The following is a 104,474-nucleotide window of genomic DNA, read 5'->3' as shown; positions in this document are numbered from 1 at the left end:
GGGTCGAGTCAGTCTCTGCATTGCTCTCACGTGGCTTTGTGCCCAAGCCAAAAGGTGTGGGTATGTCAAAGGGCTTCTGATGCTGGTGGCTCACCCTCTGCCTCCTCTCTAGGACTCCCTGAACCTGGCCAGGCACAGCCACAACTGCACCAAGGCCGGGAGGACCCTGGACTTCCCCGACGGAGACCCCCCTCTGCAGCTGCAGTGGTACCTGGGGGCATAGGCCTGTGCCGTTCTCGTGGAAGGAGCAGAGGGGCTGCCGGGGAGGAGCAGGGGAGGAGTCCTGGGGCCAACAGGAGGGAAAGAGGCTCCCCAGTGTCCTTGGAACCAGGTCCTCTGCTGCCAGTGACTTCATCCTGCAGGAGACTCAGCTTCTCCAGATGTAAGAAGGAGTGACTAGAAAATGTACAGAGAGGGGTGTCCCCCACCCTGCTGGTCAGGTTGGCGCTCAGAGCAGCCGGAAAGCTTTGGGCAAAGTGGCTGTGGGGTGGCACCCCCTGCACTGCCTGCCTCACTGTGGAAAAATGTCCTACATTTCCCAGGCAAGTTTCCACATCCATAAAATGGGGTCAGTAAATACATCATCGTGCCCATATGATTCTGAGAACTAAATGACACAATTTGTTAAAGCATTTGGCACATAGGATGAACTTAATAAATTATTACGTGAAAAATACCGTTGGGGACTCCAGGGCTCACGCACGTAGAGCCTTGCCAGGCTGGCAGTGTTATTTGGAAGGAGCCAAAAGCACTAATATAAAATTTAACAGGGGAAGGATAAGCTTCTCTGCTAAAGTTCAAAACACGAGTTCTGTATAAATATTTTCCGTTTCTGTCTAGAGAAGTCCCCCTCCCACCCCCCGTAATAAGCCCCTGGAACCTCTGGCAAGAAACGTCAATGGGAACACAGCCTGGGATGACTCCCAGCATCCGCCTGTTTCTTTTCTCAATCAACAAACCCTTTATTAGCCCCGTCTGTGCACCCCGAGTACAAAGCTGGGGCGGCCAGGGTTGGGGGGAATGCCGGGCCCGCCTGCCTCCGGGGATCATCATCCAAGCCTGCTCGGCCTTCGCGGCTGAAAGTTCAGATGACAGCCTGACATTGACCGAGTGTCTGGCCTTCTTCCACTCAGAAACACATTGGGAAATGGATATTCTAGAGGAGTTATCCAGCAACCATTTCTTGGAATCGTAAATGTCTGAGGGTTGCTTCAAGCCTGGAGACGACCTTGTTTTCTTTATCTGTGGGGCCAACATTTTAATGCTACATCTGTGTGAGTATCTTTTGATAATAAGAACCAAATGTTGTCGGTGGAAATGACTGGAAATTACACTTCGGATCAGAATGTGGGGTTTTAGGTTCCCTCTTGGAAGGCAGCGCCGAGAAACAAACACACAAGACGTTTGCTCGATAAATCACCTCGGATGTTGCAACCCTCGGGGATCCTGCCTCCTCCCCTCTCTGGCATCAGAAGGCTGGGGTGAAGCCACCGGGGCAAAGCCTTTCACCAGTTGGTGGTAAATGTCCCATAGCTCAAATTAGACCTGCAGCCCCCACCTCTCGTCTGAGCCTTGTCTCTGACTGGTTCTAGAAATCTCCACCTGGACGTCCCACAGTCACATCAGAACCAAACTCATATTTCCCCCAAACTGCTCTTCTATCTCCAGACTCCCCACTGATGGGAGAAACCTGGAAATCATTCCTGACACCCCCTTCCTCAGCCATGCAGCCCAATGGGTCCAGGCTGGCCCCTCTTGGTCCTAGTGGATTACCCCTTATCCATCCCCTTGACCATGTCCTGGTTTGGGGTCCCTGTCTGAGTCCCAGAGCATTGTAGCAGGCTCCCTTTGCCAGCCCCCAATAGTCAGTTCCCTACCCTCCAACCCCACCTCCAGCCAAACTGATCTTTGGAAAAACCCAGATCACACTTGGCTGTGACCCAAACTGAATTGGAACCTGATCCATCAATATCCTCCACTTGAACTCCACCTTTGAAGAAAAATGTAAATGGTACAGTAGAAACTCCTGTCTAGGATCTGCTGAAGGGGAACCTCTCTGAGCTGCCTGCACCCAGGACACTCGGGGTGAGGTTTGCACCCATTCCTCCCATTCACCATCCACCACATCCTCATAATGGAACGGACGGTCTGGTGGCAGGAGCTGGTTCCAGAGTGGCCCTGGACATGGAGACCACCCAGACTCAGTCCCTGCTGGTGAGGGATCTAGGATGGGCACTTGAGGATTACTGAAAGGAGGCTTTGCAAAAGGAGGTGCCAGAGAGGGGCAGAGCCAGTTTGAGAGGACGCTGGAAAGCAGACCGGCTGACGGCTAGGAGCTGACGGCTGGGGGCTGGGGGCTGACAGCTGGGGGCTAGAGGCTGGGGGCTGGGGGCTGGCGGAGAACTAGTGGGCAGCAGTGCTGGGCTTTCTAGTGACAAGACTACAGACTTCCCAAGCCTTGTCAGCCTTTGCTTGGGATTCACACTTGGGAATCAGGATGGGGTAAGAGACACGGGGCCCGCCATCCCTCACCTACAGAGCATGGGCTTCTTGGGCCTCGGCCAGTGTCTCCACAGCCCTGGGAGCTCTGCCCGCTGCGGCCCCAAAGGCTTCTGACATATTTGTGTGCATTTGCTCCACTTTGCTTTGTTTCTAGAAGGCAGCCGGAAAATGAACATTGTCGGGTAAATGAATAGTCTCCGTTTCTCAACACAGCTCCCCTACCAGTCTTCCCTGAGAAACCCGAGGGGCAAAGCTCACAAGAGCTCTTGTGGCTTCTGTCCCCTGGCTGGGGCTCCAGCAGGAGGGTGATAACAGCTCATTCCGTGGGGCCCTTCTGTTACCCACCCATGGGTGGTTGTGACCTTCAGCAGAGGAGCTCCTTGGGGACACCTTGGTACAAGAGAGACAGCTTTGTTCTCATGTGTGAGCAAACTGTCAAGGGTACCCCTGCGGCCTCCCTGTGTCCCTCTTACGCCTTTTAATCCCCCTCAGTCTCTGGGTGACTCCTTTCAGCCGCTCGTCATCACATGGAGGGGGTTGGAGGGCAGTCCTGCCTGGTGGTTCCGCCCCCATCTTTACTGTGGCCTGTGTCATTAGCAGCTGCAGTCTCCACGCAGGAGTGGGTCCTACTGCGATAATTAGGCAGAGGCCACTTCTGGCCAGGTTTATCTGCTCTTTGCTGGAGCTGAGGGAGTCCTTAGGCCAGCAACACGGAACAGAGCCCCACTCCTAGGCACAGCCTGGGGTTCATGCAGACCCCACCTCCATCGACAGCTCGTCCAACTTTTAACCTGTCTAGCAAACACCCCAGGCTCCCCATGTCACCTCTGTGCGCTGAGCATTTGTCTTGGAGTGTGTCCTGCCCTGCTGACAAGCACCTGTGAGCTCCACGCTCTGTCACTCCCATTTGCAGGTGAGCGAGCGAGGCCCTGGGCTACAAAGTCTCACAGTCAGTGAGGGTGGGGACCCGTCATTCTGGCTGCACAACGCACGCAGTGATGCAGCCTCATGCTGCGCACCCCGGCTGGGTTCGGCTCTGCACCTTGCTGCTGCATGTTCTCTTGCTCTCGACCAGCGCTGCTCTGAGCCTGCATGCAACCCGGACATAGGATCCAAGGGAACCCTGCTCACGGAGCCTGGAACAAAGCTGGCAGGAGCCGGCACTCAGCAGACATTTGCAGAGAGCACCGGGTGCCTGGCTCCCTCAGACAGCCCACCCCACCCAGCCCCACCCCCCTGGCGCCAGCTCCTCCTTGGGATTCCAGTACCAAAGCCCCTTGCTAGCTTAAGTTGATATCCGGGAGGGGAGGGGAGTCCTCACTCATCCAGCCATCCCTGTGAGCAGACCCATCCCTGGATGTCTGATAGGAGTGCCGCCTCGGCCAGCAGCCAGCTCCCTGGTCCACGGCATTTGCTGAGCACCATAGGCTCCACCCTGAATTCACAGTAAATCCCAGCGTATGTTTTCCTCTGGAAGGCAGGCCTGGCTCTGGCACCAGAGCGTCAGGGAACTGCCGGTGGGGTGGTCCCCGCACAGAGGAGGCATCCGAGGGGCCCGCTTCCAGCCACCCCGACTGCAGCAGGGCCTCCTCGGTGGGGTGCTGTGTAATTGGTTCTGCATGGTGTTTGTTATGGTTTGTGTTGAAAAATCAGAAAGAAAGGAGCTGGAGGGGAAGGCCTTGTCGGGGGGCCATGTGGTCGACTCCCTGTGGGCATCTCCACTAACCTGGTCCCAATTAGGGGCTGGGGAGCTCAGGGCCTCCAGTTTGTTTATGAAGCTCTTTGACCAAAATCTGCCTTTTTGGAGTCGTGTTTCCTTTGTCAAGTGCTGTTTGGAAGGCCCCGAGGCAGCAGGGAAGCACAAGGCCTCGCAGTCGCAGGGTCGGGTACTGTCCTGCTTAGTCCCTCTGTGCCAAGAGGGCCCAGCACCGGAGCGGATGCTCTAGCTCCCTGACGCTGCTGGCCCCCGTGATTCAAGAAAGAGCCAGATGGAAACTTGGGAAGAGGCCGCGGATTCTTGCAGGACTTGGGCACCATTTTCGCCATCTACAAAAATACTCTTAGCTATATTTAGGCCGCGCTGCTCACGGCCTCTCCCCCTTCCCCTCAAGAATGTCTCGCAGTTTGTTTTTGTCTTTTAGCATTTTTTCCTACCTCCTGCAGAAATCATCAAGTGCTTACCTACCCTGAGTTCAGTTTCCCTGCTGCTTCCTAATTAGAGTAGAGCTCTGGCCAAACTACCACCTTCCAGCGGAATGTAGGCGTCAGTGGACAGCATGGGTGCCTGCTGCCCCCACCCCCGATGGCTGGCGGCTGGCACGTCTGGGGCACCTGCTCTGCGCCGGGCCCTGTGCAGTTGCCACACATGTGTGTGCCTCTCAGGCTCCGTTTCCATGGGCTGTGGGCAGCAGTCTCACCACCTCCCCAGCTTAGAGAGGAGAAAATGGCTCACGGGCCCCACTGTGCAGCAGGGGCCTGAATCCAGGTTTGTTTGACCCTTTCTGTGTCAGAAACGATGCTCAACAGCTTCCCTGTGTGTGGCCTCGCAACCCTACACAGGGACATTCGCTTCTAAAGACCAGCGGGTTTTCCTGTCACGTGGCATCTGCCTGACTGCCCCTGGAAAGGCCCAGTCCTGAGGGTTCAGGGAGGGGACCCCACTCCTGAGACACCCCACCCCTCCAGCTCCACTCAGAAGGCTGCTCGTCTCCAGCCCTCACCCAGTGGAAGGGACATGGAAGTCCCCTTGGCTCTCAGCAGGTGTGGCCGCTTGCCCAGGCGTGAAGTTGCCAGTTCACAGTGGGGTGGCCACCAGGCTGCTGGTCGCCCTCGGCCTGTCTGGCTGCAGTCAACATCTTCCCACTGGGCAGCACCTGACTGCCCTCAACCAGGGGGCAGCCTGTCTTCCTGAACCCACGCCTCAGGCCACTGAGAACACCACTGACGGGCGGAGTGTGGCCGTGGCCAGGCGCTCTTCCAGACACTTCCGTTGCATGAACGGGTTGGTCCCTTGAGCATCCCCACGTAGCAGATGAGGAAGCTCAGGCGTCATTTGAGAGACGGGGGCCATGAGGCCAAGTTCAAGAAACAAACCAGGCCATGTCCCTCTCCTGGACCCTCAGGGCATCCTCAGTCCAAGAGAGTGGATGGACCTGGGCCCCCAAGCCTCCCCCTTCGGGGTCCTGACTGCCACTCCAGCCGCTTTCCAGGATCCCCGCAGCCCCCTGTGCCCCCGGGCCTCTGCCCAGGCTGTCTGTCCCCCAGAGCGTCCTGCTCACCTCTCTGCTGAGAACGCCTCGTCTCCCTCTTCCAGGACCTTCCAGGCATCAGCGGTCGGGGGTCTTTTCAGGAGCAGTTCCTGTCCTCCTTCCTCTCCCCTCCCACCCCCGTGCCGCCAGGCACACCTGTCTTGGGACACCTCGCAGCATTCCTCTATAGTGGACAGTGGGCCCTGGGAGGACAGGCACCCGGCCCCGGGGAGCATCTGTGTCCTTGAATCCTGCACCCTCTGGCCCGTGTAACTGCTTAGTGTTTGGGAGGGGGCCCCTGACCCCACGTCCAGGCCAGCCTCCTCTTATGATCTGCCCCCTGACCTGGTGCCAAAGCCACCCCAAGTTGGGCTCCTCACTGGTGATTTGAAACTCCAGCTTAGCATTCGCTGAAACGGAAAGGTGCCTCCCGAGCCGGGTGTCGTGACGTTCTGCACGACACCCCTCTCTGCCCCGCTCTCCTCACACTCGTTTGGTGCCCCTGGCATGCGGTATCCAGGGCACATGTGACCGTGCAAAGACGCACACACCTTACGAACATCACCGTTCGTCTCAATAATGAAGCGCCCAGGAAACACGGGCGGGGATGCCTCAGTCGCCCCGTCCAAGGGAGCCGCACTGGGGTGAGTGGCCACAGCCCTGCGGGTGCAGGGACGCTTCCCAGCACAGAGAGGCTCTCCTGCAGCCCCACATGCTCACTCTGATGTGGCAGCATGACTCTTGTGTGGCTGCTGAGCGCCTGGTGACGGGGTCAATCCCAGGGCAGTTTCCCAGCACCGCATCATCCGGGGACTGGCCCACAGGTTCCATAGTGTCTGGGCAGCACCCATGTGTCGGGTCCCTGCAGCCAAGAAACCAGGGCCTGTGGGGGGTCATTCAAGTTGAGTGCCTGGAGTCACCGGGCCTGAGAAACCCTGAGGTTGGCAGTTCTGCCTGCTGGGGGGTCATCCAGCGTTGGGGGAGGGGGAGGGCTGTGGGGACTGAAGAGACATTTAGGAGACCCAGTTGCCAGATGCGGCCATGGGAGCCGGGGTCACACGGGGAAGGAGGCTCTTTGCAGCTCCGGCTGCTGCCCAGGTGTGGTGACGCGAACAGAGGCGGGAAAGAGGCGGGAAGCCACAATCAGAGGGAGAGCATGTGTATGAGTTTGCAAGAGCCGCGGCACCAAGCCCGGCAGACGGGCCACAAGCAGAAGAAAAGCATTTCCCACCGTCATGGAGGCCCAGGTCTGGTGTCTGCTGGCCCTTCTCCGTCACTCACTCACAGATGGCTTTCTTCTCCTGCGTCCTTGTGTGGTCGCTCCTATTGTCCCTATTTCCTCTTCTTAGAAGGACAAGCCTCGCATTGGATCATGGCCCAGGGCAGGGACCTCTTTCTACTTCACTGACCCCCTGGAGACCCTATCTCAGTGTCTTCACTGACCCTCTCTCTCACATTCTGAGGTCCTGGGAATGTGGCCTTCGACAATGTGGCCGGGGATGGGGAGCGGGGATGATTCAGACCACAACAGCAGGCAGACAGCTTTGAGTAGGCTGAGTTCTGAGAACCCGGAGCCATCCAAGAGGGGAGGTGGAGGGGGTCTGAGTTCAGAGGGAGGTGCTTGGCTGCGGCTGCAGATTCAGGGATAAGTGGCTGAGGGGCAGTGACTGGAGCCACAGGGGAGGCAGAGTTGAGCCAACATCAAGAGGGGAGGGAGAGGGCTGGGGATGTGGCTCAAGCGGTAGCGCGCTCGCCTGGCATGCCTGCGGCCTGGGTTCGATCCTCAGCACCACATACAAACAAAGATGTTGTGTCCACCAAAAACTAAAAAATAAATGTTAAAAAATTCTCTCCCTCTCTCTCTCTCTTTAAAAAAAAAAAGAGGGGTGGGAGAAGGAGGACCTGGCCACAGCCCAGGAGCGCACCGTGGGAAGTGCAGGTGGAAGCTGTGGCCGCAGGGCAGGAGGAGACCGAGGGGAGGGGGAGTTGCAGAAGGAACCCAAGAAGATTTCTTCACGGGAGTCCGGCTTGTTGGTGCACGCCTGGAGGCTGAGGCAGGAGGATCACTAGTTCAAAGCTAACCTCAGCAACTTAAGCAAGGTCCTAAGCAACTTAGTGAGAGCCTGTCTCAAAATAAATAAAAAGGGCTGGGAATGTGGCTCATTGATTGAGCACCCCTGAGTTCCATCCCTGGTACCAAAGGGGGAAAAAGAAAAAGATTTCTTCAGGGGAGAGGGAGTGATCTTCCACATGGCCTTCTCCTTTCTGGCACGAGTCCGGTTTCATGTCTTCCAGAAATGGCAGACCACTTGGGGCAGGAGCTGGGTTCCATCCATGTCCCCAGCCCTTCCCCCAGGGGCCTGGCTCAGGAATAGAATAAAAATAAAAATACGAAAATATTAATTTTTAGTTTTTCATCAGCAAGTATGAATTTCTGTTTGTCTGAAATCAGCCTACTTTCTGGGAGTAAAAGAGGGGTAAATGTGCCCTTTGATCATGAGCAGCTCACACCCTCCCCACAAAGGATTCTGGGCTTAAATGAAACACCCAGATGTGCTGTTCGACTTGGAAGGCTAAAAAAATTTAAAAAGCCTGTGCTCACTGTGCCTTTGTTTGGCCTTTAAACATTGATTGGCTGAAGTGAATGATGCCTTCCAGATGCTTCTATCTCCTCCAATCTCTTCCAGCCTGGAGTCCGGCTGGCCAGCTGGGCCCCCAGCACGGGCCTCCCCGCAGCCCAGCACCCGCACATCCAGATGGCCTTCGCCTTCCTCTGGCCGGTGCAGCTGGGGTGGGGAAGGGCCGGGAAGGCGGCCCCACGGCCCCTGGGGCTCCAGCATCCCCAATGCTGTGCTCCGGGCTGGAGAGCCTCAGGACCGAAGTCAGGCATTCCAGCCCCGGGGGTTGGCAGTCTTGATGCCCGTTATGTTGTTTTGAGATCCTCAGAGAGGCCTCCACTCTGCCTGCTCAGCCCCTCCTCTCGGAAGGCTGTACTCTCCCGCTGCCTCGGGGACCTGCTGCTAGTGACGGGACCCCGGCGTGTGCTCGGGCTCTGAGCCACCACCCTGGGCCCCTCCACACACTGGCATTTGTCACATGCTGACTTGAAGGGACAGATAGCTTTCTTCTCTTAGAAGAAACGTCATCCTGGGGCTGGGGACGTGGCTCAAGCGGTAGCGCGCTCGCCTGGCAGGCGCGGGGCGCTGGGTTCCATCCTCAGCACCACGTACAAATAAAATAAAGATGTTGTGCCCACCCAAAACTGAAAAATAAATGTTAAAAATTTAAAAAAAAAGAAGCATCATCCTTGCAGTCTGATTGAACAAATTAGGCACCAACATTAGCATTGCTTTTTAACTTTTCATTTCATAATGATTATAAATTCACGGAAGGTCGTGAGAAATAAAAATAGCACAGAGAGACTTCAGTTTCTGAGAAGATGGAACGGATCGTTTTTCCTATTCCATTCACTAAATGCCGTTAAAAACCCTGGACAAATATAAGGAGACTGACCAGTGGGGACAGGGGGGAAGCTTAAGATGACAGGGACCTCAGGACCCAAGGAACAACAAGGCGATGGGTTCCCTGGGGTTCCCTTTGGTCTTGAATATCGTAGCCTTGGCCCTAACCATAACCCACAACTGACCCAGCAGAAGCCCGATCCTCCACCCACAGGGTCCAGAGAGGGATAGCCTCAAAAGGAGACCCTTTAGACAGCAAGTGCTCCACCCCACAGAAAAAGCCACGGCCCAGCCACGTCAGGCAGTGATGACTTGGCCACCATTGCCCTGGGCAGGTACCAGAGAAGGCTCAGGGGACTCGCATTCCCGCCAGCTGGTAATGAGGTCCCCCTGAGGTGGCGTCAGGCCTCGTAGAGACTCGGGTCTCCCTCTGTGATCCAAGGTAAGGAGGCTCCGCCTCTTCTCCCCCTGTGGCTCCAGCTGGGAAGAAGTAACTGGGCACTTCTACCCTCCCAGCCAGGGGGGCCTCCTGGAGGCTTGGCAGGGATCCTGCCTCCACGATCAGCCCCCCGCAGGCGTCAGGCTGAGAGGATCCCTGACTTCCACCTCCACCTCCAGGCAGCAGGTGGCCCCCTGCTCCCCGCCAGAGCCCCGTGGAAGCAGGCCGGGTCTCACAGGTGAAATGAGATCCAGGACCTCACAGAAATGCAAAAATGCCCCTCATCTCACCAAGAACCAGAGAGGTTTCAAGTGGATGAAAAACGACCGTGAATAGACCCAACCCAAGGACAGATGTGTTAGGTTCTCGCAGCCATGACACCAAACAAGTGAAAAAACAGAAAGCCTCAACCAGGAAACCTAAGAACACCAAGGAAACCATCTGGGAGCAGAAAGATCCAGCAGCAGAGATTGCCCAGGAGGAACAATGGGGGAGATCTTTGGGGAAAAAATAGACACAACCTAGGGACCTGGGGGACTTTCAGAAACTAAGAAAAAGAAAAAACTCGAAAGCAGCAGATTTCTCATGGAAACCACGGCAGTCAGGAGAAAGCGGCACGGCGTTTTACAAGACTGGGAGAAAGAAGTCAGAATCCTAGAGAAAATATTCTTTAGGAATAAAGAGAAAACCAATACAGACCAGAGGAATGAACCTGGGGAAATTACTCACCAACAGACCTGAACTAAAGGAGCTGCTAAGAGAAACCTAAGCAGAAAGGGAAAAAATAAGATAAGGAATCTTTGAACGTCAGGAACATAGGCAAAAATATGGGAAAATACAGTAGGATTTCCTTCTCTTGAATTTTCTAAATCATGTTTGACGATTAAAATGAAAATTATAACACTCTCTGATGTGGCTCTAAATGTATGTGGAGGAAATATTTAAGACAATTATAAATGGGAGAAGGTACATTAACCTAAAGGGAGGTAGTATTTCTACACTTTAATTGGTAAATGTCATACTGATAGATAAGTTCTGTATATATCATGTACATATAATCTAGAGCAACTGCTAAAATTGCTAAATAATACATTTTTATAGATAAATTAAAATTCTAGTAATTCCAGCTATGTGGGAGGCTGAGGTCAGAGGCTCACAAGTTTGGGGCCAGCCTGGACAACTTCGCTAGACCCTGTCTCAAAATAAAAGGAGAAATATAGGAGTGTGTGTGTGTGTGGGGGGGGGTGGATAAGTGTTAGAGCACTTGAATAGCATGTAAAAAGACCCTGGGTTAAATCCCAGTATCACACACACACACACACACACACACACACACACACACAGGAAAGAAAAGAAGGAAGAAAAAAAAGAAAGGATAAAGTAATCTACAGGATGACAGGAAAAAGAAAGCAGAAACAGGGCTGGGGTTGTGGCTCAGTGGTAGAGCGCTCACCTAGCATGCATGAGGCACTGGGTTCGATCTTCAACACCACATAAAAATAAAAAATAAAGATATTGTGTCCACCTAAAACTAAAAAAATAAATATTTTTTTTAAAAAAGCAGAAACAAAAACAGAATGCATGTAAAACAAAAAGACAAAATGGCAGACTTCAGCATTAACAAACCTATAATTACATTAAATATAAATGGTCTAAAAATAGTAATTAAAAGGCACAGATTGGCAGTGGATTAAAAAACACTATTTAACTATATGCTGTCTATAAGAAACTTGCAATGATATAGGCGAGTTAACTACAAAAGGAAGGAAAATGATATATCAAAGGAAAGCCGTGTCAATATCAGATAAAATAGACTCTGAGCCAAAAAAATAAAATAAAATTACTAGAGACAGAGAAGAGCAATCAATATTGATAAAAAGGCCAACCCACCAAGAAGCATAGCAATCCTAAATATGTTTGCATAAAAAAAACAGCTGTAGCTGGGTGCAGTGGTGCACACCTGCAATCCCAATGGCTCCGCTCAGGAGGCTGAGGCAGGAGGATTGGGAGTTCCAAGCAGCCTCAGTAAAGACGAGGTGCTAAGCAACTCAGTGAGACCCTGTCTCTAAATAAAATACAAAATAGGGCTGGGGGAATGGCTCATTGGTTGAGTGCCCCTGGGTTCACCCTGGTACAAAAAAGAAAAAAAAATCTATAAAATGTGTGAACCAAGAAGTGATAGAACTGAAAATATAAGTAGGTAAATATTTGTAGGGCCTTCTGTAACCCCGTCTTGGTAATTCATAGAACAACTAGACAGACCATCAATAAGGATATAGAAGAAATCAACACCCACTGATCCAGAGGACCTGAACAGCATCTATAGACACCTACCTCAGAAGGGCAGGCCTCGTGTTTTTCCCGTGGCTGGGAACGTGTACCCAGACAGGCCACTTCCCGGGCCATAAAAGAAACCTCCACACACTGTGAAGACTTGAGGTCATACCAAGCATGTTTTCTACTCACAATGGAGTTCAATAAGAAATCAATAACAGAAAGAAAACAGGAGATTTCCAACACTTAGAACTAAACAGCCTATTTCTAGGTAATCCATACACCAAAGAGAAAGTCTTGAGGGAAATAAGGAAAATACATTAAACTGAATAAAAATGAAGATAAAATGCTTCAAGATCTTTGAGACACAAAAGCCGTGCTACTAGGGAAACTCACAGCGGTCAGTGCCCAGTTAGAACGGAGGAAAAGCCCGAGTCCATAGTCAGGGACTTCCCCTCAGGGACGGAAAAGGAAGAGAAAAGCCACCCTGGCAGTAGGCGGAAGGAAGAATACAGAGCAGAAATCAACGCCATCAAAACCAGAGGATTTATTAGACCAAGAGCTAGTTCTTTAAAAAAAAAATTTTTTTTAAATTGTAGATGGACCCAATATCTTTATTTTTATTTATTTATTTTTTATGTGGTGCTGAGGATCGAACCCAGGGTGTCACATGTGCAAGGCAAGTGCTCTACCACGGAGCCACAGCCCCGGCCCCAAGAGCTGGTTCTTTAAAATTGGCCAACCTATCGACACTGCCAAAGGAAACAGAGAGACAGTATACAGATTACCAATAAATGCAGAGCTCCCAAGGATGACAAGGGAAAACTAGGCAGCTCTGTTGTTTCTCTCTCTCTCTCTCTCTCTCTCTCTCTCTCTCTCTTTCTTTTTTCCTTTGGTCCTGGGGATTGAACTCAGGGCCACTCAACCACTAAGCCACGTGCCCAGCCCAATATGCGCAGCTCTGTACACACAGATCAAACACAGGAGACAGCACAACTGGTCCCAACTCATCCAATATGAAACCGGTCATCTGGGCAGCTCTGTAACTTTTGATGGAATTGATCATATAATTTAAAAATGCCTTGAAAGAAGTCTTTTTGAGGTCCAGAAGGTTTAACTGACAAATTCAACCAATCTTTTTCAGATACCAGAAGGAGAGGGAATATTTTCCAATTCACTTTATGAACATAGCATTATTCTGATACCCGAACCAGAGAAAGACAATATAAAAAACAGATAGTGAAACAAACAACAAAAAAACAATATTCCCCTTAAACACAGGTGAAAAAATCCTGACAAGATACTAGTAGAACTTAGCAATGTGTGGAACTATACAACACGACCATGTGGACTTTATTTTGGAGGCAAAAAGCTGGGTCAGTGTTTGAAAAACAATATAACATACTAATGGACTAGAGAAGAAAAATCCTATGAGCTTCTCGATTGATGCAGGAAAGACATTAGACAAAATTCAAACTTATTTGTGGAAAAAAATTCTTAGAAAATGAGAATAAAGAGGAAATTCCACAAGTTGATAAAGAGCACCTACAAAACCCTACAGCTAGACTTAATGAGGTACATTTCCCTAAAATTGGGAGCAAAGCGGGGATGTCCACTCTCCCCTCTTATTTAAATAGTGCTCTAAGTTTAAGCCAGTAAACGTGACAAGAAGGGGAAACCAAAGGTCTACAGGTTGGAAAGGAAGAAATGAAACTGACCCTATTTGCAGATGATACAGTTTCCTTGGTTGAAAATCCCTTGGATTCAGCAAAACATACTTAGAACTAGTGAGTTCAGCAGGATTGAAGGATGTGAAGTAAACATCGAGAACTCCACGTTATTTCCATGTAGTCACAACAAATGTGTAGATACCAAAATTAAAAACACAACCTCATGATCACTTTAAAAAACGAATTACATGTAAATCTAACTAAACATGGATGGGACTTGTCTACTGAGAACTATCCCACGCAGATGACAGTACCTAAGAGATTGAGTGAATAGAGAGGCACACCTTGTTCCTGAGCTGAAAGACAAAACGATTGTCGATTCTCTCCAAATATGCACACACTTACCACAATTCCCATCGGGATCCCAGCAAGAATAGATCATACATAGAATTAGAAAGAGCATCCTAAGACTTACATGGAAAAGCAAAGGAATGAGAATAGCTCAAACAATTTTTTAAAGGAAGAATAAAGTAGGAGGAATGGATCTAGTCACTTGATTTATTATATAGCCGGCTGTTGGCAGAAGAGCAGTCACAGGGACAAATCAACAGAGCAGAGAACCCAGGATTAGACCTACACAAATACCCCCAGCTGATGATTGACACAGTTGCCAAAGCAGTCCCAGGGGAAAGCGGCCTGCTCTATGAATAGCACTAGAGATATCAGACATCCATCCCAGCAGCTCAGGAGGCTGAGGCAGGAGGATCGCAAGTTCAAAGTCAGCCTCAGCAAGTTAATGAGGCTTTATGCAACTCAGTGAGACTTTGTCTCTAAATAAAATACAAAAATAAATAAATAAAGGGCCTGGGGATGTGGCTCAGTGATTAAGTGCCCCTGAGTTCAAAATCAAGCACAAACCAAAAAGAGAAAAAGAAAATTAAATTGGACACCCACTGGCAAAAAAAAAAAAAAAGTCTCAGGCCTCATAAAAATTAAACAAAATGGATCACAGGCTCAAATGAAAAACATGAAACTGTATAATCTTTAGAAAAAGTAGGGGGAAATCTTTGGAATCTAGGACAAGGCAAAGAATTATCAGAGCTGACACTCAAATCATTATTCATAAACAGAAAAATGGATAAATCCAGCTCAGCCAAATTTAAAAATTTTTGTGCTATGAAAAACCTGGCTAAGAGAATGAAAGCTACCAACTGGGAGGAAGTGTCTTCAAGCCACCCACCCACCAAAGGACTGACACCAGACCTCTCAAACTCAGCAGTAAACAAAACAACAACGAGACGCAGCCAACAACCCCCTTAGAAAGCAAACAAAGCATGTGAAGAAGCATTTCACCCAAGAGAACAGATGACGATAAGCACATAGATTAGCCGACAAGTTCCTGTGAATTAAAGCCGCAAAGGACGGTTCACTGCACACCTCCCCGAACAGCTGAGATGGGAAAGAGTGCCAACACCCAGTGCTGGTGAAGACGCGGGGAAACTGACCCTGGTGCACAGCTGGTGGGAATGTAACGTGGTACAGCCACTCCACAAAACCACGCGGCAGTTTCTCTATAAGAACTAAACAGTCAGCTTCTACAGGCACTAGCAACTGTTCCTGAGAAATGAAGACTTCCCTCCACATCAGTACTTATATAGAGAGATTGTGCCTTCTTCTTCTTCTTTTTAATATTGTTATAGATGGACAAAATGCCTTTATTTTATTCATTTATTTTTATGTGGCACTGAGGATTGAACCCAGGGCCTCACATGTCTTGGGCAAGCTCTGTACCACTGGGCTACAACCTCAGCCCTTATGCCTGTTCTTCATGGCCCCAGCTGGGACAGCCTGGCTGTTCAGCAACCACTGAGCATGTCTCACCACCAGGCCTCCAGGACCACCCCTCTCCAGTGTGCCGAGGCTTTCATCATGGGCTGAATTTTGTCAAATACTTTTTCTGGGTACCCTGGAGTGATTGTCGGATTCCTGCCAAGGTGGGGAGCTTTGGCATGTGGCCGACTTTGGCACGTCGGACCTACCTTGGTTCCTGCTGAGGCCCCCTGGCCATGCGTGCTGCCCTTTCTACACTGGCCTTGGTCTGGTAATGCCTCATGAAGGGCCTTCGCGTCTGTATTCACGAGGGACACTGAAGTGCGATGGCCTCTCTGGTAGAGCCTTTGGTCTTGGTGAAGAGGGCAAGGCTGGCCTTACTAAGTGGATTGGGAAATAGTCCCTCCTCCTGTTTTCTGAAAGAGTCTGTATAAAACTGGCATCATTGTTTCCTTCCATCTTTGACATGTTCACTCTCCCTTAGGCTCTTCCTCTCACCTTGAATCCCTCTCCCGACACAATAGGTCCTCACGATGCTGGGAACAAAGGAGTTTGTGATCTAGACGGGGAGCTGTGGCTTTGGATTTTCTAGGCTGCGCCGATAACCTGAGAAATGAACGGCTGAGCTGAACGACCGAGGGGTGGGTCCGGGCTAGAGAGCTTCAGAGTCAAGCCCCGGAGACTCCCCTGAGGCCCACAGCCCTCGATGTGCAGCCCTTAGAGACAGCCCTGATTCCAGCCTGGTTAGGGCAGGGAGAAGGCCCTGGAGGAGCCTGGGAGGAGGAAAACCTGATAAATCCTTCAGCCTCGCTTCACCTGCTCTTGGCCACTTGACCAGCGTGAGGCCGGGGATGGAGTAGCAGGTGGTACGGTGCCTGCCTAACACGCACGAGGCCTTGGGTCCGAGTCTCAGTCCTCCCATCCTCTCCCCATAAAAACCACCTCTAACGTGTGAGCTCGGATACCCGTGGGTGCACCGGCGTTATGCATGCACAAGCCACCAATGCCTAACCTCCTGGCCCCTTTCCCCACGCTGCGGCCATCAATGCCCCTAAGTCCTATCCTCAGAGAGGGGGTTTGAGACCTGCCCCTCTTCTTCACGTGCCGCCGCCTCATGAATGAATCTTCTCTTTTGCAAACATCGTATCAGTGGTTGGAGCACCATGTGGAGCCGGCCTGCTTCCCTAACAAACCCTCCCGCTCTCAGAAATTGAAAATCCACGCACAAGGTGCTGTTGGTCTTCTCTGCTTCCCTTCCTTTCTCCCCTACCACCCAGGGTCATTAGCACATTACGAAACGGTGGATGCCCAGAAAAGAGAGGGGTGCTCATCCCAAGGCACAGGCAGGTGTCAAGTGCCTGGGGTGCCGTTCCCACCAGCCAAGGTCCTGTGGCCATGCCTGTGTGTGTCTGGGCTGGGCAGGACTGCGTGTTGAGGGAGGACTGGACAGAGTAGCCCTGCCAGGCTCATGCCTGTGTTCCCGACATAATGACCACAAACCACTGATAAAGAAGAAATGATGGCACACCCTGTTTCTAAAGGCAAGGAAATAGATTCTGCATTTTGGAAAATGTTCCATTCAAAAATTGTCAAAATGAAAAGACACAGGCTGGAAGGGACGCGCTCCAACCCTGGGCAAGCTCGCTGGTGGGGACTGGCTCTCTGCACATGTGTGACCCGAGGTGTTGCTGGGTGGCGTTCGCAGAGGGTCAGGGACACATCTCCTATTGCCAAAGTGCAGCGAGCAGAGGGATCCGGACAGCAAAGCCTCTGTTGCCAGTCCCCGGGGTGACCTCAGAGTCTAGAAAGAACGGTTTCTGGAAGAGTTCTGAAGCATTATGTGTTCTGTGTAACTGAACCCGTTCTTTCTTGTTTCTCTAAGGTAGACCTCATATCTTTATGGTCTGTTTCATTTTCCATTAAGCTTTGAATGTTCCCTGGCATCAGAATGAGTCATAAGACCTCCGAATCGCCAACAGATGGCTTTTTCTAGAATGTGAGTGTGGGGGAAATTTTATTAAAGTGATTTTCATGCGCAGAGAGAGATTAGGCTCGAATAAAGCCTGCCATAAAAATACACGTGTTCTCTGGGGAATGTTTCAGTTTTGATTTCAGGGTTCAGTCTTGGCTGAGAGTCTTTAACAGATATCTTTTCTTTTTTAGTTTGGGCTTCTTTTTTGTTTGTTTGGCCTAAATCCATACTGTGACTCCAAGGCATAAAATTATGAGATTATACACCCTCCAGATTTTCTCACGCATTTTGTAGAGCCTTGATTCCGGGTTCTTCCGTGCCAGTAACTTATGTGTGTGGGGATGCAGCACAGGTTTTAAAAGCGCCTGGGACATGTACTTCCAAACTTAATCCCCTGGGGTGGAGGGAACAATGTTTCAGCATATTGGCCCCAAATCGATTTACCCAAAGGCTGCCGGCACGTGTTTCTCATTAAGGTTCTTCCTTCCCCGGGGACAGGCCTTCTTTCCTTAATTTTCCCGCCTTGCTTGGTGCCCAGCTGTGTGAGGTGTTAACGGGTATCAGCCAGCTGCCTGACTTGGACACACTGCCCTGAGAGGCGGGGGACACGGACAGGTTCCCCGGGAGTAGGAGTCACACCTCAGGACAGAGGGTGCTGCCCTGTCTTTCACTTCCAAAATGGACTCTGGGAACTCGGAGCAGAGGTGTTGCCTTGAAAGCCAAGAAGCTGTTTGGCGGAGGGAGAGACTTCTGGGAGGGGAAGAAGAGAGCCTTTGGCGCAGCCAAGACCTGTGCCCGCTCTCTGCTCCTCCCCAGGACAGCTGGGCCTGCACCACAGTGGGTGAGGGCCAGGGTGGGGGTCACTCGCAGAGGACCCGCTGGCTGCTCTCTCTGGAATGCCTTCTCTCTCCCCAGGTGATCCTCACCTGTCCTTTAAGAGTCCTTGGGTCACATTTTCCCGGTCTAGGAAGACAGACCCTGGGCCAGGGTGACCTGTCTCCTCTCTAGGTTTCCTTGTCCTCCGTGAGTCCCTCTGTCCTAACCTGATCCCAGGGTGCTGCAATCTTCTGTCTGGGTCCCAGTCTGCGAGCTCCTCTGGGGGGTGGCCCTCGTCCCGTGCAGCTCTGTGTTTCAGAGGGAGTGAAGGATGCTCTGCCCCCTCTGCCACCCAGACCGTCAGCGTTCTCTAAAGAGACCTGTCCTGCCTGCACCCCCTGCTCCTTCTGAGACTCTTCTCTGTGTTTATTCCTCAGCATTTGACTCTGCTGGACGTAGAAGGTGGTTTTCCTTGTGCCTCCCCCACCCCCCGCCCATTTGGGTAAGTTGAGCTTCTTTAACCTTTGGATTGGCATCTGTTCCTGTTTGGGGGAGATTCTTAGTCATAATCAAAGTATGGCTATTGTTCTCTTCTCTCTCTCCTCCTTTTCTGAGGCTACAATTACAGGTATACTAAACCTTTGGATTAGATCCCAAGTCTTGGTATCCTCTGTTTTATTTTATCCATTCTTTTTTTTTTTTTTTAAAGAGAGAGAGAGAGAGAGAGAATTTTTTAATATTTATTTTTTAGTTTTCGGCGGACACAACGTCTTTGTTTGTATGTGGTGCTGAGGATCGAACCCGGGCCGCACGCCTGCCAGGCGAGCGCGCTACCGCTTGAGCCACATCCCCAGCCCAATCCATTCTTCTTTCTCTGCCTCAATTTAAGTATCTTCTACAGGCTTCCTTTGAGTTTACTTTTCCTGTGCTCTGCTTTAACTAATCTGTGGTTAAAGTCTTCCATTAATTTCTAATTTTTTTTTATTAGTTCTAGAATGTTAATTTGGCCCTTTCTCTACAAAGATTCCGATTTCCTATTGAAAGTATGCCTTTTCTTATTATTTTGTCCACATTTTCCTCTGTCTTGTTTGACATATTCATCATTATCATTTTAAGATCCTGGTGCACTGATCTCGACATCTGCCTTGGTTCTGTGAGCATCTTTCCCTCCACTGCTCCCCCCCCCGCCCCCCCGTGTTCTTAACTCTTCGTGTCTAGGGATTTGAATGGTGTGCTGGACATTGTGTACGAGAAGCAGGTTCAAGGTGGCATCGCGCTCCCCAGGATGGTTCCTCCTCACGTCCTAAAACTATTTGTGCTTACGTGAAAGAAGCTGAACACACAACTGATTCTGTTGAATAAACAATATGAGAGCTGTTCACTTCAATCCAAACGGAAACTGGGCAGGAAAGGGGCTGGACATGCAACCTGCCCCTGGCCACGCTGTCGAAGGCCTTTGGAGGCTTTTTGTTGAGAACCTGGTGGGCCTCTGTCTCCACGGCCCTGAATGTCCACAGGACAGCCAGCTCTGCCTTCCTAGCTCAGCTTTCCCACTCCACCCAAGTGGACTTCCAAGAATGCACCAGTAGGGGAAGCCAGCTATGCATCCGAACCCACTCCAGTTCCTTGGCTGTTCTTTTTGCCTCAGGTGCCTCTCCACACATTCACACAGGCACCCTGTCCTGTGTGACCACTCAAGTATTTGGTGGTTTCTCTTCTGGCTCTGCCAGCAGCCCAATCCTTAGCCCTCAGGAAAAAATAATAATAATAATAGCTGAAAACCGTCAGTGCACATTTCCCAATGGCAACTCCTAAGTTCCCTGGCTTCCGGGCTCCTCCGTGCATTTTTAAGTCTGATTTTCATTCACCCAGCTTTTTCTAATCATTCCATTGGGAACATGGGCCGTGATGATCTACTACTTAGTCCAATTTACAAAACACAGGAAGAATGTCTCCTACATAGAGTATCCTCATATTTGATTTTAAAATATAATGTGCTCTAGGGGAACCACCAGATGCAGAATTGCATCCACACTGGGATGCCCACTGGGGAGATCCTCGAAGCAACCATGCAAAGACCTTGCAGGGAACATGGGGAAATTAAGACTGGCTGGTCGGGGTGATCAAATTGTGGGTTTTTTCCTCTTTTTTATTTCCTTTAATAGGATTATAATGTGGTTTGTGGAATTTTCCAAAGTATTTTGGGAATTCAGACTTGGCTCTTGTGCCTCTGTTTGTAGCACTGTGTCCCTTGTTCCCGTACATGCAGTGCCGTGCCCCTCTACCTACCCTGAGTCATGCCAGGTGAGTCCTGCTCTTTGAAGAGTCCTGTCTTCCTTCTCATCCTGGACTCTTAACAAAGTTGAGGCTGGAAACAGCATGAGTGTCCATTGCTTGAGCCTCCTGGATTCTCCGGTGCTTTGGTGCCTCAAGCTCCCACTGGAGTCAGAAGTGGGGAGGGGAGAGCACCAGGCTCAGCCTCTCCCTGTCCGTGGGCACCTGGGAAGCTACAGGCCTTGCTGGGCCCAGGTTTCTCCCTGTGTAAATGAACAATGTGCCCACACCTCTTGGGCCCAGGCTGTGTGTGGCTTGCCAGGTCTTGACAGAATCTGCCTTTGAACCTGGGAGTCCACCTGAGCAGCAGCCTTCCATTGTCCATGGGTGTGTGCATGTGGCCACTGTGGAGGTCCAGCACCAATAGAGGAGGGACACATGCCCGGCCCTGAGGCTCCTGGAAGGATCTGATTAGGTGCGTTCACAGGTCAGGCTCTCCCATGCATAGAGACTGCACATGAATGCATGCAGGACACACATGCACATTCTCTGGGCAATCCCTGAGCTGGGGACCTTGACATGAACAAGGGGCAGCCTCACCCTGCAGTGAGAGAGATGGCAAGCAGGCAGGGCCAAAATGGGTGCTGTGTGCCAAGACCCAGGGAATGAGGACCTGTGGGGACCCAGAAGAGGGCCGGGAGGAGAAACATGGCCCTATGCCCCCCCACCCCCGTGGACTGCCCAGCCGGAGCCTGACGTCATGTGCTGGTGCGTCAAACACCATCAAACCCCAGATCCCAGGAGCGGATGGTGGTGGTGGTCTGAAACATGAGAACGTGTGAAACGTGGTCGTGAATGAAGTCAGCCTCGTGAAATGTGAAACCTGAGACACAGGCCGACTTCTTCCTGTTTCAGAGTAAACACTGCACATTTTACACCAAGAAAGAAACTAAAACTAAGGATGCAGCAAGAGCCCTGTACAGCGGTGAGATCACAACTCCATGTCAGGCGTCTCCCTTTGCGGGAAGCTTCTGTTTGTGATGGGGTGGGGGGGCAGGTGCACAGAGCTGAAATGTCCCGTCCCTGTCAGGGCAGCTCTTTGAACACTTTGGGCAGCTTTTGAAGGGTGAGAACAGGTTGGTGGGGAGGGGAAGGGCCTGCCATGTGGGGCAATGGCAGCCTCAGGCAAGGGGAGGCGGTGGGGAAGGGTAGCTCCTGTCTCAACGGAAATTCTGTCCCTTGCAGTGCCAGCTCCGTGGAGGCCGGAGAGCATTCTGGCTCCTTTCTGCACAGAGAACAGTGCCTGGCACATAGTAGGAGCTCAGTAGAACATGTGCTGAGTGAGCAAATGAACCAGCTGTTTCTGGATGTGCAGAGAAGAGGCTGAAGATGAACTAAGAAACAGGGCAGTGTCCCAGGGCTGCGCATGGCCGCCTGGGTCCTGACCCTCGTGCTGCAGACCCTGGGGAATCAGCGAGGAGGACCAAGCCACTGCCCTTGCCCAGCTGTCCCAGACGTTGGGGGAGGAGGCGGATGTGCGGCTGGCTGGCCCTGGCCACAAACAGCCTCCCGGGACAGCCTGGGCTCTGCCGGGGCCTGTCCTGAAGCTCCTGGTAACTGCTGTGCTACTCGAGCCATGGCCAGGGCCCGGCCGAGGATCAGGGAGCCGGAGACAAACAGCGGCAAAGCCAAGGGCTGGGAAGGAGGTGAGCCCAACAGGGATGGCTGGGGACATCGGTCTCCTGAGCTTCCCTGCAGAAGGGCTGAGAGCGTCCAGCACATGGCCAGGGGCCTGGCCCCCTCAGGACTCCTTGAAGACACACTGTAGGCGGCTAAACCTACGCGGAGCCGCCACGGCCTCTCTCCAGACCGGGCTGTTCTTCCCGCCTCAGGTGCCTCTCCACGCTCCTTCTGCCACGGAACTCCTGATACGGGGCCTCCCCCACGTCTTCTGAGGTGGACTCTCCCTGCTGCGGCCGCCGCCATCACAGCTAACGCTTAGCAAATAGGCCCCACGTGGGATGGGATTCCAACTCCAGAGCCACCATGAAGCTAGGTCGCAGCCATGTGCAGCTCAGGGTGGCCGAGGTCATCAGCTCCTGTGCTGGCCATAGAGACAGAGCCCACACACCCTCACAGCGTCACAACACGATGCCCGCCAGCACTGGACGTGGCCTCCAGCACGGTCCCTGGGCACCCTCTCCTGATCCTTTTCCTTTGGCATCTGTTTGACACTGAGAATCTAGAGAAACAGGGCCATACCACTTGACCAGATGCCCGGCCGTCTCTCCTCCCCTCCCTGCCCACCTGGCAAACTCTTGCTGGGGCCTCTCAGAGCCCACCTCCCAGAAGGTGCCTCTTCTCAGGGTCCCACGGCTCTCCCCGGCACCGCCAGACACTGACCCTTCAGTTTCCAGGGTCCAACACCAACCTGGCCCAGGTGTGCTCAGTGTTTATCGAATGAATGAATCCAGCCCAACACAGGTGGGTTCTAAAGTCCACCTGGAGTCACAGGGATTAAACCGGGTGCTGGTTTGGGTACTTAATAAAACTGTGATCGCAGGAAGGTCTGCTCACCCACTTGAACCTCAGTTTCCTCCTCCACAGGGTGCAGCAGTGGGGAGCAAAGACGGGCGGAAGGGCATCATACCCTGAGTTCATCTGTGAGGGGTCCTGGTGTCAGCTGGAGCCCAGGTCAGGGAAGGAGGGCTTGGGAGTGTCCGTAAGGCTCACAGCTAGCATAGATTCTCCTATTAGATGAGTCAATGCGAAGGTTCTTTTTTTTTTTTTGGTGCTGGGATTGAACCCAGACGCTTGTGCGTACCAGGCAAGCTCTCTACCAACTGAGCTATATCCCCAGCCCCAACATGGAGATTCTTGAGTCCTCTGGAAAAACACTATCAGGAAACTCTCCTCTGCGCTGACAATTTAGCTTAACAAGCTTGCTTGTGCAGGTCCCAGGGACTCCCCTGTACCTGTGGCTAGAACCCCGGGGAGGCTGTGGGCCTTTAATTGGAACCATGTGTCCTTCCAGCAAGCAGCAGGTGACCAGGCCAACTTAGAGAGGGCTGCTCATTAGAGCAAGCATGCCCTTTGACCCCTTCATCTGACTTCTGGGAACACATCCCAAAGAAATAACCCCAAATACGGACAAATAAATGGTCTTCGCAGTATTTCCTATAACAACAGAGGAACTGGAGTCAACCCGAACGGCCCACAGGGGGACCAACTGATGTTCCTCACAGCTGACGGCGCCTGTCGCCCGCTGCGGAGGGACAGCCAGGGAGGCTCTGAGACCACGGGGTGTTTGTGACAGAATGTTAATTAAAGAAATCAGGTTGCAGAGCTCTGCACCCCGCGACGAGCTGAGTAAACTACGCACATGGAATACTGGAAACAGCCTGGCCTACTCCCTGTGCCCGGGGACGGGACTGGGGGGGGGGCAGTTTCTGCCTCCACGTTCCTGGTTTTAGGCAATGTGGTCATGGTTAAAAGCACATTATAAATTTTTTAAAAGGAAAAAACAAAGAACCAGTGGCAAGTTTTCCGGGGCAGAGAGAGGACTTCTGCCTTGGGAAGAAACGGCCCTGCAGTCGCACAGGCACCGCCTGCTCTAGATTTCTTCTTCTTTAGTGGAGTAGTAATACGTGTGCGGTACGAAAAGTGTTCTGTGCAGAAAGACACAGATGCCATTATTCCTAATGAGGCTGCCAATGTTTCAGCCATGTTTACATGTATTTTATTAATTCATTTTTATATATTCACTTGTTTAGGTACCAGGGATTTAGCCCAGGGGTGCTTTACCACTGAGCCACGTCCTCAGCCCTTTTTACTTTTTGTGTTTTGGAGACAGGGTCTCTCTCAGTTGCTTAGGGCCTTGCTAAGTTGCTGAGGCTGGCTTTGAATTTGCCATCCTCTTGCCTCAGCCTCACAAGGCACTGGGATCACAGGCATGCAACACCACATCCGCTTTACATGTATTTTAACAAAGCCTAGCATGTAACAGATTTAAAGTTCTGCTTTCACTTCTATCTTATTTAAAAACCACGTATCTTGGTTGCAACCATCTTCCTATTTACAGATGTAGTTACTCCATATTCAGCAGTGTGTGTGGGGGGGCACATTGTATTTACTTATCTGTTTCTCTAACACATTCATTATCAAGTTTCTACTTATGATTATATTTCTATTATAAATCTCATGACAATAAATATGGTTATATATAATGTTCCTATGGTTGTACACAGTGAACAGGTAAAGTCTTAGAGCTTTCCTTTATGTCAGCAATAACAAATTAGAAAACATGATGAAAAATATTCCACCCAGAAGGACAACAGAAATATAAAGTGCTTAGAACTAAAGACGCAGGCTAGGTCTGGGGTGTGGGCCAGGCTCAGCCTGCAGGAGCTCTGGGCTTGATTATTCCCAGCACCAAAAAAATAAAAACGTAGGTGCCCACATATGGATGAACCCGGAAGACTTTATGCTAAGGGGGAAAGGCAGACACAGAACAAAGACATGCACGGTCTCACTTATATGTGGAATCTTAAAAAATAAATAAAAAGAGGAATGAATAGAAGACAACAGGGCAGGAGTGGGAGGAAGTGGGGATTTAGATCATAGGACACCAAGCTGCAAGGTACAGATGTTCCCAGAAGCTGGGACTTCCGACTCCAGGGAAGAGGGAAAAGGAACCAGCCAGGGAGAGCAAACGTGCACCCAGGCAGAACCTGGGGCTCCAGCTGAAGGAGACAGGCTGCTCCCCAAATGAGTGGGAGGAGGCCTGGGCTGAGTCTCTGGGGGAGGCTGACATCCAGTAACTTTCCACTGGCCCAGGGTCATGTTTCCAAAAGATATTTCTTCTTGTCCAAGACTCAGATGATCTTGTGATTAGGGTCAACTTGTCCCAGTAGCTGCTGAGTTACTCTTGCAGGGTCCTGTGGGATGCAGTCCCCTCCCCTGGACTGTCCAGTACCCCCACACACCGTTTTCTCTGTCTGTGTGAACTGCCCATTGCTGATCTCGAAGCAGCTATCATGCAAGCTCACAGTTATTAATCCACCAGAGGCAACCAAGATCATACCCAGTTATTACTCCAAGACGGTGACATTGGGACCACAGTTTTGTGTCCACTCTGTAGGGGATGTCCGCTCCTCCTCTGGTTCTGTGGCAATCCCAGTGAGAAAGACAGACGTCTGCGATGACGCGCGCCCTGCTCCACAGCCTGCGCTGGCGGGAAGGTAGAGCTCGCGTTCCTGCTCAGAGTGGCCAACACAGAGGAAGGCAGAGCTGGGCTGGGCTGGGGCTCAGTGGAGCACTTGCCTGGCATGTGCGAGGCACTGGGTTCGTTCTCAGCACCACGAATTAATAATAATAATAATAAAGGTCCATTGACAACTAATATATATATATATATATATATATATATATATATATATATATATATATATATATTTTTTTTTTTTTTTATTTTATTATTATTTTTTTTTTTAAAGGCAAATCTGCGCCCAAACAGAAGCCAGATGAAAGGACTGTCCCAGCCTCCAGGGAAGGGCCCCTGGCATCAGGGTTGGTTCCTCCAAGAAGGCAGGAAGTTGAGGTTGTCCCGTGTTGTCCCAAGGAAAGGCACACAAACTTCCTTTCTGCTTCCTTGTTTTGTGTTGTTACCCCAGAAGCACATCCAGCTCCACTTGACCGCTGTGGGGACAGCCCGAAGACCATGCCCCTCTCCCTGACATGAGGTCTCCTCAGGCTTTCTGTTTTCTGGGCCTTTGTTCTGGTGGCCCCCCCAGAGACTGTTTCAACATACAAATAAGTGATGGTGTTTTATTGGAACTTGCCCATGTTCTTCTTCTGATCCATGGAGGGTTCAGGTTCTAGAATATCCTGGAACATGTTCCCCCTTCCTTCCTGGTTCCAACGCCTGTGACAGTGTCCCAGGTCCAGCATGGTGGCTGTCCCTCCCTCTCTCTCTGCCGACTGCCCTGGTCTGCCTGGGCTGCTGTAACATGCACTGCAGACGGGGTGGCTTTATTTTCTCACAGTGCTGGAGGCCAGAAGTCTAAGATCAAGGTGTCGTGTCAGCAGGGTTGGCTCCTTAAGAGTCTTCTCTGTCCTCACTGGTCCCCCTCTGTGCAGGTCTGTGTCCTAATATTTGCTTTTCACAAGGACAGCAGTCCTGTTGGATTAGAGCCCACCCTGACATAAGGTCTTTAAAGACCCTGTCTCCAAGTACAATCACACTCTGAGGTACGGGGGCTGGGACTTCAGCATATGAACTTGGGGGCACTGTGCCGCCCACAACTCCAGGCAGCCACTTGGCACTGAGCTAAATGGCACTATGGGGTAGCGTTGTTACAGGACCGGGGCCTTCTGGGAAACTGAGGCAGCATAAGGACCCCACCTTCAAACCCCAATTCTTGCAGCCTAATCAGAAAGATTTCAGACATGCCACTTAGAGCACCAGGAATGCGTTTACTAGAGGGGATGGGAAGAGGGTGAAGGGGACACTCTCACAGGAGAGAGTGAGTCCTCTCAGAGAGAAGAGCAACAAGGTGCTTCTCCTGTGCTCCACTTTATTGGGGATCCCAGAGAAGTTTCCAGAGAGTCCCACCCAGGTCTACCTCTTGATGTCTGCCTGACAGCAGGATGACATCAGACTCTCCAGTCCCCACTGCCACGACAACTCTGGTCACTCTGGCCCATGTTGACAGGTTCTAACTAGAATCTTTTCTTAGAGAATTTATGGTTAGGGAGAATCATTCTTATCTCCCTGAATTCCAGTTCAGAGTGACTTGTGTTCTTCTTATCAACATTATTTGAAGGCCTGAATGTCTCCTGCAGGTGACCGGTGGCTTGCTGAGGAATGTGACACATCCTGTCCTCTTAAGCCTCTTAAGTCCTTTAAACAGGGCTGCACGTAAATTGCTTCTTGAAATGAAAGTATGTGGGGTCAGCACAGTGGGTGCAGTTTACAGAATTGTTCCCCTAACCTCAGGTTCCCATCACTTGCATTTGTCTGTCCCCTATCAGTGACACAGCTGGGGACCCAGACCTGCCTGGTTTGCATCCTGGCTCTGGTCTACGGGAAGCTGGTGGTCCCCTGGTGATGCTGCACCCCCGGCTGTGAAGTGGGAGCTGCTTCCTGTGGGCTGTCACTGGGCGCTAGACCCATGGAAACTAACCCCTGGACGGAAGAGTAAGATGGCCCAGGCAGGGCCCAGCAGGCAGAGGGTTCCTGCCGGATTCCTAAGCCCACTTCCCCCTCAACCCCTCCTGTGGTGGCCCTGCCCTCTCTCATCCCCTCCTCAGGCCACGCCTGTCCTGCGGAACTGCACCCACTACTTTTACCCAGCACCGTCCATCCTCAGACCTGGACGCTGCCTGCTCCTCCCTCATCTGGGATGTTTGTCACCCACCCAGGCCCTTCCCCTCCCCCTGGCCTGGACCTGCTCCAGCCCCATCACCCCCAAGATGGCTCCAGCGCAGGCGTCCGGTTACCTCCTCTAGGAAGCCTTCTTTGATTACTTCTTCCTCCTCAGCCATCCTCCTGTCCCTGCCTGCCCTGGTGGCAGGAGGTTGTCACTGATGTGGAGGAACCCCTTGAAAGCAAGGGGCAAGTCTGAGGTGCCAGCGTGAGCCCATGGCAGAGCGGCCACCCATGCCCACTTACTGTGAGAATGCGCACGCACTCGGAGAGCCTCGGAGGGCCGACCGGTGTAGGTGGCACAGCACAAGGTGTCCGGGTCTGAGAAGGGAGCAGCTGCTTGGAGGTTTGGGGAGTGCGGTGGTTCTCCATATCTTATGTGTGTGGAATAATTTGGGGTTTCTCTTTTTCAACAGCCCACTGGACAGCATGGTATTCTCCCACATTTTGGGGCCTGGTCACAGGTTTGCCCAGGACCTTCCCAGTGAAGAAAATCTTTAGTGGAGGAGGGATTCAAAAGGGACAGTAAGTGGACCACAGCCCAGGCCAGCTCCCAACTGGCAGAGGGCAGAGACTGGGCAGCCACACTAGGTCTGCCACCTCCTCAGCTATAAAATGCAGAGAGGCCATCTCAGTGGTGGCCATGACGTCACCTGGGTCTCTTTCTTACCACCACGTGTTGCCAGCTGCTAGAAAGCCACTCTCTCCATTCACGCCCTCAGCAAGTGGCTCAGGAAGCCAGGCCCACGGCAAAGATGGCAGACACAGGCTGTGCCTCAGGGAGCCCAGGGACAAGGGGGCAGAGCAAAAGCCCGCACATGAATAGAAAGGAGGGACGGTGGGGGCTGCAGCAGAGGGCCACAGGGAGGTGGTGCAGGGCAGAGAGGGGACATCCAGGCCCAAGGCCTCGGTCAGCATGAGCAGCAACAGCACTCTCAACAGTGCATCTTGGCTGAGACCCGAAGGACAGGAAGGAGCTGGCTGCTTAGACAGAACTAGAAGACGGCCTTGGAGAGGGCTTAAGGACCTGGCAGGCCCAGGGCTCTCGCAGCTCCTGGCTCGAGCCTGTCTGGAACTCCTGTCTGCTCTAAGCAAAGAGGAGGGAAGGGAGGCTGGTGCTTTGAGCTCTAGGGGTCAGCGAAGGCCAGGACGCTGTGGCCAGTGAGTGAGGGGTTAGCAAGGTGCACAAGGGTCAAGGGCCCAGGTGTGCCTGGAAGGGCAGGGGCAGGGCAGTGGCTGCTCTCAGAAACCTTGAGGAAGGAATGCAGCTTCAGGCACAAAGACTGCGGTGCAAAGGTCACAGGAGGCTGGGCCAGGCATTTGTCTATTAACTTGGGAACAACAGCTCGTGAGCGCCAGCCATGATCTTTCAAACAGATGGAGAACTGTTTGTGATGGGGAAGAGTGCCGGACTGTCACTGTGGACATAATACATGACTTCCTGCTTGCAGCAGATTTCCAGGGTGTGTGTGTATCATCTTGCCCAAAACCCTGGGTCAGAGGCTGGGGCCTCCGCCCCTTCTGCCCCACAGGAAACCTGTCCAAAGATCAGTCTCTCCCTCTCTCTCTCTCTGCAAACTGCAAGCAAATGTGCTGCTTATCAAGTTTCTTGACTCTTACATAAAGACCCAGGAGGAAAATGATCAGAATTTTGTGCCAGAAACACGCTGGTCTCCCCTGATAACACAACACGGTGCGCTTTCTTTGGTCAGGAGCCACAGCAGTGCTCATAATGGGATGTTTGCCTCGGTTGCCAAGAAAGCCAGGTCAAGTTTAGGTGTAGTAATTACATCACCCGAGGTTTCTGGCACAACGATTCCCCTGTTGATTGTTCCCTAAACAAATTAAATCACACTTTTAAGAAATTAAGAATAAAATTTCCCCCATCAAATGAGGCATCCACTTTCATTTAGTTTCCTTCTGGTCCTTAGAGACATGGATACAGCTTGTGCGTCGTCATGATTGCACACTCACCCTTCATGTGGTCTCTATTTTCACGTGCAGTTAGTTCACTAATACCATATTGCTGCTTTGGTCTCCTGTCCTGCCTTTTCAACAATAGCATGATATTCTGTTGAGTCACTGAATACTGATCTATGGTAGTTGAATCCAACCCTATGGACCATACATGGGCTAGCACTGGACACTGCCTTTTCCTAGATTTTCCTGTTATACATAATCATGCCATTATATAAATGAGTAAAAGTTGTGAACAAGTCACACGAAAACAGAAATGGTCCATTAGCACTAGAGAAGTCCAGCCATTGCTCCTGATAAAAGACACGTTGAAACAAGACAGCCTGTGGCCCACTTTAAACACAATGTTACTCAATCTGGAGGGGCGGTGGAGGGACCCGGGGCTTCTCCGCCTGTTGGCCTGAAAGTGAATTTGTCCATTTCTGGCTGAAATGACCCTGAAAGAGTCATTTCACTCTTTCAGGGCACCCATGTTAGGAGCCACTGAGATACAGACTGTTCTGGTCACACAGGTTTCACTGCAAAGTAATTTCTAAGCCCACAAATTTTTTTTTTAATTTTTAATTTTTTGTAGTGCTGAAGATGGAACCCAGGGCTTCAAGCATGCTGGGCAAGCGCTCATCCTGAGCCCCACCCCAACTCAAACCCTGCAAAATTTAAATGACAGAACTGTCCTGTGATAGGAGATTCAACTCTGGCACTGTCCATTCTTTAGGTGTTCCAGTGGGGGGGGCGGGTTACACTTCGATGTTCAGTGAGAAACAGGAACAAAGTCACCTCCGGAGGAGCCCGGGGCTGGGAGTCAGAGGACAGGAATGAGCTACCTACTCCTCCTGTCCCTGTCTATACCCCCACCCCCTCTGCAGCCACCTACAGCCTGGTCATTCCTTCCCCATCCTCAGAAAGGGTGATGCTGGGGCACCTGCTCTGGCTCCGGCAGGAATTCTCAGGCCCAGCCTCACTGATCCCGGGCTCTACTGGGCAGCCCCAGCCAGACTCCCTCTCTGAACCCTTCATGGATGTCTCCCTCCCCAGCCTTCCTCCCACCTCTCTGCCTATTTCTTCCAGTCTCCTGTCTGGGGGGCCCAGGACCTCCTGCCCCATGGACCTCTTCCCCATCAGCCACCCTCTCTTAGCCCTCTAGACTCTACATACCCTTATTCTCCCATGGCTTAAAAAAGACCAAAGAATACCAAAGTACTACAGAGTCCCAGTCTGCCCAGCTCAGGAGCCCCTCTGTCCATGCACATGCTTAGGTGCCTGGCGTCATCTCCAGCAAGAACATACCAGATCCCCTTTGAGGCTGCCCAGGGTCTCTGGTGCCTCCGTGCCTTTGCAGAGGCTCTCCCCTCTCCCTTCCCACCCAACTGCTTAGCTTTTAACAGCAATTCCCATGTCCACTGTCAGGGAGGTCTCCGTAACCAAGCAGGCAGTTAGTGGCAGGTGCCCTTCATGAGCTTTCCTGGGTTCTCTGCAAACCTCCAGTGTGTGAGGCATCCTGTGGGAAAATGCCTTTTGTCTCTTTGGTTTTGACTTTTTAAATTTAACATTCAGAAAAGGGCAGCTGGGTGTGGTGGTGCCCATTGGTGGTCCCAGCTACTTGGGAGGCTGAAGCAGGAGGATCATTTGAACCCAGGAATTCCAGACGGGCCTGGGCAACATAGTGAGACCCCATCTTAAGAAAAAAGGGCGGGCGGGAGGCTGAGGCAGGAGAATGGCAAGTTCAGAGCCAGCCTCAGCAACTTAGCAAGGCCCTAAGCAACTTAGCCAGACCCTGTCTCAAAGCAAAAAGGGCTGGAGATGTGGCTCAGTGGCTAAGAGCCTCTGGGTTCCATCCCTGGTAGAAAAAGAAGGAAGGAAGGAAGGAAGGAAGGAAGGAAGGAAGGAAGGAAGGAAGGAAGGAAGGAAGGAAATGGGTGGGGGCACATTTTGTAAGTGAGCAGCTTGACAAAACTTCAGACTGAACCCAACCTTGTATCCAGAACCTAGGTTAAGAAGCCAGCCCCTCATGCTCCCTCTAGTCCCTAACCCAATCTAGTGATCAGCAGTCCCCTGATTTCTGGCCTGTGCTTGTTCTTCCTATAAATGGAACCACGTGTCAGTGCTGCTCTGTGGCTGGCCCTGCTGCTCTGACTGTGATCACCCTGTGGAGCTGTGCTCCTTTGCTTTTTAGAGTGCACTGTGCTCCATGCCCCCTGCGTGGACACTGAGGGTGGATCCACTCTGCTGTGCTCCTGTGACCATGCTGTCACTCCCACTCGGGAACTCTGTTGAACAGTGCCACTGTGACCGTCCCTGTGTGCTAGTGTGCACGTGTATTTCTGCTGGAAAGAGCCCCGGAGCAGAACTGCGGAACCCTGGAATCCATACATTCAGCTAAATAGAGTACCTGTGGTTCTCCTCCCGGGGACCCAAATCTTTACCTGTACTAGTTTGTTTGGTTTTGGGGTTTTTTTGTGTGTGTTTTTAAAGAAATCTATTTGTTTCAGGCAGACCATCTCGTCCTCAGTAACCACTGGATGCAGTTACGAATTAAGCACAAATCGGCTCCCACAGGCCCTGCAAGCTGCTCCATGGCTTCCCAGCCTCAAAACTCTCCTCTCCATAGGGTTTCTGGGTCCAGCTGGGACAGGCGAGGGACCTGCAGCGATGCGCGCCAGTCGGGCGCCCCAGGCTGGAAACGAGCAGACCCGGGGAGCCCCGAGTGGGCCCGCTCCAGGGGGCCTAGGACACTGGAGGCCGGGGTCCCGGTGGCCCTGGCTGCCTGCGTCCGGGCGCGAGTCCTTTTCGCGGGCCAGGCGCCCTAGCCCTGATCCTGAGCCCGCCCGCGGCGAGTGGAGGGGGATCGGGTTTCGCGGGGGCCGAGGCTGGGGGCCTGGGGCGAGTCCGCCCGGAAGGGCCCCCTTCTGCGCGCCCCTGCAGGGGGGCCAGGGCCCCGCGCCGCCCGCAGCCGTGGCAGCGCGTCCCCGCGGCCTGGGTGCCGGAGGGAGGGTCCCGGGGCCGCGCGGGGGCGGCGGGAGGGAGGACGCGCGGCCCCGCCTCCTCCCGGGCGGGATAATTGAACGGCGCGGCCCGGCCCAGCGTTGGCTGCCCAGGCTCGGCCGATCGTGGAGCTGCTGCCGTCGCGCCGGTGAGCCCGGAGCCGCCGCGCCTTTGTCCGCCGCCGCCCGCCCGCGCCCGCCGGCCCCATGGAGCGCGCCGCGCCGCTGCGCCCCGTCCCGCTGCCGCTGCTGCTGCTGGGCGGCCTCTCGCTGCTGGCGGCCCGAGGTAGGGCGCCCCGGGCCCACGGTCCCCTTTGTAGGGTCCCCGTCCCCGTTCCCGGGCCGCGCTCCTTGGAAGTTCTGCAGCTGCCAGGACTCAGAGCCGCGTGCGCAGCCCAGCGCTGCGCATCCGGGGCGGTCATCGTGCAGGCTCCAGAGCCACTGGCCGGGACGTCCCCTCTCTTCTCTCTCCTGGTCGGCCCTAACACATTCCTCGCTTAGGGGTCTTGTCTTAAAGATGGGACCCTACTCTCACGTCCCTCTTCCTCTAGCGCGCCCTGTCACCCACCCTCCTACCCCAGTCCTGGCACATAGACTCGGCCTCGAAGACCCCAACCTGGGTCCTTGGGGGTGGGGAACACTTTGCCCCGAAGCCCCTTGGTGTGTCTTTTCCCACTGCCCCAGCCTCACCCCAGGTGGGGGCTGTTGTACCATCTTGCTGAGGAGCAAACTGAGGAAAGGGGGCAGTAATTTGACCAAGAGACAGTCGTTTTGGGGGTAGGGAAGTGGACAGGAAGAAATCAGAAAGTAAGGGCGAAGCTGGAGGACTTCAAGGTGGTAGTCCTCCTTGGGATCTGGCCATCTCCTCCCTTCTTGCCCCCCTGGGACACAGGACCCAAGGCAGTGCTTCTGCCAGGCTTCGTGTTCAGCTGGGACAGGGGACAGGCCACTTCCAAACCTACCACCCTGTGGCAAGGTGGGAGGGGTGTCCTCTAGCAAATCTGTGGCCCAGAACCTCCTCTCCCAGCCCTGGGACCAACAGTGCAGGGATAGTGCCACCCACGCGGTGCCTTTCTCTCTCCAGATCCTCCAGGCCTGGTGTGGTGGGGGTGGCAGTCCCAGTGCCTATGGATCACAGCAGCTGCTGGGCGGGAGAGCCATGACCTCTGACCTCTCTGCTGGCCCATGGCTTCTCAGGGCCATTAGCCAGGCCCTGCACAGCTGGGGTCTTTGTTTCTCCCAGGGCCCAGGTCCAGACCACCCCTGGAATCTCAGATTCTTTATCCCTGGTTTAGTTTAGTTTCTTTTGAATTCTCTGATCACTACCCTCCTCCTTGGTCAAAAGGTCACTTGTCCCAGATAATGCCTGCAGGGGATTTAAGAGGAGGCTGCAGGAGGGGGACAAGGAGGGGGGTTGGCTCTGCAGAGGCTCTGGCTCTGTTACTGCTGCAGGCCTCTGGGGACTCGGCTTGTTCTGGGCACTGGCTCCATCCTGGGCATCCCTGGGTCCCTCCTCAGGTTGGAGACTATGGGGAGTCCAGGGCTCAGTGTTGATGTGTCCCCCGACTCCCAGGAGCTCCTGGGGGACTTGGAGGAGATGGTGCTTGGGGAGGAGCTGGAAGCAGCGTTGGTAGAACATTCTGGGCAGGGTGGACATTTGTGTCACTGTTAGGCAGGGTAAAGACCCAGAGAAGGCCTTGGAGCTGTCAGGCAGGCAGCACAAGGCCACAGAGACGCTGCTACAGATCCAGAGAGAAGATGTAGTCAACTCTCAGGAATCCAGGAGCCCCGAGTCCCCCCTCACTGACCTCCCCCGTGCTTTTGGAGAAAACTTTGCCCTTGCATGTTTGACTTTGAGCTCCCAGGACTGGCCAGCCCGGAGCCCCTCACTACCTCACTGATCCATCTTCATAGACAAGCTCCCAACCTGAAGGGTTTAAAAGTCTGAGCGAGCAGAGCTGTGCTGTCCTGTGGCCCTAGCTGTTTCTTGCGGGCAGAACCCTCTTTGAGTCTGGAAACAGTTTGGTGTGGTCTGGGAAGATGAGGTCAGAAGGTGCCCAGGTCCTTCCTGCAGCCTAGTAGGACTGTGGGGAGCACCACCATGGGGCCCCATCCTGGAAAAGAGTGAGCCCTTTTGCTAATCTGCTGGGGTTCACTCGGTATCGGGCCATGTAGAAGGGCCCTGATCTTTCTTGGGGCAGATGTAAGATGAGGGCCTGTCTGTCCTGTGTCTGTCTGTCCTGTCCAGCTGCCCCGAGCCCTGGTGTGTGAAGGAAGGGGAGGAGGTGGGTGTTGGGAAAAACAGTTGTGTTTTCTCTGAGGCTTTCTTGGCCTCTGACTGCAACAGGGCAGAGTTTCCCACTGATTAAAAGAAAGCGGGTTGGGAGGAGAACAAAGGCTGGAGGACCTGGCTCAGGACCATGTGGCACGCACTGGGCTCCTGGAAGTTTCCCAGTCGGGAGGGGGGGCCGAGCGCTTGATGTTAGAAGATGAGCCTGGGGTGCTCTGGGTGGGTGTGGCCCTGGGACCTCTCCTGGTTCTGCCCGAGGCCCCCCAGCTTGGGCTGCATGCCCTGTCCCTGCTGGACCAGCCTGGGACAGATCACTCATCTTCAGGTCCCAGCAGGGTACATGGGGCCCAAGGGACTAGAAACCAGTCTGTCTCTCTCCAGAAAGACTCATGGATGGCTTGGAGCGTTTTCTCATCTATAAAATGAAGATAACAGAAGCCTCCTTCTTAGGTGGCTTTGAAGATTAAGGGGAGAACCCAGGACAGAGCCAACATGGTCTCTGTTATTATTAGCTGTCATTGGTGTTGACCCTTCCTGGGTGGGAAGATGGCCTTCCCCAAGACTGCCCTGAATGTTCTGCTAATACCAGCTCTCCAGCCTGGAGCCGGGAAGCAGCCCTGCAGGGCCACAGCTGAGCGGTGCTGGCCCCAGCAAAGGCAGCCACCCACCCCTTCTCTCAACCTCTGGAACAGCTCTAGGGCTGGATACTGCTGTAGGTCTGGGGATTTGGCAGGAAGGAGAGAAACTCTGCCCTCCTGGGAGCCCTGTTGACAGAAGGAGCCCTCTGGCAGTCCGGAAGCCTTCCTGGAGGAGGAGACCTTGGCTGAGTCTGTGGGCAGGGCTGGGAGGATGGCCCCTGAAGCCTGCAAGTTATCGGGAGGGTCTTACACCGGGGCCAGCCCTGGAAGCTGGGGTCCCTTGAGATCATTTGCTCATTCATTCATTCACAGTCAACGACTGAGTGACTGCTCAGCAGGCACTGGTCAGATGTGCTGGTCCCAGTTCTGAAAGTGACTCAGAGATAGTGGCCCAGTCCTGCACCCTCTCCATCCCTTTCCAACACTATGGATTGAGAGTGTGCCCTGCTCTGGGCGATTGTTGGAACTGAGGGGCTTTTGTCTGTAACTAGCGTGACTCTCAACAACCCTGTGAAGTGGGTGACCCAGATTCACCTGAACCTCCTTTTCCTTCTGGATTGGTCATGTCACCTGCTGGAGTAGAAATGGACTGTAAGGTCTGATTTTCACATTTGAAGGCTTGCTTCTTATTTTGGTTTAAAAAAATCTCTCTGGATCTGGGAGTCAGTGCTGCCATGTAGGGTCAGGCAGCACCCGAGCTGCGTCCACCCACCTCCCTCACAGCGCTGGGACTAGAGCGCCTGTCCCCCCCCCCCCCCGGGACCTGTAGTACCTGGCTGCCCCTCACATTGATCTCACGAGGAGACACTGTCACTGTTCCCATCATACAGGGGAGGACACCGAGATGCAGGGAGCATGTCCCCAGCACACAGTGGCCCCAGGACTCCAGGCAGTGTCACCCTGCTAACCAGGACACTCCGTGGTGTCACCAACCCCAGTCTGACTGGTCTGAAGTCCAGCTTTAGGGGAAGCTGGTTTCCTGTGGTTGCAGTGAGCCTGGGTCGACCATTAACGCAGAGCAGGGTTTGGAGCCCACTCGTGCGTGGCCTGGGCCAGGTCCTGAGTCCCTTCCCCTCCCCGGCCCCACTGGCCGGGTCCCTTGGGATCATTTGTTCATTCATTCATCCACAGACAGCGACTGAGTGACTGCTCAGCAGGCACTGGGCAGAGTCCCCGTCCTCCGGGTGCTGAGTACAGGGTTAATCATTTGTGCTAAGTGCTGGAAAGTTCAGGGAACAAAGAGACCGTGCAGGGCAGGAAACAGATGTGCCCTATGTGAGCCTGCGTGCTGGGGGTGGCCAGGGAGGGCACTGGAGGAAGGGCAGGGGGCTGGCGTGGCAGGAATGCACTGGCCGGGGGAGAAGAGGGCCCTGGGTGGCCTCACCAGCAGGGTACGGGATCCAGCCAGCAGGTGCAGAAGATGCGAGGCTGGTGGTGAGAGAGGCAGAGGCCCTGGGGGAGAGGGGCCCTGGAGGCCTAGGACCCCCTTGGACAGGGTGGGATGCTACAGAGATGACCAGGTGTGGATGGCCCATGTGACATGTGGCACAGGAAGTGGCTGCCCGAGAGAGCCTGGGGGAAGGTCACTCCCCTCACCTCTCAAGCTGTGCCTTCTGCCCCTTCTGCCTTGCTGCATCCTCCTGGGTCTCTGTCTCAGACCCTTGGGGTCTCTGTGACTGTTGGGGACATGCTCAGGAGTGGCAGGTGAGGCTTCAAGGACACAGGAACTCTTGGGTGGGGCTGGGGCCTGGAGCCCTAAGAGCAGATGCCAGCTCACCTTGCTGTTTCCCAAGGAGGCCTGGTGGCCTTGGGTCTGTCCCCACCGGGTCCTGTGAGGCATGCAGAGGCTGCCAGCTGCCCAGGGCCCTGCGCTGGCATTTTCTTGTATTTCTGGATTCCCAGGTCCCAGGGTTCCTGGACCCAGGGAGTCCCCACAGCTCTGCACAGTTTCAGACAAGGTGCCAGTGTTGATGGGCATGGTGCTCGCAGGGTGTGTGAACTCGGAGGCACCGGGACACAGGTGGCAGGATCCCGTTCCCTTTCCAGAGCACCTGAGTCTTAGCCACTGCTGAGCTGCCTTTAGGACACTAGATCCCGTGGCTCACAGGCCACTCGGGAATGTGTTTGGACATTGCCCCAATCCCCTAAGATGTTTACAGCTAGCAGGCTGACATTCTGGAAGCTTCCACCCAGAGACTGGTAACGAATCCCTCTGACTAACAGCCCAGCATCTATAGTCTGAGAAAGACCATGTGGCCATGTCCTCACCACAGGTCAAGGGCCTCTCCCCGTCCCTCTAAACCATGAGCCTGTCTGTGCCTGAGAACCCGCATCGTCATCCCCACGATCCATGTCCATGCCATAATCTTTAAAAAGCATGACGTACCTGGAAGCAGTTGAGTTTCACTGCTGTGGCAGGTGGCAAATGGTGTCTGAGCCCTGGGAACTGAGCCCCCCACCACCTCTGATTTTCACAGAGGTGGGTGTCGCTTTCCAGGAGGCCACTGCCGGTGGACAGGTACAGGCCACCTGGCAGCATGTCAGTCCTGGGGAGTGTGCCGTTCCCACCAGGGCAGCTTCTCTTGGATTTCAAAGACTCTTCCTTGGTCAGGATACAGACTAGGCCCTTGCCCTGGATTGTCCTGTTCAGCTTCCCACCCTACACTGCGTGCACTCACCCCACTGTGCCTCTGAAGGAACCAGGCCCCCCGGGTTAGTGAGATGGGCAGCCAAGTTGAGGCTGGGCACTGCTTCTATTCATTCATTCATTCATTCTTAGTACTGGGCACTGAACACAGGGGATTTTTACCACTGAGTTACATCCTACCCCTTGTTATATTTTATTTTGAGACAGAGTCTTGCTAAATTGCTGAGGATCTCGTTAAATTGCTGAGGCTGGCCCCACACTTTGGATCCTCCTGCCTCAGCCTCCTGATTGCTGGGTGTGTCACAGTGCCTGGCAAGACTGGGCAGTTTCACCCCCTGCACTGACCGTGGAATGTCTGGTGCAGGGTTAACTAAATTTGCAAGGGCTTGTTCTTGGCTTGCACTGAGTGTTCTTTGTGGGCCTCACCACCTGGTCAGATGACAGGGATTACATTGGAACTGTGGATGATGAGAGTTTCTTCTCAGATAAAAAAGGAGCTAATCAGTGAGAGAAGATTCCAGATTGTCCCCAGAGCGCGGCAGTGGGTCAATGAGCCTGCCTGGCAGTTGAGAGACAGGGTGATCTGGGTGGGCTTGGGAAGCATGCAGCGTGGGACTTAACCTGGAAATATAGATCATGGAGCCATCATGGTCGTTGGTGGTCAGGGGACAGGAGCAGCAGGGCTGGCCTCATGCTCCAGGTCTCTCCTGACACTACGCTCTAGGTCTGCTCAGGCGCAGGGGTCTTCTGTGGGGATTGCTTGTTCTTTGGCCTCTGATAGGTGTGGCTAGTGGGCCTGGGACTGGTGCAGAGCTGGGCGGGTGCTGGGCTCACTGGGAGGCTTGGTGCCCATGAGTGTGGCGTTGGGCTGAGGCCCGTTACCCCCAGGTCCATTCCACCTGTGGCAGGTGGCAAATGGTGTCTGATCCCTGGGAACTGAGCACCCCCGTCCGCCTCGACACCAGGCACTTCAGGTGGGGTGTGGCTTTCCAGGAGGTGTCGGTGAGTCTTGGGCCCGCATTGAAGACACCGTGTGGCCTGTGACATAAATGAGCAGGGCTGGGAGGAGAGGTGCCTCTGTGGGCCTCAGAGTCTCTGACTTTTGTGGTGGGGCCATGAAGCTCAGGGTGCTGGCTTTTGGAGCCACGTGACCCAGGTCAGTGAGCCTGGGCAGCACTGCGGCCACCTCAGCAGGCCCCTGGGAATGTGTTTGGACCTTGCCCCAAACCCCTGAAATTTTGTTGAATTTCTAAATCCATCTTTATTCTTTTTAAAAGGTCACAGTTTGCGTAGTTACTGAACATTTTAACTTTTCCCGTTTGGAGTCCCATGTCATCTCTTGTGCCTCCTGTCTGGCTGTTCTGCAAGAACATCTTAAAAGACAGTGACCAGGGGCTGGGGCTGTGACTCAGGGTTAGAGTACTCTCCTAGTAAGTGCCAGGGATCGATCCTCAGCACCACATAAAAATAAATAAATAAAATAAAGGTATTGTATCCAACTACAACCAAAAAATAAAAGTTAAAAAAAAGACAGTGACCAAATTCATCTCTTCCCAGTGCTCAGATTAGTGATTAGAACAGCAATGGCTGAAAACGTTGAGTTCCTAGGCAGAGCACCGGCTCCTTTCCTAACACCTGTGGGCAGGTGGCCCACAAACACTGACTTTTGGAAGTGTTTTTTGTTTGTTTGTTTTTGCACTGGGGATTAAACCCAGGCACTTTACCTCTGAGCTACATCCCAGCCCAGCCCTTTTAATTTTTTATTTTGAGACAGGGTCTTCCTAGATTGCTGAGGCTGGCTTCGAACTTGCAATCCTCCTGCTTCAGCCTCCGGAGTTGCTGGGATTACAGGCGTGCACCACCGCACCCAGCTTAAATGTATTTTTTATTGTAGTAAAATATGCATCACATAAAATGTACCCTCCTAACCAGTTCAGATGGCACAAGTAAATTCACATTGTCCTGCAGTGTCACCACCTGCCATCTCCAGAGCTTTCTCATCTTCCCCTCCCCCTCCTCAGCCCCTGGCAGCCCCTGTCTTACTGTGAACCTGGCTCCTCTTGGGACTTGTTAGGTGCCATTGTCCTGGGTCACAGTGTTTTTCATAATGGAGGAAAGCTCTCTTGCCTAGAAGGGACAAATCTGAAAACAGCAATTTGCCTTTCTAAGTGGAATGTGGCTTGGAGGAGACGCGTCTGGGGTGGGGTCGGGACAGCACTGGCTTTTGTGCTTCAGAGCGCCCGCCCTGCCCCGTCATGGAAGTGCCTGGGAAGACGTGGGTGGCTCTGGCTTTGGAGCCCAGGCTAATAACAGACCTTGACTTGCTGAGACACACACAGCTTTCAAGGACCGACCTGCTGCAGAGACTGCCGTGGTTGGTGTCTTGAGCCGTGACCAGGGGGTTCTCCAGCAGTCCTCCTGTGGCTTGGGGACAGCCAGTGCTGAACTCCCACGGCTGTCTCCAGGGCCAGGAAGTGGCAGTTCCATAGCCTCTAGCCCAGCCTGAAATTCTAATCAGCCCTTCACTCTGTGATGGCTGGCTCAGGGATGTCCCCTGGGGCCACTCCTCCCGGCCCTGGGAAACAAGGGAGAGGCCTTGCGGGGTGGGGGGTCCTGCCCAAGCAGCCTCTGTATTTTAAGGGTGATCCCGCCCCTTGCCAACCCCCGCCATGGTTCTTTGTAATTAATACTCTGTGAACCCCCAGGTGTGTGCTGGGCGCGGGAGAAAGATGCCCTCCCAGGCCACAGTGAGAGGAGAAAGATGCCCTCCCTGGCACAGTGAGAGGAGAAGGATGCCCTCCCTGGCCACGAGGAGGTCTGAATTCAGGGGCTGCAGGACAGAGGAGCTTTGGAGGCCGCCGGAACAAGGCCTGACGCTGGAGCCCAGGCCCCAGAGCTGGAGAGTGCCACTGCTCAGTGTGCAGTGCCCGCTGAGCGCTGGGCAGAGGTGGCTACACACTGGCTTGGGGCGGTGCTCACTAGTCCACGTCACTGGTCACTTCATTCAGCCTCTGTTCTCGATTCTGCTTGAAGTTTGGGTTCCGAGAAATCCCTGAGGTGACAGTTTGGCTGCAGGGTGCCCACAGGTACACATTGTGGAAGAGAGCAGTGGACTGTGAAGGGGAAGGAAGGAATTAGGAAGGACCAGACGACTTTCCGTGCACCCAGTGACCTTCAGTGGCCGTGCAAACCCCGCTTCCCAGAAGGGTGTGGCCGAGGTTCAGGCCACAGTGGGAATCTGCCTGGAAGGGGGAGCAGGAACTCAGACCTCTCTGTCCTGAGAGTGCTCACTGCCCCGCTGTCCTGTCCCCAGAGCAGTGGCAGTCCTTCCAGAGGAGCATTCTCCCTGCGGACCCCTCTCAGCTTGGGCTGGAGCTCCCAGCAGGTCCTAGGCAGATGCCTCAGCCTCGACCAGGAGCCACGAGCCAGGCCAGTCCCGCTCCCTGGAGTCCCGTAAGCCCCTGCAAGCCACAGGTCCCCACTGGACACCCTAAGATTTCCACTCACAGCTGTGGGTGTGTACTTGGAAGCCTGCTTTCGAGGACCAGGGGACAGAAAGCATTCCTCCCTACCCCCTCCGCTCCCCGGCTCTGTGACTTTAGGGGAAAAGATTTAAATCAGTGTCCACAGATTTTTACTCCTTCCTGGGAGTCAAAAATCAGAAGTGCCCCCAGCCCTGGGCAGGGAAATGAGTGCGGCCCTGGGCTACTTCTCAACAGTTTGACTGACACACACACCACGAGATGAGTTTCAAGGACCGCGGAGGGGAGCAGGCAGAGGAATGGGCCTTCTCTGCAGGGACGCTCATGGGCCAGGGTCTTGCGGTTTGGGGATTGTTTGTTACAACAAGGACAGGAATGCCCTCCTGTGTCCTGTCCACCACTCTGTGTCATTGCTGTCCAGCCCAGCAGTAGTCTCTTCTTGGTTCTTCCTGGTCTCTCTGAGGAGGCTGAGCTGATTCCCATGCCCCTAGGGTCCGGGTGGCAGAGGCTGATCCCCAGGCCTGTCCCCAGGCCAGGGCCCCTACATTGCCCCCCTAGGCCCGAGTTCCAGCCCTGGGGCTGCTCAGGGCGTTGGAACTGCATCCCAGGGACATTCTAAGTTTCCTGGTGAACTGAAGGTCTTGGTATCTGATTGTCCTGAGAACGAGGTGCCCTGTTCCCGGGGCTCCCTGTCAGGAATCATCTCCGCAGCTCCGGCTGCTGAGTTCCTGCCCTTCTGAGCGGGGACAGGCATCTGTATGTACTTGGTTTTGCTTTTCTGCATCTAAGGGAGGCTGGGGGCTGCGGCTCTTCCGTGGGGTTCCACACTCTGACACCGGCTGTGCCTCCCGCATTCTCAGGGATGACAGTGAGTCAATCCCTGTCAATCGTGTAACCTGTGACCGAGCTCCTGTTACGGGGAACTTACTCTGTGTTTGGAACTTGATAAAGTTTGTCCACCTCCTCGGCCACCCAGCAAGTTCTTGCGATCCACTCTAGCACTGAGAAACCTGTGGCTCCCGGTGCAGGAGCCTGGCCGGGGTCACAGAAGGTGCTAGAGCTGGCTCTGGGGCCCAGCCCATCTGGTTCCAAACTTCGGCCCTTTCTGCTCAGCTCTGTTTGCCATGCACCCACTTCTGTGCCGACGGATAGGGGAACAAGAGAAGGCCGCACCCCAGGACCTCTGGCTGGCTTGGTGAAGCTGACAGTCAGAAGGTCAGAGGCTGGTGGTGTGAGGGCCAGGGTGGCCAGGCGGGAGCCCGGGCCCTGCATCAGGCTGGGTGGGTGAGCAGTCTGTGAGAGGAGACGAGGGCTGGGGCTGCAGGCAGGGGCTGAGGGCTGGAGTGTGGGGTGACCAGGTGCTGGGGGTGATGGCCACATGGGCAGGGCAGTCTTGCTGTCAGCCCCCTGCAGGGCATGTCACCATCATGTGGGGCTTGAACCACATCTCTCCTCTACTCGCTTGGTGAATGCTTTTTCTAAACAATAAACTGGAGTGAGAGAGCCTGAGTAATAGGAGCCCAGTGGCTGGTCCCACGATGGCAGGCCTCCCTTGTGACAGTCCTCTGGCTTTGGTGCTCTGAGGCCTGTGGCTCCAGCCCACTGATGAGAGCAGCCTGTCATGACCACACCATCAGGGACCATGGAGGGACAGCTTGGGGGGGGGGTGGGCTTCCATCCTTGACCACCCGGCCAGCCCAGGGGAGCCCAGGGTTACAGGAATGGGTGGGGACTTCTTTCACTGCAGAGAGCTGCTCAGTCTTCCAGAAGCCCTGGGGGGAAGGGGAACCCCTGCAATAGTCTTAGGGGTGTGAGGACCCTGCTCCCGGCCTTGTGGAGTGGCCCTGCTGAGCCTCAGCTCCTGTGTGCGCTGGCCACGCCCATCCCGAATGCTCCTCCTGACCCTCTGAGAGGGGCCAGGGAGTCCAGGACTTGTGGTGGCCGAGGGCGCATAGTCAGGGCCAGTGGTTCAGGAAGTCTTGGTTTCTCACAAGAGCAAGACTTCCTGTGGGCGAGAGCCGGCCTTGAAGAGCGGAGGGCTCAGCAGGCTCCAGCCGTCCAGCCTGCGGGCACTTTCCCCAGGGCCCTGGGAAGCTGATAGTGAGGAAGCCTGGTGTTTCCTGAGCCCGTCTGCAGTGTCCTGCTGGGAGGTGGCCTCTGCCTGGCAGTGGAGGCCTTGGGCACTTGTCCTTCTTGGCCTGTTGACCCTTATGTTGAGAGCGAAGGGTGTGGCACCTTGAGACCCAGCTGCGCCTCCCAGGGGCATGGCAGGGTCTTCTTCCCAGGAGGGGAGGGCCCAGGGTTCTGAGCAGAGTGCCCTGGGACCACAGCCTGGGCTGGCAGAGGACCTGGGCACCCAGCTCAGCCTGGTGCTGAGGGCCGGCTGCTCAGCCAGGTGGCTGGGCTCTGTCTTCACAGAGGGTTTGTGGCAAAGAGGGTGGAGGCGGTTGCCAGCGTGATTTCACTGCCAACCCCTCTTCCTGCCTTGGAGTCCCCTGCAGGGACTCCGGCTGGTTGTGCCTGGGTGCTTCCCATGCACGGCTGGGCAGGGCCCTCTAGATCATGCAGGCAGTGACCCTGACCCATCCCTGATGGGTGGCTGGGGCAGGGATGCTGAGCTGTACCCCATCAGAATTGCGGGGAGCAGGCTGCTTCCTGGGGTCGTGGAGTTCTCAGTCCTCGTCTGCAGAGTGACTAAGGGAAGTGCCATTTGTGCCCGCTGCCCTTCCATCCCTAGCCAGATGTTCTGGTCAGGGCTAAGGAAGCAGCTGTCCTGCTGGTGCGCCTGGAGGGTGGGCAATGCATGGCAATTCACCCGCCTGCTGTCCTCTCCCTCACAGTGGGCGCAGATGTCCCCATGGAGGCTTGCTGTGCAGATGGACATCGGATGGCCACTCAGCACCGAGACTGCTCGCTGCCATACGCCTCGGAGTCTAAGGAGTGCAGGTGTGTTTGCCCGTGGCCACCTTCTGACCCGAACAGTGTTTCTTTAGGGGGAAGTGGGGGAGGAAGGACCCCCAGGGACAGGCAGGACTCACCCGCGGGCCAGCTGGGCTGCATCTTGTCCCCCTCCCTTCCTCGCTCCTTCCTCTGCACCCGAAGGCCTCACATAGGACCCTGCTCTCCCTTCTGGGCCCCCCTGTGTATGTGGGGACATCTGATCCCTTCCCAGGGCTGGAAGCAAGTAGGTTGGGGTTTGCAGCCCAGCCTGTCCCATCTGGGCAGCTGTAGGCGAGTCTGTTTCTTCCAAAGAAAAGAGTGTTTTGTTCTGGGAGTCAGTGAGATTGTGGGACTGGACGTGTTTTTCCAGTGGACACCTGAAGGCTCAGAGGCCAGGCCCTAAGCAGGAGTCCACAGACAGTTGTCCACCACACTCCACAGCTGACATCTGGGCTGACTGTCTTCTCTCCCTTAATTGACTCAAGCATCCTCAAAATTTGGGATAATATATATTTAGAATAAATGATGAGAATAGGTCATGTTGATCATATCATGAAAAGAATAGCAAGCTTTTCAGAGCAGCTACTGCGCGCTGTGCATTTGACATACACCGTGTTGTGTCACCTTGTTATTAATCCATGTTATAGACAAGGAAACTGGCATCCCGTGTGCACAGCTGGTAAACTGTGATGCTGGGCTCCGAGCCATGCCTGCTGGCCCGGGAGCACGTGGCAGGGAGGTGGAGGAAGGCTTCCGGGGTTGGCTGCCCCTTTGTTTTCTCTGCCTCTAGTCTGACTCTGCGCTGCCTTGGTCCTGGGCACCGTGCGTGCTGGTTGGACGGCTGTCACAGGAGGATGCACAGGGACATCTCTTTTGCCTTTGTGCTGGCGTTGAGTGCGCTGGGGCTTCAGAGGGGCGGAGTTGACTGGAAGCCACCCGTCAGCTGCGCAGAGCCCGCGAGCGAGCTTGGCTGGCAGAGTGCTTAGCACCGTAGCTGCTGGTGGTTGTGTAGTCAAGTGGGTGTTCAGCGCCAAGGGTTCTGCTTACGGGCTACGCTGCCCAAGGCAGCCTGGCCCTGGGAAGGACAAGGCTAGAGGTGAGAGCTGAGCCCGACTGGATCCTCGGTTTCCCCCAGTGCACTTCTCCTTCAGGTTGGTAAGATGATTGCAGATGATGCCTGAAACCAGCGGCACCAAGCCACATGTGGGAGTGCCAGTCTCTGGGACACTGCCCGAGGACAGGGACTCAACAGGCATCAGGCTCCTTGCAGAGAGGAGACAGCAGTTGTTCTTGACCTCATCCCAGCAGGGGCACCTTCCACACCCACTAGGAGGTTCCTGATCCCCTGACCTCAGAGAAGACAGTTTTCCCCAGGAGGTGGGGCTGCCCGGCCCCTGTTGACCCTCCGCCTGTGTCTCTGTGTCTCCTCCTCTCTCAGGGCCGTGGAAAATTCTGGCAGGGTTGTGTGGGTTTCCAGATCACAGTGTCCCCAGGATGTGTTATTGAGCACCCAGGACACCAATCAATGTCATCGAATGCGAATGACTGGCCCTTTGCTTTACTGAGGCCGGTTGGCTCATCCCAGGAGTCACAGGCAGGGGCTGAGCCACCTGTGGGACTCACAGTTTAAGTAAATCTCCACTTTCGTTCCTTTAGCCCATCAGTCCTTGTTGACCCTGGTGCTGTTGTAAGCTCAGGTGGAGGAGGGGCTGAGCCCCATGCTGGGCCTCCTGGGCAGGAGTTGAGGGTGGGGGCCACCAGGGTTCTCAGGGTTGGCTCCCCGGGGTGGGCAGGGGGCTCAGCGAGCCTGGCAGGGGTCAGGCCACCTGAAGCTCTAGCAGTGCCGGGTGCGGGGTGGGCGGGTGATGCTGGCTCTGAGGTTTCCTCCATTCACTGGTCATCTTACACTGTGCCCTCATCAGGCCCAACATTCCTTAGATCCCAATCCAGATCCCCCTAAAACCTCGGGCTGGACTTCACCCTCTTGGAGGAACGTGGCCCACGAGGAGCCCACTCGGCTGTCTCTGAGCCGACGTCTCCAACAGCCTGTGTGCTTCACCAGGGTCATGGGGGCAGCGTTCTGGCTGAGCAGGGGAGGTCAGGGAACGAGGAGGCCGGGCCTCAGAAGCTGCCTTCTAGAACATGCCACGACTAACCTTAGGATGGTAAATGCACGTTGGGTTTGTAAGAGGGTCGTGTGTGCCACGTGGGGAAGAAGATCCCGGGGAGGGAGTGGGGTCTTCTGCTCAGGGCAGATCTACCCTTAGAGCTGTCAGGGATGGCATCTCCCTGAGAGGCCATCTGAGCCAGCCCTGAGGGAGGCAAGAGCCAGCTGAGTGGAGTGTGGGGAAGGGCATCCAGGCTGGGGAACAGCCAGTACGGAGGATCAAAGGAGCTACAGTGCAGGCTGACCCAGCAGCAGCCGGGGGCCAGGGGGCTGCACAGAGTGAGTGGTGGCTGGACTGGGCAGAAGGACATGAGCTCAGGAGGAATCCAGGCTGGCCAGGGTGCTGCAGGGTGGTTGTCCCAGGCCTGGTGGCCGTGGCAGAGGCTGACTGAAGGGCTGAGAGCTGGTGGAAGGTTCTGAGCAGGGATAAGTGGGCGCTTATCTGTCTGAACTTGCCTTTAAAAGGGACCCTGCCTGGAAGGAGGGGGGGAGGGAGGAAGATGGAAGCCCAGGCCCTAATTGACTGTTTTAACCATCCCGGGAGGTGCTGGTGGTTTGGAGCTGGTGAGAGCCCGGAGAGAGTGGAGAGACTTGGCTGGCTGTGGGCGTGACTTGGAGGCAGGCCGCCGAGTTGTCCTTACTGAGTGGAGTGGGATGCAGAGGTGGCCTTAGGCTCCGCTCCAGGGCCTGGCTATGAGGGGCTGGGCAGGCAGTTTAGGTGAGAAGGGGCACTGGAGAGGCAGCTGGGGTGCTGGGATGGGCACATTTGTTTAGGGGGCACATGTGTCTAGGGTGCCCTTGGACATCTAAGAGGAGATCCAAGGGGGCCTCTGGGAGCCTGGTCAGGAGCTGGAGGGCACAGAAAGGAACACCCACCTGCATGCAGGTGGCACAAGAGGCTGGTGGGTTGGCAGGAAGGTGAGGTGGAGGCCCTGGGGTCCTCCTCCGTGGGGCCAGTGAGTCCTCACCCTCAGGCCTCATTAGGGTGGACAGGCCTCTCACAAACCCACCATGAGCCGAGTGCAGAGATGCAGCCTGTCACCCCAGCCACTCGGGCAGCTGAGACAGGAGGATCACAAGTGCAAAGCCAACCTCAGCAACTTAGTGAGGGCCTGTCTCGGGCTGGGGATGTGGCCCAGTGGTTAAGTGCCCCTGGGTTTAATCCTTAGTCACAAAACAACAGCTACCAAAACAAACAACCCGCCCCTGCACCCCAGGACCAGGACATGCTTGGCAAGTCTAGCCAGGGAGAGCGTTTGGGGCAGATGACGGAGGCTCTGCCAGGACAGGGTAGAGTGACCAGCTTTGTGACTCTCCCCAGAATGGCACCTGGAAACTCTGGTTCTTTGGTTTGCACACTGGCTCCCTTGGCAGTCCCGGAAGAGGGGGCTGCAGCTGGGCAGCTTTGTGCTCCCCTCCCGGTGCCCTGCAGCCAAGACCCATTGCCCTCAACGTGCGCGAGGACAACCATCAGCCCAAGGTCACCCACCCAGGAAGTGAAGGTGGGTGGGGACGGCAGCCAGGGTGCTCTGGGCCGACTCTTGATATGGCCTTTGCCAGCCACTCCAATGCCAGGGCCAGTCGGACAAAGGCAGCCGTGACGTTGGGTGAGGCTTTAACCTCCAGGCCACTGCTGTGCCCCAGGGCTCAAGGGCCACTGTGACATGGCTGGCTGAGGGAGGTGGCATTGCCTGACCCTGCAGGCGAGGAAAGCCTTCCTGAGGCTGAACTGCTTGTCCAGGACGCAGCCAGGGGAGAGCAGGACTTGCAGCCAGCCCTCCAGATGGCCGCCCTGGCTCCTTCCCCTCAGGACAGGGTCTAGCACCCGCTGCCCCCCGAAGCTGGAGAGGAACCGTCCCCCCCAGGCCAAGGCTTTCAAGTACCTGGAGCCTGCACCGCCAACCAGCAGGCCAGAGGGGTTGCAGCCAGTTGTTTTAAATAGTGGTAAAAAGTACGCGACCCGAGAGGCACTCTCCTGGTGTCTGGGTGTGCGCTCCCAGGGCAGTTAGCCACCCACGATGGCCAGCCAGAGCGCCAGCGCCTGCCTCCCGGGCTCTTCGTCCAGCAGAGGCGGAACTCTGCCCTTCCTCCTGCTCTGCCCCAGCCCCCGCGACCCCCTCTGTTTTCTGTCGTGAACTTAGCCACTCCAGGACTCGTGTTGGTGGGTCACACGGGCCTTGTCCCTCTGTGGCTGCTCGAGTTCCTTGGTGTGGTATCAAGGTTTCCTTCTTCTCAAGGCTGAATGCAGACCAGATGGCCGGCCTGTCGTCAGCACTGTGGGCAGGCCTCTCTTTCAGACCCTGCTCTGGATTCTCTCGGGCACACACCTAGAGCAGGGGCGCTGGGTCCTGATTCTATTGTTAATTTTTTGAGGAACCGCATGCTGTTTCCCAAATGGCTGCCCCATTTCCATTGCCGTGAGCAGAGCGTGAGGGCTCGCTTCTCCACTCTGCTCCAACATTTGTGACTCTCTGTTTAGCAAAAAGGTTTTGAATGAATGTGTGGAATGTGGGGATCTGGTAAGGGCAAGGACAGCGCCGGCAGTTTAGTGAAATGCCTGTCATTTGCTCATTTGTGAGCCTGGGCACGGTGTGTAACTGCTCAGTGTAGACAGATCCGCTCTGAAGCCAGGGGAGTCGTGAGCCAGGGGAAGGCTGGTGTAGACTTCGGTTCCTCCAGGGTGGTGGGGGGGACGGGAAGGTGGGGGCTGTGTCCTGGGGCAGAGGCCACCTGGATGGCTGCACGGGGAGGCTGTTAGCCCCGCCCTCTCTCCCAGACGCAGTGGGTGATTCTTCTGCCCTTGCTGACTGTGGCGGGAGCTGGGGTCATTTCTGATCTGGACGGGAGTCGCCCGTGCACACACACCTCCTGCTTGCTGCCTGTGGGCCAGCTCTCTGGTCCCGGCTCTCTGGTCCCTGGTCCCCTGGCTGTCTGAGGAACTGACCCTGGCAGGTCACGTCCTCCTCCCTCGCTGAGCCCTCCATACCCGAGAGGCGTGGCAGAGCTGGGGGCCACACCGGAGCCACTGTTGCAGCTTTTAGCTCTCTGGCTTGTCCCTGTGAGCCTGGACGGTGGGTGTGAGTGCTGAGAACTCAGTGTGGTGCAGGACGAGGTGGGCCGGCATCGGCAGCCCCGGGGCTGTGTCTTAAACATGGGGACGTTCTGTGGGAGAGGCGAGGCTCAGAGCGGACTCTTCCCTCTGGGTCACAACTCCGGGTCCCGACTCAGCCCATATACCACTCTGCAGTCTTTCTAACTACACATTTATTGGGCACCTTCTGTGTGCCAAGTGCTTGTGTCTGTCCTGGGAGCCGGGGGAGGGGAAGCCGCGGAGGACAGAGCCCTGTGACAGGCCGTGGGCCACTGCAGACCTGTGCAGCCCTGCCCTCTGCCCCCAGGATGGTCCAGGAGCAGTGCTGCCACAGCCAGCTGGAGGAGCTGCACTGTGCCGCGGGCATCAACCTGGCCAGCGACCAGGACACCTGTGTCCCGCCTCGTGGTGACAACGCCAGCCTCGAGGCCATGTTTATGAAGGTGAGGACCTGGGGACCACATGGGGCCACCGCCACCCCTGACGGCCACAGGCCAGGGCCCCCATGAGCAGCACTGTCCATCACACCACTCCCCTGGCCCACCCCCTGGCTGCCTGGGCCAGGAAGGGCAAGGCCACTCAAGTGCCCCCTCCCACACAGGTGGTGGGTAGAGCTCACCTACAACCTCCAAGCTGGCTAAAGGGTGAGAGGCTGAGGTGCGGCGCCCCCTAGGAACACGGGGAGGACCTGGGAACCCTGCCCAGGCCTCAGACACAGTGCAAAGGTCAGGCCGTCCAGGGCCCCGAGTTCTCTGCTCAGTTCCTTTTGAGCCCCCTGACAATGTCCAGGAGGTCCTCGGGCTCCTGTGTGCCTCAGGCTAGTTGGGCTTAGAGCTCAGAATGGGCCCTTATAAGGGCCTGATAACACATGACTTTTATGACCGCCCTGGAGGAAAAAACGGAAGTTCAGAGAGGCCCCACTCCAAAGTGGCCTCTCAGCAGCCTGTCAGGGGACCAGACGGGCTCCCACCCTGAAGGTGAAGTGTGTGAATCACTGGCAGAATCCCTTTCCCCGAGTGCTGCTGGGACCCACCTCCAGACCAGGTCACTGAGGGCCACCTAGTGATGTGGGAAGACCCACAGAGCCACTCGATCCCTCCCTTACCTCTGCTGAGGGAGGGAAAATAAGCCGGGCAGGAGGAGGCCAGGTTTGGAGGCTGAGAAAGTACCAAAGAGTGGAGTCCCTGAGCCCTCCCCTTCCCACCAGGAGGCAAGGGGGGGTTCCTGGAGCAGGAATCTGGCCCGCGTCTGGATTCTGGAGGTGTCACGTGGGCTCCTTCCTGGGGGGCCTGCACACAGATGGGCCATAGAGGGAGACCCTGTGGGCAGGGACCCCCAGGCCCCTGAGGGCGTTGGCTGGGGGAGGCGCTGCGGCGAGGGAGCTGGGGGAGGCGGGTGGCCTGGTCAAGGTCCTGGCAGCAGGACCTGGGTGTCCATGGCTGCCTCCTCGCAGGGCTGGGCTCCACTGGTGCCACCTGCAGGCCGTAACCCTGTCCCCTGCCTTGCTGGTGCCTTAAGGTTCTTGTGCTTTCAAAGCACAGCCTGGACCCCCAGGAGCCTGGGGGACGACGTGCGTTCCTTCCAGGCGCAGTGGAGACATCTTAGACCACACAAACAACCAGCATTCAGGGCTTTGTGGGGCTCCCTCTCCCTGGAGGGGTGGGCGGTGGGGTGGTTCTGCAGGGCAGGGTGTGAGGGCAGTCCTTAGCAGGTTGGGAGAGGAGGCAGGACTTGTGCTGGGGGCCGGGCACTGCAGGTCCCCTTTCCAAAGCTGATCAGGAGAGCTGGGGACTTGGTGGCTTCGCTGTGTACCGTGGAATTTCAGGGAAGCACCTAGTGGCTAAGTCAGACGTGCCCCCCACCCGCTGTTCATGCTGAAGACCAGGGGAATCCGAGAGGCGTCCCCTGGGTCCCTGTGGGACCCTGTGTGGGCCTGTCTGAGTTTTTGCTATTTTCAGAGATGCTGCCACTGCTGTGTGCTGGGGCGGGTGGCCCAGGCCCGGGGCCAGAGCTGCGAGCCCAGCCTCATGATCGGCTACCAGTGTGGGCTGGTGTTCCGGGCATGCTGTGTCAAGGGACAGGAGACGGCGGACTTCACCCCTGGGGATGTGGGGGACCTCCAAGACACAGGTAATCCCCCTCTTCCCTCTTGGGCGGTGCACTGGTCAAGGTTCTCCAGGGTGTGTGTGTGTACATAAGCAAGGTTGGCCCTCTCTGTCCATGGTTGTGACATTCATGGATTCAACCAACCACAAATCAAAAATATGGGAGAAAAAAAATTGCATCTGCACTGAGCACGTGCAGACTTTTCCCCATGTTATTCCCTAAATAATATAGTCTAACAACTGTTTACTTAGAATCTGTGTTGTATGCTCACAGCCACAGCAAGGTTTGTAGCAGCTCGGTTCACAATAGCCAAGCAATGGAACCCACTAGGTGCCCTTCAACAGGTGAATGGATAAAGAAAATGTGGTCTATGTTCACTATGGAATATTACTCAGCCATAAAGAAAAATGAAATTATGGCATTTGCTCATAAGTGGATGGAACTGGAGACTACCATGCTAAGTGAAATAAGCCAGTCCCCCAAAACCAAAGGCTAAATATACTCTCTGATATGTGGATGCTAACCCTCAACAAGTGGGGGAGGGAAGAATAGAAGTTCATTGGATTAGACAAATGGGAAGGGAAGGGGGTGGAAATAGGAAAGATAGTAGATTGAACAGGTCATGACTTTCCTATGTTCATATATGAATATACGACCAGTGTAACTAACTCCACTTCATGTACAACAAGAGTGGGAAGTTATACTCCATGGATACATAATATGTCAAAAAAAACCACTCTGAGTCATGTGTATGTAAAAAGAACAAACAGAAAATATTTCATTGTGTATATGTATATAAAATAATAATAAGAGTAAAAATAAACCAATAACCCACACTGCGTTTATGATTTCTCACGTATAAAGTGGGGTGAAGTCACAATTTTTAAAGAGTTAAGCATAGACTCACTACCACTTATTAAAAAGAATATTTTCCCCACTCTTCTACATTGAAGTTACAATAAAGCAAGGGCTTGTACAAAAATAAAAAAGAAAGAAAAGAATTTGTGTTGTTCTAGGTGTCAAAAGTAAGGTAGATATGGTAGTGCACACCTGTAATCCCAGCAGCTCAGGAGGCTGGGGCAGAAGGATTGCAAGTTCAAAGCCAGCCTCAGCAACTTAGCAAGGCCCTGAACAATTTAGTAAGACCCTGTCTCTAAATCACCTGTATATTTAGCCTTTGGTTTTTGGCATTGGCACTTCACTTAGCATCTATGTATATGTATATACATATATCAGTGGGGAAGTGCCCTTGGGTTCAATCCCAGGTACAAAAACAAACAAACAAAAAAAGTAATTGAGCATACGGAGGGTACATGTAGGTCACGTGCAGATCCTGCACCATGTCATGTAAGGGACTTGAGGATCCGTGGATTCCGGCGTCCCTGACGGGTGCCGAGGGCATGTGGGAATGGACTTGCGGGAGGTGCTGGAAGTATGGAGAGTGGAACGCGGTGCCCCCTCAGGGTTCCACCCGGCCTACAGCTCTGGCTGCCTCTGCTCTGTTTCTGGGATGTGCAGCTGGTGCTCGAGGTCACATGGCCAGCACACAGAGCAGGGGCCTGGTGGGAGCCCCCTCTCCCTCTGGAGCCCAGAGTGTGTGGCCAGAGACTGGAGGTGCCTCTTTCAGGGACAGATGCTTCCTCAGCAAGGGGCACGTCCAGAGGCAGCTTCCGGAGGCTGCAGCTGGGTGCACCAGCCCTGCCCTCCCTCCCCTCTGTTTGTCCTGGGCCTTGTGGTTTGGCTCCACCCTGTAGGAGACTTCCTGGTGCCTGTGACCTCTCCTGCTTGCCCGGTGGCCTCCAGTGCCAGAGTGGAGTACCCTGGAGAGGCGCCCTATCTGCCCTGCCCACGCCTGCTGGGTCTTTGTCTGTTCCCAGCCCTCTCTGGGCTCTGCCCCTTTCTGTTGAAAAAGGGGAAGGTACAGGAAGGGGTTAAGGGGGAAGCACTCTGCCAGGTGGGCATGGTGGCGCACGCCTGTCATCCCAGAGACTTGAGAGGCTGAGCAGGAGGATTGCAAGTTTGAGGCCAGTCTAAGCAACTTTGTGAGACCCTCAGTAGCTTAGTGCGACCCTGTCCAAAAATTAAAAAAGAAATAAAATAAGGGCCAGGATGTAACTCAGTGTGGTGCAGAGCATCCTGGGTTCAGTCCCCAGTACCCCAAACAAACAAAAATAAAAGGGTAGCGCTCCCAGGTCTCTCAGTCAGGCCATTCTCCCTCTGGCTTTGTGACCCGTGGCTCTGCCTTGATCAATCACATTGGATTTTAGTTTTTCAAGTCCAGGCTGCTGCGGTCACTGTTGAGCTGACTTCTGATGTGGAATTAGGACCACATTCCTGCTCCCTCCTGGGCTTTTGAAGTCAGAGATGACATTTTACAGTAAACAAGCCCAGCCCTCATCCTGGGCAGAGTTCCTCCGTGTCTGGGAGGTTTCTGTGATTTCTGTCTCCTGCGTTGGCCTCTCTGGGAGGTCTCTGTGGCTCCAGGTGTTTTCCTCTCCTGTCTTGGATCCACTTTGATCCCTGCCCCAGACTTCTCTCCAGTGGCACCTCCTCTGTGGGGGCTTCACGGTGGCCTTCCTGAAGCTGGCGTTTATGGTGGGCCTACTGTGTGCTCCCCAGGCACACCCCCCCGCCAGGCCCCGCGGGTGTGCAGGCCGCTGTGGTCTGCAGCAGGGCTGGGGGAGTCAGCTGGAGGCAGCGAAGGCCTGCTGGGGCCCGCAGGGCGGTTCAGGCGCTGGCCACATGCTCTGCCACGGGCCTTGGGGGTCTTATGGGGAGGTGGAGACCGTGTCCCAGCTGTGGGCCTGGAGTTAGCGATGGCCTCCCTCGTGCCTGGGCCCTTCTGTTTCTCAGACCTTGGAGAAGGTGAGCTACCTTCATGAGGAAAATTCTGTTTTAATGAGGATACATGAGCGTTCCGCTGCTTTCAGGAGGACTGAGTGGTGTCCTGCTTGACACTGATGGGAAGTTCCTTCTAAGGTGAGGTGGACTCTAGGTAATCTCTCTTGCTCTCTGTTTCCCCTCAGCTAAGGTCTCTGAGGTAGAGGAGGAACAGGAAGACCCCTACCTGAATGACCGCTGCCGAGGTAAGGCCCCGGATCTCCACGGCCGTTCCCTGGAGACTTGAACCCAGGCCCCTGCCCTCCTGCTTCCCTAGACTCTCCAGAGCTGGCCTGGTGGGGCTGGTGGGGCAGGGGCCACAGCAACTAGTGTGAAAAGCCCCCTCTCTGCAGTGTGTGCTGGACATTCCCAAGCTCACAGGCTTCAGAGGGTGACCGCTGGCGTCCAAGAGGCCGGGAGACCTCAGGGAGGGGCCGAGCGTTTCTTGCCTTCCCGACCTGAGCCCCAGCCTCGTGCTGTCAGACATATTAACTTGTCTCACAGGGAAGCGTGGGTATATTTAAAATCCAGAGGGCCTTGGTGGTTGTTTCCCCCAGGGTCACACTCTCGCTCTTTCGTGAGCATCCGGGCATGTCCGGACTGGCAGGTCTGCTGCACATGGTCACCCAGCAGCTGGCCCTGTGGTCAGGTGTTAACTGGGGAGCCAGTTTAATGACAAGATGATGTGGTCGGGGTGCAGTGACAGGCAGCAGTGAGGCTGGGAGGGGAAGAGAGGGAGGGACAGAAAGCCCCAGGGAGCCAGCCTCCTGAGGGGAGGGTCTTCCTGGGGGAGGGGACAGCCCGTTTGCAGCAGCTGAGAGTGGCTTAGCATGATGACCAGCATGTGAAGGGCAGCAGGCAGGACCCTGAGGCCCTGGGCAGAGGCTTCTTCCCATGAGGTTGCACTTGAGCATCGCTCTGGCTGCCCTGTAGGAAGTGAGGGGGGCAGAGGTGGCTCCGGGATCCAGGGGGAAGCCAGGGACCTGCAGCACAGAGGCCCACAGCTGCTGGAGATGGGACAGGCCTGCTTCCTCAGTGTCTGTGGCTGGCAGCAAGCTGCACCCCGTCCCTGCCTTGTCCCTCACAGCTCCACTGTAACTACAGAGGCCAAGCTGTAGGCTGCCTGATTTGTCAGACCCAGCGGTGACCAGAGCCAGTGTCTGGGGGTCTCCCTGGGGCCGCGGGTGGCTCCAGTGACCTCTGGACGTGGCTGGCCCCGCTCACGCCGGCTCTGATTGCAGGGGGTGGGCCCTGCCAGCAGCAGTGTCGGGACACCGGGGACGAGGTGGTCTGCTCCTGCTTTGTGGGCTACCAGCTGCTGCCTGACGGTGTCTCCTGTGAAGGTAAGACTCCGCCGCTCTGCCTGGAGCCTGTGCCAGGTCTGAGCAGGGTTGACAGGTCCCCTTGGTGGGCGGAGACAGCCTGGGACTGGCTCTCCAGAGTAGGCAGGGCAGTGGCTCCTGGCAAGACACTCGTCAGAAGAATATGATCCCCAGGGCTGAGAAAGGGCCTGGCTTTGGGGTCCACCCTGGCTCTGGATCTGGGACCGGCTGAGGGCCTTGGGCATGTCCCTCAGCCTCCCTTGGCCTTTCCCCAGCTAGGAGATGGGGAGATGCTGCCCCTTCATGGGGTTCATGGAGACCGCTGGACTCCAGTCCAGGGCCCAGCACTTACTCAGGGCCCTGGGTCTGCCAGTTGGAAGGCAGCGAATCCTTGGGCTGGATTTGGTGAGGGCTGGTCAGGGCAGCATCCCGAGGCACAGCGGGATGGGCTCACGGCAGGACCCAGCTCAGTTTGGGCAGTTTGATAGATGCAGGAAGCCAGTTCCGCCCCGGCTTCTAGAACTTTCCTCTGATGAAGTGCAGGGATCCAAAGTTCTTGCTGGTTACTTCATGTCCCTGAATCTCTTCTAGATGTCAATGAGTGCATCACAGGCAGCCACAGCTGCCGTCTGGGAGAATCCTGCATCAATACCGTGGGCTCTTTCCGCTGTCAGCGGGACAGCAGCTGCGGGACTGGCTATGAGCTCACAGAGGACAATAACTGCAAAGGTACGGCCTGGGCTGGGAACCTCTCCCCAGCTGGGGCCGAGCGCTGAGGGGAGGGTGGCCCAGTACTGGTCTGGGCTCTGTGGTGCTGCCCCTGTGTGGCTGCCTGGGCTACTGCCTCCTCACCCACAGGAGGACCACAGGGCGAGGGGAAGAGCTGGTGCCACATTAATGATGATGGCCCACTTGGGTTTAAAGGCTCAGTGCCTGGTCAGTTAAACCAGACAGAGAAGGATTTCAGGTGCTCACAGGTGCTTTGTACAAAAACAAACATCCCCCTCCAAAGAAAACAAGTGCTTTGCACAACAGCTGGCTCCCCTCTGGCTCCAGCTTCCTGGAAGCTCAGAGCATCACCCCTTCTGCTGCGTAAAAGCGTGGCATTTCTGACCGCTGGTCTCCCTGCCTGCCATTGGCAGAGAGTGTATGATGAGGACCTTTTAGAACATAGTTGTCTGCACAGGGCTTCAAGCCCTCCAGAAAGACGGCAGCACTTGCATTAAAACATCCATCTTTGAATTATGAGGGTGACTCCAGAGCCAGGCACGCCCCCTGGGTGTCAGGGGGCCTTTGAGCAAGCTCAGGCTGCCAAGCCTGCTGCCCAGCCCAGTGATGGGCTGACCCCAGAGCCCAGGTCCAGGCCAGCTGATGCCCAGCTTTGAACATCTGACCTGTCCAAGCTGCCAGGCAGGGCAGCCCTGACATCCCTTCCCGATGCAATCATTCTTAATATCTGGAACATTCTAAGCACCTCAGAATGAATAAGATATATAGAAGCTGTGTTTATTGGCACTAAGAAAATTGTCTTATGAAAGAAACATGCACTTTATCTGGATGAGTAACGATGGCTCCATCTGCCAGGGAAACGCCTGGGCTGTGTGTTTACACAGCCCTCGCCTCCCAAGGGCCGTGGCAGAGAAAGGCTGCGTTTGTAGTCCTCAGCAGCGGGAGCACTCTGTTTGTGACCTCTCTGTAGGAATGTTTGGGGTTGTAGTCTGAGTAGTGAGAATTTTTGATAAAGTTTTCTTGTGATATTGAAGTGTTGTGTGATGCCTCTGGCAGGACTCTTGCTAACAATCTCCTTTTTTTATGATGCACCAGATATTGACGAGTGTGAGAGTGGTATTCATAACTGCCCCCCCGATTTTATCTGTCAGAATACTCTGGGATCCTTCCGCTGCAGACCCAAGCTACAGTGCAAGAGCGGATTTATACAGGATGCTCTAGGCAGCTGTATTGGTAAGCCACGCTGCCGCCAGATGCACGGTCCACCAGGCGGGGAAGGCCTGGATGTGGTCACACCTGGAATTGAGGGATGTGCAGAGCAAGGACCAGGGGTGGCAAAGCTTCTGTGAAGGGTCCCGTGGCAATCATTTTAGGCATTACGGGCCATGTGGTCTCTGTCACAGTTACTCAACTCTGCCGTACAGTTCAAAGCCACAGATTGTACAAAAACGGCTGGCCAAGGTCATATTCCAATAAACCTTAATTTACAAACACTGGCCACAGGCTGCGCTTGACCAGGGCTGTGGCTCGCTGGCCACTGGTTTAGATGAAAGAGTTTGGATTTGGATTAGAGGCCTTTGGTTTTAAACTGCGTGGCTGAAGAGCACTTGCTTCCTTCTGTGAGCCTCGGCTTTCTCCCTGTGAAATGGGGGCAGCCGTGATATGTGGTTGTGGGGCCTGAGGCCGGGGTGAAGCCCACCGCCCGAAGCCACAGACAGCAGGGCGCTCGTGGGGGTGGACCTGCCACAGCCATCCACCTGTCAGAAACACTTGGTGTTCACGGTGGAGTTCGTACGGACAGGAAGTGGAGTGGCGGTTTCCAGGGACAGAGGTGGGGGGTTGTGGTTAGTGGGGACAGAGCTTCCGTGTGGGAAGATGAAAAAGTTCTGGAGGTGGACAGTGGTGACGGCTGCAGGAGTGTGTGAAGGTCCTAGGTGCGACTGACCTAAGGTGCTGAGGGCAGTGGACTGTGTCACGGGGACCTCACCAAGAAGGAGGTGTCAGAGGGAGACCCCGTGGAAGGGGAGGAAATCCCACATGAACCGAGTGTCACGACAGGAGCTGGGGAGACCACCCAGGCCCCAGGACTTGGTGTGGGCGAGACCTGCGTCCCCACTTCCATGTCGTCCAGCTGCCACTTGGCTCTGTCACTGCTTGCGGTGGTACCTGAGTCCGAGCTGCTGGCTTTCCCTCCCCTCTGCTCAGCTCCCAGGTCCTGCCCTGGAGGTCAGGGAGTGGCTGCGGGTGCCACCGGACAGACCCGGCCTACCCAGGGTGGCCGCAGCCCTTCCCCACAAAGCTGCACTGCTGCTGCCCTAACTTTTCTTACAGAATTTGTACTTTTCTTTGAAATGGAATTGAAAGCTCTTTCTGACTTTACCACCTCAAGTATTGACAGGCAAGTGTAGCAGGGATCCCTTAGGGCAGGAGCCTCAGCTGAACCCGTCCCATCCTCTGCCCCTCCAGCCTCCCCTCCTCCCGTGCAGAGGCATCTGGGCTGTGGGGGCCTCTGCTGGTGGCCAGTCGGCCCCTTGCCAGCCTCTAGCTAACAGGACGGTTGTCGCTCGGCACTCGGGGCAGTGATCAGGGAGGCGGTGGATCCCTCAGGGCTCAGAGGTGGGGGGTCCTGCTCAGACTTGCAGCCTGCTTCGAGGGGCTGTGGGACGAGGCTGGCATCTGTTGAGGATGGAAACCCTGACTCATGGCAAAGTGAGCCCAAGGCCACCAGGAAGAGACCTCTGCCAGTCTCGACACAGCTCTCATCTTCCCTCCTCGGGGACAGCACGCTGAGGGGCGAGGTGCAGGAGCGGTGGGAAGAAGGGACCGTCCTTCTCTGTCCCCCCTAGGTCGGGGGAGAGCCAGGGCCAGGAGGGACAAAGCCCTTCCACAGGAAGGATGTGGCCCCCTCTGGGTCTGAAGTGAGATCTCCAGAGCTCTCAGGGTCCCCCTAGCCCGGTGTGCTGGCGGGCGCGGGGCGCCCTGTTCTGGAATGCTCACTCCCCACAGTCAAGTCCAGGACCCATCTTTTTAAAACCATCTTTTTTTATTGCAAAAGTTATCACATCTTCATTTACAAAGAAGTGAGACCTCAGTAGAAAAGACAGGCCCCAGGACTGGGCGGGTCTGCCGCTTGTTTTTCTTTCTGCTGGACGATAGATCTAGAAATCCCCCAGCATCAGCTCGTTCCTTCATCTTTAAGTAGTAACTCGCTACTTCAGCAGAGGGTTCTTCCTGGGGAGAGTACGTCCAAGTCGAGGAGCGCTCCAGGCCGTCCGGGGGAGGCTACAGAGGCCCTGGGTCAGCAGCTCACGGGCCGCACCCCAGCAGCCTGCTCCATGGTCCTTCCAAAAGGACCCAGAGCTCCCAGAACCCTTTCCAGCCCCCTCCAGCCACAGCCTGCAGCAGAGAGCCGCCCGCTGCCGGGGTCTGGGAGCGCAGGGGCCTCCTCCCAGTGCTCGGGTGGCTGAAGGCCTGAGACCGCCTTGTCTTCGCTGGGTTTTCTTTGTTCCGTTCCTTCACTCCTCTCCCTGTCCTCTGTCGTCCCTTCCGCCCTGAGGAGGAGAGAATTGGCCAGGCATGGCCCACACCCCGGAGCCCGTGTGCCGAGGGACACTCTCAGGTCCTGGGACAGCAGAGGTTCCACTGAGTCTCAGAGGCGCCGGGCCAAGCCAAGCAAAGGCCCTGACGGCTGGGCTTTTCCCACGTGGACCCCTAGGGGACCTCTAGGGGATCCCTAGGGGGAGGGTGGACGGCGGACCGGACCTAGGGGATTTTTTATATCGATTTGTGCTTCGCTTGTTCACCCTCCAGTTCACGCACTCACGTATCCATTGCCTGACGCGGTGGAGCTCTCAGGCCTGGGGACCCTCTCTATGAAGCTCATGATGTTTCTAGGAACACCAGGGTGCCATGGAACAGAATTTGGGAAACAGATCTCAGAGGGGTAGGCCAGCTCAGGGGGAAGGTCCGTGAGGGCTGAATGACAAATACCAACGTCTCTGTGATAAACACCAGTCTCGGTGGCCAGCACGCAGCCCTGGCAGTTGTGAGTGAGCAGCAGCGGGCATTCCGAGGAGGAGTGGGCCCAACCGTGTGCCCATAAAACCTTATTCACAAGCGCAGGCAGCGGCTGGACTGGCCCAGGGCTGGGGTTTGTGACCTTCACGTAGGGGACCTGGCACTGGCCGGGAGGCGAGACTCTAGCCTGGGCTGTTACCCCACACTGCTGCTGTGGACCTGGGGAGTCACCTGCTCTCTCTGGGTCCTGATGTCTTGGTGTCGGGCACACTGGGTCACCTCAGACAAGCTCTAAAGCGTGGCACTGGTGCAGAGGCCCACCCCAGGGTTGGGAGGAGCCGCCTGGCTGTGGCGGGGCTTCTGCCATCACTGCCCACTCTTGTCCCCCACCCCTCATGCTTTTCTGAACTAGGAGATTCTCGGAGGTGACTTCCCCAAAGTCGTCCTTTTGGAAGGGCCCCCTAGTAGCAGTCTCATCTGTGTTTTGACACCGCATCTGAGCGTGAGGCACGAGCTGATGCGCTACTTCCTGGTCCACACCGCCAGGTGTCCACTAGAAGTGTGCAGCCAGGTCCCCACTCTGGAGGCGTGTGTGCCCTGGGAGGGAGTCTCCCAGGCAGGGAGCTCAGGGGACAGTTCTTCCCAGCTGGCCTCTGTCAGCACAGGCTCCATGACCCAGATGGGGACCTGGGAAGGCTCTGTGGAAGTGGCACCCAAAGCCATGGCTAGCAGGCAGAGGAGGGGACTGGGACCTCACCTGAGTGGGGCTGCAGTTGCTGCGAGGGCACAGGACTGGCCAGGCGGGGCTGCAGAGGCACACAGGGCCCGGCCAGTGACCAGAGGCACCCAGAGCCTCTGTACGGTTCAGAATTGGCACAGAAGGGACGGTCACCTCTGCCTCCCTAGCAGCCTGCTCAGGGAAGGGGCTCCGTCCACCTGTGTGGACTGTGTGGAACAGGAAAGCCAGGCAGGCGTGGGCCGGCTCAGTGGAGCGTGGGACATGGCAGTGTGGGAGATTTGGGGTCAGGAAGGAGGGCCAGGGAGGGGTGTTTGAGGCTGTGTGTGCTCGTGAGATTTGGAACTAACTGGGAGGCAGCCATGAGGTCCAGGATGAAGGGACTGGAGCAGCATCTGTTTGTTTGTGGTTTGGGAAAGAGGCGGAAGGAGGAGCTTCTTCAGAGATCATTGCTGGGCTCTGGACGCCCTCCATGTGTGACCGTCCGTCTTCCTCTTCCCCGCACAGATATCAATGAGTGTTTAAGTATCAGTGCCCCGTGCCCTGTCGGGCAGACGTGCATCAACACAGAGGGCTCTTACACGTGCCAGAAGAACGTGCCCAACTGTGGCCGGGGCTACCACCTCAACGAGGAGGGAACTCGCTGTGTCGGTTGGTACTGACTTTCTGTCTGCTCCCCTTTTTTCTAGAAGGGGAGGAAGTCATTTCTGCCTGTCCTTCTATCCCACTGCCCATTCCCAGGCCCAGGCCTTTACTTGGCCTGGACCGCGGCTGTGGCATGCCAGCTCATCCCTGCCTCCAGCCCGGCTCCAATCTTCCCGACACTGTCATGCCTCCCTGTTCACAGCCCTTCAGCAGCTCCCCTTTGGTGACAAAGGACAGATGTTCAAACAGCTGCTTACAGTTCAGTTCTCTGGGCTCCAACTTCATGAGCCTTGTAATCCAGATGAAATAGGTCTCGGCACGCCCCAGGAGACACAGGGTCCCCGGCCGGCCGTTTGCTCTTATTCCTCTGCCCACCTACCCCTGTGTCTTTGACTGTGGGTGGTCAGCCATCCCAGACCCCTGCCAGGGAAGAGGGCCTTCTCCATGACACCCAGGACACTCTCAGTGCCCTGTGCGTCACTGGGCACTTCTTTTTTTTTTTTTTTAATTGGTTGTTCAAAACATTACAATGCTCTTGACATCATATTTCATACATTTGATTCAAGTGGGTTATGAACTCCCATTTTTACCATGTGTACAGATTGCAGAATCACATCGGTTACACATCCACGTTTATACATACTGCCGTACTAGTGTTTGTTGTATTTTGCTGCCTTTCCTATCCCCTTCCTTTACCCCCTCCCCTCCCCTCCCCTCCCATCACCTCACCTCTCTCTACCCCATCTACTGTAACTCATTTCTCTCCCTTGTTTTTTTCCCCCTTTCCCCTCACATCCTCTTATGTGTGATTTTGTATAACGATGAGGGTCTCCTTCCATCTTCTGTGCAATTCCCCTTCTCTCTCCCTTTCCCTCCCACCTCTTGTCCCTGTTTGATGGTGATCTTCTCCTCATGCTCTTCCTCCCTGTTCTGTTTTGAGTTGCCCTCTTTATATCAAAGAAGACATTCGGCATTTGTTTTTAAGGGATTGGCTAGCTTCCCTTAGCATAATCTGCTCTAATGCCATCCATTTCCCTGCAAATGCCATGGTTTTATTATTTTTTTCACTGGGCACTTCTGCCTGCTGAGGTTCACTCGGGTCGGCCAGCGCAGGCTCCATGGCCGGGGCTGTGTGGGCCGCGCCGCAGCCCGGAGAGCAGAGTGGTGCTGAGTGTCAGGGTTCACTTGCGTTCGCCCCAGGCCTGGGGACCGCTGAGGCCTTTCTCTGCATCTCTGCCTCCTTTGCAGACGTGGACGAGTGCTCACTCCCCTCCATGCCCTGCGGCAAGGAGCACCACTGCGTGAACTCCCCCGGCAGCTTCCGCTGCGAGTGCAAGGCTGGTTACTATTTTGACGGCATCAGCAGGACGTGTGTGGGTACGTGGGTGTCCTTCCGGCCTCGGGGGGCCAGCCAGCTGCCACCACACAGGACACGGTCTCTGTTGGCTGGACTGACACGGTGCCATCCTTCTCCCAAAGCCCCAAGTGCAGGCAGAGTCCCCAAGCCAAGGCCCCACCAGGATACCCGTCTTAGCTCCCGGGCAGCCACCCCTCCGTGGGCCTCCATCAGGGCCCTCGCACTGTGAGCTTGTCCCCACTGCAGGGTGGGTGTTCTGCTCCACCCCAACCCCCAGGTCCTGAGAGACTTGAGCCCAGGTCTGCAGGTGGCAGAAGTGCTAGTGATTTCCCAGGTGCCCCTGGCAGCAGGAGCCAAAGATGACAAGGAGTGGGGTCAGTCCCCGCTTTCCCCCAGCCAGGGTGCTCAGTGAGGGCTGGCAGGGGCTTCCCCACCACATCCCCTTTGCCGGATCCCAGATCCCAGTGGACCCTCCCTGTGGGCATGGGTGGAGAGCTGGTGGGAGGGCACTGTCCATATATGCCACCATGTCAGGAGCACAGGGCTTGGCACAGGATGCCAGGGGGGTCTGGCCTTGCTGCTGTGCTGCTCTGTATGTGGGACAAGTCACTTTGCCTCTGTCATCAGAGCTGATGAAGCAGGTGGGCCGTGAACTGCCGCCATTAGTAGGAGGGTGAGGTGTGGCCCTCTGCAGCTGTCAGTGCCCTGAGCTGCCCCCCTCTCTTCCAGACATCAATGAGTGCCAGCGCTACCCTGGGCGCCTGTGTGGCCACAAGTGTGAGAACACTCCCGGCTCCTACCACTGCAGCTGCTCCGTGGGCTTCCGGCTCTCGGTGGACGGCCGCTCCTGCGAAGGTGCGAATGGGCTTGGGCTTGGGCGTGGGCGTGGGCGGAGGCCAGCTCTGCCGCCTCCCACAGGGTCCCTGGAGGCTGGTTTGTGTTTCCCCACTAAATGGCTTGCGAGCCAGGGAGACACCTGTGAGGGGTTTGCTCCTTAGGGGACGCTCCCACCGGGTTCCAGTTCCTCCAGGAACCTCCATTCTTGGAGATTGTGCACGGGATGTGGCTGTGTGCACGGGATGTAGAGACGAAGGGCCCCTGCTTGGTGACTTGGGGACAACTGACCTCACAGGGGAAATGGGTTGACATGCCAAAGAGGAGCAAAAGCCAGACACCGCGTAGAGACCTGGAACGGGTCATATTCAGACTGCCCACGAGGCCGATGGAGAAGCTTTTAAACAGTTTGGCACCAAGGGCAAGAGGGCGGGGGTCCCAAGGTGCCCTCCGGGATTGGCCAGCTGCCGCTGCTCACCCAGTGGAGTGCAGACCGCCCCCCTACAGACTGGAGGCAGGTCTTAGCCTTCCTGAGGATGAGGGTCCATGGGAAAGGTTCCTGGGTCCTTGAACAGGTGCTTCTGGGCCGTGGAAGGTCCGTGTCTAAGGGGCAGAGAGGATTCACGTTGCAAGGTTCTCTGAAGGGAAAGGAGGCACGGGGAGGTCGGGCCACGGCTGCTGCGCTTTGGCTGGAAGAGTAAATTCCTCCAGCAACGTGAGCTTTCCCAGGCAGGGGCTTGGAAGGGGTGTGGGGTCTTCACTGTGGGGACACAGCGGTGCTCTGGTAGCAGCTGTGCCAAAATTGGCCAAGTCTGCTGAGGTGGGGATGGCAGAGCCCCTCGTGTTTGAGCACGTTCCTGCGTGCTCAGAAAACAGCGTCTCCTGGCTGCTGAGCTGTCTGCCCCCATGCCAGGGCCTGGCCCATGGTAGGTGCTCTAAAGGTGTCACATCTCATGCAGGGACTGGGAACGCTTTGGATGGGCCTTGCCAGTGCCTCACGGTGCCCGCCGTGCCCTGCTCTGAGTGCAGTGACCCAGGGGGCAAGATTCTCTGGAGCATGGCAGGTTCAAAGTCTGAATTAAGGAGGCTCCCTGGCTGGGAGGTGGCTCTGTGGGGAGCACTTGCCGGGCACGCGTGAGGCCCTGGGCTCTATCTCCATCGCTGCACATAAAGAAAAAGGTGCCCTTTCCAATGACACGGCCCAAGGAGGGGGCTGGGCATCTGCCCCGGTGCACGATTCTCACACTGCATCATGGGTGGTGTGATGGGGTCATGGGTCTTGGGCTTCCCTGAGAGTTCTGGGACGTGTCCCCAGGAACTGGACCCAACACACGTGTGCATTGGAACACGGTTCCTGAGCCAGGCTTCTCTCAGGCCTGGGCTCAAATCCCAGTCCTGATGTTTGTGTGGCCTTGAGGAAGTAGCTCACATTTCTGGGTTGGCATCCTCCTCTGTGAACAGGGACAGTAGGACTGACCTGACTGTGGGGGTCTCCCGGGGGAAATGAGTTGAACCACGTGATGAGCTCATCACAGGCACAAGACCAAGAGCTGGACGCATGGAGACTGCTGTGTCGCCTCTGTGGCTGCTGCTGCTGTCATGATGATTACTGGCTCATGCTTCCCCTGGCCATTCCTCAGCCACTGGAGAGCAGACGTCCACACCTTTGCTACCAGACAATACTATGGATGTGAGCAGGGCCCGGCCGGCCTTGCCGAGCCACCTCTCTAAGCATTTACAAAGCGCCTTGCCCAGGCATGGAGCAAGAACCCGGTTCCTGCACCAGGAAGCCTGTCTAGGGTGCGGTGGGAAACCACCCTGGGCACAGGTGGACAGGGGCCCTGAGGGCAGTGGGGGCTGCAAAGATGAAGGCCCAGGTGAGAGGTGAGTGGACATTCCCTCCCGCCCTGCCCCAAAGTAGCAGGAAGTCAACCTGAGAGGCACCTTCTGGGCCAGGGGTGGGCAGTGCTCCTCCCTCAGGTGACTGTTAGGCCTTCCCGGCCACAGTCTCTCTCGTCACCACCCCACTACTGCTGCAGCGGCACAGAAACAGCCATTGGTCAGAGTAAGAGGAGGTGGCTGTGTTCCAGTGAATCTTCACCAAGCCCACGGAGGGCTGCATGTCACCATGGCCACTGATCTCTGCTCTAGGCAAAGGGGACCCGTGAGCCATACCTTAGAGTCGCTGAGTGACTCCGTGAGCTCAAAGCGTTGGAGCCTCAGTTTTGTCCCGTGGACTGGGTCCCACGAGCCATTATCTGTTTAGGATGACATCCGGGAGGCGAGGAGGAGCACAGGCTCAAGTTCCCACTGGAGACCCAGAGCAGATTCTGGTGCCCAATGGGGCCTGGCCCTCAGGGCTGTCACCGTTGTCCTGGTGGGAGATGGCCTGTCTGGGGCGTGGCAGAGATGAGGGTCCAGGCTCACTGCCACGAGAGGCTGGCATGGGGCCTCTCTCCCCTTCTCCCTGTTCCTGTGGGGTGACCCCAGGCAGGTTGCTGGCCATGTGCCCGAGACCTGGCTTCTGTGTGGGGGGTGGAGAGGGTTAGGGCGGGCGGTGGCTGTGACGGCGTGAGCGGTGACAGTGACCGGGACCTGTCCTTTCAGATGTGAACGAGTGTCAGAGCAGTCCCTGCAGCCAGGAGTGTGCCAATGTCTACGGCTCTTACCAGTGCTACTGCCGGCGCGGCTACCAGCTCAGCGACGTGGACGGGGTCACCTGCGAAGGTGAGGGTGCCCCCCTGCTGGGGAGAGCTCCCGGCCTTCCCCCATCCACCGCGGCCCTTCCCCTGGACCTGGGAGGCTGTGTGCTTCATTCCTCGCCCTCCGTCTGAGGTTTCCTTGAGGACACTTCCCGGGTGGGGGGTGAGGGTGCAGGAGGCAGCAGACCCCTCCCCGTGGTGCTCTGATGCCCCTGCGGGTGACGGGTCCATGTGCTGAGACCGTGAGCCGCAGGTCACAGGCTTGGTGGTGGCACCTGGCTGAGAGGTGAGGAGGGCCTCAGGGGCCACCACCCTCTTGGCAGCCCTCAGAAGACCGACAGCCCTTAGAAGTCCTGGCTCTGTCCCCCTCGTGGGGCCTGACAGTCTGCTCTGTCACGAGGGGCTGGTCCCCGTGCCAGGCTGTTGGAGCATCAATCCAGACAAGGACTCCCGAGCACACGGGGGCTTGAGGGCGACTGTCTGGCTCATTGCTCCAGGGTGAGCCTCCCTCACCCAGAATTCTAAGCTCCTTGAGCGCCGACCTGGTGCCATGTGGAAAGGTCCACCATGGCCTCAGGTGGTGGGCGTGGCCTGCAGGTGTGCTGGAGGCCTGGTATAAACTACTCTTGGGTTATGGCTGCAGGTGCACAAGTAACACAAGTGAACCCGATGTTCAGACTTGGCTTCTGACCCCAAGGTGGCCCACTGTGTAATATGGAGGCACATCTAAAACGCTGGGGGCCCAAGCTTTTTGGCTGAGGGGAGCTCACTCTGTGTTTTCATGGGAAGTGCTTCTGATTGTCCTCCACCCCCTCTTCCCTCTCCTACCTGCACACTGCACATTGGGAACTTGTCCTGGGATCCGAGGCATCCCCTCTCTGCGCCTCAGTTTCCCGTTCTGACTTGATGGTCTCTGAGGCCACCCCAGCCCTAGCACCCTGAGGCCTCTGTGCAGCTCACCCAGTGTTGCTCTCCTGTGGACCCCAGCCTGGCCCCTGGGGTTGGGGCCATGGCCGGGCCTGGGATGCTGAGAGTGGCTCTGCCCTTGCAGACATTGACGAGTGTGCCCTGCCCACCGGGGGCCACATCTGCTCCTACCGCTGCATCAACGTACCTGGAAGCTTCCAGTGCAGCTGCCCCACGTCCGGCTACAGGCTGGCCCCCAACGGCCGCAACTGCCAAGGTGAGCCTGTGAGAGTGTCCTGGGACTGTGCTTGGGCTCTGTGACACCAGGGCGCTAAGGCCAGGCTGGAGGGCTGTCCTGCCCCAACCTGTGGGCCACGGCACAGGCGGTGCGCTGGGAGGGCGTGTTCTGGGGTCAACCGGTTCCCTGGTCTCCTACACCCAGGCCCCCAGCACCCTCATCTTTGGGTCCTCAGCCCTCCCACTCTGCCCGGCCGTCCCAGAAGACGGGATAGGGACTATCAGCTTTAGGAAGAGGCCCTGGAGGCTGGAAACCGGCAGTCAGCACCCGCAGCCCCTGCCTGCAGCCTGGGGCTTCTGGTGCCACCTTTCACTGGGTCACTGTGGGTCAGGCCTGGGCCAAAACAGGCCTCAGAGGCCTCTGTCCCGAGGTGCTAGCTGTGGTCAGGGGTGTGCAGTGTCTGTGGACAGGTGGCTTCGAGGGTCTAGTGGGCCGGGCCAGCTCCAGCATGGGCTAATGGGGGCTGGTGGGGCCCACTCTGTGCTCTGGCCCGTTTCTGCGGGTGCTGGGACCCCTGCATCCATGACCTTCTATTTGATGACTGAGAGGGGCTAAGCGAGCTCTCCTGGGTGTCTGAGCGTTTGTCCTGGCTTGTGCGTGGGCCCCCCAGCAACGGCCCCTGGAGCTGAGCCCAGCCCCCTGCCCGGTGTCTGGTCATGAAGATGACCCACCGAAGGGGGGCAGGAGCCCCACGTTTCCCACAAGGGACTACTTAGTGCATCTGGGGTTGGATGGGATCCTTCACTTTTATGGCTCCTGGCCAGATGCTCCACTGCAGCCTGGGGTCCCCCCAGACACAGCACAACCACACTCCTGAGCTGATCGGGGATGTCGTTTTTGCCAGGCACCTGGCACCTTGTAGCAGCTGCCTCCCAGGCTCTGTGATGTCCCTGAGCCCCAACATTCAGCTTCTCTGGGATAAAAGGGGCTCCCTACCCCAGGGCCTCTCATGGTGGTGCCCCTCAGCAGGAGTCCCAGCTGTCCCCTCCACCAGTCACACCCCCAGGACACAGGGCCGTCAGGGCCCCTAACCCCTTGCCTGGTGTCCTGTCTGTTCATGGGCTGGTGGCCCTGCCCTGTCCCTCCTAGGAGGTAACTTGCCCCATGTGAGGTGAGGGCATGCAGAGGGCTGGGTCAGTGCTGGACTCTGGCGCTCCCCTGCCTGGTTTGAGCTCAGCTCTGCCACTTAGAGCAGGGTGACCTTGGGCAGCCCCAAGCTCTGCGAGCTCTCCCAAGCCAAGATGGCCACAGCACTGCTGCCCTGAGTTGTCCCCCTCCTATGCTCCCTCCGCCCAGGGGCTGAGAGCATGAGCAAAAGCCCCCCAAGTGTCCCGTAGAAGAAGGAGCTGGTGCCAGGTGCTGCTGCAGCAGAGGGTGAGGGTGGTGTGATGCCCGTCCCGCCCTGGCTGGTGGGAGGCCTGGCACCTCCCTCTGGGGTGGGGACAGCTCCCCTGGCCTCTGCCTTGACCGCGCTGCCCGGGGTCTCCCGCAGACATTGACGAGTGTGTGACCGGCATCCACAACTGCTCCATCAACGAGACCTGCTTCAACATCCAGGGAGGCTTCCGCTGCCTGGCCTTCGAGTGCCCCGAGAACTACCGCCGCTCCGCAGACACGTAAGTCCCTGGGGCCTGCTGTCCTCTGTCTGTGTCGACCTCCTGGGGCCCCTCTTGTGGCCCAGGTGGGTGGTCAAGGAGCTGCGACCTCAGTGCCCTCCAGTGGGGACATGAGGATCAGCTGAATTCTGGTTCTTAGACCCCCAGTGGCGGGTGACACTGGTCTCAAGAGACCAAAGGGTCCTGGGCCCGCCCTCTGGTGGAGCCTGTGCACGGGGCCAGGCAGATCCTCAGCTCTCCGGCGTCCTAGGGTGAGCCGTGGGCGACCTCTCTGGGCCTCTGTCTCCTCATTCGTAACGTGCACATGTCGGAACAGGCTCTGAGGCAGTGGAGCTGGTAGTGATGACTGTCAGTTGGAAGTCACGACCCAGCGTGACTTGCTGGGTGTTGTTATGGTGTGACCCCCTGAAAGCCAGAGTGGCTTGTGGGAACAGTGTGGAAGATTCTGCGTCCTAGACCTGGGCTGTGTGGCCATGTGTCATTGTAAGCGCTCTCTATCCCTGGCCACCAGCGTGTCCATGGGCTGGGTCACGAGGACCCCCAGGCTGTGGTTCTCGCCTGGACCACCGTCACCCCTGATTTTACTCAGAGAGTCATTCAGAGTCATGAGCCTCAGGGAAGCTCCAGGCTGGGCCAGCCCGGGAGTGTGAGCTCCTGAGCCCTGTCTGCCCGGGGCGGGCGCTTGGCTAAGCACCTGGGCCCCCAGCACCTGGGCTCCCAGTTGCAACCTCCTGACCCTGGGCCTGTCTTGGCTCTTGGCCTGCACCCCTCCTGCTCAAGGGACAGTGCCCTCCATGTGGCCGAGGCCTGGCTGTCCTGGTTTTTGGCCTTGGCCTTGGGGTGCTCGCTCACCCACCTGGGACTCCCCCAGCTGCTGTGCCTACCCAGCATGTGTTTTGTCACTTGAAAACACAGCCTCTTGTGTGCTTCCTGGGCCCTGCCAGGGGAAAGCCACTCCACCCGGGGTTTGCAAGTGGGTGGCATCCCAGAGCGCGTGGGCTACGTGGTAGCTGGCGGGCTGTGCGGTGGCTGGCGGGCTAAGTGGTGGCTGGCGGGCTGTGCGGTGGCTGGTGGGCTGTGGCAGTGCTTCTCTGAGACATTGAGAAGTCCGTGTGCGTCTTTCGAGGCTGAGCAGCCACTTCTCGTTGTGAGTTCACCGTGTCCCAGGCCTGTGTCAGTGTCTGCGTCTGAGGACTCAGGAAGGCCAGCCATGGTTGCAATGTGGACTTCCAACACACACAGAGCCACCAAACCCAAAGAAGAGCAGGTGCCCACAGGGGTCATGGTGTCACCCAAGCTGAGGGCAGGCAGGTCGACCTCGCTCACTGACACTGTCTGCAAGGGGCAGAGTCACCCTCCACCCTGTTGGTGTGCACGGTGGAAGCCACCGCTACCCTCGGTGCTGGGGGAAGCCATTGCTGTGGGGCTGACTCTGTGCAGGCACTTGTGAGGACAGTGACCCACAGAAGCCCTGTCCCCTGCACTGGCTTCTAGGTGTGTGTGTGAAACACCCGTGCTTAGGCAGGTGCAGTGGTGCACGCCTGTGATCCCAGAGACTTGGGAGGCTGGCAGGCGGAGCACAAGCTTCAGGTCAGCCTTGGCAATTTGGCAAGGCCTGGGTCAAAATGAAAGGCCTGGGATGTGGCTCAGTGGTGGAGCACCCCGTTCAACCCCCAGTGCCAAAAGACCAAAACCAAGGCTCCAAGAGAGTGGGGGGCAGCCTGGGTCGGCCAGCTGCTAGTGAAGTCAGGGGAGCCCAGTCAAGTGGTGGGGAGCACAGGGACATGCGGCAGTGAATCGGGTGTTTAGCCAGAGAGCTGGGCTGTTTCCACCCAGGGCGGGTGGGCAGCCAGGGCCTGGTCTCTCCCATCCCATGGACACAGCAGCCTGCCCCGCACCAGGGGGAGCTGTTTAAGGGGACTCTGCCATTCTCTCTAGAAAGGGCGGGGATTGGGTCCCCCACTGTAAAGATGGGAGGGGGAGAAGGATGCTCAGTGACTCCCATCTCCCCGTGACTGTCATCTTATCACCACCTGCACCACCCAGTGGCCTGCTCAGAGGCTGGGGAGAAAGATAGAGCTGGGAAAGGTGGGGGACCCGGGCTGCTCCCCTCCCTGGCAAGGACTGGAGCTGGGGTCATGCTGTGTGCCTTCTGGAAAGATCATAGCTTCAGAGTGCGCTTCACTGGGCTCAGCCACTTCCAGGTCAGCTGACCTGGGCCGGTCCCTGGGCTCCTGGGAACCTACCAGATGCTGTGGTGGGGTCCTCTTCCAGGTCGCCCTAGGTGACCCATGATTGTGGGGAAGTGCCTCCCTCTGCTTGTTCACTGGCCCTAGTGGGGTGCAGGTGGGCACCCCTGCATCGACCCCCGCCAGCAGTGCTGGGTGAAGGGAAGGCGAGTCTTCCGTGGCCTTCCTCTGGCATCCAGGTCTGTGCGGGCCCCTGGGAGGACAGTGACCCACGGAGACCCCATTCCCTGCACTGTAGGTGCGTGTGCAGGTGCAGGGGCGCCCACCTCTCATCCCAGAGACTCGGCATTACAGGTCTGGCGTCCAGGTCTGAGGGGCTGCGTGGAGAGGGCAGGCCCTGAGCTGGGACACAGGGGGGTGAGCTTCCACCTCAGCCTCTCCTGGTCCTGACCCTCCAAGTGCTGTGGTCTTGGGTCAGTCTCTGGGCCACGTGGGGCCCTTTCTGTATCTGTAACGTGGCCTCAAGCTTGCCTGCTTGTCAGAGTCCGGGATCATAGGTAATGAGCCCCCAGGGGGTGCTCGGGAAGGGGAGCCAGGGAGGGAAGAGTGAGTACCCCTGTGTTTTCCTCGGGGTACCCCAAGTAAGGGGACAGAGGCCCTTTCAAGTAAAACTGGCTTTCGCTCTGCCGCGGCCCCTCTGGGTGACGGGCTGCACTAAGGTCCCTCAGCTCTCAGCCGGGGAGACCAGACACTGGCTCGTGGGGCCCTGTGGTGTGGGCCATCCCTGCCACACACATGGGCATCTCTGGTTAGAGTTTTCTCCTCTGTTGGCCCCTGTTGTGGAGTTATAGGCCAGGGGGGACCCCAGTGTCGGGTGTGGAAGTCAGGACTGGCCTGGATGCCCCATTCGTGCCATAGGCAGTTGTGACCTGCTTGCCACCCCATTGGGAGGCTGCTTTGGGACCACGGAGTGTAGTGTGAGCTGTGGTGACCAGTCACTGACGTGAAGGAGCATTCTTGGCCCCCAGGGTCCACTGTACGAGACATAAGCTGGTGGTCCTGTCCAGCCTTCCCCCAGCGCTGCTAACCCTCAGGCTGGGGGCTTCACCTCTTGGCCCCTTTTCCTCCTCATCTAAAAGCCAAGACTGGTAAAGGACTTATGTGACCTTTAGAAAGCAACTTTTAAATCTGCACGGGCCTCACTTAGAAGGGGCCAGTGGCCGACTTCCCCCAGTGGACGCTCAGCATGGGCGGCTCCTTCGGGAGCCTCCGTGGGCAAGATGTGAGCACAGGTCTCTCTCCCTCTGCCTCCCCCTCTCTGGGTCTCAGCCCTCTGGTCACTCACCACAGAGGTTGCCTGGTGGACCCGTCCAGGCCGTCAGGGTCCTGCACAGTGCCCACGAGAGGGGTTCCAAGCTGCCCCAGAGCCTTCCGTGGGGAATGTTCCCGTGTGCCCTTGGTGGTTGTGAAAGCCTGTGCAGGGTCTTGGGGCCTCTGGTGCTGTGTCTTAGGGGAGGGGAGCCAGTGAGCAGCTCAGGCCTGGGGTGGACGGAGGCAGGCAGAGCCCTCCACGGACCCTCTGCCCTGGACAGATCCTGACAAGCACATAAGTTCAGGGAAACGTCAGCAGGGCTGGCCACTAGCATCAGACAGGCTGGGGTCGCTGGACGGCTGCCCCTGGAGGAGGCAGGCCCCGGAGAGCTTTAATCTCGGTCTGCGGTGGCGTTCCGGACTTTCCACAGAACTTGGGGTGCCGCCATCAAATGTGCTGAACTGGAAAGCAGAGTGCATCGCCCCCTAATGCCCGGTGTGACCAGGATTCGTGGTAGGCCAAGGGAGACTAGAAACTAGAAGCCTGGCCCCAGTGCTTGGCAGGGCTCCCTTACAGATTCAGTGACAATGGCCTGTCCCCAGTCTGGGCACACTGGCCAACCAAGGTTTTAGGGCCATTCTGAGTGTGACAGGCAGGCAGCTTGCCAGATGTGGTAGTTATGTTTGGGGGCTGTTTCGGTAAGTTTGTGACAAAGCAGAACAGTGCCCTGAGGTTGGAACTGACCAGGAAAATCAAGGGCAAGTTATCTGTGAGCATTTACGAAGCCCATGACCGGCTGGCCCTGGGTTGGGCGCAGGAGATAAAGCTGAGAGCCCCCAAGAAGCCAGCCCAGAGACACCTCGTGGAGGAAGGGCTCTGGGGGTCTCGTGAACGGCAGGGGCCGGGGGTGGGGAACCTGGGAGGAGGGAGTGTCCAGCTCTCTGGTGAGCGATGGGCAAGGGAGCGGCACCAGGGCGGTGTGCCCTCCTCGCGTCTCTTACCTCCCACGCGCCTTGTTAATGCTTCCCTCTGGCAACCCAAAACCCCATCCTTGGTCAGTGGAGGAAACCTGCAACAAGTGAGAAAGAGGACATCCCACCAGGGGGACTCTAGTGCCCCCTGCTGACCAGGCCCATCCAGGCCATTCCTGAAGGAGCTGGGGTTGGCGCCAGGTGCCGTGTGTACGTGTGTTTGTAAAGGTGTCCAGAGGACATGGCTAACTTTGAAACTCAAAATTGCCACTTATCACAGACCACAGGGTCTGGACAAGACACAAGAACTTTGTCTTCCCACTGGTAGACTTGGGAGACCGCGAAGAGAGCTAGCGCGAGGAAGGCCCTGGTGTGCCCAGCACGCTCCTGACACCTTAGGGAAGCACCTTGGCCAGGTTCCACCACCCTTCCCGTTCCTAGCTCCTCCGAAGCTCTGTCCCTGCGCTCTCTCAGGTCACGTGGAGCACTCCCATTCTGTGTGGACCTGGGTGTCTCTAGAGGTGGCTGCCCCTCGCAGGGCCTTACCAGCTTCCTTTCCTACCTCTGGATCTGTTTTGCTTCTTCCCATGCAGAATTCCTCTCTCCAGTGTCCCTAATCCCCACGTGTCCAGTGCCATGGGGTTCATTCCCGGGGTTGTCCTTTCTCAGAGCCAGAATGGTAAATAGCCAAGTAAAGCAAAGGCTATCTGCACTGATACACAGCCTGGAAACAGGAGGTAAGCAGAGACCCCCTCACAGTAGGTGCCAAACGTAAGGTAGATCCAAGTGACCGGGTGAGGCACAATGACTTGAAAAGCCAAAAGGGAGATGTGATGAAAGCCAGGAGAGAGGAAGCCTCTGAATGGAGAATCCAAATACAGTCAAGATGGCAGAACGTTCTGGGAAGTGCTCAGTCAAGTCCCATCGGGCTCCACCCTATGGCTCCGCTTCCTAATTTCTGGTCAGACTGCCTTCTGAGTGTGAGGAGCCTGGAGTATGGGACACAGAAGATAGTTCCTGTCACCGTCACATCACAGGAATATAGCATCTATGATCATCCTTCTAAAGGAAGCTAGATCCTGTCTCCATCCTGTCACAGGAAGTTCAGACCTGTCTCCATCTAGTCACAGGAAGTTAGGACTTGTCTGCATTGTGTCACAGGAAGTTAGGACCTGTCTCCATCTAGTCACAGGAAGTCATAACTCTTGTCATAGGAGAAAAGGACAAGATACCATTATGTCACAGGAAGTTAGGACTGATCTCCATATAGTTACAGGAAGTCAGGAACTCTCTCCATCATGCCATAGGAAGTTAAGACTGCTCTCCATCTTGTTAGGGAAAATCAGGACCTGTCGCCATTCTGTCACAGGAAATTAGGACCCATCTCCATACTACAACAGGAAGTTAAGGTCTGTCTCCATATTGTCACAGGAATATTAAGACCTGTATCCATTCTACCACAGGAAGTTAAGACCTGTCACCATCTTGTCACAGGAAGTCAGGACCTGTCTCCATCCTGCCCCAGAGAGTTGGACTTTTCTATATCTTATCAAAGGGAGATAAGAATTGTTCTCCATCGTGCCATAGCAAGTTAGGACCTATCTTAGGAAGTTAGGACCTATCTCCATACAATTAAAAGAAGTCGGAATCTGTATCCATCACGCCATAGGAAGTTAAGAACTATCTCCATTTTGCCATAGGAAATTAAGACCTGTCTCCACAGGAAGTAAGGACTTGTCTGCATTGTGTCACAGGAAGTTAGGACCTGTCTCCATCCAGCCACGGGGAGTCACAACTCTTGTCATGGGATTTGTCATAGGACAAGACACCATCATGTCACAGGAAGTTAGGACCTGTCTCCATGTTTTTAAAGAAACTTAGGGCCTGTCTCCATCCTGTCATAGGGAGTTGGGACCTGTCTCCATTCTGTCACAGAAAGTTAGGACCTGTCCCCATCATGTCACAGACAGTGCCTGTCTCTATCCTTTCACAAGAAATTATTACCTCCATTCTGATCCTGAGCTGGTTGTGTGGACCAAAACAGGGAACTGGACCTGGAACCCACAGCTTAGTGACAAGGAATGGAGAGCTGCCCTTGCTGCGGGCACACAGATGTGGCTCCCTTCCTCACTCTGTGACCTTCCTCACTCTGTGACCTCAGTTTCCTCTTCTGAAAAATGGCACTCAGGTCACCATCATGAGCACTTACAGTGGCCAGACCAGAGAGTGCACAAGGAGTAGCCCAGCACGTGATAAGTGGCAGCAGCCCTGGCTGCTAGCAGTGAAACAATGTCTTCTGGGGTCTTCTCAGACCCACTCAAGAGACGGTGTGGCCTTGGCCACTGTCTGGGCGAGGGGCCAGGAGCCTGGAAGACACTCAGGTCAGGGTGTGCCTGCTGAGCGCTCCCAGAGTGGGGCTCTGCTTGAGAAGGGGGACACACTGCATCCTGGGCACGGCCTTTGACCCCAGCCACCAACACCCCCCTGTGGGTGTTGAAAGAGGCTGGCGCCCGAGTCAGCAGCCCAGAGGTCCCCGCGCCTCCCCCAGGTGAGTGAGGGTGCTCTTGGCATTGGCCACAGGGGCCAGAGGGGCGGCGGGAGCCCCGCCCAGCGAGCCCCCGCTTGCCCACTCTGTTGTGCCCTGCTTGCTGGTTTGCCCTAACCCTCTTGTCTCTCTGCCCACTTGTCTTGCAGCCGCTGCGAGCGCTTGCCTTGCCATGAGAACCAGGAGTGCCCCAAGCTGCCTCTGAGAATAACCTACCACCACCTCTCTTTCCCCACCAACATCCAAGTGCCCGCGGTGGTTTTCCGCATGGGCCCCTCCAATGCCGTCCCCGGGGACAGCATGCAGCTGGCCATCACCAGCGGCAATGAGGAGGGCTTTTTCACCACCCGGAAGGTGAGCCACCACAGTGGGGTGGTGGCCCTCACCAAGCCTGTCCCTGAGCCCAGGGACTTGCTCCTGACCGTCAAGATGGACCTCCATCGCCACGGCACCGTCAGCTCCTTTGTGGCCAAGCTTTTCATCTTTGTGTCTGCAGAGCTCTGAGCACTTGCTTCGGCCGGCCGCGGGGTCTCCCTCTTGTCGCTTTCCTCGCCCTCCCTCGGGACCCTAATAAAGTCTCGGCGCCCGCCCGCCCGTCCTGCACAGCATGCCTGCGTGCCTTGGTGTTCTTTGGTGTTGGGCTCCTGTGCTTTTCACCCCCCGGGGCGAGCCGAGCCCTTACCAGGGCCTGGTATCCACAGGGGCTGTCCACAGGGGACGTGTGCCTGAGGGTCCTGTCCTCAGAGCTCACCGGGTGTCCTACCAGGGACCCAGAGAGGGGAGGAGGCCAGGGTGGGGGGCTGCACAGAACCCACAGGGTAAAGTGGTGATGAGAAGCCCTCAGAGATTAGCAAGCTTGGTCCTCCTCGTTTTTCAAATATGGAGACTGAGGCCCCAAGGTGGGCGACACGGCCTCTCGCGGCCAACTCCTGGCCCCTGCCTGGTTCCTTGCTGTATCACCCAGCGTTGAGCATTAACAGAGAGAAGAAAGCTCTAGACTGAAACCTCCTTTCTGAACCCCGGTGCGTCTTGGACACGCCTCTTGCCCACGTGGGGTCAGTTGGCTCCGTCCTCTGAGCCACCCTGTGCTGTGCCAGGCCGAGGCAGGGCCAGCACAGTGAGTGCCGTGCTCCTGGGACCACTAGTGTGCATTGGCTCCTTCAGGCCTTTTGGCTCCAGTCCTGCCAGGCCTCTATCACCTCACCCCCTGCCCAGATGCTCAGAGAGGGCATGTGACTTTCCCAAGATCACACAGCTGTATCCAAACCCCAGCCGCTGACTCCACAGCTCTGCTCTTGCAGTCTGTCTCAGTTCCTCCACTGTGGGCCACGATTACAGCCAAGCCACCTCCACTGGGTGCCAGCTCCACTCAACTCTGTGGCTCATTCTCTGCTCAGCAACTAGAAGGATCTTTTAGGCTTTCACCCAGACTCTTCCCGCCTTCCTTTGTGCCTTTCAAGCCTGTGCATAATTTCGACCTTGCATGCTGACCCCCAGCCTGACCTTGGCTTGTTTTCTACTTGCTTGTTTCCTTCAGTCCATACTGCAAGTTCTTTGCTGCCTCAGGCCCTTTGCATTTTAAACCCATTGGTTGAACCTCAGCTTAAGTGTGTCTTCCTCTGAGAGGCTGTAGTCGTCTGTTTTTTATTATGATAACAAAATACCTGAGACTGGATAACTTTATAAAGAAAAGAGGTTCTAGAAGCGCAAGGTCAACAGGCCCCACCTGTGATGGCCTTCTTGCTGGCAGTCTGAATCCAGCACAGAGCATCACCTGGCAGGAGTCAGGGAGCATGCCCGTGCGTCTGTGTCTCTCTTCTGGTGTCTCTCCCTCTTATAAAGCCTCTGGGACTCAATCGTGGGCTTCTCCCTAATGAGCTTATCTAATCCTAATCACTTCCCAGACGCACACCTCTAAATACTGCAGTTGAATTCAATTTCCACCTTCTTAATTTTCAGTAGGGTTAAATTCCAACCCGTGAAGCCTGGGGGACACTCAGACCAGCCCCAGACCACAGCAGGGGCCTCCCAGCGCCCGGGGTGTGTCCTCTCGGGCTTTCTCGTGATGCTTGCCTCCCGATGCCACTAACGGACTGCAATCCTGTTGACCCACGTTTTTCAAACCTGCCTTCCCCACCCTCTGGAAGGCTCCATGAAGACAGTACCCAGGTCCCTCTCATTCAGCAACTGTTCCCAGCTCTGGGCAGCTGCCTAGCACAGGCTGGTGCTCTGTCCGTGTCCACTGCTGTGTCCATGGGGACAACGAGACTCTCCGCCGACATGGCCGACCTGTCTAGTGTTTCCAAGCAGGAAGCCCAGGGGCCAGCAGGAGAGCTCGGTGGAGCTGAGCAAAGGATGCTGCAGGGTCCTGAGGTCCTCCTGAGGTCCTCCCTGCAATTACCGTGAAGGGGTAAGGCGCCCTCCTGGCAGCCACGCGGGAGGACGGGGCGCACCGACTCCCTGCCTGCACAGAAGCACTGCTCACGTGCCAAGAGCACAGCCCTTCCGGCCCCGCGTCCCCTGCTGCACATTCAGTCTCCCAGAGCCTTCGCTGACCATGTCAGCTGGATGGGCTCCAGCCTCCAAGCCCAGCAGGGCCCCCTGGAGGACTAGTCAGGGCATGACGGGTCTAGTCCTCTCTGGAACCTTCCATGGCATTCTTTCCTAGCCCAGGAAGTCTACCTCCCTGGAAACTGCCTGCCGCTCCCGCCTGTCTGGCCTCTGTCCCTCTCCCAGCTCCAGCGTCCTGGGGGGGTGGGGTGCCGTCCACTTGCCAACTGCCACTCTTCGCAAAACCCAGGTCAAAGGTCACCCCTCAGGAAGCCTCCTTGCTGAGCGCTTAGCCATTGCCGTGTCGTTGACCTCGGGGCCCTCACTGGACCATGGGCTTTTTGATGGTGAGGACTGTGTCTGGTCAGCTTCTGTATTCCCAGCTCGCTTGGAATATTCACTAAAGAAGGAGCCTAGTAAATATCTGAACATACAGATGGACGGACGGACGGAGGGTGGGTGGACGGCCGGTCGGTGGGTGGAAGGACGGCGGGTGGGTGGGTGGATGGTGGGTGGGTATTGGGGGGCTTGGAGGGAGGTGGACGGATGGCATTTTAAGGCGCAGTTCAGGTGTCCTCTCTGCTGTTGAGGCCAGCAGGGCACGGGGGGATGCGGTCGTTCTGCTCCGTCCGTTGGTCATCACCCTCCAGGTGGCTCAGGCCCCAAGGAGCACTTTGTGTTCATAGAACTGTGAAGCTGGGGACCTTCGGGGGCCTCACAGGCGCTCTATGTGGCCAGCATCCCCTCCGCACTGTCCCCAGTGACGCATCAGCTCCGCCTCACTTGCCTTAGTTTGTGGAACTGCCTACCTTGTAAGGTGGCCTGGTCTGCGCTGGGGGCCCGAGTGCACATGAGGGGGACGGGGTCACCTGCCCTGCGGTTCCTGGGCTGTCGAGGGACATGCCTGGATCGTGCTGCTGAGAGTCCATGGCACAGAAAACGGGAGCAGGCACTTGAGCATCCCCTGTGCCCCCGGCTGGCGCCGTGCCGTTGGATGGGCCATCGCCTGCAGAGCCTCCAGGCCCAGCTCATGGAGGACCTTGACGATCCCATGAAGTAACGCACAGGGCGGTGCCTGGCGCTCGTAGGAGCCTGGCGAGTGCCGGTGCTGGCAGTTGTTGGAAGGTAACCAGACGTTCCTGTGCTTGTTGGTTTAAATGAGGGACGCAGGTTCCAAGGGCTTGGATGTGTCCAAGGTCACTGACCCGTGGAGCCACCGCCTCTGCTGGCTCCTAGACTGTGCTTTTCTGACTGTGTCACTGTTGTCAATCAAACTCCCAAGGAGAAAAGGGAAGGACGATGCTTGTCGTCATGACAGTGGTAACAAACAATAGTGACATTTCATCCTCATAGCGGCCTTGGGAAGCAAGCAGTGTTCCCCCAGTTCACCAGGACATGGGGGTGCAGAGAGGTTAAGTAAGTGCCCCAAACCCCAGTGCTGGCTTCTGGTGGCATTCCACTGCCCACAGCCTGGTCCAGGGCCTGAGCTCTGACCCTGTCGTATGCCACCTCGCCTTCCAGGAAGACGGCAGCACCGCTGGGAGTAGTTGTCATTGGGCCTCATCTCGGAGCTCTGGGCTCAGTCCCCTTCTGTGAGTCCCAGGTCCAGAGCAGGACACTTTCCTGGTGACAGAAGGAGGCGACGGGCACAGAGCAGCGAGCTGAGAGATGAAATAGTGAGTGCCAAGCGAGTCGCAGAGACTCCTGGAAGGCGCAGTGGCCGGAGCGATGGTGGCTCTAGGCACCGCTGCTGGAAATGGAATAGAAAATGGGCAGGAAAGTGACAATAGACACTCTGGAGAGGAAAGTCCCAGAGACGCGGGGACGTGAGGCAGTGCTCCGCCCAGAGGAGGGCGCTGGCGAGCTAGTGAGGCCGGAGGAATCCCTGTGCCCGGAACTGTTTTCAAGATCCCAGGAAAACTAATGTCCAATAAGGACAACCAACCAGCATCATAAGGTCAAATTCCGTTTACTAGTTTCCACGATATTGTACACAAACTCGGTGACTTAACAGAAACTTACCGCCTCACCATCTGCAGGCCTACAGTTCAGATTCCTGCAGAGGATCCAAAACCTGGAGGCGACCTCCTGTCCCGGAGGCCAGGACTCCTTTCTAGCTTGTGGCTCAGCAGCAACCTTTGGTATTCCTGGGCTTGGAGTCGCACCACCCCAGTGCCTGCCATCGTGGTGGCACGCTGTTCTCCTGTGTGCCTTTGTATCCACATGGCCCCCTTCTCATAAGGACGTCAGCCACACTGGATTCCAGTAGGACTTCGTCTTAACTGGTCAAATCTGCAACGACTGTACCTCCAAATAAGGTCACATCTGGGGCATGAGGGGCTAGAACTTTGGTGTTTCTCCTTTGGAGGATCACGGTTCAACCGTGTGTTACTTCCTGCGAGTGTTATGGGTTGAACTGTGTCCGCCTCAAAATCCACACATGGAAGTCCTGACCTCCAGTATGTCTTAATGTGACTTCACTTAGAGACGGGGTCTTCAGAAGTAACCAGGGTGGAAACAGGGTCATCTGAGAGGGTCCTTATGTGGGGAGGACTCCAGGAAAACATGCAAGGACATAGCAAGAAGGCAGAGTTCTACAAGCCGAGAAAGGGGCCTCGGGAAACCCCCCTGCCAACCCCAGGGCCTTGAACTGTCCGTCTCCAGGACGGCGAGACAGTGAGTGTCTGCTGTTACACCCACTCTGCCATACTCTCTTACAACAACTCCAGCAAACTATACGTGCAGCTATTATAAGGAAAAAATTAAGCAGGACCAGAATGATATCCCTCTGGATAACGAAAGCACATTAAAAAAAAAAACATGCAGAGAATTAGAAAAGACTAATATTCTATCTTTGAAACAAACTAGAAGTGCTAAAGCGATCAAGGTACAGAAGAAGCAGTGCATTAGAATTAGGATAAACTGAGAAATGCGGTCATAGACTGAGGACATAATTTTAAATATTTTAAAATAATTTCAGAAAGACTAACCTAGGAGAAATACAAAAGTTAATAAACACTTAAGAAAAACAAGTTGAAATGAACAAAAAAATTTAAAAAATCAAAAGAAAAATAACAAAAGATGTTATTTCAAGAAGGCTTAGAGAAAAAGTGACGATTCAAGATATGCAAAGCAGATCAATCATACAGATGATAGGAATCTCTGAGGAGGAAACCCAAAACAGGAGAGGGGACACTATAAATGATAAATCAAGAAAACTTTCCATAAAGTAAAAAAAAAATAGATTTGAAATTCTATATTGAAAGAATGTACCACATACCTGAGAATATCTGTCAACCCAGAACAACCAACACCTATTCTAGTAAAATTTTCGGACTTTAAATAAAAAGGAAGAAAAACATGAACATCTGGACAAAGACAGAAAGTGATTTCTAAGGGGAAAAGGTTTATTATCATCAGATGAAGAAAATTAAATAGCATACTTACGGCACTCAAGAACATGTAGACCAAGGATTTTATACCTAGCAAAACTGACTTTGTAAACGAAGACCACAGGCCATTATGAACATGCAAGCATTGCACATGTGATTATTTGTAAAATTATAACTAAATGACTATTATAACAGAAAGAGTTTGTATGAATTGTTGTATAGCTCAGACAACGTAGAGGTAGTACATATATTTAAAACCCAAGTAGAAGAGAGAGGACATATCAAAGAAATTGTTTTCAGTAATTATGTTAGTGATGATAATTTGAATATTTCCTGTGTGAAATGTGGGGTAAATGAAATGAGTAATCATGAGATATTCTGTCATTCCCTGTGTCCTTGAAAATTGGGGTTCTGTTGTGGAACAAAGAAGATTCTTTGGTCATGTGGAAAAGCTTAAGCTAAAAACCATGTGATCCTTACTTCAAATTGGAAATATCAGCGTGAACTCATGTTGTGTTTTATGTATGAAAATGTCCACTAACGAGGCCTAGGAACAATGACCAACCCAGGGCCACTGGGCACCACCAATATCCTGGTTGTGGTCTTGAAACACAGTTTTCTGCAAAACAAAACAACAAAAAAAAAACAAATGCAGGATTTCTTGGAGTGATGACTGAGTCCAGGTCTTGTCAGTAAAAGGTCAAGATGAGGCTGGACGCCTTGTCCTCTCAGATAGCCAGAAGCCTTCAAGAAGCACTAGAATTAGGCCCAAAGGACCCAGGCACCATTTCTCATATGGACAAAGATGGAAAATTTTGCGTTTTAACAAAAGGATGATAGTGACAATGGATCCGGTCTCATCAAATTGGTTCCAGTCACGAGTTTACACTGGCGTGTGTGTGTGTGTGTGTGTGTGTGTGTGTTTTCTTTGGAGAATGATAAGAGTTAGTTCATGATCCCGAAAACTGGAAAATACAAGGAGAGAACCAGTACGGGTCTTGCTTTTTCTCTGTGAACTGTTCCCCCTGGTGACCACACAGCAGTAGGTGAGGGAAGGCATCTCAGGAAGTAAGCCAGCCAGTCAACAAGAAGGAGTGACCACCAACATGAGCCACCACCCAACATGAGCCACCACCCAACATGAGCCACCACCCAACATGAGCCACCACCCAACATGAGCCACCACCCCCAGGAGTCGACAGCTCTAGGCCCTGGGCATGGACAACCATGGGCATCGCAGGATGACAAGCACCTGATCCCACACACCCTGAGGAAGACACCCCCTGGAGCCTTTGTAAGACACCAGCTGAGTGGCCATTGTGCAGGAAATCCAGAGGACAGGGACACAGTGACCTGCACCAGGAGGAAGCAGATGGCAAAGCCCAGGCTGCAGAACCTCTTAGCTCATCGGTGTCACATACTTTCCTTAAAAATATTTTCTCGGTTGTCGGTGAACCTTTATTATTTATTTACATGTGGCGCTGAGGATCCAACCCAGTCCCTCACACGAGCCAGGCAAATGCTCTGCCACTGAGCCCCAGCCCAGCCCTTTAACTGCTTTGCATCCTTTACAGATAAATTGTGTGGAAAGTAAGAGCTGGAAAAGAAACCTAGACGTCCGTTAAAAAGAACTTAAAGGACAGCGGGCACTTATTCACGAGCAGGTCTAGATGAAAGGTCTAGAGAGGCCTCTGCTACCATAGAACCATCAGGAAACCTGGCTGGCTTGCCCTGGGGCTCAGCCGGGGGCTGCTTGTGGGACAGAAGGGTTCACGCTGGTCTGTGCCCGTGAGGCAGCCCAGGCACCTGGCCACGCCCTCTTTCTTGACATGGGTGATGATTAGGAAGACATTTGCCTTCAATCTGATCACACTAGACCTTCATTTTGGGTTGCTTTTGTATCTGTCTCATTTTATGATAAGGAGGTTTTAAGACTATGTCTGGAGCAGTGCTGGGATGTGGGTCTGTGATTCCCTGGGTCTTGGTCCCCGAGGGAGCTGAGGTCCTCTTCCTCTTGCTCCCCGTCGCACGGTGGTACGGATTTGACTTCTTCATTCTGGGCACTGAGTCTGGCACTTTGTACATGCTGGTGACCCGCTACTCACCCAACGATGGGCTCCCCAGGGTAGGGAGCCTGTGTCCCTTGCTCACTTTGTTGCCCGTGCACCTGGTGCCCTGCAGGCACTAGGCATCGTCTGCTGAGCCAGCAGCACGTGAGAGCACCGTGGGGTGTAGGCACTGAGGCTCGGTGGTGCCGTCGGTCCCTCTCAGAGCCCTGCTCACCCACCGCCAGGCAGACGCAGCCGCAGGGTGTCTCCTGTGTTTGGCTCCAGTCTGCAGGAAGGACCGCAGAGCAGCCCGGCTGCAGAGGCCGCCACGGTTCCCCTCTGGGCCAGGTGCTCCCTGGACTGGCCACCTGCTGCTGCTCCCTGGGTCTTGGTCCCCGTGGGAGCTGAGGTCCTGACTTTGCCATCAGCTGCGTGTGCTGTGGTTCCCCTCAGGGTCCGGCAAGAGAAGACGGACACCGTCCGCTGCATCAAGTCCTGCCGCCCCGCCGACGTCGCTTGTATGCGGGACCCCGTGCACACCATCTCCCACACGGTCATCTCGCTGCCCACCTTCCGCGAGTTCACCCGCCCTGAAGGTGAGTGGCAGTGGCCTGGGGGCTCCAGGCTCCCCTGGAGGGCCTCCCTCTGCTTGAGTAGAGAGCTGGGCCCTAGAAGGCATGGTCAGGGCCGAGCCGAAAGCATCTACCCACCCTTCCAGCCCGAGCCGCCCTCAGAGCAAGGTCCTTCTGCAAATAGCCACAGTGTTGCTCCTGTGCCAAGCTCTGTGGAGTCAGGAGGGCTCTGGGAGGAAGTGACCTTTGTGCTGGGGCCCAAGTGGTGGCTGAGGTGATTCAGTGAAAAGCCCAGAAAGGGCAAGGAGGCCGCCAAGCCCGGTCACAGCTGGGAAGGTCTGGAGTCGAGTGGGACAGCGTGGGCATTGAGGACGAAGCCACGTTGTGTGGCTGGAGTGGCAGCCACATGGCAAGAGATGGGCTGGCGGAATCGGCAGGGATCAGCCTGAACTTGGAGCTGGGGCTTCACCCCAAGGCTTTGGGGAGCACTGAGAGGCTGCAGCTGGTCAGATTTGCAGGAGGAAATATGGTCCTGGAGCCTGGGACGATGGCGGAGGAAGCGGCACCTGGGTCACGTTCCCACGCCCATGCCTGCTCTCCAGGGGCCTCAGGGTGCTCCTCACACCTGCCTTCCCAGCGCGCTGCCCAGGCAGGACAGAGGCTGGCCCATTGCTCCGTGGCCCTCACACCCAGGTGTGCAGCCCTGTGCTGGGGCTGGCATGGTCCCCAGCCACTCTGCCACGGTCCCCAGCCACTCTGCCACTGTGCAGCCTCCAGCCCTGGCCTTCAGAGGCGCTCACCATCACTAGACCACTCCGCAGACATTCACTGAGCCCATGCCAAGCTCTGGGGACACCATGGTTAGAAGATCCTTCCTCTCAGAGGAGACTTCCAATTGAGCCAGCCAGGGCAACCCCAGTGCTGACACCGTGGCAGGATCGTGCAGGGCTCTGGGGATGACAGGGGAGATCCCCAGGGCCCAGCTGCCTCAGGCCACAGTCCCCACGCAGTCCCTCCCCACTGGCTCCCCACCGGCTCATCCCTCCAGAGAAGGAAGGAGCAGCATTTCACAGGGGTCTGGACTCGGGCTGGAGGCTGGTGACGCTGGCTTTTCACCAAGCCACACAGCAGGGCTCCCCAGATCCTCACGGCCAGCTTCGTGGCCCTGCCAGCCAGTGCCGACATGGGGGCTGGTGACTCACAGGGTGTTGGATGTGGCTGGAGACACCTCTGAGTATCTTGGGCCCAGGAAGTCCAGACCCTGAACTTCAGTGCTGAAGTTCAGCCATTAGTGGTCACCTAATGGCCCTTTACTTTATGTATGGGGAAACTGAGGGCCAAGGAAGACTCCCCCAAGACCACCAGGAGTCAGGCTGGGCTCTGGGACCAGTGGCTCCCAGGCCAGGGTGGCCTGGTCTCTTCACAGTGGTCTAGAGATGGACCAACCCAGACAGCCCAGCCTCCCCAAGGAGCGATCTCTCTCCCCGAGTTGGTGTGCACAGGAGAGGAACCAGCTTGGGCCTTTGGTGTCCTCGTGGACCTCCAGTCCCCTTCCCCAGCTCCATAAGTGCTTGTAACTATTCACTAATTACTTCTCAGTGGACACCCCTGTGATCGGCTTCCTGGCCTCAGGGACATCCAAACCTCTCCAGCCCCCAGTCTCCCTGCTGATGGAGCCACACAGCCTGTGACGTGGGGCTCAGGAGCTCCACCTCTCCACGTAGGACTTCCACAGCTTCAGGGACGTTGCCTTGTGAACAGTCCCTTGTGTTGGGTGCTCGTTACTGGGGGCGTCACTGGGGTGGGCCCCGTAGTGCACCCTTTCCCATCTGATGCCCTCTCTGCAGAGATCATCTTCCTGCGGACGGTCACGCCGCTGTATCCTGCCAACCAGGCTGACATCATCTTTGACATAACGGAAGGGAACCTGCGGGACTCCTTCGATATCATCAAACGCTACATGGACGGCATGACCGTGGGTGAGTGGCCCTCCCCCGTGCTCCAAGGATCAGCCACTGCCCCTCCTTGTGCTGTTGGGCAGGAAGCCTTCTCTGGACCTGCCCGGCCCGCACCTGAGTCTCTTTACCAAGCCAGTCCCCTCCGCCGTCCCTAGGGGCCAGCCTGCAGCCCCCTCAGTCTCAGCCTGAGGCACAGCCCAGCGGGGCAGAGCCTGCCCTGGCTGTGCCCCTGGCTCTCCATGGGAATTCTCCTGGCCTCCATCTCCCTAGCTGTAAAACAGGTGGGTTGAAAGCTGTGGCCTCTCACAGCTGTGACCTCCAAAGGCTGTCACGTGAAGAGAGCTCTGGCTCAAGGCTCAGCATGGCCCCATGGTCAGCGGAGCGCTGGGGTTTTACCCTTGGGGTCTCGGGGAGGAGTAGCAAAGGAAGAATCCGAGGCCTTGGGCTCCAGTCTCGGCCACAGGGCTACTGTGACTTGTGGCGTGACCTTGAACGTGTTCTGTCTGCTCCCCAAGTGTCCGCTGGTAAGAGGCCTAGGCCTGGCCTCTGCCCAAGCCCCTCTGGCTATGCAGCCATTGTGCTTCCTCCCTGGAGATCTGGTGTCTCGGGAGCACCAAGGAGACCAGGGCAAGGACAGGTGAAGGACAAATCTGTGGAGTTGGTACCTGGGCAGGGGAAGGGGTGAGCTGGGCACAGGAAATGGCCAGAGCAGACACCAGAGGGAAGTTATTTGAATTTGGGAGATCGTGTACTGTGCCCTCCCGTGGAGGCGGGGATGCGGTCAGCTGCTGGTCAGGGGGATGGGAGGGGACAGGGCAGAGCCCTCCCTGTCTCAACCACGTCTGAAAGCACGCTGAGACCACAGCACTCGGCAACACGCTTCCTGTGGTCCACGGAACCTCGCCTGAAAGTTACATCTCAAAGAAATTCTATTCTTAGGGAATGTCACCGTCAGGTCTGCTGGTTTGGACTTGGATTTGTACTATGAACACTTTCCAAGCAGCTGAGGACACCCCCTGCCCTCCCCTGGGCCTCAGTGAATGGGCATGTGAGCTGAGGGCTTCTGAGGTCCTGACCAGATCGGGACGCTTTGGAACGTGGGCTCCAGGTGGCGCTGTTGGACCTGGAACCTCACCCCTGCCGCCCCAAACCTGACGGTTGTTAAACTGGCCGTTAATCCCTCGTTGCCAAAGAGCCATTTATAGCGACTTTACAAGCTCTTAAATGGGTTTGCATGTTGTAAACATGACTGAGTCGTCTGGGGGTTCCCCGCCCCAGCCTCCTCCTCCGCTAGTTGGCAACAGCAATAATTAGTTAATTACTATGAATGGTGTGTTAGCCCTGGCCGGGACTCCAGCAGGGCGCAGCGTGGCTGTCAGCAGTCATGAAACCGGCTGCTCGCCCCAGAGCCACTGCCCGCTCTGGACCTCTGTTTCCCCCTTGTAAAATGACCTGCGGGTGTGGCTGTGACGGGACCTGGCCCCTGGGCAGCTCCCAGCTCTGGGAACCATAGCGGTTTGGAATCACAGACCTTCCGGTTCACTCCTTCACTCCTTCCCAAGCCCTCCTGGCGGAAACCACCTCACCAACAGCTCAGAACGGCCTGCCTGGGGGGTGCGGCGCCTCGGCCGGTGGGGGCTCTTAGGGGCGAGTCCCTGGACATTCTTGCATCTTCCGTTCCCAGCTAAATCCTTCCTGGGGTGACCCAGCCAGGAGGTTGGGCAGCAGCCGGGCCTGGAATGACACCACTAGTGCCCTGGGATGCCGTCTCTGGCCACATCAGCATCCCAGAGGGAAGCACCCTGGGAGTTTCCGTTTCTCGGCTTCCCATGCGCTGGGGCAGAACAGCCCAGCCGTGCGGCCCCGGAGACCATCTCCCCCAACCCCCCTCTAGAGGGGAAACCGAGGCCCAGAGGGGCAGGGACTTGCTGGTCTTCTACCAGTGACTCGGGGCACCGCACAGTGAGTCGGGACACCGCAGGCCATGGAGCGGCCCCCAGGGTGTGAGAGGTGACCACAGGTGTTCCCGGCAGTGGGCTTCCTGGGAATGGAATGTGGACCCAGCCACACAGCGGCCGTTCCCCTCGCTGCGCTTGGTCACGGGTGCCCTGGTCTTTGGAATTCTGGGCTGGGCTATGGGGAGGCCCCAGCCCGGCCCTTGGGAACGGCTCCTCCCGAAGCCCTGCCTGCCAGGTGGCCCTGGCGGCTCCCCGCTCACTGTGTGCAGGAGGTCCCATCTTCTGGCTGCCTTTGTTCCTGGGCCTCTGGATGCGACATTTCTCTGCTGGGGCTGTCTTCCCTGGGACCTTCACCGTCCACCTCTTTCCTCTCTTCTGCTGCCCAGAACCACCTCTGGGAGCTTCCGAGGCCCTGGGACCTCCCTGGCACACAGCTCCAGGCCCGTCCACCTGGCAAGGTTGCCTGCTGGACTGGAGCCGGCATGCAGCTGCCTGGGAGTGGGCTTCACCCTCATGCTCCTCTCCCCTGCTGAGCGCTCTCCCCCCCCCCCCCCCGTGTTCTTGTGCCCACTCACATCACTGCCCGGGATGGGGCAGGAGCCCTTCCCTTGGGCCAAGGAGGGAAGGGAGCTAAATGACCGCGTGAGCCTGTAACTGAAAACCGCAAAGCCAGGACATCTCCAGACTTGTTCTGAGCGCGCTGCATTCCCAGGCCCCATCTTAGACGGAGCCCGGGTGTCGACTGAGGGGGAGAAAGGGTCCCTGGACCCTCAGTCCTGCCATCTGCTGCTACCTGCTAGGCCTTGGGAGGCTCCTGAGCCCCTTGAGAACCCCCAGGCAGCTCGGCCTCCAGCAGCACACGGCAGGGGCACCTGCCTGCCCAGGGCACTGGTTGGACGCCTGCCAGCTCCAGGCCATACTTCAGGGGCTTCCTGAAGGAGGCAAGGCAGGCTGAGTCTCCACCCGTGGGCAGAAAGGACGTTGGTGAGCTGCTTCGCATAGGAGCTGATGTCTCATGATGGCCAATGCCCTGTGCTGTGGGTCACCCCTACTCAGGGACGCAGGTGCAAGGGCCAGGTGGGCACGAGGCTGGCAGAGGCCATTTGGTGCTGGGCCCAGAGTGGGCTTGGAGCCCAACCTTCCAGAGCTGGGCTGGTGCCAACTAAGACCCACTGGCTAGGAGTGTGGGCGTCCCAGGAAATCACCAGTGGACAAGCCTGCAGGCCCAGTGACCACAGTGTTCACTCCCCTCAAAGTCATAGGAGGTCAATGCCCCGAGACAACCAGGACCCAGAGGAGCCAGACCTTCGGCTAATGCAGTCTTGAAGCCTGTTCCAAGGGACCCAGGTACTGCGCCGGGCGAGCCGCTGTCCCTGACAGTGCCCCTGCATTCCTCTCTCCCCGGCTGTCAGTGAAAAATGAAGAATGCGTTTCCTCCAGGGCCTGAGGGGCTCTCGGGCCTCAGAGCCCTCCTCAGCCGTCTCGGGGTTCACCCTTGGCTCTGCAGGGTGCAGGCTGTGATCAGGGAGCTCAGAAAACTCTGTCACGTAACAGCTTCTGGGTGACCAACGGGATCTTTGAACAGGGTGATGCCAGCTGCATGCGGCCAGCCTGGGGTGGGAGGACAGGCCCCAGGCCCCTAGGCACCCCTGCTGCTGGGCTGCAGCAGGTGCAGGGCCTCAGGCCCCTTACCACCCTCTGCTCTCTGCTTCTCAACCGCTCCCCTGGTGGAGAGCTGGCTTGGCCAACGTTTCTGTGAGAGCCAGGAGGAGCCAGGGGGCAGGCAGCTCGAGGTAGTGTTCCACCTGCGGCCTGTTTGCACATGGCTCGACTGATCCTGGGCCTTTGGGTCAGCCAGCTGTGATCGCAGACGTGATGGTGGAGCAGTCCAGGGTAGGGGGCTTCTCGGACGGGGTAGTGGGGGTGCGAGCGAGGATGGAGATTAGACTCCACTCCAGGCCAGTGTGGAGTCCCGGTGTCCACTGGTCTCTACTGGCTGTTGTCCACACTGCTGGCATCTGCTGGCTGCAGTTTGTCCAGGTCCTAGCCACAGAGCATCGGTAGTGAAGCAGGTCCTTATAAGCAGTCCTGGGTTCTGGCCCCCTTTAGGGTAAAGACTTCCTTTGTGTCCATGTGGGAGAGGTGAGGTCCAGCCCTGCCAGGCTGGGGAAGGACAGTGTTCTGTTGGTTACAGCCTCGAGCGTGGATTGGCTCGTTACCAGGGGCAGAGGGGTGGGAGAAGAGGGCCTGGGCCCTGGTGGTCAGAGGTCGGGGATGAGAGCAGGCAGCAGAGGGACATTGGGTGATCCTGGAGCACCGAGGGACGGCGTTTCCAGGTGGGGCCTCCTCTCCGATTCTTCACCTGGCCGGCGCGACCTCCTGCTCACACAGGACTCTCCATGAGCCTGCTGTGCCAGAAACGCAGCCAGGAGTGGAGGCCTTGTCAGATGAGGACTGAGAACCCGGGGGCCCCTGGAGCCCTGTGGAGGGAAGACTTGCTGAGTGGGGGCACCGGGGCTTCTGACGCCTTCTAGAAGTCCGCCATGAAGAGGGCAGAGACGCGATTGTGCCCGTGGGAAGGACGAAGGTCAGGAGCCATGCCAAAGCCAGTCACAGCCTCCTGAGCTTGGGGCTCGAGGTTCACTCATGTTGACGGGAGGAGCAGCCTCTGCGGGGTCCACTCCTCCAGTGAGGCCCGTTTGCTTGTTCCTTGCACACACAGAGCAGACACGCCCGCAGTCCCCCCAGCCCAGAGCAGCTCGTGGACCTCCCAGCTTCTCAGGCCCCTCGGTTCCAGTGGGACGATTTGTGACCCCCTTACTGCTGCTGCTGTGAACCTTTGCAGAGCCTTTGATATCCACAGGCGATGCACCAATCACTCCCGATTTTAAACGACGCGCTCTAGCCAAGGCCACAGCGGTAGAGACATCTGGGAAGAATGAGAAGGAAAAAAGAAAAAAAATGGCCCGGGGATGATATGAACCCACACTGGAGTGATTTCCCTTCTCAAGGTGGGGAAACCGAGGCACAGAGGGGCCTCCAGAGCAGGTGACAGCACCTGAGATTGTGCACAGCACAGTGGGACTTAATGGGGGTGCCTGCTGCCGCCATCTTCCTGGTGACTCCTGGAGGCCCGGCCCAGCTCTGAGATCCCCAGCTGTGCCCGTGCGGTGGGCACCACAGCAAGTGCCCTCCGGGAGCAGGCTCGGGCTCCGAGTTTGGATCGGATCCCCTTTCAGAGGATTCGCTGGGCCTCTCCCATGCGGAAGGGCCTCTGCCCTCAGAGCTTGGCTAACGGGGCGCTGAGGTGGGCCTGGCTCAGCTTGGGGGTTCTGTGCCATGGCCTGCACGAGCCCTTCCTGCCCCAGGGCTCATCCACAGAGCAGCTCAGGAAAGCGAGGCGGAGGTGGCGCCTCAGGGTGCCGCTCTCTGCTCCTGTGCCCTCCCTTCTCTGCTCTCCACCAGGACACTGAGCCCCTCCACCCAGCCCTCCCTTCCTGCACAGGCGCCTCCCCCAGCCCCTTCCTTGCGGGCTCAGCTGGAGGTTCTGTCCTGGGGACAGTGGCCGCGAGCCCTCCGAGCCCCGGCTCTGAGGCACCTTTGTGTTCTGATCATGTTTCCTCTGCATTGGCCCCGCCGTGGGCCAGCGCCCTGCGAGGACCCAAACTGGGGCTGGCCAACAAGTGCAAGCCCTCGCTCGGGTGCAGCTGCAGGCCTCGGCCTCAGGTCTCCGCCTGCACTCGCTGGCTGCTTGCGGGAGTCCTGATCCCACGGGGCGTCTCAATTTGAGGAAGGAAGCGTGTTGGCTTAACTCTGGGATGGCACAGGGCAGGACCCGGCCCTCCATGGCCTCTGGGACGTCGATTCTGAGCCAAGCTGATGGGACTTGTCCTCTGAGGCCCCCACGTGGTGGCAGGACCTGGGGTCGCAGTGTGGCTGGGGCACAGTGGGCTGGACAGGGCTGGGGGGCCTGACCAAGGTGTGTCGTCCTCCCTGTGTGGCACCAGGGCCCTGCTGAGCTTCAGGCAGGGCAGAAACTGGACCCCACAATCAGGTTCACGTTCCAGAGTCTGGCTCTGACCGCAGTGGGAGGGTGTGGGGGGAGGAGGGGCCTGAGAGCCCAGGTGGACGCGGGGTGCACGGGGGCAGGGCTGGAGGACAGCTGCTCTCAGACACCTGCCAACGGAACAGAGCGCCCCAGCCTTAGGAGGGAGGCCAGGGCCTGCGGAGTTGGACTCTGGGGAGCAGGCTGGAGTCCTGGGAGGGAGGTGGGTTTCTGTGATCATCTGGGGAGATCTCAGTAGGTCAGTGATTGGGTCTAGGGCCCTGGAGGACCCCGGCAGGAGGACAAGACCGGGGATACAGAGGAAGGGAATGGTCTCTTACCCCTCCCGTCTTGGTGGCATTTTTGGCCAACGATGTAAAGGAGGGTGCATCAGGGAGACCCTCCCGAACACTGCCAGGCTCCCCCACCCCCTGTGGCAAGGCTCAGTGGCCTGGGGCCTGGGTTCTGCCTCCCTGGCTATGGATGCTCAGCAGCCCGCCCACCTGAGTCCCCTGAGAGCCACAGATGGTAGTGGCCCCTGCCACGCCCCGTGAGGGGAGAAAGGCAGGCGGGTAGGCTGCGTGGCCACAGGCGTGGAAGCCCAGTTCCCACAGGAAGTGGGAGGGGAGGCGCCCTCTGGGCTGCTCTGCTTTATTTAGCAGCCGGGTGGCTATCCCCTCCACAGAGTGTGGGGGGGGCACGTTCCTAACCTTGTGGCCTATGGGATGGACTTCCCTGGGGCACACTGGGTGACAGTTGGTGTTTAAATATGCAGAAGGGACACCCAACCTTCTTCTGGGCCATTGCGCCCTTTCTCGGGGTGCAGAGAGGGCAGGGTTTGGGAAGCCCTGAGCACCTCCCCTCCGTGCACCACCAACTCCGAGCGCCCTGAGTTGGTGGTGACTCTAGAAAGCGCAATTCCTTTCTGCTACATTTGCCACACATTCGAGACTCAGGGCAGTGTGTTCTGAAAGCACCCTGAGGGTCACATCACAGGGTGACGTGGGGACAGGCCGTGGGTTGGGAGGAGCTGGGTTCTGGGGACCGCCCACTGGGCTGGACTCCACGGCCCTTAGCTTGGAATCTGGGACAGGCAATGGGGTCTCCACAGCCCAGCGGAGGATGGAAGAGGCTCCGTGCACTTCCTCACTTCCTCTGCCCCCCGAGGCGCAGCCTGCTTCCCAGCCCAGCCGCGCTCTGGTCTGTTGCTCTGCAGGTCCAAGCCTAGTACCCCTGACCCAGACCCTCACCCTGCTGCTCCCAAACCCCACGGTCAGATGCTAATACACCGCCTTGGGGGAAATCCCACACCTTCAAACTTTGCTTCGTGCACAAAATTATAGGAGCACTGAGTAGGTGACCTTCAGGCCATGTGTGAGGCGTGTGTGGAACGCAGAAGAGTTTCGTGGTCAGACATGGGAGCCGTCCCCAAGATACCGCACCATGGAGACGGAAACTTTCAAAATCCAAAGCCTTTCTGCCCCCACCGGTTCCAATGAGGCATCCTCTACTGTGCCCAAGGCAGTCCTTTCTCTTCTCCCCCTTGCTTATCAGTCTCAGCCTCCAGGGACAGTGACTCCCATCCAGGGAGGTTTTCTGAGACCTGGTGACTGCTTTCCAATGCCCTTTGTGTGTGCAGTGGCAAGACTTCACAGGTGTCCTCTGAGCTCCCGGCCCTCTGTTCCAGCCCCTCCTCCCACACCTCTTTCCACCCTGCCTGTGGCTGGCAGCGCACGTTGGCACTAAGGCTGGACGGTGAGGACTGGCTCTCTTTGTTGCTGTCTCCCTCCAGGTGGGCAGCAACTGAAATCTCGGTGACTTCGGCTGTTGGTCATTATTTCCCAATACTTTCATTTGTGGGTGGTACTTTTATAAATGGTGCTTAATGTGAATTTTGAGTCCATCCATTCTTTCAACAACCACTTCTGGAGTGCTTCAGGCAGAGCATGCCATGTTCTAAGAACCAGGGACACAGGAATGGCCAAGAAAAGCAGTGCCCATGGCCCAGCCTCACCTGATGGTGGAATACCGTGACCAAGGAGACAGAGGACTCCCTAGTCTGAGCTCAGTGGGAACAGCTTCTTTTTCTTTGTGCAGTATTGACATGTGGCCTTCAAAGTCAGCCACTTGCCTTTGAAGACAGGTACTTTCCCTTGGCATGAGAGCTCATGCAGTGTCTCGATTCGTCACCTCATTTGTTAAAGTGCTTCGTGACAATCCTGCACTCTCCACCACACTGGGTAGAATCGCAGAGTCCTGCATTGGAGGCTGGACTTCAGCACGGATGGCGCCTGCAGGAGGCCACTCAGCTGGCCAGCATGGAACCACGGAGAGCCGGCTCTAGGTTTCTTTATAGATCCGTGTCTTGAGTGAGTCAGGGGTGGGGATGGTGCCGAGAGCCCCGAGGCTCATCTTTATCATTTCAAACGGGGGATGGACAGCAAATGCAGCTTCAAGTGGCAGAAACTGGGAGATGGCTTCAGGGGCCACAGATGTGGCCACGGACCCCAAGACGCAATGACATTCTCCTCGCTGGACCTGTGCTGTGTGTTCAGGATCCCGGATCCCAGGGCGTCAGCTGGATTTATAAAGCAGAGCCAAGACACCAGGGCGAAATGCCCGAGGGGGCCTACATTTTTCTACTGGGGAAAAGAAGACTTAATTATGTCTCGAGGCAGCACAGAGACACCAAGGAACACCAGCAGCACCAGACCCGGAGCAGAAATACCAAGGACCCGCGTTCGGAAGGTCAACCCGGTGGAACTCAGCATCACGTCCTTGTTTCCTTTTTCCCCTGAGCCTTTGGGCAGGTGGGCAGGTGGCATGGGCAAGCCAGGCATGACGGAGCTGCCCCTCTGTCCTGCATTTTATTGCTAGAGTGGCCAATCCCAAAACATACCTCACCCAGAGCTCTGTTGACCCCCCTCAGGACCACGTTTTATCTTCCTAGACCAAGGAGGCTCTACGGACTGGCTCCCTCCTTCTCTCTCTCCTTCTCTCTTCTCATTTAATCTCATTCGACATTCATGGCTGAACTCCTGCCGTGTGCCTGAGACAGAGTCTCACTGAGTTGCTCAGGCTGGTCTTGAACTTGCAATCCTCTTGCCTCAGCCTCCCAAGTAACTGGGATCACAGAGGAGCGCCACCCGTCCAGCTGTACCTGCTCACTTAGCTGAGCACCTGGCCCCCGTCCCGTGCGGGCTGTCTGAACTGTGGGTTCTGTTGTTAAAGGTCCCACGTGCAGCCAGGACAGCTCAGTTACAAACAGACGTAAACAAAAATAGGTGAACATGTAAATATAACAGCGAGGGTCATTATTCAGGATTTTAGAATGTTTATATTGTCTATATGTTTCATTGCAAATATTTAGTTACATAATCTATAAATATTTTATATCAAAGTCATATTTTACATACTGAAAAGGGCAGGGGATGTAGCTCAGTGATAAAGCACCTCTGGGTTCAATCCCTGATACCAAAACAAAAACAAACAAACAAAAAACATAAAAATTATATTTTACATATAATTATATGCAAATTTATTAATTATTTTATATAAGATGTTGTGACATTTATATATTAACTATATATTTATATAGTTTAAATAACATATATTTATTATAATAATTACATATTCTCCTTTTTTTTTTTTGTACCAGGGATTGAACACAGGGGCACTTAACCACTGAGCCACATCCCCAGCACTTTTTCATATTTTATTTAATGACAGGGTTTTGCTGAGTTGCTAAGAGCCTCGCTAAGTTGCTGAGGCTGTCTTTGAACTCACAATCCTTCTGCCTCAGCCCCCTGAGTTGATCGGATCTCAGGCGTGGGCCACTGTGTCCAGCTGAATAATTGCATGTTCTTATTGTTCATTGACAAGTGGAAGTCAGAGTAGACAGGCAGCTGCTGTGACAGTGCCTTTCCTCTGCCCTGGGGTGCTTCACAGCCACTGGCTCTCTCCTTGGAGCCACATTCTCTGAGTGCCAGGAAGGGCAGTAAGGACCCCCTCCCCACCGTGCCCAGACAGGTGAGGTCAGCAGGGGGCCCAGGGTGCTGTGGCTGGTGGGTGCCATTGTCAGCCTCCGGCCTGGGAGAGGAAAAGGTGATGGTGGAGCGAAGGGGGCATGAGTGAGCCCACCCTGACCCTGACAGGCTGGCCCAGCCCAGGGAGGAATGGACTCGAGCGCCCTTGTCTTCAGGCCCAGGGCAACCGAGTGGCCACAAGCCACGCCCCTTGCCTGGAGCTGAAGATGTTCATGAGGTTGGGACAGGACAAACCTGCCTCATCATGGGGAGGGTCGCGGGTGGGGAGAGGTTGCTGTCAGCCTGCAGAGGCCTGGGCTGCTGTTCCCTGGAACTAGTGCCCATGTCTGTTGGGGAGCAGCCTGGGGTTCCACCCTGATGGCTGGGCAATGCACTGTGAAATATGCCCATATTCTCCTTTGGAGCATGAACTTGATGTTCCTGACAGGGACCTGCTGCAGGTGCAGGGGGCCTTCATGACCCTCAGTCCTTCTAGGCCTCTGCTGCCTGATGCAGGCTGTCCCCTGCACTTCCTGAGACTGTGGCCACCTGAGGTCAGAGTTGTTAGACCCTGAGGCTGCCGTGTGGTACGGCCACTGGCTCAGGAGCTCTGCTAACAGACATCTCTCCCCATCTCCATTGAAGTGACGTTGTGTTGGAATCTTGCAATCAGCTATGGAAGTTGGCAGGTGGTTCAAGCAGAGAACCAGCTCCTAAGCAGTTAATGCTGGAAGGCGTGGGGTGGAGAAGGAACTCTGGAGGCCATCAGCAGCCCTGCACGCTCTGCCCCAGGCCTGCAGGTGTGGCTCCTGGGCTTCCTCTACAGGAAGGGCGTCGCCTCCAGCAACCTGTCCTGGTTCCCAGCCTTCCTCACCTCCTCCTCACCCCTGTTGGACCTGCACAGACTCCTGCGGGAACACAGCACTCCCCATTTTCAATCCTAGATTGAAAATTCCAGTTTTGGAAGCAGGGCTGTTAGTTGTCTCTGGGGCACTGTGAGGAAGGCACGTGGTGCATAAGGCCAGCTCCTGCAGCTGATGCTCGGGGGCATGACTGGGGCACCTGGATCTTGCAGGCACATCCCCGGGAGTCAGGGCTGCTCCACTGGCAAGAGGGGAATCCAGGGCCCTGTGATCCTCCAGTAACACAGGGAAGAGCCTCTGCTGCGTTTCTCCCTGGGTCATAACTGGGCATGGGACTCAGGAGGAGAGGGACAGGGCCTACCAGGCGTCTACTCCATGCCAGCCCTTTTTCTCAGTTCCTTTAGACCCTGTCTGGTAGATGGTGGTAAAGCAGAAACCCAGGCTCCAAGAAGGCAGGAGTGGCACTGACCCCAGAGCCACCGGCCTGCAAGGCCCACACTCTCACTGTCCCAGCCACGTGTGATGCAGGAAGTAGGGAGTCCACATCCGGGCCCCTGAGGGGGAAGCAGAACCAGACTTGGAAGGGAATGCTGTCGGGGGACTTGGGGGCCTGGCTCAGGCTGGGGCCATGAGGCCTGGGTCTCTTCCGCCCTGACACTGCCCCAGGGAAAGCCTCCAACACATTCTCCTTGCCGCAGTCCACGGTAACTTCCAGCACACCTTTGCTCTCTCCCCAGGTGTCGTGCGCCAGGTGCGGCCCATCGTGGGCCCGTTTCATGCCGTCCTGAAGCTGGAGATGAACTACGTGGTCGGGGGTGTGGTCTCCCACCGAAATGTTGTCAACGTCCACATCTTTGTCTCTGAGTACTGGTTCTGAGGGCTGGTCCACGGGGCAGCCGAGGGTGCACCTGCAGCCCAAATCGTTGCTGCAGTGACCGCTGTGCCTGTCTGACCCCGAAGGCATTTTTAAATGTTATGTATTGGTTTGTAGCATTAGGCCAATATGTATTTTGCTGAGCCAGGTGAATAAGCCCATCCGAGTACTTTGGTGTTTAAATAATGAGTGTAATTGCTCAGCTGTCTGGCTGAAGACCTTGCTGATGTTTTTAATGCAAAGGTTAAATTTTGTGCCTTTCTCTGTCTGTGGACTGGGCCTTGGTAAGAACTGAGGAAAGACATTTTTCAAAGGGGCAGCCAGTCCAAAATCCAAGAGAAGGCCCAATTACATGAAATTTGACATTTTGGTCCTTTGACACCAATCAGCTTCTGTGTTCTAAGTTCATGGCTGCTGAAGAAGAGCACATAAATGTACAATCATTTCTCCCCAGAAGCAGCCTGAAAGAACGCCGTGGGGACACTTAGAAGGTCAACTGCAGTCCTGTTGAAACAAGGGGGGTCTCCTGGTAAAGACACAGGCTGTGGTGTTTGGTGTGGCCCCAGTGTGTTCGCTTGGGGACTGGCTGGGTTTCTCTGTACCCTGCGTCCTTTTCTCACAGGTGGGAAATAAACAGCTTTGTGATCCTCCTGATGGCCTGTGTATGGAACTCTCTCTAGAACGGGGCTCCTGGGCTGGGGCTGGGGCTCCGTGGTAGAGCGCTGGCCTAGCCTGTGTGAGGCACTGGGTTCGATTCTCAGCACCACATACAAAAATAAATAAAGATATTGTGTCCATCTATAGTTAAAAAAGAAGAAGGAAGAGGGGGCTCCTGCTAGCTCAGGGGTCCTTCAGCAACAAAAGGACAGGGACTGTCCCCCCAAAATCCTTTCCCCCTCCTCTCAGGCACAGACCCCCTTCACCCTCAGGACACCTTCTCATTCTCGGCAGCCTGGACCCTGGCCCTGGCTGAGATCTGGACCTCACATGCAGCGTGGCCCCTGTCAGGTCTCCGGGTGCGGCTGGTGTTGCAGAAGGCCTATTCAGACCTCTCCGACCCTCAAGGACACGAGTCCAGCCTCCTCGGGGAACGCCAAGTGTTTCTGAAGTCACTGTGTGAACACTGTCAGGCCAGGCCAGGCCTGGGGAAGGCCGTGTGGGGCTGGGCAGACCAGGGAGCCATGTCCAGTGACAAGGTCAGCACAGGGGGATTCGAGCAGCGCTCCAGACCAAGGAGTCTGTCCATTCCATAGACGTGCGGCCCATCGTGGGCCCGTTTCATGCCGGAAGGAAGGCATGGGGTGGAGAAGGAACTCTGGAGGCCATCAGCACTGATGGTCCCTCCTGGGCTCTGTGCACCTCTCTGATTGCTCCATGCAGGGCGGGCTGTGCTCGGCAGGACAGCATGGTCAAGACCAGGGCACACAGGTCCCCTCCACTCCCCCTCCCTGGCCCTGACCTCACATGGGCACCAGGGACCCCCATGCTCCCAGAAAGCAGCCTCTGAAGCCCCTGCTGCCACCTCGTCCAGTCCACTGACCTCCTGACCCAGGGGCTCATGTGGTGGGTGCCTCGGAATGGGCAGATTGGGCTTGGAAAATGATAAGACATGCCCAAGCCGGCCTGGCCCAGAGGTGACCGCCGCCGCCACCTGGGCTCTGGAAGAGAGAAAGGCACGTTTCCCACGGTGCAGCGCGAGATGCTCATATCCCGCAGCCCACCTGGACAATCTGAGGGCTGCTCTCCGCAGCTCAGCCTAGATAATTGCATAGTTAATCGTGTGCAGGTAACTCAGCCAGGGGAGGTGGTCACGGGAGGGGGAGCCCGGCTCCCACTCGGCTAGAGAGCTGCCGGATCCCGGGGTGGACCAGCCACCCACACGCACGAGGCCTGGCCTGCTCATCTGACGCAGGGGCAGCTGGACGCTGGCACCTGGTGGCCTTGCTGCTGCCCACTTGCTCTGTCGGGTCAGGTCAGAGGCCACTCCGTCTGCAGATGCTCTGCCAGGGTGGTTGGAGTGAGGGTGTCTCTGCCCCAAGGCTGGAAGGAGCCAGGGTTTTCCCTGGGGACTTTGGCCCAGTTTCCTGGGACACATAGAAAGCCAGTGTCCATTTTCCTTCCTCCACACACTGGCTCTAGGGTCCTGGTGCCCATGGCCCCGGGTGGTTCCCCTTGGGGACGCTCAGCCTTCAGGGATCCAGGCCATGTTCAAAGGTCCCTGACACCACTGGGCAGAGGGCTGAGGTCAAGGGAATGGCCCCCATGTCTCTCCCCACATCCCGGGCTCTACGGCCTCAACTGCCAGGCTCGGGTGCCCCGGCCCCTCCCTGCTCTGCAGCTCGGCCCTGGGCAGGCAGCCCTGGGTGCCGAGGGGTTGGGCTGGAGGGTGAGGCGCAGGGCTGTTGTCAGGGGCAGACCTCCGCCTCCTCCCTCCCTCCTGTTCCCTCTTCCTCTGGAGAACTCAGGGACAGAGCACAGGTCTCCGTGTATGGACGGCTGTGACCTACGCTGCAAGCCTAGGACAGCCTCTGCGCCTGGTGCAGGAGCCTAAGCTGCAGCCCACACACCCAGGGCCTCCCTGGAGCCCAACCTGGGGAGGCCTGCCCAGGAGAGGCGGCCGGAGGGAGCCTGGAGACAGGGAGGAGGTCACGCCCCGGGGGGAGCCGTGGGCAGGAGAGGCAGCAGACACAGGGTCCTGGAACTGGGCCAAGGAAGAAAGTGTCACCTGGAGGGTGGGACCCAGGAGCAGAGAGGCCATGGCGTGCCTCTGCCGGCAGTCCTCAGGGGGCTCAGGGGCGACAGCCTGACCAGGAAGTCTGAGCAGCAACAGAGCCAACCGTTATCTCAGGGGACCCAGCTCTCAGCACCGAGCCTTCCTGCACTCTGAGGGCCAGTGAGTCCAGCAGTGTGTGAACGCCCAGTGGTCCAGGCTGGCTCCTGAATGGTGAAGCCCGCTCTGCCCTTCTCCTTACCCTTCTCCTTGGACCTTCAGACTCCCAGGGGTACCCTCCTGGACCTCTTCTCCTTACTGCGCACACAGCAATGGCCTAATCCTTGCTTTAGGAAGCAGGGCCCTCCCGCTCCAGTGTGAAGACTCTGGTTTTGCACAAAGGGATTATTCCACAGGGAATAATGTGGGCATTAGCTTCTCCTGAGCCCTCTCAGCGGGTGCTGATAGAACCTTCCAGAAGCATCAACCTGGACACTGGAGCACACTGACCCCAAGCCCAGAACAGAGCAAGAAGGGACAGTGTACTGATGGCCCTTAGGCCAGGGAACACGCTGGCCTATGCTGATGACCAGGGAGCATCCGTCCAGCCTGGGTCTCCAACTGGGCTCCAGGAGGACTGGGTCACACCATGGAAGGTGCTTTTTTATTTTTCTTTCTCTGCCACAACAATTTGGTGACACTTACATAACTCAGGACCCTAGAAGTCTCATGAGGCCAGCCTGTGGCCTCCCTGCCCAGCTCCTGTTCACTGTAGGCAGGGAGGCCGAGGGCGGCGGGATGCAGCGCGTGCCAGGGCAGCATTGCAGCTGAGGCGGGCCCAGCTTGGTGGGTTGGCACCCTGAGAAATGGGCCCCCGGTGTCCAGGGGAAGGCAGGGGCTGGCACAGAGGGGAGGCAGGCAGTGGGGCTCAGGGTGCCGCAGAGCCTGCTTTAGTAGAGATTGAAGGAAAACCCTTCCAACGGGTCAAGGGCGGCCCACGCAGAGAAATAGTAGCAACTTGGCATGGTGCCCCCCAAACAACCCACCATCAGGGTCAGTGGTGAGCCTCAGAGATCAAGGGGTGCCCCAGAGTAGCCCCAAAGCTGTCTCCTACCTGAGGCCCTCCCGGGCTCTCTCCAACCGCCACCTTTCCTCTCTGCGAATGAAGTTCCCTTCACTTCCCTGAGTAGCCATTGAACTTGTACCCCCATACAAATCCCCGCAGAGGAACGTGCCTGAAATAAAAACAAGAGCGCGATGATGACCGAGCCAGCAGCCGCGGACACAAACCCAGCACAGGCCTCGCCGTGGTGCAAGCTGTGCACTCCGCTAGCCAGAGGCCGTCCCAGTGTTCCGAGGTGGTGGGGGGGTGTGCACGTCACTGGGAAGAGCCCCCTCCTCGCGCCTCCCGGGGCGGCCAGGCACGGAGCCCAGCCTTTCTCACAGCTCTTTCAAGACCTTCCCAGAGTTTCCCTCATCTGTATCAGTCTTCTCATCTGCAAAATAGGCCTAGTAATTACTACCTTGCAGGATTTTTGTGCACATAAAGCAGGAGGATGACGGTAACACGGGCTCGGAGCCTGTCTTGGAAGATGAGCTATGAAAAAATCATTCCGGTTCCTTGTTCCAGTCCTTCTCATTCTTACTTGGAGACTTGCTCTTCCAGGTTCTCAGAAAATGTCCATTCACTCCCCTTTTCTGATCAAACAGGTATTTCCTGCAAGTCTCCTCTAACCCAGGCCTGGCGGAAGCCCAGAGAGGCAGATGCAGGCCTTATCAGAAGGATCGTGTGGAGAACGGTGGGGCCTCTCAGACCTGGGAGAGGCCAGCTCCTTTTCTATTGCAAAGACCAAGATTTATTCTCATCAGTTTTATTTTCTTCATTTTCTCTCCATGTGCCAACCCTTTTAGAATAAAACTCATTTTAATTTCACAAGACAATTCTAGAAGGATGCAACGAAATTGGCTTGATTTAATTTACAAACTTGAATAAAAACATGCTTTTAGCATCCAAATATCCCTTTTTACTTTGACTGCTGGGAAGCTCAGCTGTAGATTAGTGCCCAATGAGTGATCCGCTGTCTCACACTTACATTGAACTCTCCCTTCCGTCTGGTTTCTGTGCCCCATTTCTACGTGTGCCTGCTCTTCTGAAGCACTCACTGAAGGGAAGAAATCGCACAGCCTTT

The 104,474-nt window shown here is 56.1% G+C and overlaps 1 protein-coding gene across 2 annotated transcripts; it reads left to right on the top strand.

Annotated features, from left to right (window-relative positions):
• Positions 1-32,990: 32,990 nt before the first annotated feature.
• On the top strand, positions 32,991-100,229 carry Fbln1 (fibulin 1). 2 transcript variants are annotated; one of them, XM_027954667.3, is made up of 17 exons: positions 32,991-33,156; positions 44,768-44,873; positions 50,433-50,568; positions 52,084-52,255; positions 55,258-55,317; positions 56,353-56,454; positions 57,025-57,162; positions 58,258-58,395; positions 62,423-62,566; positions 63,809-63,937; positions 64,647-64,772; positions 67,359-67,478; positions 68,505-68,636; positions 70,150-70,273; positions 85,734-85,876; positions 87,700-87,831; positions 99,439-100,229. In XM_027954667.3, exons 1-17 carry the CDS (start codon positions 33,078-33,080, stop codon positions 99,576-99,578), a joined length of 2,121 nt encoding a protein of 706 aa, XP_027810468.2. In that variant the 5' UTR covers positions 32,991-33,077; the 3' UTR covers positions 99,579-100,229. The 2 variants fall into 2 exon arrangements, with proteins under 2 accessions (XP_027810468.2, XP_027810469.2); XM_027954668.3 differs by lacking the exons at positions 85,734-85,876; positions 87,700-87,831; positions 99,439-100,229 and adding an exon at positions 77,440-77,877.
• The last annotated feature ends 4,245 nt before the right edge of the window (positions 100,230-104,474 follow it).

This window comes from Marmota flaviventris, chromosome 3 (assembly GCF_047511675.1).
Source record: "Marmota flaviventris isolate mMarFla1 chromosome 3, mMarFla1.hap1, whole genome shotgun sequence".
In the NCBI taxonomy this organism is placed as follows: domain Eukaryota; kingdom Metazoa; phylum Chordata; class Mammalia; order Rodentia; family Sciuridae; genus Marmota; species Marmota flaviventris.
Note: the sequence above shows the minus strand (reverse complement) of the source record. Positions and strands in the feature narration are given on the sequence as shown.

Bases quoted from the DNA above. Each gene is read 5' to 3' on its own strand.
- Fbln1 (XM_027954667.3), top strand. From the start codon at position 33,078: ATGGAGCGCGCCGCGCCGCTGCGCCCCGTCCCGCTGCCGCTGCTGCTG. The intron at 33,157-44,767 runs GTAGGGCGCCCC...TCTCCCTCACAG, and splicing joins CTCGCTGCTGGCGGCCCGAG to TGGGCGCAGATGTCCCCATG. The intron at 56,455-57,024 runs GTAAGACTCCGC...AATCTCTTCTAG, and splicing joins TGACGGTGTCTCCTGTGAAG to ATGTCAATGAGTGCATCACA.